Raw genomic sequence first — 144179 nt, forward strand, 5'->3', positions numbered from 1 at the left:
TGCTTTTAATAACAAAAGTCCAGCTGATTTAATGTGGTTATCTTTTTTTTAAGGTAAGTACAATAAAAATAGCAACTTATTCCCTATTTACCAGGAAACTCCTACATTTGTGGACATATTTGAAATGGTGCTTTGCAATTTATTTACTGTAAACACAAGTATTTTAGCCAAATATAATTTATGCAATGGCAAACCAGAATGAAACAACAGCAGTATCAGCTCCCGCTAAAGCAAAAGACGACTACATGCGTAGGCTACTGCGCAGGTGTAGAACACGCGGCCGTCTGCAGGAGGTTTGCTGGAACGCGATCCTGAGGTGAAATTTCTTTAAGAGGTTTTAAAAACGTTCTACACTGTGGAGTACGGCTGCGAGTGATGTCAGCAGGATCCGCATGCTGGATAAGGTGACTGGTTTTGTTAATACATGACTCACGCATTTCAAACAATGTTTTTTCAAGAAAGTTGCCAGCTAACGGTAGCAGGTTAGCTAGCACATAAGTTAGCCTAAAGTTATTAAAGCAACACTATGTAGTTTTTTTACCTTTAAATAATGTCTCTAAAATTATTTCAGTGATAGAACAACTTTTAACTGAACAAATTGTACTGTTGCTGCAACCTGAGCAGCCTCCTAGCTGCTACAAGCACACTCTGAAAGTGGCGGTGGAGGGTAGGAAACACAGCCCTGCCCCTCCCCCTGCCTGCAGAAGTGTATCTGATACCAGGCACTGTTGCGCTTTTCAACCACATGGGGGAGCTGTAAGTCATTTTTACATGGAAACTACATAGTGTTGCTTTAACGTAACTGGCTCAGAAAACTCTGTTTCTGTCAAGGCACAGTGAAGAAACATTGAAGGCTTTCATTTATGTTTTTTATATGTAATGCAGAACAGCATTTGTGAGACGACATCAACATCCGAGTGGACAAGAACACCAACAGAGGAAGCCAAGCCGCAAAAACAATGAAAAATTGTCATGACTTTTTATTTTAAATAAAAGTTATGTGATAATAAATATTAAGTGTTGGCGTAATTATAGTGTTTTAAAGATGTTTTGAAATAAGTTGTTTTAAAATAAAAATAACAATATTCTGTATGTTTATGGTACCCTATAACATTTATTAACAAGAGGTGAACAAAGCACCACTTTAGTTTACAGCCCGCAAATATGAGAGTTACCTGGTACATACACAGAACAATCGGGGAATAAGCCCCACTTTAATTTACAGCCCGCAAATATAAGAGTTACCTCGTAACTCATGTATACATATACAGATCAAAGAGGTACAAGTTGCTATTATTTTTATTGTGTGTTATATTTTATTTGCCGACGTGGATTGTAGACATCAACTGTAGGCTATACAAAACACTTCATCAGGTAAGTAGCAAATATGAAAAAAAAAAACATATTACACACAAACCATATTACCCATAGACGTAAGTCATACATACCACGTAATATTACAATAGGTACCCTGTAGTTATGAAATACTTAGAGAATAATTGTCCATATATTCTTGCCCCCTTATTACTCCAAACTTAAAATATTGTTCCCTTATACCTACAAGTACGTACTGTAGAGGTACTCTGTTGTTACAAATAGGTACGCTGTAAATTCGGTTTAATTACGCGGTACTTTGCGGGTCGTAAAATAAAGTGTTAGGCTACCAACAAATTGAAAAAACTGAGGCACTGGCACAAGTGAATTAATAACTAAGTAGAAATCTGTAAACACCTGCTGAACTCATCGATATGAAGACTTAGTCTGAAAAATTAGAACAAAAACTTTTACTTCTCAATTCTTTCTCAGTATAAATCACAACGTAAGCCCAGATCTGACTCCAGTATGCAAAGATCTATTGATTTTAACTCTCCTCCAATATAGAATTGAGTCTAGAATTGAGTGCAAATTAATTGTAAAATGAACATGATTTTGATTCAAACACCCACACGATCTCATTCTTAAATTATAATAATTTATATGTTTTTTTAAGTCACTGAAAATTCATTCTGGAACATTCAAACCTGTGTTGGTGCTGTCACTGAACCAGAGAGAGCAGTTATCATATACGCCTATTTTGTGTCATTTCAAATTTCCACAAATAATCACATTAGAAGTACTGAGATAAAAGTTAAAGGTTCCGAACCTATACCTTAGGTTCGCACGTAAACACTAATTCGATTACATTGTTTTGACAACAGGTGGCGACAAGTGACTGTTCAAAATGATATTTTTCATTGAATCATTCATTCACCGATTCATAGCGGAATGAAACAAGTATTTATGAATAAGTCAATTAATAATTCAAACCGATTTACTAAAGACGTGCAGTGGATAATTAGCGCTGAAAAGGTGTGGCATGGGTAAAATCATTTAGTGCTTGAAATGGTTGCCATTGTTGCTGATAAGAGAGGCGTCAGAGTGTGTGTGTGGTACAAGGCAGAGGGTTTTCTAAGACTTAACAGTTTATTTGGAATGCCAGAGGAATATTATTCAAAAATATTGTTTGCCAAAGCCATGTTATTTTTTATTTGCTGGAGGAAATAAAAGAGGAGTCACTAGGAAAAGTCACATACTACCAGGTGTTTTAAAACTTTTTGCAATTAACCTTCATCTTTTTGTCATCGTTATTTTTACCATGGCTTCGTTAGCTGGGATGTCTGTGGTGCTGAATTCAAGGACGTTAGTAGATCACTCATCAGCTCATACTTATTTGTGACCCTGAACTAATTTGCTGATCTTAGTAGATTGCGTTGGTCATTATGGAAATCAGCTGTTGTGCCTGTGCATGGAGGTGTAGCCCTGTCAAAGGGTTGTTGGATTTATTCACGCACTTTAAAAATATTTATTGAAAGTTACTTTCATATATTATTTGCATAGTATTGTCATAATGAAAATATAGGCTGTGTATTTATATAGGCCTACTGCGAGAAAACTGTTATTTGTAAAATCAGATAACACTGATAATAAGTAAATATTGGACAGAACATGTGCTGGGTTAAAAAATGACCCATGCTGGGTTATTTTAACCCAACTGCTGGGTTATTATACCCCATGGTTGCATAACAACAACCCAACATTGGGTTATTTTTTAACCCAGCACGTGTTCTCTCCAATATTTACCCATTATGGGTCAAAATAACCCAGCCATTTTTAGAGTGAAGTTGCACCACCCTTATAGCTGTAATCAGGCTTCTCCTATGGAAGCATCGAATCTTCGACTATTCAGTATCACCCCAGGTAGCCAAAACAGTTTGGCCCAATAATGGCCCAAATCCGGCAGGCCAGAAAAAAAATCACGGCCCAGTTCCGGCTGCCAGAAAAGGGCCAACTCTGGGATGAATGACGCCCCAGAATCGGCCCAAGTACACTGGCCCATGTCCGGGTGCCTAAAGTGAGCCGGCACTGCCAGCACAGTGCCAGAATCACGCCAGCTAAAACTGTACACTCAGCCAAAACTGGCCAATGTCCGGGTGCTTAAAGTCAGCCGACACTGCCAGCAAAGTGCCAGAATCATGCCAGGTTAAACTGTACACTCAGACGAAACTAGCCCAAAATTTTTTTTAAAGTGTTTTTTCCACAAAACAATACTTTATAACCTTAGCCCTTAAGATGGCATGTACTTATCCCTTCTTAAAAAAACTTTTATTATATTTAGTTAAAAAAAGTTAAACTGCACATTAGAAGTTCTATCCTCAATGTTTGTGATGCTTTTAATGTGTTAAGTGTCACACTTTACTGTAGGTGCTTAAAAAAGAAAGAAAAATATACAGTATGTTTACATGTTTATTTGAAACATAACATTACATTAATAAAACATTAATAAACATCTGGACACTCCTCAAGTGTACCCTAAAAGAAGGAAAGATTGAGAGAAAAGAGATAAGAGGGAGAACAGAAAATGACTCATGGTTACTTCATCAGATAGACTGGCATTAATGTTAACTTGGGTAAATGTTAAAGGAATAGTTCACCCTAAAATAAAAATTCTGTCATCATTTACTCATCCTCATGTTGTTTTAAAGGTAGGGTAACAGATTTGATCCTGAAAGATTTTTAGTTATGCTGGTTAAGAGGCTGTTTACACTTGGTATTAAGATGCGTGTTCACGTGCGCTCACCTCCTGTCTGTAAACAGCGAGAAAAGCAAACTTTTCTGCTGAATTGACAACCTGTACAGGAGCCACAAAACGAAAGGCATCTTTTATAACAACAACAGCAAAAACTGCCTGGATCAGCAAGAGCAAAAACCCAAATTAACATCTGTAACTTTACTGCTTTAGCACGAGATGCAAACAGCTGCAGGAGGCAAAGGGTCTGAAAGGGTCGTTGTTTATTTTGGTAAGGTAGGTACGCGATATGTTTGTATTGAGATGGATTCAGATATTCTACTTTGATGAAACATTGTGTTGCTTATGAAATTTGTGTTCGTTTACGGATTAGCATAACGATATAGTTACTACGTCTACACAACCGAACGTGTGCTTAAACAAATTCTGATATAAACCAGTTGTTTATGTTGGTTATTTTGGAAGTGTTATTCACTTTGTACTGCAAAGTTTTCTCACTGGTGAATGAGACATGAAATGTGACCGTCTGATCTGTGCATGTTCATGAAAGAGGCGTGACTTTGGATGGCGATTTGACTTAAGGGTGGGATCGTGATTTCATTACTAGGCGGCTACCGTTAGCATTTTTCAAAATGTGTTACCCTACCTTTAAACCTGTATGAATTTTTTCTGATGAACACAAAAGAAGATATTTACTGTAGAGTAATGATGGTAAACACACAGCAGATTGTAACCATTGACTTCCATAGAAGGAATAAAAAAATATGATGGAATTTAATGGGTACCGTCACCTGTGTGCTAACCATCATTTATCAAAATATTTTCTTCATCATATATCACAATACTTTCAAAATACTTTTTCCTACTATGGAAGTCAATGGTTACAATGTGCTGTGTTTTTACCATCATTACGCAAAACATCTTAATTTGTGTTCATCAGAAAAAATCATGCAGATTTAGAACAACATGAGGATGAGTAAATGATGAAAGAATATCTATTGAACTATCCCTTTAACAACAATTGAAATACCTTGAATTTGCTTGTTTTCAGGCCCGCTCTCTTATTCTTTTTGCATCTCTGTCAGATGCAAGCTGCAGAAGTTTTTACGAACTTTTCTACTTCAACATCTGGTGCACGAACAGTAGTTGAATTTCTTCTGACAGATTCTTGAAAAGAAACAAAATTATTTAATTAGGTAAATGCAAGCATGTTAGTTTAACCCTGGAGAACCCAAGAACCCTTCTCTTAGAATCAATTAACACTGGCCACATTTGACCCGTGGGTTCTCCAGGGTTAAATGTTACCTACAAGCTATTCTGCTTCAAAAACAATGACAGGTACTTTAGGGTGGAAGACTTATAGCTTCATAGATTAACATTGTAATGGCTTTATATACAGTGGCAAGAAAAAGTATGTGAATTTCACAGTTTTCTGAACAAATTTGTCATAAAATGCGATCTAAACTTTATCTAAGTCAAGGGCATTGATAAACATAATGGGGCGGTTTCCCGGACCAGGATTAGCTTAATCCAGAACTAGGCCTTAGTTTAATTAGGAAATATAATTAGTTTTAACAAACATGCCTTACTAAAAACATTACCTGTGTGCATTTTGAGGTAAAACAAAGGGCACTGATGTATTTTAAGATATGTAAGTGCAAGTTGTTTTCAGTTTGGAGAGCTCTTAAAACTGTTTAAGTCTAGGACTAGTCTAATCCCTGTCCGGGAAACCGCCCCAATGTGTCTAAAAATAATTACACAAAAACATTCTGATCTTTCATGTCTTTATTGAGAACTACCAAAAAACATCTTAGTGCTTGTGAAAAAAAAATGCGAACCCTTAATTGAATGACCTCAAAAAAGCCAATTGGAGTCAGGTTTTAGCACAGCTATGGCCCTATTGTTTTTTCCCCAGATTCAGTTAAATTTTTTCTCAAATTCCGTGTTTTTCGTTTTATTCTGGATTCTGGTTAAAATTAAATTTCAGTAATCAAAAAGCACATCTTATCAACTGAAAACATAACAGAAAATTAGCAGATCCACCACTGCAGTGAATATACTGTACTGTATGAGTGTGCGACTGTGCGTTTCCACAAGGTGACGTGCCTGTTTACCAGCATGTATAGCTCGTATATGGTTCTCAGACACGAGGGCTCACTAAGTTTTCTTTCTTGTTTAAGTGAACATAAACAGCTGTATGTTTATTAGTATATTGAAGCAGTGCCATCTTAAAGCTGTCTTGGGTGTTCAAAGCTGTCTTGAGTGTTCAATGTTCATTATACAAAGAAAATGAAAACCCCTCACTACTATTAACTGAATAAATTTCGCAGCTGCACATTTAATCCATACAGTGAGGACTGTGCAGTGTTTTATTTGTATTTATTGCTAAGGTTCATGTTAAAATCATGTTGACAGACAATTTCATAACTAATATATTTACATTTAATACAGGTGCCTGAAAAGTAAAACAAGATGAGTAAAGTATTATGATTAAGAGGAAATATTAAAAATTTGGTTGCTTTTCAGTAGCATTGTTGTAGTGACAGCCAAAATACATTGGCCTATAGGTAATACACATGAGTAGTACAAAGTCCATTTCCTACTTTGCAAACTCGACACAACAGCAAAAAAACTAAACAAAAATGAGTGGAAGTGGCAACGAATATCCAAAGATGATAAATTGTGGACAAAAAGGTAGCACGAATTCCTTTATATGAAAGTGGTTTGGCTAGCTAAAAAACTGACGAGGCGCAGATTAAAATATAATGAACCCTCTTATTTTTATGGCTTCAGTCATTGTTGGCATACTGTTTTAAAGCTGGAAGCATTAACAACTTACATCGAAATATATATAATTATCGTTCAATATGGATTTTTGCCATATTGCCAAGCCCTAGGCCGATGTATTTTGGCTGTCACTACAACAATGCTACTGACAAACAACCAAATCTTTTGTTTTTTTTTTATCATAACACTATACTCATCTTGTTTTACTTTTCAGGCATCTGTATTAAATGTAAAAATATTAGTTATTAGAATCTATGATTTAACATTAGCAATAAATACACACAAAACACTGCACAGTCCTCACTGTATGAATTAAACGTGCAGCTGCAAAAGTTGTTCAGTTAAGAAAAGTGAGTGATTTTCATTTTTGGGTGGAAAGAACATTTCTGACACAAAAAGCAGTAGGCTACTGTCACTTTAAGACCCAGAACAGCTTTAAGACTGCACTGCTTTAATATACTGATACTGACACATCTAGCTGTTTATGTTCACTTAAACAAGAAAGAAAACTTAGTTTAGTGATCACGCATGTGTTGACTGCGTGCTGTGTGCGTGCTTCGCGAGCCCTCATGTCTGAGGAACAAATGTCAAGCGTGCGCGTTGTGGGAACGCTGAGTTGCACAGTATATTCAATGCAGTGGTGGAGCTGCTACTTTTCTTCATTTTTTCTAAATTTGTGAATGTCCTGTAAATAATATATACTTTTTAAAGCGGTACGGATGTGTGCGTGGGCAAGGCGGACATGGAAAGAAAGTATACTGTACCTTTTCTGTCTGTTCTGTTCCAGCCTTTATTGGAACCTGCTAGTGCTCTGAAAAACACATGAAAGATCTGAATTTCTTGTGTAATAATTTTTAGACACATTATGTTATTTATGTATATTTATTCAGAAAACCATTACATTTACTTGCTAATGTATATATACATAAACATACAATACATATATAATATTGATGGCTCTTGCTTCGTTCTGAAACCCTAGATGGCAGTTTTCTTATCCTCGAACAAACTGTCATCACAAGGGCCATGTTTACATGCACAAAATTTTGTCAATCCGACTGAATTTAATCCGATGAAAGGTTACAACAATACAGTTTACATGCACCCTAAACATGTTTAAATGTTTGCACCTCAAAATGTTTGTTTTCATGTACATTTTATATAAACCGAACATCTGTGCAAGCGCACAGCCAGGGTTGGCAGCTTCACATATCAAAACCATCCCCATGGACATTCAAAATTAGCCCAAAAGCATCCCAATGACTTATCACAGCCCAAATACCAATAACTAATGAACAAAATCCTTTCATATCTGACCCGCAGAAAAAACAACTCGCAAAGACAGTTTAAACAGTAGCCCAAATCTGAACGAAAAAAAGAGAGGACTTGGCAATGCCACCCCAAAGCCGAAACCAAAGCAAATAAGAGGTAAATATACGACGTGAACTTGAGCACAAATTTTCTGTGCACATGCACAATGTATTTTTGCATCCGACAAAATACTTCGATTCACGCATTTACATGCATACTTTTCTCCTGCTGATCGGATCACAGATTGGACTACACCACCCCTTTCAATACGATTCAAATTTGCATCCAATCTACCTCAATCGTATTGATTAAGGTTTTTACATGACGACTTTTTAATACGATTGAGCCATCAATACGATTACAAACTGATTAATTGGTTGCATGTAAACATAGCATAGCTACTAGAAACATAAGTACTAGAATAAGGGCACACCACTAAGGTAAAAAAAACCGGTTACATGCCCAATTGTGCCAGTGTTGTATTATCGAGAAAGTTCATTATTATTTTTATACCTTTTTAAGCCTTGCCTATTTAAAATTGTAATATTTGCAAGATGCAGCAAAAGAGAACTCAATTTGGTTTTTAAGGGTTGTTTTGAGATGTTCAATTATATAAAAAAGTAAGTTTTCCTTACTCTTAATCACACACATCCACAGATAATTGTGTTTTCTCTACCATTATATTTATATTTCAAAATGACTGCAAATGCCAAATCCATAAACTGGAATTGTGATCTAATAAAATATCTTGTTATTATAGTTTACATAACAACGTTTACATATCAAAGTTTAGTTTAGACTACTTAATGTAAAGACTTTTTAAAGACTTGTTATTTGTAATATATATTTGTAGCCCTAAACAAATCCCTATCATACTTCAGGCCCCAATTGACCCCTCAGACAGTCCTGACATTAACAATGCAACAAAACTGATTCCCAAGAAATATCCATGCCCCGTCCAATATTGTACTTTTACTTACATTAATTCTTCAAATGAATTCTGTCCAAACTGATGATCTTGAGAAATCTAAATGTGACAAAAACAATCACAATAAGTTGTTAAGTTGTATAACAGACAGACAGATCATAGATACAAAATGTTGAGTAATAATTACATAATTAAGGTTCACTCATTTTCTACAAAGTATCTTTCAATAGATGAAATCGGTTATAATGCTGTGCAACAGTGAGGTGGAAATATTTTTACTGCAGGTGCAATTTAAGTAAAGAAGTTTAACTACCAGCTGTGTCCTGTAGCTGCAATGCTCTCTATTCTGTGAAATTTAAACGTTTTCTGTATCAGACAAAGTTATCCCTTGGTAAAAAAAATTACCTCAGTCAGCTGTATAATAGCGGAACTGGCTGAGGTGGCTACGAGTGTTTAGCAGAATAGCTTCACGATCCCTCAGTTACTCCCGCCTGCTGCATAGACTGCTGAGGCAAATCCTCAGACCAGTTTTATGAGTTGCGAAATATTATTTGTTTGTTTTGCTAAACGAAATATTACTGTTTAAGTAAGTTCATTAAACTGAGCAGAGTTCATTTCTTATGTCCGAATTCTCCTTGTCAGATAAATTATAAAAATCGATTTTCTACTCAAATTTATCTAGAAAGACTTCAGTATTTTAATAATAAATTCAAATGCTAATTTACATATTTGTTGAAGCGGGATTGTGGTCATTTAAAAAATTACGTATATACTATATCAGTCACACCAGTTTGTCCTTCTTTTAAATGAAGTTTACATATATCTAATATGTGCAGAATATAAATATTTTATGCATTAAAATTATGTTAAATAACTTCCAAAAAGTCTTACCTCAGAGAAATTGCAGCAGACTTCATGCAGCAACAACCGTTAAAGCCCGGTAAATGTCGTCACTAGATGTCGCAGCTAGTGCGCATGTCTTGAAACAGCAGCAGTTCTTTTTCCAAAATAAAAGTTCCTTTAACCAGCTTTAATTGTCTAAAAATTGTAATCGATAAATTATAAATAGATCAATCTTTATGATCAAATTAGTTCAAATTCTGGAAAAGGGCTGAAAATTGTAGTTGTAATAAAGTAAACAAATTGACAAGCTTTACAGCTTATTAATTTTTTTTTATATTTTTATAAAATTTCAATTTAGTATTTGACCATTAATTAATACAATATATGTTTGTTGAAATATTACATACATAGAAAATATTTCAGTATAAACTTAATAGCCCAGATACTAACATTCAATAGGCTAATGGCACTTTATGCCTCTACAAACCTATTCTTAACATTAAAATATGCTTCTCCCCTTCCCTTATTTTATTAGGGAAAAATTTCTAAGCTTAACTTTTCCTCACACTACTTTTCACTTATTGACATAGGCTACCATTAATCAGAAAAACTAAAAAACAATTATCAAAACATTAAATAGAAACAATTATATGCATATCAATTGTTAAATTAATATATTTTTATTAAAACAAACGTGAAATGTGAAAGCCAATATGTGGAAAATATGCCATTTGTCAGCCAAAATCGGACCAAATCCGCATATCCACAGCCTAGCCGAATCTGGCAACTTTTGCTGGGCCAGTGCTGGCTTAATGCTGGTAAGCCGCAGCCAGAACACAGCCGTGTGCGCCGACACTCAGCCGGATCTGGCCCGAATGCACTGGCTACCTGGGACCCCTAGTTTTTTTTTTTTGTTATTGTTGTTGTTATAGTAAGATTGTTCAGAGCTCTGTATGTTGCTCACTATAGCTGCATTTTACTTTTGTATCACCAAGATTTTTGTTTATAACGCGTTAAAACTTAAGGAATGTACCAAAGCTATGTGTATTTTCTAGCTGGGGGAATTATATGCATTTAAGGCCTAGTCCACACGGACATGGGTATTTTTATAACCAGAGTTTTTCCTCCAAAAAAATCCCGGTCACACATGCTCGGTTTTAAAGAAATCGCCATCCTTATGAAAAAGCAAAAACACACTATCAGGCGCTGTCAAGAGCATGCCACACCAGCAGGCGGCGATATAACCCAAATCGTAAAGCCACCTTGGCCAATCAGAAGCCTAACAAAAGTGATGTCGCAGGCCAAAAACCTTTACTGTCTACAGGACAACATTGCAACCGGCATTTCTTAAAATCCTCACCCTGGCAGGGGTTTTCAAAAATGTTTGGTTTCAGTGCCCTGATACTGCGTTTGATCGCCCCTCTTGGTATTTCAGACGGCCCTCATCAGCGCTTGGCTGCCGCTGGGATTGCTGAAGCGTCACTAAGCAAGTACAAAATGAACATGCGCTTAGCGATGGACATGTTTAAATAGACAAGGCATTTATTACTGTAAATAAATTAATTTACAAAATGTACTGCATTACGGGTTTGTCAGCATTACTAAAATAAAAATATTTGAGAGACCCTACTAAGTATAATTTTGACTTCTTATAGGAGGTCCCTAATACCTTATGGGGCTCCCAGATCCCCCCTCAATTAGATAACTGGTCTTCTTGATTAACATTACTAACGGTATGTCAAGCACACACCACTGTGCTTCCACAGAAAACATACATAAATGAATTGTCTTTCTGTTCATAACTTACTGAACTAGCTAGCACACCTATCCACAACTAACCCATTTTAACGACCCATAGAAAAGCATGTGTGTACTTCATGGTATACAGCTTATGTTGTGAATTGTCACAGTATTTCTAGTAAAATTTTAGCCCATCACAGTAAAACACATACATTGTAAATTTGTAAATTTATAAATTTATAAAAAGACAGATCATTCTAGTTTGTTTTTTAATTTTCTCCTACATATTCTGCAGCAAAAATATCTGATAAGCACATATGTGGTCAGCATTATGAGCGTCACAGCAGACAGCAGGAACAACATGACATCAACAGAGTGATACGAGTACCAGGGCATTTTGTACGACTCTGTGCATAAATAAGTGGCACCTTTGTGTCTCATGACAAACTCAATCCAGAAGATGGCGCTGTCCAGTGGCTTCACTGGAACATCTCTGTGAAGTCTTGAGAGTCTATGAAAGCGTCAGCGTAAGTTCTACCAGGAAGACTCTAATACCACGTCCTTCATTCATAAAATTGGCTTACCAATCACAGCTCAATGCCAACTATTTAAACGCTGAACTAACACTCTCTCCTGCTGCCCGTAGGTGTCGTTGCTGAAGTTCGCCTCCATCCTCCCCACCACCACCAGGTTGTTCCCTGTTCTTTTGTCCGGGGGTAGGCTCCACCCCTGCCTTCAACATCAGGCAGGATCTGCCGGACTACAGCTAGACCCGGACGAAAGGCGGGGCATACGCCAAAAGAATCTATACGAGACTCAAGCATCTATTTAATTGAGACTGATTTGAATTTCTGTCTTTTAATTCAACATGGAATAAATGTCATTCAAATGTTCACTTGCCTTCTGAGTCTTTATGGTAGAACTGCATGTTCTCCCGATAACTGGGATTGTAAAAAACCTCCTTGACAGTTTCTAGGAAGGAGTCCTTATCCACTGTGGCAAAGTCTACGGTCCTGGCTACACCCTTCACTCTCATCTTTGAAAGATTATCAGGCTGGTCAAAGATGAGTCCAAATCCAATGATTGGTACCCCATGGTAGATGGCTTCTTGGACTCCATTGGTTCCACCATGAGCAACAAAAGCTCTTGTCTTAGGATGACCCAGAAGATCATTCTGAGGTATCCAGTCCATTATTAAAGTGTTGTTTCCCAGTGCAGATGGTCTCCTTCCTTTGTACCCCCAGATGATCTTCTGTGGAAGTTCAGCAAAAGCTTCAGCAATGGCCTCTGCCACATCATCAGGAAGTTGAGCAATGAGAGTGCCCAGAGACATGACGATGACACCATGATCACCAGAGCTTTGCACAAAGTCCTCGAGATCTTGTGGAAGAGGCTTTGACGGCTTGCACTGAAAACCACCCATGTAGACGATGTTTGGCATGGTGGGCCGTGGGAATTCAAAAACAAAATCAACCCTGTGGTGCCACAGATCAGCACCTTGAATTTAATTCTCAAATGATATCCCTGGGGCAGTAAAGCGTTCACATAGTGCATTATATGATGGAGCGATCATGAGAGCAACCTGTGTTTTAGTGAGGATGTACATCAGAAAATTCTTCACCCTTTCAAAAAAACTCATGCGATCTGATAGCTCCATCATTGGGAAAGGCACATAAGAAAGTGGTGAAGGGGCTATTGCAAAATGAGCCTCACTGTATATGGTCCACCGGACATTGTAGACCATTGGCAGTTTAAGATAATGACCCAATATTACACCTCCAAACATTAATGGATCTGTGAGAAATGAGAATCAAATCATATTTGGCCTCCTGTAAGGCTTGAATTAACTGCTGGTCTTCAAACATGTTCACAATCATCTCCCTTTCTAATTTAAATGCATGTAAACCATTTTCCCACATCTCTATTTCCAATTTTAGGCGAGCCCAAGTGGATCCGCCTCTTAAAATGTTCAGCATTCTTGATGCAATTTCTTTGAAGATTTCTTCATCAAACACTCCAGGAGCATTCACAGTGATGGATGTGTAGTGAGGTGAAGATTCTTTGATGTACCAGCTATCCATCAGTCGGATGACTGTGAGATTGTGACCCTTGGCGTGGAGAGCCTTCACCAAGATGTTCATGTTGACCCATTGACTGCCGTCCACAGGAAAGACAAGAACCTTTCCACTCTGAACGACTGGAAAAGTCATCACCAGAAGGGTTAATATGATATGGCCACATGGATGGACAATTTGTACGTTCATGGTCCCTGTTATAAAACAAAAGAAGTGTGAGTGCGGATCAATTTTATAAAATATTTTTAAATGGTATGTACATTTTTACACTACAACTGTCATGATTTCTCCAAAGGAGAGAAAAACAGAACCCAGGTGTTTCTCAATGTCAAGGAAGGATCCTCGCCTCGGAAGCCAGAATTTCGAGGTTGCTACGTCATCGACATCCGACATCCAACATCCAGATTTCGACGCACGCTTCATGAGGGATCGAAACATTTACAAATCTTTTGTTTTGAATCATTGATTCGGAGCTTGTTTCAAACTGGCCCAAGTCACGTGATGTTAGCAAACGAGGCATGTTTCGAAAATCTGACGATTCACCACTAGGGGGAGTTGATCACAATTGACCAGTGTAGGTAAACCCGGGTCAGTTTTATTATAAAAGTTCATAAAACATATCCTTCTGACTAATAACACTACATTTTTGTTTATAGACAGATTTAATGACAAAAATGTGCATAATTAAAAAGGAGTTCGTTTTAGAATACACTTTTAATTATGTCTTAATTAAATTAAATTAATTTATTTTTCTTAAAAACCTATTTTTAGAACAATCTTGCTATTATTTTGTAAAAAGTGTAAAATGTTTGGACAGATCTTGCTGCTTTTACATTATTTTGACCAGCAGGTGACGCCAGCGTGTATGGTGTTTCAAACGCTTCGAAAAACTGAATCAACTTGCTAAGGAATTGGTTCAACTGACTCAAAGCTTCGAAAAGCTTTGTTTCTCCCATCACTACCACTAACTCTGCATTAACAAATCATGTACCAGGATGATGATATACTGTGGCACATCGGGTGTGTCTGATCATTTACAAAGATAATATCAGGAGTGCTAGATCATCATGAAATGTTTAACTGTCAACTGCAAATTGCCCAATATGCAAAAGCACTTTATAAAATGTTCAAAAAGTAAAATGTAATATGTTGTTGTTGGAGAAAGAGAGAAAATTATTTTTCCTGCCTAAAGAATTGAATTTTATTTCAAGTATTTTAAAACTTGCCTTTTAATTATCCTTCTTAATAAAAAATATTGACAAAAACAATAACATTGTTTCATGTATGGTCATATATGTTTTTTTTTTCAACTCATGCACACCTTAAGTATTTCGTACTAATATTTAGTAATTTCTTTATCATTTTTGTACTTGACAAATATGGTATTTGAGTTTTTCACAATAAATTATCCCTTTTTTTTTCTTTGGAAATGAAAATCATTATTTGAATAATCACAGTGCACTAAAATTAGTTTTTTAATGATTTGCTTTTTAATTTCAGTTAATCAACATAAGCCAAAGCTTACAGAAATAGGACATTGCTCTCAAAAAATGGTGCTATAAAGTACCTATGGAACCATAAATGGTGCTAGAGCACAACTATTGCACCATTATGGCTCTACATAGGTATTATATACTGTAGCACTAAAAGTGATTCACCATATGATCTCAAGCCATTTGAATTACTATACAGTATTTAGCAGCATTTTTGTGTGTTCCTTGTTTATTGTTTATTTGTCAGAAATCTAAAGGTACCATTACTGTATAATAAAGAAGAGCTTAAAAAAGTTACCTAATAAGGAATAAGAGGTCAACTCAAAACATGTTTTCATTGGTGTTTTAAGATCAGATACACACCTATGTCAATGAGCTACTGGGTATAAATTCTGTTGATTTCAGCATTGTTTTAAATATTACGTTACTGTGGAAGACGCTGTCGCTGGGCTCAGTTTGTATGGAATTTTTGCACTATATTAATTTATAGCCTAATATTTTTTAAATCATGCATTGATTACAATACTATATTTTTTCAATAGGACACTACCATCATGTGGAATTCTGCATTTCTCCTCGGTTTGGTCCTGGTTTTAAATGTCAGTGCGAAAAATTTAAAAGGTAAATATTTTCAAGAATTGTATCCAAATTTTTACCTTAATTACATTGTTTTTGGATCTGTTCAAATGCATGAGGCTAAAGGTTTGAATTTTATGCTAGGGCCGCACAATATATTGAAGTTATAGAGATGCACATTGCAACTGTTTGAAATAACTAAAACATTTAAAACGTGAAGGGTCAGACTTACCCATTAGGCAAAGGTCGGCAACTGCCTTGGGCCCGAGCTACCAAGGGGCCCCAAAACGTAGGCGTGTACTTAGTGAGCTGCCACTTTTGGCCTTGATAACCATCAAGATTTCCAGAAGCCTATCTAAATTTTGTTCAATTAGATAGGCCTATTCTATTGAATCATCTGTTGTGTTTTTCCGTATATTCCCATAAAAGTGTTATTATTACATCTGCATGAATGCGCCCCATTATAGTTTAGAGTGGATCATTCCATGCATTACCACATCTGCGCGCGTATCTCAACACTGAAAGTTTTAGTTTGCAAACAGAGATGACGTTTTTTTGTGGGCGGAGCCAAACTGGTTGCAGAAAGTCTACTCCAAAATGGTCTATAATAAGCAGAGCTCCAGAGAGTGAGTGTGGTACATTAACAACAGAGCGAAGTGAAACGTATCTACATCCGTGAAGCAGAAAAGATGATTCACACAAAAGTCTCAGATTTTCTCCACACAAACACCATAACTATCTGTTTCTCCTCCTGTAGCAACCTCTCTTCCGGCAACAACAGCTAACACCCGGCCACAAACAAAGATCCGTCCTGGTAAGTATGCTCCTCAAATAATTTAAACCCCATTTACACAGACCTTTGGTCCCAGAAAGTACACATAAAATTGCCAGACAAGCTGCTGTGTGAACGCAAACACGTCCCGTAAATCTTCTGGGATTGTTGCCGGAAAGAGGACCTGGTAAGATACATGGAAAACCCTCTGTGTGAACAAGAAGCCGAAACAATGCCGTAATGGGCGTGTCGTAGTGATGACACAACAAAACACATCACAACAAAAGTTATGGTTCAGCTCTTTAAAAAGAGAGATTTACAAATTGCATAGTTTGTATAATATCAGGGCCTCAGTTACAATAGCTCTTAAAGAAGTAGTCTACTCATTTTCAATATTAAACTATGTTATTACCTTAACTAAGAAGAGTTGATACATCCCTCTATCATCTGTGTGCGTGCACGTAAGCGCTGGGGCGTGCTGCGACACTTCGATAGCATTTAGCTAAGCCCCATTCATTAAATGGTACCACTCAGAGATAAAGTTAGAAGTGACCAAACACATCAACGTTTTTCCTATTTTAGACGAGTAGTTATACGAGCAAGTTTGGTGGCACAAAATAAAACGTAGCGCTTTTCTGAGCGGATTTAAAAGGGTATTGTATGGCGGAATAGCACTTTTGGGAGTACTTCGACTCGCCTGAAAAATCCGCTCCCCTTCTCCCTCTCATAATGGGAGAGGGAGGGTGTTACTGCGCCGAGTTGAAGTACTCCCAAAAGTGCTCGTATAATAACTACTCGTCTTAAAAAGGAAAAACGTTGATGTGTTTGGTCACTTCTAACTTTATCTCTGTTTGGTACCATTGAATGAATGGGGCTAAGCTAAATGCTATTGAAGTGTCGCAGCGCGCTCCAGCGCTTACGTGCACGCACACAGATGATAGAGGGATGTATCAGCTCTTCTTAGTTAAGGTAATAACATAGTTTAATATTGAAAATGAGTAGACTATTTCTTTAAGGTAAGGTAATTCCTCCGCAATTTCTGCCCTACTAAAGAATGTAATTTATTCCCCAATCTGTACACGAATTCGTGATCGCTTTAGTCTCATTTAAATCTCATATGAAAACGGCGGCATGCTTCGGCTCTACGCTGTATTTTACTATATTATTAAGTTCATTAATTTACTATTAAACTTTGCAGGTCCACATAGTAGGGGATGCCCCTCTTCCTGGGAAAAAATTGGAACAAACTTTTATAAATTTTTCAAAGAAAAGAAAACATGGGCAGAAGCAGAGGTATGGCTGGCATTTATAACTTTTAATATACAGTTACGCACTATGCAACTGATTTTGTACTGAAGATACACAGTTTCAATTTATAAAGTAGGGTGCAATTTAAGAAATTTTGTCTTTAAAGAAAAAGTGCATTGAGTTTGGCGGACACCTTGCATCTATCCACAATTCACTTTCTCACAAAAATCTGAAAAGATTTGTGAAAAACGAAGGTGGTGCTCTGACTCAGACCTGGATTGGTGGTCATGATGCAACTCAGGTACTTTATTTTTCATTTCAAGTATCAGCAGGAGCTTGAGGTAATGTAGCATCGTGGTACTGGCGTGTATGATAAACGACTCGCTTTTCCACATTTGTAATTCACATTAATGAATGTTGTCTGTTCAACTATGACGTTTAAAATCCTTTACACATCCTTCAAAACGAAAGTGTTTTTGACCAATGAGAACCATTGTTGATTTAAAATCATGATGTAATTCCAAAAAAAGTGAGTGGAAAAAATTTAAATGCTTTTTAGAAATAATAATACTTTACTTCATAGGAGTTTATTTGGTTTTGGAGTGATGGATCGAGGTTTGAGTACAATGCCTGGCACAATGGTGAGCCGAATAATGGAGAAGGAGCCGAAAGATGTGTGGAGATGGGTTATGGAGGTAAATTTGACCCCAAAGATTTTGTATTTAGTTCAAAATGTAAATTAAAATGTTTTAAACATTACATTAACATTATTACACTTGTCTATTTTCTCTGTGTTAAATAACATTACGTTAAACTTCCACAGATGAACGGCTTTGGAACGATGCTCGCTGCAGCAACAAACAATCGTTTCTTTGTCAGAGATCAGCCAGGATTGGCTTTGAATAATTTGATAAAAATCATATACTGTCTTTTTCAGATCTCCAACCAGTGTTGCCAGGTCTTGCTATCCAAAAATCTAAAAAAACGAGCCAAAAGTTATTCAGAATAGGTTAAAATCCTTTGCTTTGAAAAAAAAATCTGTCTCATAAAAAACTTTCCCAAAATTGTTTAAAATATCTGGACCTGGCAACATTGTTTACAAACTCTTTAAACTGGTACTTTTCATAGATATTGCTGAAAGTAACAGACATGCTATTGAAATGTAATATCCATCTTTGCCAAAATTAAAGTGCAAGTTAAAAATGTACAATTTTCTTTGCCTGTAGCCCTCAATTCATGCAGTGTGTTGGCAGTAGGGAAGTCAGTTTATTTTTACAACACGATGTAAGACATGGTGTAGTGTCTGATACCAGGCACTGTTGAGCTGTTCATTTGAGGAATCCCTTTAGAACAATAAACAATTCCATTATGAGAAATTCCAACAGCAATCTCCAGAATAAATAAAAATCTTTTAATAATGATTATGTCTGTTGGTACTGAGAAAACTTTGCATTTATTTTGGGTTTTAGTAGCTCAATGGGAAAAGCCCTGCATTAACAGAGTAAAAGTTGTGGGTTTAAATACCACAAAACTCACATACTAATAAAAAATTTATACAGAGAATGAAGTGCCTGCCAAATGTATAAATGTAATGACCATGAATATTGTGTATCACAGCACCACCTGGTGGAGCTGATGCCACTGGTCCTAGAAACACCAATGTCTTTAAGCTGCTTTAGATCAAATTGATAAAAAACTACAGCTTTATGGTTTAACTAAAATCTAAAAAAGGGGAAGTAGGATTTTCACTCAGTAAAAGCTATTCAATTTAAGAGAATTGTCAAGTAACGACTAAACTCAATTATCTGCAGCTTTAACTAGAATTTTCTAAGTAGCTTTTGTTTACATGGGATTTTTAAGTAATGCATCTGGGATGCAACATCAAGATTCAACAATGGTGACAAAGAAAATTATTTATCCACGCCGCAGTGCATGCTAGTCCTACACAAGAAGTAATTGTTAATACCCAGCATGCATTGCATATGAATACCATTTTGATTTATCACCATATATATATTTGTTCATAGCTCCTAGAAATCCTTAATAAAAACTGCTGTGAGAATGCTGGGTCTCATTCTGACAAAAATAAACTTTTGATGAGTGAGCAACTCAATTCATTATGATGATTTTTATTATTGTTATGTACCGACCACCACAGATTTGCACTATAACACAACAAACCTTATACACACATAGTGCAACCTTGAGAAAGTCCATTTAAATTAACATGACCACAAATAATAAAAAGAAACTGCAAGTAAATCATTGAAATAAACTTGAAATTTTGACAAAGTCCTATTTGTTTGTAAAACATAGATAATGCTTACTTTATTTACAAATTCAAAAAATACTTTTTTGCAGTGCACATTAGCAAAGCAGCTAAATGTTACAGTAAAGCCAAAAATCATGTATCAGGATGATGACATACTGTAGCACATCGGGCGTGTCTGATCATTTACAAAGATAATATCAGGAATGATAGATCATCATGAAATGTTTAACTGTCAACTGCAAATTTCCCAATATGCAAAAGCACTTTATAAAATAAAATAAGTTAAATGTTATAGCCTATGTTGTTGTTGGAGAAAGAGAGAAAATAATTTTTCCTGCTTAAAGAATTACATTTTATTTAACTTGCCTTTAAATTATCCTTCTTAATAAAAATATTGACAAAAAATTGTAGGAAGCATGAAATATAGGCCTATAAAAGCCATTAAGCATTGGAATCACATTGTTTCATGTATGGTCAATGTTTTTAAAAAATAATATTTTTAACTCATGCACACCTTAAGCATGAAATAAGTATTTTGTACTAATATTTAGTAATTTCTTTATCATTTTTGTACTTGACAAATGGTATTTAAGTTTTTCACTTTAAATAAATCCCATTTTTCTTTCTCTTTGGAAATGAAAATCAGAATTAGAGTATATCAAAGTGCACTAAAATGAGTTTTTTTTTTATGATTTGATTTTTAATTTCAGTTAATCAACTAAAATGTTTAGAAAGCCAAAGCTTAGTTGGACATTGCACTCTAAAAATTGTGCTATAAAGTATGGAACCATATAGCACAACTATAGCACCATTATTATCCTACATAGGCGCTACTGTAGCACTAAAAGTGGTTCCCCATATGATCTCAAGCCTTGTAGTGCTACAGTATTAAGCAGCATTTTTTGTGTGTTCCTGTTTATCTGTCAGAAATCTAATGGTTCCATTATAATAAGGAAGAGCTTAAAAAATGTTGCCTAATAAGGAATAAAAGGGTCAAAACATTTTTTCATTGGTGTTTTAAAGATCAGATACACACCTATGTCAATGAGCTACTGGGTATAAATTCAGTTGATCTCAAGCATTGGTTTAAATATTACGTTACTGTGGAAGACGCTGTCGCAGGGCTCAATTTTGATGCACTTGGTATGGAATTTTTGCACTGTATTTAATTTATAGCCTAATATTTTTAAATCATGCATTGATTATAATACTATATTTTTTCAATAGGACACTACCATCATGTGGAATTCTGCATTTCTCCTCTGTTTGGTCCTGGTTTTAAATGGCAGTGGGGTGAAGTCAGACGGTAAATATTTATAAGGATTGTATCCAATTAAAATCTTCACATTAATGACATTGTTTTTGGATCTGTTCAAATGCATGAGGCTAAAGGTTTGAATTTATATGCAAGGGTTGCACAATATATTGAAGTAAACGAAAAATATCGGAGATACACATTGCAATTTTAATATGTGGAAGGTGATCAAAGATTAGAAATGATGTAATGTAATTTTCAGTTTTAAACCTGTGTTCAAATTGATTTTATGAATTTAAAGTATCATATTGCATATCGTTTGTTGCATAATTTTTATTTTATTTGTCCTTTTATTATTAATCTCTAATATTGTGGATTATATTGAATTTCAACTAATCACATTTACTATTAAACTTTGCAGATGTTCAATTTAGTAGGAGATGCCCCTCTACCTGGCAAAAATTTGGAACACAGTGTTATAAGTTTTTCAAAGAACAGAAAACATGGGCAGAAGGAGAGGTATGGCTGGCATTTGTAACTTTTAATATACAGTTACAATGCACTATGCAATTGATTTTGTACTGATGATACACAGTTTCAATTTATTACACACAAAGTAGGGTGCAATTTAAAACATTTTGTCTTTGCAGGAAACGTGCATTACGTTTGGCGGACACCTTGCATCTATCCACAGTTCACTTACTCACAAAAATCTGAAAAATTTTGTGAAAAACGAAGGTGGTGCTCAGACCACCTGGATTGGTGGTCATGATGCAACTCAGGTACTTTATTTTTCATTTCAAGTATCAGCAGAAGCATTAAGGTAATATAGCATCGTGGTACTGTCGTGTATGATAAACTACTCGCTTTTCCACATTTGTAATTCACATTAATGAATGTTGTCTGTTCGAATGAAAGTGTTTTGACCAATAAGTATCCATTGTTATGGAACATAAAAAATTGGAAGGATTTAAAAACATGATGTAATTCCATATAGAAATAGTGAGTGAAAAAAATGTAAATGCTTTTTAGTAATAATAATACTTTACTTCATAGGAGTTTATTTGGTTTTGGAGTGATGGATCAAGGTTTGAGTACAATGACTGGCACAATGGTGAGCCGAACAATGGAGAAGGAGCCGAAAGATGTGTGGAGATGGGTTATGGAGGTAAAATATACAGAGATTTTTGATAAACTATCTGTGACCCCAAAGACTTTATTTTGTATTTAGTTAAAAATGTAAATTAAAATGTTTTAACCATTAAATTAACATTATTACACTCGTTTATTTTTTACAACTGCATTTTCTTTGTGTTAAATAACGTAACGTTAAACTTCCACAGATGAACAGCTTTGGAACGATGCTCGCTGCAGCAACAAACAATCATTTCTTTGTCAGAGATCAGCCAGGATTGGCTTTGACGCTTAAATTTGATGAAAATCATATTCTGTCTATTTCAGATCTCCAACCAGTGTTGCCAGGTCTTGCTATCCAAAAATCTATCAAAACTCTATAAAATGTTACTTTTCATAGATATTGCTGAAAGTAACAGACATGCTTTTGAAATGTAATATTCATCACTGCAAAAAATAAAGTGCAAGTTAAAAATATACAATTTTCTTTGCTTGTTGCCCTCAATTCATGCAGTGTATTGGCAGTAGGGAAGTCAGTTTTTTCTTGCGACACATGAATATGTGATGAAAGATATGGTGTAGTAATTTCAACTTTATTATTAAGATGATTTAGAAATGAACACAGGTTTGTAAGAACATGACGGTGAGTAAATGATGACAGAATTTTCCTTTTTGGGTGAGCTATACCTTTAAGAAAGGGGTAAGTTTGGATGAGTTTAAGAGTGAACCTAACACATTTTCCCAGCATAATGGTTTCAATCTAGACATGATCCACCAATTGTCTGAAAAAATCTGCAGCTCCAATTTGATTGGCTGGGTTAATGCAGCTTTCAGGAGTCAGGTTGGACAGGTTTTTAAGGGACTTGCTTTGAAACATCATATTTACCACTTTTGTATCTATTGTAAGAACTACTACTGTAAAGGATTCATAGTGTATTGAGAGTCACTCTCTGTCCTACTGCCAAAAAAAGAAATAAAGATGTTTGTTATATTCTGATCAATTTCTGTGGAGAAGAATTGTGCATGCATTTAAAAGTAAAAGCATGTTAATATCTTAAATATATTTTAATTATGTACTAAGATTTAATACTGTGCATGATTTGTTGTTTCGTGAAGGTTTTGTTTACTTTCATTCATTTGGTTGAGCGTGTTTGGGCAAGTGTGTGCATTGTGCATTGTCCAACATCTGCAACGACAAAGAGATGCGTCGAGCGACAGTACCAGTCTGTTCTGCTCATATTTTCCAACTTGAACAGCATTCAAAAGTGTCTCAATGGCCCCATTGGTTTAAATGACATAACTCAACACACAGTAGGCTACTTTTGTGTTTAGTCCTAAATTTAGTCAAAGTTATGAAGTACCTATGTTATTAAGTTATATGTGTAAGAACGTGTGCAAAGTACATAAAATATCCTGTACTACTTTTAACAAAAAATTGAGAAAAATTATTAGGTGACTGACAGAAAGTTTAAGTTTTTTTATTAATTAAATTATTAAATTTAATTAAATGATCAAATAAAAATAAAATGGCAAAATATGTCCTAAATTTTAAAATTTTCACTTTCAAGGATATCAATGTCTAAATAAAGTTAAAAGTATAATATGTGTATTTTTAGCAATAAACATTACATTGACAGAAAAATAGACTAATGTATTTTTTTATTCATAAAAATTAGTAACATAGCTGCAAGGATTGCAAATTAAGCCTAAATTAATGCGTCACGTAAGATGAATAATGACAGGAGCTGCAAATAAATAAAATAAAACAACTCAAACAAAAATCAAGGTAGTGCGAGAGTGCAAATACTAGGGTTTGCCTTCCTGCGATCGGTAAATGACATCAAAGTACCGCGAGAGTGATTCGAAAGCTGAGTGATTGAAAGCTCTCGCGGTATTTCGGTGTCATACTTCGAATATTCTGCGCTGCGCTTGTCTCCTGCGTACGTCAATACGTTAAGCTTGCTGTATTATGATTGGCTGTCGAGCTGCAGCCTGGAGACTGGCTCCTCCCATACGACACGCTGCTGTGATTCACTCATGTCGCCGTAGTGCGGAGAGAGAGCACTAACGACAAGCGACCGTGCAAAACAGGCCTCCACCCCTCCTCTCAGGGAAACGGGTGTCAGTCTGAGGAGTAAGGCGAGGAGATCATGTAAGCCTGCTGCACGTGAAGCTACACAGCTATGGAGGAAAGGTAAGACTGAATTTCAGACGTGTAAAACAGAAACGCAAGGCAGTGATGAAGAAGGATGCGGGTTATTTTGAACGCAGCATCTCTGATACCCCAACGCATCGTGTTTCCATGGGAAGCGAGAACGGGGGTGGGGGAGAAGTAAAGCTGGAGGAGAGATGGATGCTGTGGGTGGATGCGTTTCTTTAGATGCATTACAGGTTTGCGTGAATCCTAACCTTAACATTTACTACTGTACTACTATGTGACAGACAGCATCTGATACACGCAGTAGAATTGCATCAGTTTTCATTGAGAGAAATGAAAGTGAATGTTTGCATCTGTCTCATAGGCCTCACATAGGAGATTTGTGTCTTTTGAAGCATCTGATCTAATATTCTGTCGATTTTATCTGTCATGGTGCTTTTAAAAATAGGCCTACCAGATATTTAATATGATGTCAATATGAAGTTGCAATAAAACCCAGCATTCTGGCCAAACATTGGTTTCTTTGCTTTGAACAAGACTAAAACAATGTTTTGCAAACAACAGATTAGTGTTAGACTATAGGAAGCATATCGTGTGCATATCATATTATCTTACATATGTATTTTAGTCCATGACACAGCTCCGGATGAATTGGGGTCATGTTTTGTCAATTGATGGTTGGATTCTGTCTCATATTGCGACTTTGATCCCATCGCAGAGGTCTTGGCCATCTTACGTGTACCCAAAAGTCAATAGTTTGTTGAACTGAGATTTGGTTCACTGTAACAAAATTTATTTTGTGTTATTTATCAAGTTTTTAATTTTTAGTTTGATGCAATTTCTGTAATTTTTGTTAATAATACTTTAAATAAGGGTCGCATTTAGACATATAGTCACATATTTTTTGTATCATGGTTGCAAAAAGCACCCTTGATTACCTTTTTGGAATCCGTTCAGCCAATCTCCGGATCTGGCGGTATCACTTCTAGCATAGCTTAGCACAATGATATTACGCAGCCCCTGAAAGTAGTCCCCTTGGTAACTTTTTAATAGCAGGGGACTATAATATCATTGCGCCTCCTACAGCCATGTAACGGCAGCAAAGTCCTTGATTATTACGCCAGAATGAGAGTATAGTTCCTAGCCATATCGGCCTAGAAAATCGAAACTTTTAATTTTTCCATCGGTCTTAGTACACAATGTAACCACAAAAGAGTCAAGTTTTAAATTGGAAAAATATAAAAACTTTGGTTATTTTTTTAGCGTGATGCTAATGGTCTAATCAGATTCAATGGATTATGCTAAGCTATGCTAAAAGTGGTGCCGCCAGATACCATTCCAAAATGGTAAAAATCAAATGTTTCACTCTAGGGGAGCTGGAAAATTAGCATATTTTTTAAAAAGTGTAGTGTCCCTTTAATGTGTATATACCCAAATGTGAGCTGTAGATGTTGACCACATGGTCGTGACAGGTTTCTGCTTATGCCATCGTGAGAATGACATTTCTGCGCTGAAAGCAAACTGGCCTATTAGGTGAACTTGGATGCTCTATCCAGAACGCATGAATGCTCTGCCCTTAGGGAATTCTGCTTCAATAGCTCTGAATAGTCCTACACAAATTCTCTAGCTTGTCTTTGCCAGGATCCTTATGGTTAATGTTCCTTGTCCTCAGTCATTGTTGTGTCTGAGACGGAAAGAGAGGCTCTGGATCTAACACTGAGAGCCTTTTGTGATACAAATCATAAAGTCTGAAATGACATGAGTAATGACATGCCAGCTCTGTATTTCATTTCCTTATATTATACCATGTTGTCCACAATCGCATTCATTTAATAAATAATTCTCATGTGACCTTTATTCCCGTTTCAAATAGTAACTTTTCTTTAAGTCAGAATTTATGAATGCAATGTGAATGCATGAAGTTTGCTCTTTTGAAAGGTTTGTAATGTACTCTCTGAACTCTTGTGGTTACTAAATCAATGCTCAAAGCAAAACTGGTTTGCTATATAAATAGCAATATTTGTTTGATATGAATAGCATCACGACAATACACACTATTGCACAATATTTGACGGAAACTCACAGCTTATGTTCAAATGAATTACGGTACCGTCAATACGCATTTGGGTTATTTAATCATATTCTGCATGCAATAATCGCCTAAGCAGGTCTCTCTGTAATCCATTAGCATTACATCATGCATTTATTTCATTTAGCTTCCACTCTCAGTTATTAAAGTGGGCATGGGTGGGTAAGGGGGGTTAAGGTCAGAGCTGCGGGTCATCCTGGGTAAATCTAGCTATTATTATCGTCGTACCATCTGTTGGTAGACGACTTTGAGCTCAGAATCTCATTGAACCTTAAAAAAAAAACGACTGTTTTTCATAAACATGTGTTTGCTCTACCTCTGTCCCCGTGTAGTCGAAATCTGGATCAGTATATTTTACTCATCTGTAAATTATTGATAGAGTTCATGCGATGAAGAGTACATTTAGTACATTTCAATATGTATGTACGGATGGTATTGAATGTTGAAAGTTTTTATGTATTAATATGGTAGCAAACCTTAGCTTGGGTATTATTTTTTTATATATAGCAAAATTTTTAAGGCAGGTACTGGGCCTAGGTCAAAGTGACAGTCAAAAGTAAACATGACCACCATGGCATGACTACTAGCATGACGTGTGTTTATGTTGATATGTATACAATATCAAGACAAGACCACAAAATATGTGACCCTGTCTGTGAAATCTAGACTAAAGTCTCATAAGCAAATTATGAGATCAGTAGCATTACATTTTGGTTTTATCATTGATTTCAGTCTTTGACATGACCTTACTCGGTCAATATTGGAGATATCAAGGTTATATTATTTTTGCAGAATGTTCTTTCCTTTTCGGCATGGGCCCCACCCACCATGTAGGGCGCATCCCTTTGCGCCCCCAAAGGAAATTAATGACATAAAACAATCTCACTCTTACAAAGTTGAATTAAACAAACATTTAATTAAAGTTTACAATGATGTTGGTTAGTAGCCTTATTTTTATGTTGCACTGAATGTATAATAAATTAATGTATTATAAAACTGAGGCCCCCTGGCACCATCTCATGCCCCCCAGTTTGAGAACCACTGCGTTAAATTATTTAATATAGAAAAACAGTAATTCACAAAAAATGACTTCATCTGGGTTTTCACAGACTGGGTCACATACTCAATTAATAATGCATTAGACAGTCTGGTACAAACAGCAGATAACATCAGTGTCCCTTAGTAACCTAATGTCATATTTAGTGCCATCAATGCTGGCCCACTATCTGCTTTTTGCCAATGCACCCTGAGTTCTGAAATACTTGAGTGATGATCAGTGGGCTGAGCTCATTGCATTGCTTTCAACACATGAATGAGAAAATATTCATGTGTCACTAGCTCTTGTGAATTGCTGTTTTAGTAACCATAGTAACCTGTGGGCCTATGGATTTCTTCAGTTTTTTAAGAATTCACTTGATACCACATTTTTGGTCTATGTACCATGTTAATATGATGTATTTGGACACGTACCATGGTATTCCCTGAAGTATCTTGTAAATCCCACAGCAAATGAATATCATGTAATCAAAACCATTTTACCATCTGATATTATGACTGCAATATGATACTACTGTATGTTCTTTGTGCGTGTCTCAGGTTTATTCCTCGTCTTACTGTATGTAGACTTACATTCATGTTTGTATCTCTGAATGTTTTCCTTTCTGTTTTCTGCAGGGCCCCGTGTCAAGTGAGGGGAAACTGTATTTGGCCCCTACAACACACGGCGTGTTCCTCTCTTCAGCGAATCAAATAAACCTAAGTACCGTAGTATTTTCACAACATATTCAAATCCAGAAAGACGCACACAGACATACTTGCATGTACAACGACTAAGCTACATCTTAGTAAGGTGAGCAGCTGTAAAGACCTTACTTTGACATTTTTATAATTTACTTTTTATAGATGAAGAAGGAATCTGTATTTGTAATCACGTGCTTATTTCTGTACCTAGTTTTTACTAATATTGTGGTCTTAGCTGTGTGGTATTCTGTGTTACTTTATGTTTTTCTGTCTACAACATTAGCAGAAGTTTCCTTTGCTTCTTAGTATTTTTTGAGAGCATTTCCACTTAGCGCTTACATGTAAAAGTATATAAACCTTTGAAAATGAAGCAAATCTTTTTTTTACTAGGAACTAGGGATGTAACGATTCAATCGCGTGTCCCATTAAAAATGCCTGTCTGAAATCAATTCTGAATCGCAAGGCTGCGATTTTTTTGTATCATGCACAGCTTGTGCGTATACTACGGCATTTGGCAAGTAGGAAGTCCGTGTCAATCTAAAATCATTATGAGTTGGAGTCGTTTATAACGTGCATTTAAAAAAGCAACACCCATTAAATGAAAATCATTCAAAATAATCTTTATTGTCATGAAAATACCTGAAACAATCTGAAGAACAGCGTATAAATATTACAGTAGACATTTCCTGGAATAGTGTTTGCAATGCTATTTCTTCTGTGGCACAAATGGAGTTTCTTCACGAGAGCGCCCCCTGGCGTTCGGATGTCCCGGGAATTCACCGTAATTTATTCAAATTCATTCATTGAGAAAATGCGCATTTGCAAGGTTAATCGTTACACCCCTACTAGGAACCATTAGCATTGACTATGTTTATATACACACAATAAGCGGATATCTATAATCAGCTTATTACAAAAAGTTAAAAGCAAAACGGTAAACCGGCTATGTGAAAGATTGTGTTGACATGGGATTTTGAGATTTTTTGCAGGCAATGGCGTCACCGCCTATAGTCTGCTTAGTCATTCAAAAAGCTGAGAAATCTGTCAAAAGCTATACTGTTGTATTTCTTCTCATTTCTACTGAACCTGTAAATTTAACACAACTTATGCATTAGTTTGATTACTTCCATTTGTGAAGTTTATCATTTATACATGAAAAATGCTCACATTAACAAAATTGGGATAAAGCTGGTTAACAGTGCATTGTATAACTTTTAAAAGGATCTCTTGACAGAAATGCAATGTATGTAATATAGATAACTATATTATCAGTGGTGTATAAAGACTTTACATAATGAACTGTATTGTTTATTTAACAATAAACCTGTTCATACCTGTTCAAAGACTTAAGTATGGTAGACTCATGAACAGAAATTGAACAGACATGTCTTCAGTCCTTTAGCTGTTACTCATGGGTTCGTCTTTACTTCATTCAGTATTCTGCGTTGTGCTTTAGGAGTCATCTTGGCTGTGCACCTACTTCTAGGAAGGGTAGCTACAGTATTAAATTTGTCTAACTGTCGAATGATGGATGTCTAAACATTTTGAGATTGTTTTGTATCCCTTTTTAGCCTTATGGAGTGCAACAACTCTTGATCGGATATCAGAGAGCTCCTTCTTGCAAGGTATGGTTCATAAAAGCTGAAGTTTCTTGACTCATTCCCCGCCAGCCTTTTTTTGGAAAAGTTGCTCACTGACATTTTTTGTGATTTTCACACAAGTTTCTCAAAATTCCTTCCAGGAAAATTTTCCTCAAAAATATATAAATATACAAATATATCAAATGAAAGAACAGACCCTCTGCTTTCAAACAAAGAAACAAAACGGGAAGAAACTGTTTAAACATCCTGTCTATATTTTTCAACAAAAAGCTGAAATAATTGCATTTTTGTGAAGGAATTTTGATAGAGATCAGATTCAGAATGATTATCAAAACATACACAGTTAAAAATAAGTAAATAACTTTTTGCTTCAGTTTTTTTGTAAATTGGGTAAGTGTACCATCTGTATTCCAGATTAACAAAAAATTCATTAGGAACAGGTTTTTTATGCAAATGTTTTCTCTTAATTGACAAGATAACTTGTCAATGGCGGGGAAAGAGTTAAGGACAGCAATCTTAAAACGTTTAGGTGTCTTTCAATAAAGTAATTAGTTTATGGGTTTACTTACATTTTCCTCCAGCACTGTGAATGTTTAATGGGTGTTTTCAAAAAGGACACAAAAAAGTAGAATTGTTTTTGTGTTGTCAGCTTAAGCACATTGTGTTTGTCTATTGTTTTGACCTAAATGATGATTAGATCAGATTTTATGGCAAATCACTTTAAAAAACAGTTAATTTCAAGGAGTTCACATACGTTTTCTTGCCACTGTCAGGATAATGGGGGCGAAATTCTATTTTGTTTTTGCCATTTACGTGACCTTACATGTTATCAGTTCATTAAGCATAATTGAAATACGACATGCAAATGCACTTATTGATATTTCAAGTATGCATCTTCTTTAACTCTTTCCCCGCCATTGACGAGATATCTCGTCAATTAAGAGAAAACGCTTCCCCGCCAATGACGAGATTTTCCGTCTTTCCGCAATACCGCTATTATCCACCAGGTGGCGCACTTCCGCAAATTTTTAAAACCGGAAGTATTGCTCTATGGCAAGCTGCTGCATGTCCGTGTCTGTTTTAAAGATCGCTCTGAATGGGATCTCTATGAAAAGTCCGTCATAAAAATTGAATTATCTCTGCTTTTTGCTCAAAATATGGTGTTTTTGCAAAAACCTACCCATATTCAAAAGCTGATTGCAAAGGAACCACTAAAGTTAGGATGAAACGTTTTTTTTTTTTTGTTTGAAAGCAGAGGGTCTGTTCTTTCATTTGGTATATTGTATGTTTATATATTTAAAGAAGAACATTTTCTGGAAGGCATTAAACTTTGGTGAAAATCATGAAAAACGCTGGCGCTGGCTGGCAACTTTTTTTAAAAACGCTGGCGGTGAAAGAGTTAATCATTAAATGTGTCCCCTTGTATAGCAAAGGTATAATTGAGATTTATCTCTTAAGATGGTTTAGCTGTAGTTCAGATTTACAGTTTTGCTTCGATTTGTTTTTTCATTTTTAATGCAATAGTTTTACAGCTATATCATGAGCGGTATGGAAATCAAAAAACAGACATCAAAGATTTGGGAATGTCACAAAGTCTGTGTCTTTGTACACAATGCAACTTTACCCACATCAATCGTGTTAAAAAAAATAAAATCAGCTGTGTAAACTTAAAAGCTTAAAGTGCACAATGTATGTGTAAATATGTACCTTGTACCTTGCTTTTTAGGTTCGTATCAAGTGTGCATTGGTACTGTTTAACCGCATGGAGGCACCGCAAGCTTCTCCTGACAGCAGCAGTGAGGAATGTACTGTATTAGAGGCTCTGCCTGGAAAAGGAACTGGACTAACTTGCTCTCAACACAAAGGAAAAGTGAGATCCATCCCAGTGCACACATTCACATACTGTAAACACACACAGACATCAATGCACTTACACAGATGGGTGACACATCCTACAGGCAGTCTATCTCCCTTGAGCATAAGCTGCATGTCCCAGAAAAACAAGTTGAATGACAAAATATAGCCAGACCTCAGCTGATTCCTCTATAAATATCGTAAGATTCAACTAAGCACCTAAAATGTCAGGGAATGTTCTTCCAGGAGATGAAAGTTATACACGTTTTCATAACTATTTGCTTTTATAAATGATATTACAATTTAAATCACAGTTTCAGTGAAAAATATACACTTTTAAAATCAAAGGTGATTTTTGGTATACATATAATTTATATATTATATATAATTTACACTGTAAAAAAAATAATTGCTTTTTTATTTATTGTAGTTTTTTGTCCTATTGCTTGTAATTAATTTATTATCCTTATTTCATCAGTGAAATAAGAAAGACTTTATTTATCTTTATTTATCTAAAAAAAAATGTATATATATATTGATATTGGTGACAATTATTATGAAAATTCAATGATATCTAAGATTTTAATTACATAAAAGCCTTTTTAAAGGAAAAAACTAAGTATACTGTGACACCCTCATAACTAATGTGGTGGCCTTATTTTCTGTTTCCAGGTTTCTGAGTTGTACTGTGTGCCATGTGAGAATGCAGTGTGTGAAGACTGTATGAACGCAGAACATGCTGAACATCCCACTGATTTACTGGAAAATATTGTGAACGAGCAACTTGCAACACTGCAGGACAGAGTGGATGCAGCTAAAAACAGGTTGAGAGGAGTTTTGACTTTGACAGTTATGCATATGGCAAATGGGTTCATCATAAGAAGAACTTTTGAATTACTTTTTCATCAGTATTTGTGTTCCCTGGGAATCAACCCTGTGTCTTTTGCGCTGCTAATGCAATGCTCTTCCAATTATTCTACAGAAACCATGAGGGCCATAATTACTTTTTTTCTAGTAAAATTATAGATTTCATGGATGTGCATTGGATGAATTTTAATATCTGTAATTTGCAAAAATCCACCCAGATAGTTCTTTTGGGGTAATATGACAATTCTTTATACAAATAGGTACTCACTGCAACATTTAACACATTTTACTCTATTAAAATACAGTCCAGAGATTCTCCTTGCAGTCATGCCATTTTTATGTAAAAAGTAAAGGACTAAAGTCTGTTCACACCAAAAACTATTACAACAACTATATTAGCATCCAGGCTACACAATATCAAAGAAAATATTCAATACAAAGTTTGTAAAGTCTAATTTAATTATAAAATAAATAATATTTAAAAACATGTATAACCAACATCCCAGCTAACAGAGACAAGTTCTAAATAAATTTTTTGAAAGTTCCCAACGTTCCCAAAAACTTTCTACCAACATAAAATATGTCCAGTTTTTTAACGTGTTAAGAATGTTTCTTGGTTGTCAATTAATTAGATGATGATATTTACCATTATGTACTAACCACCACAGAATTGCACCATGTACTTTGTTACCATAAAAAATGTGTTTTGTACACACAAAGTTTATGCAACCAAGGAAAAACTAGCAAGCAAGAGTCCAACAACACTAAAACAAACACTGATCACCACAATGTTAAAACAAGTGAATTGTGTTTTCCACAGCAATATTTTTACAGAACATTCAGAAATAATGTTTTATAAGAGTTTTAAAATAATAACTTTCAATGTTTCTCTATTATTTACATAAAAAGCAATAAAGTAAATATAAAAAACAGTTGTTTTAAACATTGTGTGAACATTAAAACATGACATTGGAATAACGTTTGAAAATGGTAGAATGTAACATTCCTCGAACGTTTAGACAACACAGAAACATAGAATGTTAAAAATATATATTTTCGGGAAGTTGGGAACATTCAAGGAATGTTCTTAGAACTTTTTTCTGTTAGCTGGGATACATGTTGTACATTTGTCAATTTAAACACATCTTGCAGCCCTAGTGTCCACACCTATGTACAAAAACATTGTTTATTTTAAAGGGACACTCCACTTTTGTTGAAAATATGTTAATTTTCAGCTCCACTAGATTGAAACATTAGATTTTTACCATTTTTGAAATCCATTCAGCTGAACTCCGGGTCTGGTGGTACCACTTAGCTTAGCATAATCCATTGAATCTGAATAGACCATTAGCATCACGCAAAAAAATAACCAAAGAGTTTCAACATTTTTCCTATTTAAAACTTGACTCTTCTGTAGTTACATCATGTACTAAGACTGACGGAAAATGTAAAAGTTGCGATTTTCCAGACCGATATGGCAATGAACCATACTCTCATTCTGGCGTAATAATTAAGGACTTTGCTGCCGTAACATGGCAGCAGGAGGCGCAATGATATTATGTAGTGCCCGAAAATATTCCCCTTGGTAACTTTTAATAGCAGGGGACTATTTTTGGGCACTATCTAATATCATTGTGTCTGCTGCAGCCATGTTACGGGAGCAAAGTCCTCGATTATTACGCCAGAACGAGAGTGTACCTTTAAGCTGCCAATTTACATGTAAATCTATGAGCCCTATTCAATTAGGGGTGAATTTTGATTGGCTGTCGATGTTTTATTGAAATTGGTCTGAGAGTCAATAACCCAACAGTATCGTTCTATTGTTATTGTTATAATTGTGGTATGGACACTATTCTTTTAAGTTTAGAATAAACTAAATAAGATAAAATAAAATAAAAATTTAAACTTATCTTGTAGTTATAGACCCTTGGGGTGAATGGGCCTTTAGGATTATTATCGAATGTGCTTCCATTTCTTAATTGCTTGATTCATTATCAGATTGCTTATTGATTTTGTATTGATTTCAGTAATAACTGATGGATGACAGACAGGTGATTTGTTGGGTAATGGATTTCTTTTCCTGATTCGCAGGCTGCCTCAGATAAAAGAATCGGTTCAGGGCTTGAGAGATATTTTGCAGCAGTTGAACACTCAGCGTGGCTCTATTGAAGAGGACATCCATTCCTCATTCAGCGACCTTCACAAAACCCTCGACACACGCAAGAGCGTCCTGCTCATGGAGCTGGAAGTCACGTATGGACTAAAGCAGAAGGTGTGTTTGTTTGGTTAACGTACCATTGTTACTGACCATAACTCAGAATCAATTCACTTAAATTAGATTTTTGGTTTGTAAGGAAATTCATAACACATTTTAAATTCTAATAAGATCGAAATGCATTGTGGGATTGCCTCCTTTGTGAAGCATTCATGCATCCCTACTGTAAAATGTGGACATAATGAGGCATCTTAAAGTCCTAATGAAAAAGAGCCTTAGAAGCTGTCTTTGTGTTTAAACAATTATGTCATCCATAAAATGCTGCCTACATAGATTTTGGAAAAGAGCCACTTTGTTTTGTACCCAATCAACTTGAAATGTCCTTTCTGTGTGAACTGTCACTTTAAAAAATGTGCATCTCCTAAAGGTTCTGCAGGGTCAGCTGGACACGCTTCTCCAGGAAGAAGCGGCCATCAACTACAACTGCACCATGACTGAAGAGGCCTTGGATGGAGGCAACAAAGCCGTCGTTCTCCAGACAAATAAAGACGCAGGAGAGAGACTGAGCGAACTGGCCAGCCAGGGCCTTCCCCTTCAACCAGAGGAAAACGACCAGCTGGATCTCGTGATGGAGATCGAAGGACTGCGCAAGTCCATCCACAACCTAGGAACCATTGTCACCAGCAGCGCGGTGGCCAGCCAGACCGAAGCTTCGGGAGAGGGTCTGGAGCAGTGTGTCGTGGGTCAGCCCATGTCCGTGATCATAACCACTAGAGACAAATCTGGTGGACTGTGCAAGACCGGAAACGCCATCATCTCGGCAGAGGTCTTCACGCCGGACGGCAGCGTTGCGGATGGCGAAATCGTGGACTTTAAAAATGGAACTTATGAGTTTCAATATACGGTGAAGAAGGAGGGCAATTTCAGTCTTGCGTTGAGACTGTATGATCAGCATATCAAAGGAAGCCCCTTTAAACTAAAAGTCGCCAGTTCTCCGGATGACTCCCCGTGCACCACCACCGCAGCCAACGCAGCGTCTACGGGTTCAAGTGAAGGTGGGGCGCGGAAACGGAGCGCAAAGTCTCCTGGGAGCAGGAGCCGACAGAAGGGTGTGAGGCGGAGCGGAAGCTTGTTCAGCACCCCAAAGAAAAAAGTTAACCCGATAGAGGATGACCTCATTTTTAGAATAGGTACGGACATTAATTCTGGTTTAAAATGTATGATATGTGACCCTGTAGGCACTGCAAGAACATCAAACCAATGTGCGAATGTCCGAGCACCGATAGCATATTCTTTAGAAATCATAAAAAAGCAATCTTTACAAACATTCACTTGAAGTCGAAATGTTCTGTAACCTTCAGCTGAAGTCTTCTTTGTTTCATAGGAACAAAAGGAAGGAATAAAGGAGAATTCACTAACACTCAAGGAGTAGCAGCTTCACTAGACGGAAAAATCCTGATCGCAGACAGTAACAATCAATGTGTGCAGGTGAGCGGACTATGATTGTCTTAATTCTGTCTCATGCTATCCTGAATCTGACTTCTCAAAGGGACCATAGCATTAAAGATGTGAGTGGTCATGTGATACATTCATCTGAGTGATGTCACAAATTTTTGTCACAGATATTTTCAAATACGGGAGAATTTCAGAGCCGTTTTGGAGTACGTGGCCGGTCACCAGGGCAACTGCAGAGGCCAACCGGAGTCGCTGTACATCCAAATGGTGACATTATCATCGCTGACTATGACAATAAGTGGGTCAGCATCTTCTCTAGTGACGGCAAATATAAGGTGATTTTCATCACATTTCATCCGATTTTAAAGAACAACTCACCCAAAGTTATATAAAAGTAATGTTACTATGTGTTTCCAAAGGCTAAACTGGGCTCAGGAAGGCTGATGGGCCCAAAAGGCGTATCTGTTGACCAAAACGGTCACGTCATCGTTGTGGACAACAAGGCATGCATGGTTTTCATCTTTCAGCCCAGCGGTAAACTCGTCACTAAGTTTGGCAGCAGGGGATGTGGAGATAGACAGTTTGCTGGTGAGTGCATATACACAGCATTGAAGAAAAAATGCATGATATAAATGGTAGGTGCGCTGCAAAAAATTACTTTCTTTTGTCTAGATTTTAGACAAAAAACATAACATTTAAAGACGGCATGAAACGAAAGTAGCGATTGTCTTTTTTTCCCTGTGGTGTCGTAAGTCCCAGTGAAACCAGTTTCTGAAATTAAACAATTTGTCCATCGAGAACTGATTGGATTGTTTGGAGTTGGGTTGTGTTACATTTTTGATTGAAGATTATGAGGGCACATACATTTTTTAAAAATAATGAAGCTCACAGATGAATCATTTGTAAAAAAAAAAAAAAACAATACCACAATATTCCAAAACAAACGACAATTTCATTGCGACTTTAAGTTAATTTGTGCTGAAAACAAGCAAAAAATCTGCCAATGGGGCAGATTTAACTTAATTCAAACACTTAATTCAAGAAAATTATTTTTCTATAAAAAATAAAAATTTCTTACCACATTAGAAGAATTTATATAGATATATAGATATAGCTTGAGCATGCAATTGAATTGTACCCCTAATTACAATAAATATGAATAAAAAAGATATGATTTAAAGTTGAGAACTTCTTATCATATACATTTGTGCTATTTGTCTTTTTACATAGGGCCACACTTTGCAGCAGTCAACAACAACAATGAAATAATCATCACAGATTTTCACAATCACTCTGTTAAGGTAAGTTAAAGCTATTTTCTTTTTTTTGTTTTGAAGAATATTTACGATAGAGAAAATATTTTTTGAGTATGTTATTTGTTTTCAGATGTTTAGTAGGTTTTAACATGAAGATTTTAAGTCAAGTCAAATTTTTGGTTTCCGTCCAAATGTGAAGCGAATCTTTTCAAAATTTGCAAACAAAAAGACAAAAATAAATAAATGCGAATTAGGTGCGTTTCCTTCAAGTTGGGCAAGTTATAAATTTACTGGCAGTGCAGCTTGTAATTGCCAAACAGAAGAAGAAATGCAGCATTTTTGATGAAGACACTAGAAGCAAGGATATTGCGACAACGTCAATATATGAGTCCCGTGGGTTTAATGTTTGCTACGTCAGAATTAATTCGGCACATTCTCTCATTATTCGCATTTACTCTTTTTCGCATAAATAAAAAAACACCTCAAGCGAGTGTAAATACTTTTTTGCGAATTAGAAGATTTTTAATCGAAATTTGGTGTTTCCATCACTCATTTTTGATGTGATACTTCCAAATGCGCATAAAATTATGATGATGGAAACCTGGCTGATGTTGCATTGTTTCAAAGAAACAACAAAAAATTGAAACCAAAACAATGGGAAAATTATTATAGTATGTAGAATAGACAAAGTATTATTGCAAATTTTATTGTCCTCATAAAAGGATTATAATCTAATAAAATTCTATATGTGACCCTGGACCACAAAATCGCAGGTATATTGGTGAAAATAGTAAAAATAAACTATTAAGTCATTTCATATAGTTTTTCTTGGACTGTCCAACATTTAGTCAATATATAAGATAAGTAACAGACGTCATATTTAACTAGACATGTCTCTATCTAACATGGAAATGTAAAATGCAAAGAGCAAGGGTTTTACATTATTAGATAAAGCAATAAATCAAACCGATCAGAAGCCACATTGACTTCCATAGTATTCTTTTTTCTACTATGAATGTCAATGGAGCTTCAGATCGGTTTGATTACAAACATTGTTCTAATGAACACAAAGGAAAATATTTTGAGCAAAGTTATGTATACAGGTTTGTAAACACCATGAAGGGTGAGTAAATGATGACAGATTTTTCATTTTTGGGGGAACTATATTCCTTTTAAAGACTTAATGAGAACTAAACATTATACTTGGCTAAACAAAATATTATACACACATACACAAGACTACATAAGTGTATATCTTCCCACTCACATTTCTCCTGTTTCTGTCCCAGGTTTTCAATGCAGATGGGGAATTCTTGCTTAAGTTTGGGTCAAATGGCGAAGGCAATGGCCAGTTTAATGCTCCTACAGGGGTCGCTGTGGATGTCAATGGGAACATTATTGTGGCAGACTGGGGAAACAGCCGGATACAGGTAATAAATCTACAGTAGATGAGCCACCATGTCTCAGAGTAAGATGAGACTAGGGGGCGTACACACCAAACGCTAAGCATGTATTCGCATTGCATTCTTTGCTCAATATTATGGAGCGTACACACCAATTGCAGTTACATACAAAGTCAACGCAAACAAACTAATAAACGTGAAGTTGCGTAGGGTGATGCGAATGATGCAAATTGGGCAGCGCAATTGCCACTAACACGCGTTATTCACCTCAAATCTGAGTCTTCATGCAAGTTGAAAATATTCAACTTAAACGAAAAATTTGCATAACACAAAGTTAAATCGAGGGAGTATTCTAGAGCGAGGAACATGATGATTCGTGCTTGGTGTGTACGCAGCATAACTCGCTGGATTTAACGTTAGGTCAGGCGAATTTTTCACTTGAGTTGAATTTTTTTTTAATTTGCGCGAAAGACGCATCTGAGCCGAATAGCGCGTGTTTGCTGCAATTGGAAACCAATTCACATCTATTCGCGTATTTGCATTGACTTTGTTAGTAATCTACTCACACAAAACGTTAAATTCACGTTTGGTGTGTACGCCCCATTAAATGTGCAAATCATATTCAGGTGTTTCTGTAGTTCAAGTATCGTATTAGCCTAGCAAAGGTCATGGGTTTGAACCCAGAGAACACACATACTGATATAAGAAATGTACCTTGTAATGCACTGTAAGTCGCTTTGGAAAACAATCACCTGCCAAATGCATAAATGCAAATGTAAGAAGTATGTAAATCACACACCTTCACCTCATCCTGTTTTAAGGTGTTTGACGGAAGTGGATCGTTTCTCTCCTACATCAACACGGCTGCCGACCCTCTGTACGGACCCCAGGGCCTCGCTCTCACATCGGACGGCCATGTCGTTGTGGCCGATTCTGGAAACCACTGCTTCAAAGTCTATCGATATCTGCAATGACTTAAAATAATTAGTGACTGGTTGATGGACACCAAAGTCGTAACGTACGTGTCCGGTTTTTGCACTTAATTTGATGTATTGGTATTCCCCTCTACATTTACAATGAACTTCTCCTTACTTCATGGTTTCCACGTATTTTGTATTTGTTACTACTGTTGTATGACGCTGTAATACTAAAGCTTGTTGACGTGCATTGTTCATACAATGCCTCGGAATGCCTTTGCCAAAAACGACACACTGCATTGTTGAATTACTGAGACAACTGAATGCAACAGTCAGTACACTACCCAATGTTGATGTTGGCTGAAAATATACATGCTGCATGTGTGGATCATGCATGCATCACTCATTTGGAAAGGCCTGATTGTAAAATGCTCAGCAGTTTCAGTTTATGGTGAAGCAGTAATCTGCAAGATAAAGTTTGTGTTGGTATATAACGTTGGCAAAGCTATCACTTGTCTCGATGATTTTCCGATGAAGTTGCATTGAAATATATACAAAAAAAATGTGTCTATGGCTCCAAGTTTCGAAATTTGTCTTTTCATCTTTAAACTGTTGCTGCATGTGGCCATACATCTCACAGTTAACTCATAGGAGGTCGGATTAACATTCCCACTAATTCATATTCCATCTGTGTCCGTTTAATAAGTCCATAATTGAAAGTTAGTACTCCGATCGGTGCAGCCTGTCCATATGCAAAATGCATAGTGTGATATTTTGCCATTTAAAGTTTACCACTCGCGCTGTTTAATGACATACAGTACAGTACTGTTTGTGTTTGAGGCTAACAGTAGATTACACAATGCACTGTTGCCGACGTGCATACTTATCGAATGATGCTAGCATACTGTTTATTTAGAAAATATTAGGACTCTATATTTTCCTTACAAATACTATTAAAAACTAAAAAATATCTATATATTTGTGAAATTAATGTTTCAAAGAAAAGAATGGGTGGTGTTTTGTTTGAGTTTCAAGATGCGTTTCAGATCACTTGTGGCTTATAGTTAAGGAATTGATTTCCATCGTATCATTACGGGCATGCGTCACATAAATAGTACTAATAACATACAAGCTCCAAAATACTTAATAGCAATAGTAATACCTTTAATTCAGTTATTTTATTATTGTCAAACAATGTAAAGTTTTATGTTCTTGTTCCAGAATGTGGAAATGATTTTGTTTCAGTACAGTACATTTATACTGTAAATTATGTATATGATTTAATGGGTGCCAATTTTAGTTTTCTGTATATGATGATTGTCATTAAAGAATGTTTTATGTTGATCAAATAAGAGATATTACTTGAATGTTAATGATTTGCTGTATAAAATCAGCCTTACTTCAGCCTCATTTATGGAAATGTTTCTCATTCGTATTTTATTGATGATTTCAGTAGGTTTATATTTGCATACTTTGTTGATGTGCGCTTGTTTACAGTTTGCTTGTTTGCCGGGTTGATTTTTCTAACATTGCTGTCAATTCATCAAAGACACTATCAATGTACAGAGCATTAAAATGTGACTTTGGGAAAACTAGTCTTTGTTTTGGTTTTTGCATGAATTATCAGTGCAAACTGAGATGAGATGTGATCCTGGACCAGAAAACAAAATCATTATTTTGTCATAAGTCATACAGGTATATTTGTAGCAAAAGCCAATAATACAATGTATGGGTCAAAATTATAAATATTTTTATGACAAAAACCATTAGGATATTAAGTAAAGATCATGTTCTATGAAGATATTTTGCAAATTTCCTACCGTAATTATATCAAAAATGCATTATCATATGTGTTGCTATTTGTATGGAAGTAAATCTGTGCCGTTGGATTTTGAATTCTAATTCTTAGCACTGAATTTTTTTACATCAAATTTTTGACACTGAATTTTATTTTGCATCTAAATCAGACTTTGAATTTTAAAAGCCATCGAATTTCTAGCACAGTTTTTGTGCCTATGACATTTTTTTCAATGTTTTAAAAAAATTCAGTGTAAAAAAAATTCAATGTCTAAAAAAATTCAGTGAAAAAAAATTCAATGTGTTTTAAAAGATTCAGTGTAAAAACATTCAATGTTTCAAAAGATTTTGTGTAAAAAATTCAATGTCTCAAAAAATTCAGTGCAAAATAATTCAACGTCTCAAAAAATTCAGTGTAAAAATATTCAGAGTCAACATCCGGGGAAGCAAGGAGAAGCAATCGATCCCTGTATCAAATCATTCAACATCCAGCCAATCATTTACGCTCCATTGGTCACGTGACACCGAAACGGGAAGTGGGTGAAGTTCAGGCTGGTTCAGGCAAAGGGTTTATTTGCATTAACATACGAACACATTTTTCACATCTGGCAGATCGTATCATCAGTATATCAGGACACAGTCCGTTTACATTTATCAACATCAAAGTGACTACTGTATCTGGATGTGTGATCGATCCCGTGCGGGGAGACGCACTGGATGAATAGCTGTCAATCACAATGGCTACAACTGGCTTTAACCATATGATTTAGGGTTGTCGCGGTAACTGCACTCCCGTATTGTACAGTTCTACTGAGAAGCAAACAGCAGAGAATAACTAGCAACCCTAATAACCGTGATTCACCTTTTTAGCTTTATATTTTAAGCTTTAAAGGTTTTATCTTTGCTTATTAATATTTGCAGCGTCCGCACCGCGTACTTTACCTGAACTCGACTTTCACCCACATGCTTTTTACCAACAAAATTAATGTGAAACATGAGGATGACAATCCCGACTTCACTGTTTTAGTCTGCCTTAATAACGTGCTTTAGGCTCTGTCTGAACTTATACGTTTTTGTTCTGTAGCCTACTTTGTTCACTCACATATTTCTATATCAACAATAAACTGTTGTTACCTTTGTTTCCTGATAAGTTTAATATGATTTAAATAAAAGAGCTAACAATTTCCTAAATGTCCTGTTCATGTCTCTCTCTAGTCTAGTGTGTAAGAAGTGAAGTAATGTAATTTACAAACACATTTAGGTATAAGAAACTTACTTTGCATAAAACCAACACTGAGCAAATGTATTTGGTCAATGTTATTATGGTTCGTACGTGTTTAACCTAAAACGTGTTAAATTAGATAGAAACTGCTGACTGACCAGCGCAACATTCACATAATGACCCTTGATATGTCGCCATGGAAACTCAAACATTAAAACGATCCATTAAATTCTGCTACTAAATATTAAATTATTAATTATTTATTATTAATAATAATGTAGAGATTGGAACATATTAAACATATTAAACATATGCCTGAATAACTTTAAAATACAAGCAGCGTTAAAATGCTTTTGTATATCGATTTATTTCAAGCTTATATTGCTCCACAAATATGAATAGAATAGACATGATTTAAATTGAATTTCTTTATCTAACTTTTGCGAGTTTGTCCATGGTTTATATTGTTGTAGTTTTATATTGATTAAACAAATGATTGGTTTGCTTATTTTAAATAAATCTAAGGATCTTTAGATGTATTTATGTATTAAGGCAGGTAAAATATTTTCCATTTATTCCTTTTTGGTAAACCTTCTCCTTTATATAAGTGAGTCATTTTAGTAATTTATTGTTGTTCTGTTATAATAAAATAATAATAAACAAACACTAAGCAGTCGTAGTAATGGAAAATTATGTCTTTCATTTATTTGTGTTAGAACGCATACCATCCATCGAATTTGTTTTATTAATAAACAAGCTGTTTTAGCGAGTTTGTCTTGTACTATTTTATTGGTTTTAAGTTTTTCGTTCATAATAATAATAAAGAAACATTTTAAAAAACTATATTAATTCAAGAAATGGAAATATTTAATAATCTGACTTTAAAAGCAAAAGTGATCTACAGATGAACGTCTTTGCCAAATGGCTATTTCCTATAAAATATGCGGTTTGTTTAGTTCAGAAGGTGAAAAAATCCTTACCTGTATTTCCCTAATAATAGAAATACAACACATCTATGTAAGAACGTAAGTCTCCGTGTTATTTTTACATTATGACTTAAAAGAACAATTTGGAAAATTAGATTAGAAGCGCGTGAATCCGCAATTACACTTGCTTTGAAGGCAGCTTATTTTTCCAGAGAAAGATATGGTAACATTTCTTCAGAAGAATTGCTGAAACCTATTAATTTACTGATGTTTTTATTAGTACTCCAGCTGTTTTTTCGGCCTTCGAGATGGGACGCGGCAGTCAAGTTCATGCTGAAAGCGGGGTGAATTCCAAATGGCGTTTTAGCGCCCTTGAAGGGCACTTCAGGAAGGGGATGTCACACAGTCGATCCAAATAAAGAGAAACTGATGTGCGTTTTTCATTGCTCTATTCGCCAAGTCTATTTGAGTTGACCACACCATGAGACAATTGTGCAACTTTCTCTAGAGTTTATACATCAAGTGTTCTGAAGGTAATATGGCATAGGGATAATATGCTATTGGAATACGCCCTTTATCTTTTCGTGAGCGGCAGTCGCGTAGGCTTTAACCAATCATTGAACAGATTTTTAACAACAAATCATAAAACATTTTACTGACCCTAAAGTGTTAAAAAGATTGCGGGAAAATGTTTTGGAATTTCTTTTAATTCAAACATTAAAAATCTCATACATATAATTAAGAAACTAAGAACACATGGCTTTAAATGTGATGGCGCTTTAGGCAAATCATTAAACAAAATACACAGAAGAATTTTCGTTGTGTTTTATTTATCCATCTTGATGTGTGGCGCAAGAACGGATAACATTCCGATCACAAACGCAGCCGGGGACGGATCTCTTAATCCAGCCATGGAATCTGCATTTACAGGTCAACGTCACACAAAACACCGCTAACTATCATTAATCTTCTCCCTGACAGCTGTCAAAAATAAAGGAGGTTAGGTAATGGAGCGCATTTTAAAACTCCTGCTCGTATTTTTAAGTTATTCAGGCATATGTTTAATACGTTCCAACTATTCATGTAGAGATTTAATATTTAGTAGCAGAATTTATTGGATCGTTTTAATGTTTGAGTTTCAATGGCGATATCAAGGGTCATTACGTGAATGTTGCGCTGGTCAGTCAGCTGTTTCTATCTCATTTAACACGTTTACAAACCATAATAACATTGACCAAATACATTTGCTCAGTGTTGGTTTTATGCAAAGTAAGTTTCTTATACCTAAATGTGTTTGTAAATTACATTACTTCACTTCTTACACACTAGACTAGAGGGAGACATGAACAGGAAATTTAGGAAATTGTTAGCTCTTTTATTTAAATCATATTAAACTTATCAGGAAACAAAGGTAACAACAGTTTATTGTTGATATAGAAATATGTGAGTGAACAAAGTAGGCTACAGAACAAAAACGTATAAGTTCAGACAGAGCCTAAAGCACGTTATTAAGGCAGACTAAAACAGTGAAGTCGGGATTGTCATCCTCATGTTTCACATAAATTTTGTTGGTAAAAAGCATGTGGGTGAAAGTCGAGTTCAGGTAAAGTATGCGGTGCGTACGCTGCAAATATTAATAAACAAAGACAAAACCTTTAAAGCTTAAAATATAAAGCTAAAAAGGTGAATCACGGTTATTAGGGTTGCTAGTTATTCTCTGCTGTTTGCTTCTCAGTAGAACTGTACAATACGGGAGTGCAGTTACCGCGACAACCCTAAATCATATGGTTAAAGCCAGTTGTAGCCATTTGTGATTGACAGATGATACGATCTGCCAGATGTGAAAAATGTGTTCGTATGTTAATGCAAATAAACCCTTTGCCTGAACGTCACCCACTTCCCGTTTCGGTGTCAAGTGACCAATGGAGCGTAAATGATTGGCTGGATGTTGAATGATTTGATACAGGGATCGATTGCTTCTCCTTGCTTCCCCGGATGTTGACTCTGAATATTTTTACACTGAATTTTTTGAGACGTTGAATTATTTTGCACTGAATTTTTTGAGACATTGAATTTTTTACACAAAATCTTTTGAAACATTGAATGTTTTTACACTGAATCTTTTAAAACACATTGAATTTTTTTTCACTGAATTTTTTTAGACATTGAATTTTTTTTACACTGAATTTTTTTAAAACATTGAAAAAATGTCATAGGCACAAAACTGTGCTAGAAATTCGATGGCTTTTAAAATTCAAAGTCTGATTTAGATGCAAAATAAAATTCAGTGTTAAAAATTTGATGTAAAAAAATTCAGTGCTAAGAATTAGAATTCAAAACCCAACGGCACAGATTTACTTCCATATATTTGGACAAAATTTTAGATTTTTTTTGTACCCTCGGATTCCACATTTTCAATTAATGTAAAATTGCAGGGGAAAATATTTTTATTGTGCCCGTTATTTTACAGTTTTTTTCCATCACCCCAGCTGCCGAAATGTTAGTTTTATTTTTACGGATTTTTTTACAGTGTATCTTGGACAAATATTGTTCTATCCTAACAAGCCATACATTAATGGCAAGCTTATTTAGCTTTCAGATGATGTATAGACGGTTTCATCGGACGCACGTGATACACGTCTGGATCCGAACTTTACTTCCGGTTTCGTTTTTTTTAATGGTCTGACTAGTTGCTAAACTGATCTCTTGAACAAATTCCTTGTCGAAAATAACAAATGTTTTGGTCTCCTAGGTAATCTTCGTGCTGTTGTTTTTTTGCTTGTTATATAAATAAACTACGTTTAAAGTACTTCGTTGTTATTTATTATTAGCGGAGTTTAGCGGAAGTTACGTGCGGACCGCGACAGTGGCTTGTTTATGTTGTTACTGCTGAAACCATAGATATGTATATAAAGGCTAGATGGCTCAAGGCGGAGTCAGCTGTGTCGTCACTTGGCGGCCATCTTAGGTCAGTGCTGCCATAGTGCTGCTCCCTGCTGCTGTGGACGGAAGGTGAGTGACATACGCCAACTAAAATGCTCGTAACTTGCTGAATTCTTGACGGATTTACAAACGGTTTGGTTTTTTACAAACGTTATTAACGTGGCTATAATTATGGATGCTTTAACATGTTTCATGAATTTTTTATTTATTTTTAGTATACGTATTCAGTGTCATAGGTACATCTTTGACGTTTATAACAAACCAATCCGTTTGAAAATCGGTAAAAAATTAAGCAAGTTATGGTCATTTAAAAGTACCTGCATCATTAAAACTCAATGCTACGAGTGAGCGAGCGCCCTGTCCTAAGATGGCCGCCAAAATGCGGACGTTCCACTCAATTGGCCATCAGCGCGGACGAGCCATCTAGCCTTTATATACATATCTATGGCTGAAACCGTCTATAACTCTCAATATAAAAAAAAAAAAACCTTATAACTTTTGTGGTCCAGGCTCACAAGGCTTCAGTTATTTGTTACAAGGAAGATAACGATTTTTTCCAACTTGCATGTATGATATCTACTCTCAAACACATTTCCTTGTTTACTGGTAACAGTTTTATTTTGGCTCTTCAACAGTCTACAAAATATTGAAGAAACTGAAAAGAAACTTAAGGACAGATAAATAAAATCCACACAACATAAACATGTAAAATTCAACAAATGATCTTTAACTTAAAGTGTTTTTCTTACATATAATGCTACACATAATGGCATATACTCTGTATTTATGTATATACAAAGTCAAATACACAAAGTGAATTTGCAAGAGGTTATTTACACCTTATTCACTTGTAAATAGTCACCATTTTAAAACTCAAACCACTTGTGTGTGCCACTTGAGGTTTTTTTCTGCTGCTTCAAATTAAAGTGCACTTTTAGTTTAATGCCTATAGAAATGAATAAATTTTAACAAATTTGCTTTAAATGCTGTTTATTTACATGAGGTGAAAACTTCATATTAGAGGCCTAGAAAAACCTGTTTAATTTGACATAAGACCCCCACATTGGCCAATCACTTGACAAGCCAAATGCCCTCTCATTAGACTTTTTAATTACCACAAATAAAGTAATTTACACCCCAAAAAAGTATTTTGCAATAGCAAAAGTACTTTTCCACAAAGTAATCAGTATAAAGTCTAAGACATGTATTAGTTAGTGAACTAGTACTAACTGCACCTAACAGTATTCAGTCAAAAATAAACAGTCTATAATTTTACATTTTGGCAAACCTATTATTAATTCCAAATGATGATCATCTGCTTTTTTGCCAGTCATTTCAGTTCGATCAACATTTGCACGCCCTCTCTATATTCACAAATAAAAAGTTAAGCATTCAACAGAGTGAAAAAAACAAAAACACAAAGAGCAGCTTTGAAAAGTGAGAGATGTGTCTTTGATTTTTGTATCAGCGTAGGTCACTTTTGAAAGTTTAGTGTTGTGTATCAAATAAGTTACAAAAACAAAGCAGCTGTCTGGTTTATAATATAAATGACACAATTTACAAATAAATACTATAAAGGCAGACACATGCACAGTTTAATGAAACAACATACTGCAGAAATTCATTCAAGTCCAAGTGAAAAATTTATTCCATGCACAATTCCGATGATGATGGGTTGCCAGGCGACCAAGTACCTTAACCAATCTAAAAGCTGGCCGTATAAAACGTGTGTCCTCTCCCAGCTGGTGAACAGATTTAAGGTAAAAATATATTAAACTGTATTATAAATATATTAAATATGTCACCCTTTCTGTGAATTCCAGGCTAAAGTCTCATAATCTAATAATGAGATTAAATTCAATTCAATGACTGAAATAAAGGAATCTTCCATTTCATAAACAAATCCTGATCATTAAAAATGTTGATGTCTTTTTTTGTTTAGTCATCTAGAAGAAATTAAGTTTTTTTAGGAAAACATTCTAGGACTTTCCTCCACATAGTGGACCTCAACAGTTTACAGTTTCAGTGCAGTTTAAAAATCATAGTCAATTTTCCCCCCAAAAAAGTACTTTTAACCACAAGTTCTCGTCTTGCACTAGTCGCGTGACATGCCATGCTTGACCTTACGTATTACGTAATCACTTCGAAAGGTCCCGCATGACGTATGCGAAACTATCACTCAATTGTTAACAAGTGTGGAGAAAGAGGAACATTCTGATGTTTTTGTATGTGGTAGGACACTAATTCATGTCTTTGTATCAGTTTTTTGTTTAAAATGGTCCACAAGTGTGCGTTTTACAAGAAACATGTGACCTTTTTGAAATGATTATGTAATACGTGAGATCGCCCTGGCACATCACACGGCTAGTGCAAGAAGAGAAGTTGTAATTTATATGATGTAAGATGTAATTTATGTTATATGAATAAGGATACGGGTTGTTCATCATCCTTTTGAGGTCCACCTTCTCATTGCAGTATGGGCACGTCTGTTTTTTCCCCACGATGCACCAGCCACGGATACAGAACTCATGAAATCTGTTGACATCAGGTGGTTAAGATAAACAAACTATTTTGCCTGCCATAACAGGGTTTAAATGGGTCATAGCGTGAAAATCTGACTTTTTCCATGTTTAAGTGGTATAATTGGGTCCCCGGTGCTTCTATCAATCTAGAAAACATGAAAAAGATCAATCCAGTAACTTAGTTTGGGCAAACTATTATCTGCAAGCATGTGACAAATAAGGTCGTTCAGATTTCCCCTGTTTTGTGATGTAGGTAGCAAGGCGAATTACAATAATACCGCCCCTTAATCTGCACTATCCAACCACGGCACTCCATTTAATGCAGAGAAAAAGTGAGAGAGAAAAAAAAATAATTGACAGCACATTTGAGTTTATTTGCAACAAACCACCATCATTGCGATCAGTGTTTGCATTTCATCAGCTCATTTGCATTTTAAAGGACACACCCCAAAAAAAAAAATTTTTTGTTCACACCTACAAAATGAGAATTTTAATATGCTATAATAAATTATCTGTGGGGTATATATTCACATAAGCACTCTGAGGACACCAAAGACTTATTTTACATCTTACATTTTAAAGGGGACAGAGAATGAAAAACCATTTTTACCTTTTCTTCGTTGAATAATGGTAGTCTACCCGCTTTCACGAACATACAAAAAGTGGTAGACATGCTAAACATCTCTGTCTCATAGAAATTCCTCTTTTAGAAATGTCAGCCAGAAAACGTCCCAATCTGAAAAACTGATGCTTATGACATCACAGGCATCTAACTGCCCCTCCACTTTAAAATAATTGGCTACATTTTTAAGTGGCAGCAAAGTCAGCCAATCAGTAATGAGATTGCAAGTTAAGCCAGTAGGGGGAGCCAAATAGGTGCAAAACCACTTGTTTAAAATCCCCCACCCTAATAGAGCTATCTGAGAGAGGTTTTTAGGAAGCTTCTAAGGCATTACAGACCCAAACAAAAAAATTTTTGTCTACATGTCACATCACAGAACAAGGATAAATATCCCGTTCAATCATTCTATGTCACCTTTAAGACGTAAAATACATTTTAAATCTCATTATGACCCCTTTAAGGGAAAATAAAGGATACATGTGGTTACAGGAGAGCTGGTAAGTGTCTTCAATAATCCCTTCCTCATCTATGTCCACGAGAATCTTCTGACCACACACGGCACAAATGTCATTGGTAAGGTTTCGGGATGGCATGCCACCCTTGTTGTAGTACTGAAATAAACATGCGAAAAATAAACAAGGACAAAGCCCATTGGGGTTTATTAGGGAAAAATATTAGACTATTTGTGCAAAGTACTATTTAGCGAAGGAGTATTTACCCCTATAGTAGACGCCATGTAATCGGAGCAAATTTCTGCAAAATCACGTCCCATTACACCATAATACAGACCATAGAAAAGCATGATCACACCCACATCCATAGAGTCCTCTGCTTTGATCCTGAACAAAGACAGAAAAGCATTTGTTTATGGTCATTTAATATGCGCAAATACTTTTATGACATCCAAACAAATTTATGTTAATCCAGCTCACGCACCTGAAGAAAACGTTGAATCCAAACATGGTAAACATGATAGCGAGGTATCCGAACACACCAACAGCGTAGCTGAGCTTGTAGATGAGGAGGAACCATTTATACACCATCCTGTAGAAATGAATCAGAAAGAAGTATTTTGTGAATGATTCATTTTGCAATGGCCATTATATCTTTATTATTAAATCAGAAACGTCTCTGCTGTGTCCTGCTGACAGGCGCTGTGGGCGCATACAGCACACAAATTATGGATCCTCCGAATCTGATTGATCAATAAACCTATGCCAAGATTGGTTGGTTAAAATATTATTTTATGTAAAAAAAAAAATTCCTTGCTACATCTTGACACACATGAATGTAAGGGCAACCACTGCTTTTTTATAAAGAATTATAGCAATTTCAAACATTACCGTGGTGTTCTGCAGGACAGCGGCTTGCGTGTGGCTCTGAATATGACATAGCTTGTGATGACTGAGAACATGCCCCATGTGGATAAGAAACGCCACCAGTAAAGTTTAATGGTAAAGTACAATGGAACCACCCACATCTGCAACAGCGTCACCAGCTACAAGAAAACAACAGTTACAATACTGTAGTTACAGTCAGTTTGGTGTAATATTGAGTATTTTTGTATCATTTATTATATGCCACTCACATTGTACGATCTGCCGTGCCTTTGTTTCCACTGAACTAACACGATCTGAGCGACCACTAGCGTGGCGATAAGAATCAGAACCATCTCAGCATGCATGGCCTCATGGCCTCTGTGTTTCACGTGCAACCTTTCGTGCTGCATCCTGGAGTCAAACAGACACGACAGAAGTAATCAAGAGTAGGTTTACACTATAACAGCATCTTAAGCAAAGCTGAAATAGAGGTCAACTCACCTAAATATATTTTCAAAAGCACTATTTCAAAATTAGAACCTAATGATATAGAAATACTCATGAGGTCATGAAAACATTCATACACAAGGCCGGACCTGCTCAGGTCACATCGCTTATAATAAAATGACATGATGCACCTGCTCCAGAAACTATTTTTATCTAGAAAGTGACATAAAAAACTAAAAAAGAGAGAGGTTGAGAGTTCTGGACAGTCAGACATTTATATATATATTCATAGTCTTACGGAATTGTTTCACTAAACATATGCAAATAATTTACATCATTATTTTGAGCAGAATGGTTGATAAAAGCACTTACTTCCAGGTTTCTCTGTGTGTTATTTTCAAAAGATCCCCCTTTGAAGAAACAACTAGAGTCAAAATAAATGTTTAGTAGCAAAACACATTAAATTCAAATGAAATACATACAGTTCTGAACCTTATTTAAACTGTTGACAACATGTTCAGCTGTGTCCTGGATCGTGGCATGCAGTAATATAAAAATTTTTGTACTTTTCACAATAATTATTTTAATAGCTTTTTATTGTGCTGATTGGGAATTATTTTATGATAATGACTGGGTGAATGAACAATATGTCATGCCTACTTACCAACTAAATAAATAGATTTTGATTTAAATATATTTTTTTATTTGAGATCATTTTATTAGGTGGACAAAAAGACCACAGCATTATGAGATATACTGTAGGTTTTGGCTTAGACAATGGGTTTTTTAAACTTTTTGATCGCAAGGACCCCCACATATAATGAACCTTTAGCGAGGAGCCCATTTCCTAAAATATAAATCTTTATTTTTATAAAGAAACATTTAAACTGTGTTAGATAAATGATGATTGTGATATTTTAAAAAGAGCAAATTTTTTTACAAACTTTAATAATTGTCTACACAGAGTTTTCACCTTTTTAACCCTTTTGAAATTTTCTGGGGATGCCGGGGGAAAATTGCTGCCTTAGGCCGATGACACACTGGATGCGTGGCGTATCTGTTGCGTGTCAGTTGCGTGGCGGCTGCGTCGCGTTTTCTGTGTCTGTACATACCAGAAGCATGCCTGACTCGGCGCTGACGCGCTGCTGTTGCTATAGGTGACATATATTTTGGCTGGAAACGCTTCCAAGACGCTTGCGTGTGGCGTGGAAAATAGGCGTCGGTTCTATTTCTAGCAAGCACGCGTTTTCCGCGCGTCTCATGCAGGCAGTCTGCAAGCTCTAACCTGTTAACATGGAAGCCGAATTAAAAACGGACACGCCATGCAGCTGAGACGCTTACGCCACGCATCCAGTGTGTCACCGGCCTTATGGGCAAAAATTCCCAGACAAAAAAAATGCGTTTATAGCAGTTTTTAGGCGCCTTTTTGAATGATTTTTTATAGACAGTGAGCGTTATGAGACGTACACACTAAATGCGAATTCAATGATTTGCGTAACAGATAACATATAGTGTCAATGGAAAAACACGAACTGGCGTGGGGTGATGCAAATGACGTGAAAACATGCGCTTTTCGCCTCAAACGCATATTTGCACAAGTTGAAAATATTCATCTCAAGCAAAAGATTTGGATGACACAAAGTTAAATCCCACAAGTAATCTAGAGAGAGGAACGCGATGCTTTGCGTTTGGTGTGTGTACGCGGCATTAGGTAGCGTAGTGGCAGGGCACACCAAAGCTTTTTTACGCGGCTGAAAACACCTGGAAGATCCCAAACGCCAGCTGCTTTTTCAGCTGAGTGCTAGCTTTCTTCAGCGGAGCGCTTTGGTAGCTGTGATACTTGAGCTGTGAGCCGGTTGGTTGTTGTGATCCTTGCACCGCCCCTCCTTCACTGTGATTGGACGGGCGTGTGAGAACTGACATTGACGAGTGGAGCTTTTCTTCCAAAGTTGAATCTCTTTCAACTCTCGGCGCTCAGAGCTGAGCGCGAAAAAACCACAGAGCGGCAGCTTTCAGGACGAAAAAAAAACGCTAGCTGCTGGCTTTTTTGAAAAACGCAGAGCTTCCATTGAAAACAATTGAAAACATGCGCCGCCCGCAGGCATAAAAGCTTTGGTGTGCACACACCCTAAATGCTAATCGCCGAGAGTTGAAAAATATTTTTAAAGTTTCTGCTAATATGACAGTTATCAGCAAAAGATCGCTCACATTTCAATATTCTTGCGTTTCCAGGCATTTAAAACGCGTTTTGGTGTGATCAGCCCCTTAGACAACGCCATTATGCAACAAATATGTGACCACGATACTCCACAATTGACAGGCTGAATAGCAGTTATATCTTTGTTTGCACTTTAAGTAATACCAAAAATGGAAAACACAAGCAAAAGTATTAAAATATGTTTACTTTCCCAACCATGCAACTGGAGCTCTGACCTGCTAATACTCTAATGCTGGCATCTTAGACTGAATTTGACATTTGAGTATGAAATAAACATGGCCATGCTTGTCCAACATACAAAAATACAAATCAGCTGACTAGTTGAGAGTTTGTGTGGCCACGCCTCTTTACTGACCTTAGCAGTCAGCGAGCTTGTGCGACCACGCCCCTTTGACACCAGGGCTGCGTTCAGCCCCGACAAAACGTTGCACAACGTTTATTAAACAGAAACGGTGATGCATTGAACACCCTGTTGTGATGACGCAAGAGTTGCAACTACGGTAGCTGAGAGGCCATTCTTTGTGTTCTTTTTTAAATGTTTCTAAAGCCTGATGAAATCGTTATAAATGTGTGTTTAATACTGTAAAATACCCTCGATGTTACAGTCACTGACCTTGCTGTCCAAAATGAAAGACAACATTCCAACTTGAACCCATTGAGAGAGCTGTCTCTTTACTATCGCGTGGTTTTATACATCTTGCCGCTGATTGGGCTGACATTTCTGACACACCCACCAAACAAGAGAAAACGCTTCTAAAACCTGTTGCATTCCGTTGCACACCGTTTCCAGGAAACATGTCGTTCAACCCGGAAACCGTAGCAAAACGTTGCGCACCGGTGTGAGATAGAGTTGTGACGTTCGCGAACGATCCGATTCTTTTGAACGGCTCATAAACATGAACGATGGGAGCCGAGTCGCGGCTGGAGGGGAGCCGTTCTTTCTGTCGTTCTTTTTTCCTATGCGTGTTTCACAGATGCACACAAATTAGCTCCTCCGCGAGACAGAACAGTTATATGGGGAGGGGCGCAAAGTTAATTTTACTTATTTGCAAATTGTACTGTAGTTATAGTAGTAATAGTGGACTGTACGTAGACATTTCAATTTTATTTATTCTAATTTTATCCACAGTATATCTCTAATACTTTAAATATTTTTTGTTATCTATCAAAATGTTCTTTTGTGACACTGTTCTTGTATAGAATTTTTTCACCAAAAGCTGTTTTGCACAGACATTCATTGCAGCCCACTTTGTTATTGTTCATTTAAGACCTGAAGGGGTTGATGTCCTATTTGCAAAGTTTACAGTAGTAATAGTAGTAATAGTGGACTGTATGTAGACATTTCCATTTTATTTATTCTAATTTGTGTAAGTGTTTGTAGTAAAAGCTGTTTTGCACACAAAATTCATTGCAGCCGGCTTTGTATTGTATTGTATGAATAACATAAGTCAACGTAGCTTTACCCGTACACACACTTTGTACTAAAGGTAAAATCCAAAATAGTGATGTCACTATCTAAGCAGAGGGATGTTGTGCAACCCTATGGAATATAGTCTGACAAATGAGGTAATAATCAATATTTCAGAATAATTCAAACTCAGATATTGTGAGTTTTAATTATTTGACTACATATCTCACCTCATCATTCCTCCCAGTGATTATTTCCAGGATAAACTGAGATGCCCCCAAGCAGGCTTCTTAAAACTAACTAAATATTTAAAAAGAGCCAAAAGAGCCGTTCTTTTGAACGGCTCTTTGAAAGGAACGGATCGCCAAGATCCGGTTCCCCTCAAAGAGCCATAAATCCCATCACTAGTGTGAGATTGAACATGCCCCAGCTGTCAGACAGCTTGTGTGGCCACGCCCCCCCACTGACAGCGGTTTCAGTTAGGCTTTTATACAAATCAGTATCAACTACGCCGCCTTAAAACGGTAAAATCAAATCACGGCATCAATATTCCAGGAAAATAGACGAGTTTCCTATCATTCATATACCAAACGTGTCCACGTGTGCCAAGCTGTGACTACTAAATTTATCACCAAAAACCCGCCGATTTACGCGATTGTTTTCATTTAATGTGTTTGTTTTTTATGCTGTACATTTCTCATTACAGTACAACGTATATGATCAGGCCAAATGTTTGTAATATAGACTACAAATACAGGCATACTGCATAACAGATGTGCCACGTTTACAAGCGTTATCTTCATACACCGTGTCTTGCAAACGCGAGGGGACAGTCTTATCTAAAACACCCCGGTTATAATAAATGCTTATGCAAATAATAATCGACGCATTGGTTATTTAAAGCGATGTAAACAGCTGCGTTGATTCTAATGCGATCCTTCTGCTCCTAACAGTCGCACATTTGACTCTACGTAAAGCATAGATCAACGCACGTCACGCGTCATAATTATTGGTGAAATAGTTAGTCGAGTACCTGAGGTTGCAGGTCAGCCATTGTTTATCGCGGTTTAGATTCCAGTCATCTATTAATGGATCCGTTTCTGCCGGCAGACATTCTGCTCATGTGTTCATGACGGTCAGCTGGCAGGGATCTGCGCATGCGCTGTTGCGCACTTGTCACAAACCATGACAGCTCATAGCTATCAAGCTAATATCAAGTTAAATAATAAATAATAAACTCCAAGTTATTATAATTTCAATTAAAATCGTACATTTACTTTGATAAACCGTACTTTGAGTTAATTTTATTTGTTCTGTAATTAATTATTCAGAATTCGTTATATAAGAACGTTTACTTTTATGCATTTGGCATGCATTAAAGCAGTATTGAGTTTTGTATTGAGTTTATGTAATCCCTGGGAATCAAACCCATGACACGTTTGTTGCAAATTTGTAACTTATATGAATGAATAGTTTATAATTCAAATAAAATATGGCAATCAGAGCTTCATAATATTAAATGATAGAAGTGTGATGAAGCGATCATTCAATGTTTACTTTAATGACTTTACACTGAAGTACAAAGTGTCTATTTGTCATAGTCAAGTCTGTTAACTTGGCTCATAGTTTTGTGTGCATCGTATCAGATTTGGTCTAAAAGATCATGCAACAAAACCAAACAAACATGTTTAACTTGCTGACTAATCCAGATTTAACAGAACTTGCAATATGCCAGTAAATCTCATCTGAAAGAGCGTGTCTTAATCTATTCCAGTTTGAAGTTAATCATGGGTCAACTTTTGATTTTGCCCACAGTCTTTTACAGTACTAACAACAACTATTTTGTTTTAAACTTAGGAAATCAAGCATTCTTTTTAGTTTTCTGTTTGCATATTAGGCCTCTAAATAGTGTTCATGATGAAAGTCGGAGATCCAAAAAAAAAGTTTTTTCAATTTAAATTTTCTCACTTTAATGTAAAATTTAAATTTGAAAATGTTTAAAAAAAATTCAATATTTTACTTATTGTTACCAATTAAAGTAATTTTTTAAAAGTTTTTTCACCTAAAATTTTAGTTCATAAAACAAAATTTTTATGTGTTAAGTTGAAATAATTTTTTAAGTTGATCCAACTTTTATTTTTTAAACTGTAGGAAATTTTTTACGTTTTTAATGCAACTTAAAGTTGTTTATTAGCATTAGGGTATAGTTTTTGATGTAGGCCTATGGTAGAATTAAAGATACGTTTTGCTGTTCAGTACATGCATCACTTGTTATTCACATTATTGAATTGTTCTGTTTGTGTTATTTCTTCATTTCCCAAAACTGATTTCATCCATGATTACACAAAACTACACAGAATGAAATATTAACCAGCTCTGTCCCTCCTCTTCCAGGACAGAGGGGTCACCAGGTATAAATTGTGAGAGAGTGACACTGAATTATGAACAGCTCGAATCCTCACACTGTCACGGAAACAGAATTGTGAGCTCTACAAACATGAAGCTTCTCTTGTTACTTTTTCTGTGTGTTGCTGGAACTCTCACAAAGTCATCAGATTACGATGATGAAGACCCGGTAAACATTATTTAAAATAAATTTCTGTTTTGCAATTTCTGATTTAGCACAGGCTTAGAATTGTCTTTAACAATTACCAAATAGTTTGGGATTTGAATGTGAAATGTTGACAATGTTGTGATTATTCTCTTGTTTTTCTGCTTTCCTTTTCTAATGCAGGAGCCAACAAACCCGGTATGTCAAAATTAGCAGTATACATAATAAAAGAAATGAAAATCTATAATTTAATAAAGAACAATAAGATTAAAATGATTATCTTGTTTTATAATTTTTCTGTTAATAATATACACCCTTCAAAACAAAAGTGCTAAAAGTATTCTTCATAGTGATGCAATAAAAAAATGCCTTTCAGTCAAAGGTTACTAGAAGAATTATTTCTTTCATAATTTTTTATAATCTAACAAACCATTTATCACTTCAAATAACTTTTTTTAAAGAAAATTCAAATTTTAAAGTTCCTTATGAAACCATTCAGCAAAAGAAAAAAAGGTTCTTCTGGCATTGTGAAGCGCTTTTATTTTTAAAGGGATAGTTCACCCAAAAAACGTGTCATCATTAATCTTCCTCATGTTGTTTCAAACCGTGTAAATTTCTTTGTCAAAGGAAGATATCTGTAATGAAGCAGAAAACAGAATCACCATTGACTTCCAAAGAAAAAAGTCAATGGTGCTCAAAAATGGTTTGGTTACAAACATTGCTCAAAATATCTTCCTTTGTGTTCAGCAGAACAAATAAATTAATACAGGTTTGTAACAACAGGACGGCGAGTAAAATGTGACAGAATTTCCATTTTTGGATGAACTATCCCTTTAAGATTGTATATAGGTATCAGATGAAAAATATATTATGAGGAATCAGATTTTTTAGAATTTCACAATTGTATTCCAGTATCCACAGTAGGCCTATGAAATAAAAATGTTGATGTGTAAGCTTTGTACATTTTGTGTTGAATCCAGCCGACGGAATTAGGTCCAAGAGGTCATCGTCCTGCCAGCAGTGGTGGTAAATACTCCCCAGGCCCAGCTGCACCACCTCCTATCAGCGGGAGTCGTTACGGTGGGAGACCGACTCTAGCACCAGAAGGAAAGGCTTTAGAGCAAAAAGAGGAGATTCCGGAATCCGGTGGATGTACTCACCTCTCTGAGACTTTGGTGAGAGTGTGCTTTGTTTCTACCTGTATGTTTTTAGACTGTGACATCATAATAAGTGATATACATTCAGTCAGGGATTAATTTTTGATAATTTTGGATGACAGAATTGTAAACCGCAATTTGTTTTTTCTCTATAGGGTGTTCTGTGCCCCACAGGTTGTGAGTTGAAGAGAACCCTCCAGAAGCAAGAACGTAATGTAAGGCCGAATGTAGATCAGCTGAAAAGGTCTGTAGATGATTTATATCAATCCTCCAACCATATCTATGGGTATGTCATGGGAATGTCTACAGAAGTCGCCCAGAGACAAAGAGTGAGCCAAGGTAACTCTACTTCATTGTAACATTTCAACTACTATAACTTTCATTTTGAATCATGAGCTTACTAAAATAATGTGTGTATAATACAATGCTGTGATAATTTATGACAACATTAAGGGGAGGTTTCCCAGACAGGGTTTAGATTAATCCAGGACTAGGAATTAGTTATAATAGGACACTTAAAACAAACCTTACAAAAAACAATACTGGTGTGCATTTTGAGACAAAACAGTGTTAGGGGTAACGAATTACAAGTAACTTGCATTACGTAATAATGAAGTAACGAGTAAAGTAACGCTTTACTTTATAAATGCACACATTAATATTTGAGTTACTTTTTAAAAAATTAATGTGAGTTACTTTTCAGTTTAATTAATTTGATAAAAAAAATTACTGAATTAAACTGAACTTATAGCGCGGGTCTGTTGAATGCTTTATTCTGATTGGCTGAGAAATATTCCATGGGTGTTGATTATTTTTCTGTAAACTGCACACCTATCAAATGTCTTAAAAATGGGCACCAGAGCAATGTTTGTGAAATAATGTAAGGGGAATTTTTTTATTTTCTTATAATTCAACGGCCTGTCATCAATTATTATTTACATATTAATGTAGAATTACGCACTTTATGCTGGAAGTTAAAGTCAGAAACGGAGATCATAAAAAAACACCTGCAAAAGTTATAAGAGATCAAGCCTCAGCCAAGTAAGAAAAAGTAGCGCAAAAGTAATGTTAAAGTAACGTAAGTATTACTTTTTTATGAAAAGTAACTAAGTAACCCAATTAGTTACTTTTCAGGGAGTAACTTAATATTGTAATGCATTACTTTCAAAAGTAACTTTCCCCAACACTGCTGATATATGTTAAGATACGTCCGTGCAAGATGTTTTTTAAATAAGCTACTTCAAATATGCATTTTAGTTTAAGCCCTGTCCGGGAAACCGCCCAAAAAAGTTCTTCTTAAATGCACTTTAGATTAAAAAGTGTCTGTCAAATGCAAAAATTGACATTTTTGTCGCCACGTTTGTTTCATAGGCAACGACGCTGTGGTTAATCAGTACACAGAGACCCTAGAGACCCAGCATGCTTTTATAAAAGACGCCGTGGACGTCACATTCCCCCAGAACATCAAAATCCTTCAGGCCGTGCTTGACAAGGTCCGTGAAAAGATTCAACGTGTGGAGAAAGCCATCGCTGCGCAGAAGGCCAGGTGCTCGACACCCTGCAAAGTCTCCTGTCCGATTCCTGTGGTTTCTGGCAAAGAGTGCGAGGAAATCTACCGCAGAGGTGGACAGGATTCTCAGATGTACCTCATACGGCCTGATCCGCTCAACATGCCTTACAAGGTCTTCTGCGATCAGACCACTAAACATGGAGGTACGTCCGGTTTCCTTATGTTTGTGTTAATGTCATTAATCCTGCAAAACTATAACTAGTGCTCAAGGTTATAGAGATTTGCACAAACTCTTAAACCTATACTTTAGTGTTTATACAGTCTATATAATGTATGTCTATACTTTTTATAGTTTAATACAGTCAAATATGAAACTATTAGACTAAATAATTTTCTCCACTCCAAAGGTTGGGTGCTTATCCAGAATCGTATGGATGGCAGTGTTGATTTTGGCAGGCGCTGGGATGACTATCGTCGAGGCTTTGGAAACGTCGCCTTTGATGTGGGTAAAGGACACTGCCAAACTCCTGGTGAGCTACTGCATGACTTGAATGCATCATGTTTCGTTTTTTTAAATGAAATATTGGGAGAGGGCTCCCAAAATACTCTATGTAGTTTATATCACTATTTTTACCACTATGTAGGTTTGCCAAACCAATAAAACTTGGCTTATTAGTCATAAACATATTGTCAGCAGCTACAAACCAACACTTACCAGTATAAAAGCTTTTAGTTTTTGACATTCAATTTGTATCATGCTCTCTGATGACATTGTTATAAACTGTTTTAGGTGAGTACTGGTTGGGTAATGAGCGCATTAGTCAACTCACAAAGATGGGCCAAACGGAGCTTCTGGTTGAAATGGAAGACTGGAAGGGTTTGAAGGTCCATGCCCAATATGAGCAGTTCACCATGCAGGGCGAATCCACAAATTACATCCTATCGGTCGGCCGTTACTCTGGAACCGCCGGTAACACGTTCATGGAGGGTGCAACTGAACTGTTCGGAGAGAACCGTACCATGACAATTCATAATGGCATGATGTTTAGCACATACGACAGAGACAATGACAAATGGTGAGTGTGGTGAAATCCTTAAAAGCAATTTATATTTATATACAAATGACTAATATTTTCTATCCTTCTCCAATTTGATCAATTGCACACAGGATACCTGGTGATCCTTCAAAGCAATGTTCTAGAGAAGATGGAGGCGGATGGTGGTACAACCGATGCCACTCCTGTAATCCGAATGGCAGATACTATTGGGGCGGATCATATAATAAAAACATGGCCAAGCATGGCACAGATGACGGCATTGTGTGGATGAACTGGAAGGGCTCGTGGTATTCACTCAGATCTATCAGTATGAAGATCAGACCCTATGTGAAATCATAAAAGACTATATAAAGAGAATAGAGGTTAATAAAAGGACCAATAAAAGTTTACAAAATATACTAGGCATGTATCGATGCTAAAGACTTATAATGAAATGTTTTGGAAAGTATGCAAAGAAAAATGCATTTTCATTAAATATTTAACTTGAAAAACATGATGGAAAATGAGATGAACACCCAAACCTCTGAATTCTCAATAAAGTTGACCTGCAACATATTACCAGATGTGAATTTTTTATTTGTACAGTTTCAGTGTTTATTAACAATTCAATAGCAAGTAAAAATACATATAAATTTAATAATATGCATAAATGCATATACATGCATGCAGACACATTGTATTTATGTATTACTGGGGGAAAAATAAATAGTTTGTTGACATCAATCAATTTCTAAAAATGGAAAACATATGAAGCACTAAATGAACTTTTGCAATAAAAGGTGTATTTTTGAGTAGTACAATGATGTGGTGTCTGCTTTTTTCTATGCATGGAGCAGGAAGAGAACATGATGCCAGCAACGCTACAGTAAGCTTCGCACAGTCTGATCAAATGTTTGGGTAATCGACACAATTTTGTAAGAAAAATATCCATATTTCAAACTTTATCATCTATAATAACTAGCTTCTGGTAATGGTGCCATCTTGGATTCAAGCGAAAAAATGTATGCATTTTTTTGTGGTTTAAAGTCAGAAGTTGCTCCCTGATCCCTGTTTTCTATCGTTATAAAGCGCAAGGACATTTATGAAAATAACTCCAAATGTGTTAGTTTGAAAGTTGATGGATATGTGTATCTTGGATTGCTTGAGAGTCATGTGGTAATTTTGATATTAGGCTGGAGTATTCCTATAATACTGAAGGGAAGGATTTAGTGACCTCAGTCTGCAATTCAACCACGTTGGTCCCAAATTTTATGTTAAAAACAGAAGCATGAGAAAAACAACGTGCAATGACGGATACTTTTAGTCGAAGCAGTCAACTTGTAACAAGGTTTATATTGACTGATACATAATGTAATAATAATCAATAGTAACAAGGAGTCAGTCACATATTTCAGATAAAAGTGTGAAGTTTTAGATGCATGAATCATTTAAAGGGAACAAAACATGAAAATCTGACTTTTTCCATGTTTAAGTGCTATAATTGGGTCCCCAGTGCTTCTGTCAACCTAAAAAATGTGTAAAAAAAAAACAACCCAGTAACTTAGATTTGGTAAACCATTCTCTGCAAGCATGTAAAAAATAGGTCATTGAAATTTGGCTCCCCTTGTGATGTCAGAAGGGGATAATACCGCCCCTTAATCTGCACTATCCAACCACGGCACTGCCATTTAGTCCAGAGATCAGCTCATTTGCCTTTTAAAGTAAAACACCACCATTTTTTTATATCTTACTATGTTCTTACCTCAACTTAGCCAAATTAATACCTATCTTTTTTCAATGCGTGCTCTTAATCTCTGTACAGCGTGTCGTGAATGTGTTAGCATTTAGCCTATAGCCTCATTCATTCCTTAGGATCCAAACAGGGATGAATTAAGAAGCCACCAAACACTTCCATGTTTTGAGTAGTTATACAAGTAAGTATGGTGACTCAAAATAAAATGTGGCGATTTTTTAAGCGGATAAAAATTGAAAACTTTATTTTATGGTTGAAGAGAACTTAGTTTGCAGCACTTCGACCTCGAGTGCAGTAATATTTACGAAAGTTTGAGCAAGAGGGGGAGAAGTCAGGAGTGATGAAATAATTAAATAGAATTAAATTCTCATTGACACAGTTTTGTTTGTTTGTTTTGAGGTATTTATTGTTTGGCAGTTTGACCTGTAATTCCTGAAAATGTCTAACACAAGTTAGAAGCATAAATAATAAAAAACTGTAAACATGATATTGGCACAAAATACATCACACCGAGTCATATAAATAGGCCTACGTATATGTATTAAATAGACAACAAAATAAGTGATGAGAAATGAGGTGCAGTCATTTCTCAGTATTGCAACAGAGTTTCCAAACATATTTAAACCACACATTTGACTGATACAGACATAAATACCATTATTTTTCCTCTAGAAAATCTTCCAGAACAACCTGGTGTTTATCAATGTCTTCAAACATGGTTAGGAGTTCAGTACGGACGATAGGGATTTTTCTGTAAGATTTCGAGACGCTGGGATGATCAACAGACTTGAGTTTTAATTTGTTTATAGAGACTGATTTTTGTCGTTTAGACATGAGGCTGAATTCGTACATTTTGCTCTCCATCGATTCGAAGGCTTCGTTATCGACAGCATGATCAAAGGTTTGCTTGCATGATCCCTTGCACGTACGGATTTTGATGTCAATGTCCACCTACGCTCCAAAAAAACAAACAAAAACAAGTCTGAATCAGGTTAAAAGTTACATTTCAACTTAAAGCAAATTGTAAAATCCCTGACTCAGATGATTCTGTAGGTCATTTGTCCAAATGTATTGATTAGGTTGACCTGTACTTTATTAACCTTACATTTTAATAAAAAATAAAATGAACAGCAAAGGAACACATAAAGGTGTTTTCCTCATGCATTACCTCAAGTCGACGCATTTCATTTATCTGATCCCAGATCAGGTGATGGTGCTTTTGTAATGCTTTTGTTAGCTCTGCAGATCTCTTCTGAAGAAATGTTAGATTTCTCTGAAGGGCTTCAGCAAACTCAGCATATCTGAGCTCTTGCACTAAACACAGAAAATACCAAAAGACCACTTAATGTTGCTCATGAGGTTGCTCATATTATATTATATTATACCAGCACTTTTAACATACTGTATGTTTGGATGTACTTTTTTCTTCGTGACCCATAGAACTGGACAGTTTCTTGCATTACCAAGGAAGACACGGCCTCATTTTGCTGAATCCTTTTGCAAATATTTTTTACACGTTTATGAATGTTTTCATTTGCCGCATCTACAAGACCCTCCAGTCGACAACCTGATGGACATTTATCCTCCTTTAAAAAACAAACACAAAAATGTCCCATATGCAAGAGATCATATAATGATGATAATGATAATTGTGGGAAAAACATGCTCGACCTGATTTTGCCAAGTGAGAGATGTCCTAAGGGCAACATATTAACACATTTTTGTAAATAAAGCCCAACCCTAACCATAACCAAACCCTAAAATCATAGTGAAATAATATGTGAAAAACAATGGTCTAGAAGCAATCCTGGTTATAAGCTTAAACTTGAAACAAACTGTAAACTTATTTCTGATATCTGATTTGTTGATTGAAATGTTGTCCCAGGGTCAACATAATGTTGCCCTGAAGACATTACACTCAAAAAAAAATTATTAATTGGATTTACTCAATAAAATTGTGGGCAGGATTTCCATTCAATATGAATGTGTACCACTAACTCATAAAAAACTGCTTTACACAATAAAAATATATTGAGTTGGTCCAACTCAATTTAAAGGAAATGGCAATACTCAATTAGTTGTCTCAACTCAATTTAGTGTAGTCTGAATAACTCAATTTAGCGTAGTCTGAAGAACTAAATTCTGTTATTTTATATAAAAGGTTTTTATATCATATTAATTAGCATAAGCACATGTTAGCATGCTAATATTAATAACATATGATATTTTGGATAAGCATGTGAGAAGAGACTTATCTCCAAACAGGCATTAACACAGTCAGTGCTCATTGAGAGAAATACGTCACATCCACAACCTAACCACAAGCGCCACTCTTCTGCACGATGGTAACCAAACAATTTGAGAAAATATAACACAAACGCTTCTAAATCAATAAGATAAACGGACATTAAACACTATTAAGTCTTTCTCTTTACCTAAAAATGCATAAAATAACACTTTATTTAAAAAATTACTTTCCAAAAGCAGTTGCATGAAAAGCATGCTGGGAAATAATTTTTCCTGAACCCAAACCCAAACTAATTGTGTTACCGCAATTAAAAAGAAATAAATAATAGTACATATTTATTTTGTGTTATGCTAATTAAATATATATACTTATTGCTCTTAATGAGGTATTTTAAATTCATTGAACACAATTTTAATGTGTCATTTTTAAGAAGGGCTTGAATCATTTTTTGGCAAAATCAGGAGAGCTGAAAAAGGCTTTATATTTTTTTATTTACTTCTTTAAATATAGTTTATAGCAATTTCTGTTCTTTGTCAGTGGGCATTATTGGTGAATACAATATCTAATTTAATAATCTGTGCACTGTACTTTTCAATATTTAGCCAGGTGATTTGATTACCCAAATAATATGAAAACCAGCTAAAACTCACTTACCATCTCATCATCAGAGCATAATGGGTATGTGAACCGTATTGGGCACTGTCCAAATCTGCCGTTACCATAGCGATTATGCTGTTTAAGATTAGATTGTAAGGCCGTACACACTGCAACAAACCAAACACACATTTAACTTAATCCTTGCTTATGTTACATAGGTAATGACTGCTACTGAAAACTGAATGTACAGAACATTTCATTTATAGGACTTAAAATGTATCAGTGTCATTGTTTTGTCTCAGGATGCACACCAGTAATGTTCTTCTTTGTAAAGTATATTTAACTACTTAAAGGGACACTCCACTTTTTTTGAAAATATGCTCATTTTCCAGCTCCCCTAGAGTTAAACATTTGAATCTTACCGTTTTTGAAAACCATTCAACTGATTTCCGGGTCTGGTGGTTCCACTTTTAGCATAGCTTAGCACAATCCATTGAATCTGATTAGACCATTAGCATCGCGCTAGAAAATAACCAAAGAGTTTTGATATTGTTCCTATTTAAAACTTGACTCTTCTGTAGTTACATCGTGTACTAAGACCGATGATTTTAGGCAACTTTTTATTTTCTGTCGGTCTTAGTACACGATGTAACTATGAGCATATTTTTTTAAAAAGTGGAATGTCCCTAAATAACTAAGGCCTAGTCTAAACCCGGTCTGATCATTTTTGTTATTCAAAGGTTCACTGTAACAGGCAAATAGCCAAAACACCTGTTTGTTTGGAATGTATTGCATAATGTTATTTTAAAAATAAAAAGTACTTATCTTTGAAAAATAAAAAAGTTCAATTTTTATGAATCTACATGATGTATTTTTTTTATTGTGCAAAGTACTTCACATGTGAATGTATCTTTAAAAATATTTACTAACAAAATATATAATTAGAAATAACTTAAAAGTTAAAACCCAAAATGTGTAGAGATTTAGGTAAAAAAAGTTTTTCTATGTTGTTGTGTAATTGTTGTTTACGTTATAGGCTATTATAAATATATATTAGTCAAGATGGTCAAATGAACTTCAGAATATTGTGGGAGACTAAAATATTTGTAATTATTGTCCAATAGAATTGAACAAAACTTGCCTTATCAAAATGTGCTGTGTTTTGTTTATCAGCATGTACGGCTGCCAAAATCCAGGCCAATATTTCAACATTCTCAGAAAAAAAGGTACAAAAAGTTACAAAAGTTTTCACTGGGGCGGTACCTTTCCAAAAAGTACACTTTTGTAACTAAAAGTTACACATTTATACGTTAGAGGTACATACTGGTACCTCAAGGTATCTGTACCAAAATGGTACATATAAGGACCTTTTTAAAAGGTACCGTCCCAGTGACAACGTTTTACCTTTTTTCTGCGATTATTGAAAATAATTTCCTAATTTTCCTACATAAATGTGCTCCTGTATCGTGTATTTCCTTGCCTATTCCAAAAACAAGTACACTAAAATAAAACGCACAGCCCAGAACTTGCAGTGAACACATTTTATTTGAAACATGAGGTATGTTGGTTGTAAAAATTGACATGGAAACATCATGGATTTACATTTTGCCAAGCAGTATAGTGAACATAACAATCAATCAAAACATTGTGCACCACCTTTGGTTACAACTTCTGTATAGTTTTTAGACAGGTCTGACCTTCATTCGCACTACTTTGAGAGAGTAATCTGCTGGTTTGAATGGCAACCACACAACGCCATTTTCAATCTCATACGGGACCTTGCTGCCAGGGTCATATTGGCCTCCCTTATAATAAATCCCATTGAGGTTGGCCGACTGACAGTTATTGTACCACCACCCGCCGCCATACATCTCTGCGCAGTTCTCCTCCCAACGATCATTGTCCCTATCAAAGGTGCTAAACTTCATTCCGGCATGCGAAAGGAAGTTTTTCAAATTAGGCTGCACCAGCGCGTCCCCCGCGTCCCCCGTGTACTCCGAAACAGTCAGCGCGAATCCCTCCGCTTCTGAGCCAACTTTAACGTTGTACTCGGCATAGACCTCGTTACCCTTCCAATCCTGCAATTCCACCCTCAAAACACTTTCTATCTGAGTGAGAAGATGTAGGAACCTGTTCCCAATCCAGACTTCACCCTTACCCTGTGGATCTATTTTACCGAAGCCAGCCTGATACTCCTTCCAAGTGCGATTGAAGTTTACAGACCCGTCCTCCCTCTGCTGAACCAGAGTCCAGCCACCCAACCCAGTGCCCTGGTCACAGTAAACTACTATTTCCTCCGACCCGGCCGGCTTTATTTTGAACAGGCCGCTCTGACTGCCGTTAGCATGCTTCTGCAGGATTTCATTGCAATCTGAAAGAAGACATCACATCTGCCGATTAGAGCAAAGCTGTATTGCACAAAGCTGAATCTTTCCTAAAATCCTGTTACATGTCTTGGCCTTTATAAGCTTTTGAATACAATTAAATGTAAAGTCAAATCAAATCAAATCAGTTTTGTCCATTATAGTACACCATGTCTCCAAAAAGTCTAACATTTTCAGAATCATCAAGAGAATTAAACTGGTTTTAAATGGTTCACTTGCGTATGCTGGTTAAGTTCACTCGCGTGTACCTTCACCGACAAAGCCAGCCTTGCGCTCGTCGCGCGATTTCAGGCTTCGTGCGTGGATATCTGGAAGGTCTTCTTCCACATCGCCGCGCAAGAACGCCCCCAAGTCGTCCCCAAAATCTACGTCGCTAGAAAAGGTGGTCTTTGTGGAAGTTTTGGTTCCATCCGACAGAATCGTTTTTGATGAGGAGCTGGACGACGATGAAGACGAAGAAGATGTCTTTCGGGAGCTGGTGCCAAGATCCTTGAAGAAGTCACCGCCAAAGCCAACTAGTTCATCTGTGCCGGAATTCAAACTTGTGATAGACCTTTCATCTCCACCCGTCACGGTTACCTTCAACCCGTCACGACTCAGATCTTTCCCGTCCCTGGCTGCGGCCAAAAAATCTTGATCGGAAATTCCTAGCTTTCCTAAGTCTTCGCACCCGGGCCCGCCACCTATAACTTCAACCTTCTCCACGGTGCCATCTTTGGTCTGCGTTACCGTCTTGCGAACTGTTTTGGAGCATTGTACTGTGTGCGATGAGGAGGAGCCCGTACCTGTGGGGATTTTGCTGACGGTGGCGGCGGATTCCGCAGTGGAACCTTCTGCTTCCAGAGTAAGCTTCAACTGACCCACGTCTCCGAAGAGGAGCTTCTGCTCGGTTTGGACCGTGCTTGCTCCAGTCTTGTATATGGAGGGCACTACAAGGTCTTTCAAGGGTCTGCTCTTCATGACACCCAGGGAAGTGAAGGTCTCAACGCTCTGCACACGCATAGTATTCAGATGGTCCAATTGTTTGTCTATGGACACATAACCCTCCTTGTCCACCGAGAACTCGCTGTAGCCTGAGCAAGAGCCCTTGCAAGCTCGCAGCTTGATGTCAATGTCAACCTGCACCCGGAGAGAAAGGGAATATTGAAATTATGTGGTGTGATACATGTTAAAGGTATAGTTCACCGGAAATTGAAAGTTCGGTCACCATTTATTCATAAATTACGATTATTACAGGAACACATTTATAAATGAGGAAACATCACAAGCGATTTTTCATAAATAGGGATTTTCATTGTATTTTGTCATTCATTTTGCTCACCTCCAGTCGTTGCATTGTGACAACTTGATCTTTGATCTGTGACTTCAAAGCTTCTAGTAACCTGAGTTGACGGTCAATTTTAATCTTAATCTCTGAAATCCTCTGCCTCAGCTGTTCAGCCAGAGACACATATCGGTTATCACCACCTGAGAGGAAGGTGAATATGTTTAAAAACACATATTTTCTGAAAATACTGTTTTTCATTAACATAAATCAACAAAAAAAGGCAGACCTGCATCGGAGGTTAGGCGTTCTCTAAGGTAATTGTAAGTCGTCTTGGAGTCCTGATCAGCGGAGCGGTAGAGTTTTTTGCCTTGATCCAGGAGGTTACGAATCTTCTCGATCTTCTTGATGAGATCATGATCAGCTTTGTCCATCAGGCCTTGGACTCGACAGCCAGACGGACACCTGTTTCCCTTAAGTCATAAAATGGAAGTTTGTTTTCTATTTATTGTAGGCAATAGTGCACATGGACTGTATTATGCTTTGTTGTAAAACTTTCACACTTCAAAAATCATAAGACAGATAACAATGCTCACCCAGTCCTCGTCTGTACACATCGGCCATTCTTTTGTTTGACAGGTGTCCTGAGCTTTGTATCCATGTTCAATAGGACGGGCACCTCTTGGGTTTAATAACTTACCATCTTCTCCTGTTTCCTCTGACTATATAAGATATATGTAGACAAACAGACAGACAAATAAAAAAGGGGAAATAATTGAAAAATATTTTAGAATAAAGTAAGTAATTCTGACAAATAAAAATGTATTTTTTTTTATATATATATAAACATTGAAATATATTTCGTATATAAAGGAGAGTCATTTATCATTGCTTGAGATTCGACAATTTTACCACTTACAGTTAATATATGCCATACAAATAAGTACTCGGCGATTAACATGTAAACATCATACATCTCCAAAATACCGCTTCTAGGTCCACTTTGGTACCGGAAATATCCATTGTATAAAAAAGTCACTTACCAAGGCAGAGGACAAGACCGCTAACACACAGAAGAGAGAGTATGTGACCTTCATCTTTGGTTCCTCTGTGCTGAATACAGACCTTCACGGCTCACTTGCCCATTTGAACCCTTGTGATTGATCAACAGACTGACTCATTATTGACCATAGTCAGAGTCACCAGCCCCCACATTTTAGAAATACTGGAAAGAGTGCACAATGTTTGACAGGCTGGCCTTTGTCCGGAATAAAAAAAAAAGAAGATAGACAAACGGACACAATTGCATAACTCTCCTCTGCTATCAACTGGATTACGGGTAGCAAGGTGCTTGTCTGAGAACTGACGCTCAAATAAAAATATGATAATTAGGTCATAATTTACTCTCACTCAAGTTGTTACAGATTTGGATACATTTATTTGTTCTGCTGAACACAAAGGAATATATTGTGGGCAATGTTTGTAACCAAACTGTTTTGAAGCACCATACTGTAGACTTCCACAGTATTTTTCTGTCCTACTATGGAAGTCAATGGTGCTCCTGTTTTCTGCTTAAAATATCCGCCTTTGTATTCAGCAGAGCAAAGACATTTATACAGGTTTGTAACAACTTGAAGGTGAGTAAATGATGACAGATTTTTCCTTTTTGGGTGAACTATCCCTTTAAAAGGCACGTATTATGGCTATTTTACAAGATGTAATATAAGTCAGATATGCCCAGAATGAGTCTGTGAAGGTTCAGCTCAAAATACCACACAGATCATTTATTTTAGCATGTCCAAAATTACCCTATTTGGGTGGGAGCAAAAATGTTTTACTGACTGTACCGAGCATTTTGGAACATTTCTGAAAAAGGTTGGGTTCCTTTTTTTCATGTTTAAGGGCTTTAATTGGGTCCCCAGTGCTTCTGTCAACCTAGAAAATGTGAAAAAGATCACCCCAGTAACTTAGTTTTGGTAAATCATTCTCTGCCAGCATGTAAAAAATAGGTAATTGAAATCTGGCTCCCCTTGTGATGTCAGAAGGGGATAATACTGCCCCTTAATCTGCACTAACCACAGCACTGCCATTTAGTGCAGAGATCAGCTCATTTGCATTTAAAATGACACACTGAGTGCTTTTAGTTAAAATAGATCTGATAAATACAGTCTGAGACAATAGTATCTAGTGGACAAAGTACAACTCGCTGAAGGTAAAACTATGATAATGTAGCGCTGTAAGTGGTCGGGGCTTTATCAATGTGACCTCACATTAATAAGAGAATCAAAATGACATGTCTAATGAGACTGCTTTGGTTTAATGGGGATTAAAAAACAAGGAGCGGGTGGATTTTTTTAGCATAGAGTGGTTGTGTTCACACACTTCCAACACACATTATGTCCAATCACCTTGTAAACAACATTGGGAAGAGAACAACTGGGAACATGATCTTTGGTCTTATGAGTCTTACGTAAGTAAATCATGTCTATTGGTGAGGTAAAAACACACTGGCAACCATGTGGTTTCAATAAACCCAAATTATGTCAATGGCCACAAATTTTACATAAATTTACATTCTGTAGAAAGGCTCTATATGACGGAAGATGATTCAAGTAAAGTTTCGTTACCACTGGAATGATATAAAAACATCAGTCAATCTTTGATATGACCTCACTTAGCCAATATTAAAGATATAAAGCTTAGAATGTTCTTTATATAATAAAGTATGATTTTATGTAAAAAAATCACAAAAAACATTCAGTGAACGTTTAACATTTAAAACGTTAATTTGAGGATTACTTGATTACGTGTATAGTCCTGACTGTTTCAACAGAGTTTCATTTGGTTGCTTCTTTTTCTTGACAGGGTGAATCATTGAGTGATTTGTACACTGAAAGGCAAAGGACAGCAACAGGATCATATCAATGTATTTTAAGCAAACAAGCAGTCAAAGAGGAGAAAGGCTAATGTATCATCCAATCAGCATCACCACACTGTTTCATTGTTCAATGAGGCATTCATAAGCTAAATACTGCTTTACATTTTCACACAGTAACATTTAAAGGGGACCTGGTTTACCAAAACTGGGTTTACTCGTTTTTTTTTTCACATTTTCTAGGTTGATGAAAGCACTGGGGAACCAATTGTAGCACTTAAACATGGAAAAAGTCAGATTTTCATGACATGCCCCCTTTAACAGGTATCAGCGAGTCAGTGAGTGCAGGTTTCTGATTGGTTTTCAGCATAGATAAAATTGGAAAGTTTCCAAACAAGGTTTTCTTCTGCGTACAAAAATTACCTGTATGCAAGATGACCTAAGCATATCTTAAATCTGCATCGATGATCACAGCTTTGTTGCCACCTTGTTTTTCTGGATTCAATAACAAAGAGAAAATGGAACAAAAACAGAGAAGAAAAACTTGCATGCATTTCAAGATGCTCAAAAGAGCATCTGCCTTGTTCTCAAAACAATAGATATATTTTTAATAACGTGGGAGACGTACATTTGCTCAGGCAGGGAAAGCCAACCAAAGAGGTACCACAGTTACCTTGTGACCTTGGGTATGTAAACCATCCAGCATGACTGCTAAAATGAGACCATGTGTTTACAGCACCAGAAACAGGAGATTAAACAAATAAATCACATTAAACACTAATGCTGATTAAATATGAATCATAAAGGATATAATAAAAGTAAAGGAGCGTCACAGTCTCAATTCAATAGTACTGCTATGGTACCTTTGCAATGTAGTCCCATATTTACTTTTCTTAGTGTAATAAACAAACACGACTAAATAAAAAATAAATAAAATGATACAAATCATAAATTCAGCAAGATAACCTTAAAACAACACGTTGCAATGTGATAAATATACACCTATAGCGCATCTCTGTCGATCCTTATGTGTGTTCTACTTCTTTCCCCACTGCGTAAACCGATGACATCAAAATACCGTGAGAGAAATTCCACAGCTAAGCTCTCGACTCGCTCTCGCGGTACTTTGATGTCATAAAAGATCCGTCTGCGCAGCACCCGTCAAGCCGAATACACCTCTTGATGTGTAGGAACTATAATACCACGATTTGTCCTACACGGATGTCAATTTGTGTAGTACAGGAATTTCGCACTTTGGATTTTTTGCAAGTTTATAACAGTCTATGCAGATAGAAATCGAAAACAAATACATAAAGAAACGCATTTGTCAAATATGACGAATCTAACGCGGATACCTGGGAGTTTGCATCGGGTTTATTCAAACTCAACATTGTTTTTCTGTCGAAATAATGTTTTGTATTCACATAATTTCATAACGTCTGCAAGTACTGTCAGATGTTTTGTAAAAGAGTCACGACAAAGAAGCGACGACAGGCGTTACGCTTCATCGGCTCGTAAAACAGTACGTATCGGATGTGCGTCGGGGTTTTGGGGTGACACTGCAACCTCAGGTACTTCGACAAAACACTATTGATCAACCGTAACGTATCATAACATTTAATCACCACTAGATGTCACACTAACCAAACCTTGCAAAGTCTTTTTCATCTTTTCTATGCAGTTCCTCAGCTTGTATACGGTGGAAAATTGGACTTCCTTGTGTTTGATTATCTGTCTGAAATCACTATGTCCCTGCTCACTGCTGCCAAAGCTAAAGCACCTGTGAGTTCTTCTCCCATCTTACACTATAAACATTGAATGTGCAAATAAAGCTGTGCATCCTTAAAGGGGACATTTTACAAAACTTTTTTAAGATGTCAAATACATTTTTGGTGTCCCCAGAGTACGTATGTGAAGTTCTGGCTCAAAATACCAACACCATTTTTGGGTGTCCTTTTAAATGCAAATGAGTTTATGCAAACGGTAGTGCCGTGGTTGGATTGTGCAGATTAAGGGCCGGTATATTATCCCCTTCTGACATCACAAGAGGAGCCAAATTTCAATTGCCCTTTTTATCACATGCTTGCTGAGAATGGTTTACCAAAACTAAGTAACTGTTTTTTTTACATTTTCTAGATGATAGAAGCACTGGGGACCCATTTATAGCACTTAAAGGTGTAGCGGAGGATTTTCTCGTATTTTAGAAAAAAACAGCCTTCTCCACTTTAAAAAAAATGCAATTGCGCAACACTTCTGTTCTGATTGACAACTAGGAGGACCAATAGTCTTGATGATCCACCCGGAAAAAGAAAATCCTCCGCAATACTTTAAAACATGGAAAAAGTCAGATTTTCATGATATGTCCCCTTTAATTTATAGTCAGCTTTATCCAGCCATATAGATATGGTTCAACCTGAATAAAATAAATATAATTTTCCCTTAAAAAATGTTTTAAAATGTTTAGACTTGTGTGTATTGACCATTTGATCTGTGTCGACATGTAATGGAAAATCAGATACTGAATTATAATATGATTATTATTATAAGTGTTAACATTATAGACAAAGACTAATCTTTACATGCAATATGACATTTCTGCAGAGGATAAACATATATTTCTCACACATTTTTCTTTCAGAATATGGGATATGCTCCTGATTTTGTTCTCGCACTTTCTCCGTTTATTAAGGATATAAGCAGAAAAGGTAATGTTAAACATGTACTTGTTCAGTTGACAAAGTATCGATTTTAATTCTTAGAATTTTTTGTTTTACCTTTGTCCCATACTTTTAGTATAATGAAAGGTCATTATGAAAGTATGTAAACAGGTATGAGAGGCTGGGCTGAAAAACATTTGAAATATTCAAAAAGTATAACCACTCGTTACAACCGAGGTATGCAGCAAAGCATTTGTAAAGCCACAACACGCACAACATTGAGGCGGATGGGCTACAACAGCAGAAGACCCCACCGGGTACCACTCATATCCACTACAAATAGGAAAAAGAGGCTACAATTTGCACAAGCTCACCAAAATTGGACAGTTGAAGACTGGAAAAATGTTGCCTGGTCTGATGAGTCTCGATTTCTGTTGAGACATTCAGATGGTAGAGTCAGAATTTGGCGTAAACAGAATGAGAACATGGATCCATCATGCCTTGTTACCACTGTACAGGCTGGTGGTGGTGGTGTAATGATGTGGGGGATGTTTTTTTTTGCACACTTTAGGCCCCTTAGTGCCAATTGGGCATCGTTTAAATGCCACGGCCTACCTGAGCATTGTTTCTGACCATGTCCATCCCTTTATGACCACCATGTACCCATCCTCTGATGGCTACTTTCAGCAGGATAATGCACCATGTCACAAAGCATGAATCATTTCAAATTGGTTTCTTGAACATGCAATGAGTTCACTGTCCTAAAATGGCCCCCACAGTCACCAGATTTCAACCTAATAGAGCATCTTTGGAATGTGGTGGAACGAGTAACAAATCTCTATCAACTGCAAGATTCCATCCTATCAATCTGGGGCCATCATTTCTAAAGTAGGCTTTTAGCACCTTGTTGACTCAATGCCACGTAGAATTAAGGCAGTTCTGAAGGTGAAAGGGGGGTCAAACACAGTATTAGTACGGTGTTCCTAATAATCCTTTAAGTGAGGGTATGATGTAAAAAAAAATGTATTCTGCAAACTATTAGTTGCGATTAATCGTTATGCATGATTTAAATCAAGTTCTTTCTTTCTTGTTTTTTTCTTTCAACAATTACAATGAAGACAAGGGTCAATAAATTATTTAAAACAGGATTTTTTATGGATTTACTAATCCTTGCAAACTTTTGGGATAATAAAAGTACACAACTGCATTAAATATATCACACTGTGCAAATGGTTTTTGGATATTTTATTACAAAAATCTTACATATTGAGGCTTTATGTAAATCAGTTCTGTTTTTGGTGGCCTTGGTATACTTAATGAAGCATCAAAATGTTTTTTTTTTTTTTTTGCTAAGTGCTATGTCTATACTGCATATATGGTATGATGATCTCTTGTTCCATGAAGGTATTCGTGTGGTGAGTAATGCTGGGGGTGTAAATCCTCTTGCCTGTGGAGCGGCTCTACAGGAAGTAGTTCAGAAGGAGGGACTTGACTTAAAGGTAGCTGTGGTGACTGGCGATGACCTCATGCCACAGGTAACTGCATCAAGTAATAAGTTTATTCAAGCTTTTGACATGCATGAGCATTTACAGTAAAAAACATTGATGGTAGTTGATGATAGCCCACTTGTAGACCATTGCATTATTAACACAGAGGTTGATATTACTATATATCTAAACTATCAATTATCACTATAAAATGATGGAAAATAATTCAAATATCTCTTTTAATGTCTTTTTTGCTGTCTCTCCTAGAAAGACTCTTTAAGTGATCTCAGGATGGCTGATTCAAAGGAAAAGAAACCACTTCCAAAGACAGTCCACAGCATGAATGCGTATTTGGGGTAAAAACTATGAGTTAATCACAGTGTGTCATTGCAGTTTGTCTGTTATTTAAGCCTGGAGCCTGACTCGTGGTTTGTGCATGAGATTCAGTTATGCATGTATCTCTCAGAGCCCTCCCAATAAAACGCTGCCTGGATCTCGGGGCCGATATCGTAGTGACGGGACGCTGTGTGGACAGCGCGGTGGTACTCGGACCCCTTATGCATTCGGTACGGTTTAGCACACATGCATGCTCTCGAAAATGAAAACGAAAATGCAAATCGAAAAGCATCAGAATTAATAAAAGATGATTAACAACCAGACAAAAATACTTATTAATAGTTTTTTTCTTTTCTCTGACAGTTTTCATGGGAAAGCAATAATTATGATTTGCTGGCTGCTGGAAGGTACAGTATTGTGAACTGTGTGGGCTCTTATATAATCACACTGTCTCTGTGTACTAAATACCAAACACACATCACCAAATAAAGACAGAGATATGTAAGATACAGTATAAGGGAAGAAAGTCAATGGGTGTGAATGATATTTCAACATTTGTGGTAAACCACATTTGCAGTACAGTTTCGGTTCTGTTCCTGTCATGCTAAAATAAACTTTTTTTTTTGCCTGTAGTCTTGTAGGTCACCTGATTGAGTGTGGAGCACAGGCCACAGGAGGAATATTCACAGACTGGCACACAGTTCCTGACTGGTAAAACCAAATTTGAAATTTAGTGTTTTTAAAACACAAACTCAGGGTCCCTAGAAAAGACCAAATTCTTTACTACAAAACACATTCAGATTTAATTTGTAATTTATTTATTATAATGCAAATACTTTAAATCAAAGGTCTTTGACCTTTTTTAGTCCAAGGACCTCTGCATGTATAGAGAGGAGGAGCAATGATCCCCATTACATGTATCAAATTAAGACTGGATTTACATACTTTGTTATGATGGTTACATTACAAATATAATAAAATTAACATAACATTTTGTATACACAGAAACTGTAAACATACTATACATAAAGCCTGGGATACACTGCACGATTATTGGCTGTCCCAGATGAAAGATTGCCATCGTGAAACAATCGCCACGAATTCTGTTATCGTGGCTTTTCATCAGTGATCTTTTGTCGTACAGTAAGAGAGGTTCAAAGACAGCCGTTTTTCCGTCCAAAGATAGCATACGATAGTTTTCTGACAGTGTCTGAAATTCAGCATGATCAACGCACAGTGTGTTTGCTGATACGACCTGCATACTGGTATTTGTTTTCCACGAGTGCATGCGGGTGATGTTGCGCAACGTGTGATGCTGCAGCCGAAGCTTCCGTGTCATCATCGTACAGTCTACATACCTGTCGTACCTGAGTTTAAAAGATCCATGTCGCACAGTGTGATAAAATCCTGCAGTGTATTCCTAGCTTAAAACATTTAAAATGTACTGAATAGATTTAATGGGGGAGCTTCATTTCACTCAAGTATTTTATCATTTCTTTTAGAAGCCTATTAATGCATTTTGGTTTGATGCATAATTTCATTTTTCCCAAAAAATGCCCCCAGACCCCCTGTTAAAGACCCATGCAAATGTTTTTTGTTACAGGAAAGACAATTGATTTGGGTGCATTACGGTAACTAGAAATGTGGAAGTGCCATATTGTCATTATTCCGATTTTACTATTATGACATTATTTTAATTAAATTTTTAAAGCAAAATGTATATGTAGATTTTGCGGTGAATATGACCCAGGCATGTTTGTGAGATTTGTGCGAGATTCATTCTGTGTCAGACACTAATTTTACATTTATGCATTTGGCAGAAGCTTTTATTTAAAGGAACAGTATGTAGGATTGTGGCCAAAACTGGTATTGCAATCACAAAACGTGTGGCTAAAACTGGTACTGCAATCACACAGCTGGTGGCCAATATACCAAACGACAACATAAACATCAGTTGAGGGCTGCAACTCCACTTTTTAAATGACAATATCCTGGCCGGACCGCTGTTGTGAGTGATAGAAGTATTTGAAATGAAAATGATTTCTTAATGTCTAGTGACATTTCAGGGCCATTTAATGATTAATTGATATAAATTTCTTACATACTGTTCCTTTAAAGGGGCCATGGCATGAAAATCTGACTTTTTCCATGTTTAAGTGCTATAATTGGGTTCCCAGTGCTTCTATCAACCTTAAATATGTGAAAAAGATCAACCCAGTAACTTAGTTTTGGTAAACCATTCTCTCTAAGCATGTGAAAAATTAGGTCATTGAAATTTGGCTCTTCTTATGATGTCATAAGGAGATCTTATTATAATAATACCGCTCCTTAATCTGCACTATCCAAACACGGCACAGCCATTTAGTGCAGAAAGAAAGAGCGAGAGAGAGAAATTAATTTGCAGCACAATTGAGTTTCAATTGCAGCAAACCACCATCATTGCAATCAGTGTTTGAATTTCATCAGCTCATTTGCATTTTAAAGGACACACCCAAAACGCCACATTTTTGCACACACCTACAAAGTGGCAATTTTAACATGTTATAATAAATTATCTATATGGTATTTTGAGCTAAAACTTCACTTGTGTACTCCGGGGACACCAAAGATTTATTTGACATCTTAAAAAAGTCTTGTGACATGGCCCCTTTAAAGTGACTTACAGTGCATTACAAGGTATACATTTTATCATGCTGTGTGTTACCTGCGATCGAACGCACAACTTTTTGCACTACCACTGAGCGGTAGGAACATCACAAACATTACTTTTTTATATTGTTTGAATGCAGGGATAACATGGGCTTCCCTGTGGTGGAATGTTCGGCTGACGGTTCCTTTATACTATCTAAACCTCCAAAAACCGGCGGTCTGGTATCATTCGGTACAGTAGCTGAGCAGTTGGTGTATGAGATCGGTGACCCACAGCGTTACCTTTTGCCTGATGTAACCTGTGACTTTTCCAATGTTACCATCACTGAGACACCTGGTGAGCATTGTCTTATTTGTTAATAACAGTGACTGTTTTATGTGTATTTGATTTAGGGTGTGTTTGTGTCAGTTAATATTATAATCGATAATCAAATCTAATAGTTTAATAAATTAAGCAATAAATGCATTAAAAAGGAATAAAAAAGCAACTTCTTCATAAATGCAAATGTAAAGTAATGCTAAATCTTTAAACAATATTTACATTTTATTTAATAATTGATTTACATTTTCTGTTAAATCTTAAATTCGAAGCCGACTGGTGGTTTCGGATTGAATTGATCTATTGTCTAATATCACTGCTCAGATCTGATAATGACAGGATTTATCACTGTAAGGCCGATTTATCCAGTGATGAGGTGGTTTGTGTTTATTATCTGTATGTCTGAGGCGGTCCATTGATTTTTAGACCAGCTGTCTAGTCTTAACTACTCAGATGCCGGCTCCAGCTATCTACTCTAACCTTTGCTACATCTTACATTTACCATTTAAACTTATTTCTTCTGTCACACCAAGAGACAAAAACAAATATTGTCTTTGTATTGTCATGTAATCACAGAGTTAATTGTACATAGCAGATTGATTTAGGAGTTCTGCTGAACACTTGAAACTTCAAAGACAAACCTTCGATATAAGTCTGTCACCAATACAAGAGAAAAGTGCTGATTATTAACACCTCACACTAGTAAATCTTTCCTGACAATTCCTGCGATCATTGCTGTAAAAAAGTTTAAAATTGACTTTAGCGGCTCAGTCCACAGATTACCCCTCCCTTTTGAAACGCTTAGAGAAGCTACGGTAGCCGTCACAGGACAAACATTTAGAGCAATTTGTCCATTTAGGGCTACTGTAGAAACGTGGCGGCGCAAAATGGCGACTTCAATGTAAGGAGACCCGTGGTGTATGGAGATAAAAATGGTCTATACTAAGCGTATAAACTACAACAATTTTAAGGTTTCATATACTACTGATAAAACAGTCAAGACATTGTCAAGAGATCATTCTAAAAGTTACACAATACACTTTTAAGACATCATTGCACACTAATAATACGAGAAGATGACAGTATTTTAATCACATTATTATTTCTTTCCCCGCCATTGACGAGTTATCTCATCAGTTAAAGGAGCAGTATGTAGGATTGTGGCCAAAACTGGTATTGCAATCACAAAACTTGTGGCTAAAACTGGTACTGCAATCACACAACTGGTGGCCAATACACAAAATGACAACATAAACATCAGTTGAGGGCTGCAACTCCACTTTTTAAATGGCAATATCCTGGCCAGACCACTGTTGTCAGTGATATAAGTATTTGAAATAAAAAATATTTCTTAATGTCTAGTGATATATCAGGGCCATTTTAAGATTAATTGATATAAATTTCTTACATACTGTTCCTTTAAGAGTAAATGCTTCCCTGCCAATGACAAGTTTTTACGGCAATTCATATTTCAGCTATTTTCCACTAGGTGGTGCTCTTACCCAATTTATAAAACACTAAAGCATCCACTGTTCCAAAAGCAGTAAAAACTGTGTATGTTTTGATCATTGCTCTGAATCTGATCTCTAACAAAAGTCTTTTACAAAAATGCAGTTGTCTCAACTTTTTGTTTGAAATTTTGTAATTTTTGAAGAAACCTACCCATATTTGAGAGGTGATAAAAGAGAACAAATGAAGTTCCTTCATTTCATATATTGTATGTTTATATATTTCCAGAAGAACATTTTGATATTGATATTTTGATATATAGAGCAATGATATTACGCAGTTCCCGAAAATAGGCCTCTGCTATTGAAAGTTACCATGGGGACTATTTTCAGGCGCTGCGTAATATCATTGCGCCTCCTGCAGCCATGGCACTGCAGAAAAGCCCTGGTTATTACGCCTGAATGAGAGTATAGTTCCTAGCCATATCTGCCTAGAAAATCGCAACTTTTAATTTTTCTTCGGCCTTAGTACACAATGTAACTACAGAAGAGTTTTAAATAGGAAAAATATCGAAACTCTTTGGTTATTTTTTAGCGCGATGCTAATGGTCTAATCAGATTCAATGGATTATGCTACGCTATGCTAAAAGTGGTACAGCCAGACCCGAAGATTGGCTGAATGGATTCCAAAATGGTAAAAATCTTAAGTTTAACTCTAGGTGAGCTGGAAAATGAGAATATTTTAAAAAAAAGTGGAGTGTCCCTTTAAACGTTTGTGAAAATAAAAAAAAACAGTGGTGGGGAAAGAGTTAAATTATATAATTTACAATCAGTTTCTTTGAGCAGTATTCCCGTTCAGGAATCCAGAGTTAATGTTTATGTACTGACTGACACTGCATGCCTTCTGCCCTTCAATTTTTAGGTGTGGATGGTGGAGCAGTGAAAGTAGGCGGGGCCAGAGGTTCACCTTCATCAGGTGACTACAAGGTATGTCAATTTTCCCTGCTGCTTTGTTCATGAGTGTCCTTTTATTAATTTACTTTTTTACAGCAATAATCAAACACTTTTAATGAATTTTGCTTTACTTTTGCTACTATTTTCCTACACCAACATTTTATTAATATTACATATATTTTCCCCCAGGTCTGTGCTACATATTCAGATGGGTTCAGGGCCACAGCAGTTTGCCCTGTCGGTGGACCTAGAGCTGTGGAAAAGGCTAGAAGAACAGCAGAAAGTATTATTAAAAGGTTATAGATTGTATTTATATACAATGTTTTGATCAAAAACATATGAGGAGCTCATATACAAAACACCACCTCTGTCATAAAATGAGATAATGATGTTAACTGAATTTTCTCTAGATGTATTATTTGTTCATCGAATACTTCAAATCTGCTTAATCCTTCAAAATATCGCTTTGTTGGCAGAATCCACTAAACGCCACGTTGATTTTTCAGCAAAGTCCTCTAAGTGCACGGAAGATCAATTTGATGAACGACTGCATGTGAACAGATCGTGGATCACATTTAAACTTGGGTCCCTTGTGGCAGTGACATGGATGACTTTTATTATTTGCAATGTTTCTACTTGCATCTTTAGTGACTTCGTAACTGTTTACCATGTCTTGTCCTTTTTTATTGAAAAAACTTGCATGCACTTTGATGGTTTTGCAGCGGAAGACTATTTGTTAAATACCAATGAAATGACTAAAGGGACAATTGTGAAACTAAGGCATTTCTATTACTGACTAATAACCTTATTACTCAACCTAAACATAAGGGCCTAATAAAAAGGTTCATTTACAAGAAAACATGTCAGACGCTCTTTGGGTTTTTGCATCTGAACTCCTCATACCGTATGCAATTTATTATTTTAAAAGCGCAATCCAAAAAAACAAACATTTTTTCCCATAAAAAAAGAATAAAAAATTGATATAAAAAAAGTATAAAACAGATAAAGAAAATTGATTGCACACGGTGCATTTAAAAAAAAAAAAAAACTCATCTAGTTGATAAACTGTACTGCTGTGTTCTGACAAATTCTTATTTGTAGGACCCAGCGAATTTTCAAACAACTTGGTCTGGAAGACTATACAGATGTCAACATCCAAGTTTTGGGTGCCGAGGATACATACGGACCACATGCAGTCAATACGGTAAACTGATCTGTTCGTGTTGACTGATGAAAATGTTACATTACCTTTCACTGAAATAACTTTCAGCTTTATTGTGAAGGGTACCCGCGAGGCTGTTATTTGGATGGCTGTCCATCACAAGCAGAAGAAAGCCCTGGAGTTCTTTTCTAGAGAGATAGCACCTGCTGGAACAGGCATGGGTGAGTAAAAACATCACACAACTCGTTCTCACACTTTACTAACAGCATTCCTAACAATTAACAGTGGAAATTCCTTTCAAGCTGACCTTTAGACATGTTTGAGGATGTGAACTGCTTCAAAACATTGACAAAATTCGCATTAAAAGACATATAATGCTCATTTTTACAAGATGTAATATAAGTCTCAGGTGTGCCTAGAATGTGTCTGTGAAGTTTTAGCTTAAAATACCCCACAGATCATTTATTAAAGCATGTCAAAATGCCCCTATTTGGCTGGAAGCAAAAAGCACTGTTTTCATGTCTGTACCTTAAATGCAGATGAGCTACAGCTCCACATTCCCTTACCAACAGGCGTTTTCAGTAAAAATAGATCTGATTGTTGTGAATACGGGTTGAGACAAAAGCCAGTCCCTCCAGAAAAACAAGATTATTAATCAGCCAAAGGGGACACATTTTTTCAAATATGGTGCACTTTCGCAGCATAAATTGCAGATTTTCGAGCGCAAAATATGCGGGGCTTGCATGATTTCATAATCTCCACATTTTCGTAGCAAAAATCACATATATCTTAGCAGAAAGTGGAAAAATGTTGCATTTACTTCACACAAGCGCAACCATGTCCCCTGTTGCCATGGGAATGTTATGAAGTGACGTGAACATCATTGATAAGCTGCAAAAGCTGAAAACAGTTTTTGCAAGTTCCCGCACTATCATTGTATAAAATTGCATAAATATCCCATTTATTTATTTTTAAGAAAACATGCCGCAAGATAAAAGATTTTTGCCCGCAACAATCACAAAAAAACTCAGTTTTTTCTGAAAGGACTGAATAGTATCTTTAGCCGCATAAGTGCTACAGGGTGCTAACAAACACATTTAGAAAAGCTTTTGGGTAATTTTAACCAGTCAGTCAGTGGCCATGGGCGGAGCTTTGTTTGTGTGATGTCACATTATCAAGAGAATCAGAACAGCATGTCTAATGAGACTGTTTTGGTTTAATTGGGATTAAAAAGAAGGAGAGGGTGGATTTTTTTCATTGTAGGGTTATATAATATATATAGCTATAGATATAAAGGCTTATGTTTACATGCTTGGAACAAATTTTGTAATTAGTAGCTATACTTAGTCAAATGCATCTGCTAATTAAAAGGGACATTTCACAAGACTTTTTTTAAGATGTAAAATAAATCTTTGGTGTCCCCAGAGTACATTTGTGAAGTTTCGCTCAAAATACCATATAGATAATTTATTATAGCATTTAACAATTGTCATTTTGTAGGTACAGGCAAAAATGTGCCATTTTTGGGTGTGTCTTTTAAATGCAAATGAGCTGATGAAATGCAAACACTGATCGCCATGATGGTGGTTTGTTGAAATTGAAACTCAATTGTTCTGTCAATTATTTTCTGTCTGTCTCGCTCTCTCTCTCTCCACTAAATGCCAGTGCCATGGTTGGATAGTGCAGATTAAGGGGTGGGATTATTATTAATACATCCCCTTTTGACATCACAAGGGGAGCCAAATTTCAGTGACCTATTTTTTACATGCTTGCAGAGAATGGTTTACCAAAACAAAGTTACTGCGTTTTTCTTTTTCACATTTTCTAGGTTGATAGAAACACTGGGGACCCAATTATAGCACTTAAACATGGAAAAAATAATCTCAATATATCCCCTTTAATGTCTTTGCTTTCATTTAAATTTTATGCTGAGTTCAAAACGTATCGTTATTGTCATTGCCTTAAGAGCAAGTGGTGTTTAACTCAAAGTTGTTCATGATTGGGGATTATGTGGATATTGTTGGCAGCGGGAAAAAAACATATACCTTACATTACATTACATTTAATGCTTCCTGCTAAATATTGCAGAACACTGAAAGTGCATCAGGAAGCCTTAATAACATACTTGACGGACATGAAAACTGAAAATCCGTCAGGAAATAAACCATAACATACTGGAAGGACATGAAAGGTTTACAGTGTAATTTATACTGTAATTATGACATGGCGTAAACGCACTCTTAGTCACACACAACAAATTTGTGGACAAGTTTAAACAGGTAGTCAATACTGTTCTGTTCATTTTTTATATGTCTGATGACTTTTGTTTTGAAATATTAGTAATAAAGAATTAGTAGGTGTGCCCAAACCTTTATCTTTCTATTGTGATCTAATCTTTTTGTTACTCTTTCTCTCTATTACAGCTCCAGGACTAACTAGTATTGTTGGAGGACGACCCAAGATGTGAGTGTTTGTACTTTTCAAGCATGTCTGATATTTTAAGACAAATATTAAATGATGGCCACCAAATGTTCCATGTGTGTTTCATTTACTGTCTACTCTTTTTTTTTCCTAGATCACCAGTGCTGAAACCTTTCTTTTTCATGCATCCAAAAGCAGATTTGGAGGTATGGCTACTCTCAGTTAAAAGTATAAAAGTACTATAGTATCACTGTAGTATAACATTTACCATGATAATACCACATTTTAAGGCATAATTTTTCCATATTCAGTAAAACATATTTTTGCATTTGGCTTAATGTGCTATCAATTTTTATAACTACGTATTTTCCTGTCACTCAAACCCAATAACTTATATACCATATAAATTGGATTATTTATATATATGATAAACCAGCACCATGGTGATCATTATATCATTAGCTTTTAAATAACACTAGCTAAATTAAACATGCATTATTTTAATTTAAAAGAGTGACTAAGTGGATTGTGTGGATTATGCAAATTGGCCATTTAAAGTATACATGTGTATGAATGAGTGAATGAATGGATTTTAATTGGTGATTGTAGGTGCACATTCATCTGAATGGGGAGCTTGTGGAGACGCAAAATGAGCCAGCGGTAGATTCAACATTAGTAGAAGGCCACACCCCCTCCCTCCTTCCAGCACAGGAACATAGCCCTACACCCGCAGGTACCCCATAGTTACTCTCGGTACAAAATCGAAATAGCTGTTGAATGAGCCAATGAAAGCTATGTCTATTTGGCATCTATTCTTCTGTAACATTCACTATCTGGTGGTTCGTTCTTTTGGAGATTGAAAGTATTAAAGTGCACCTATTTTATTGCCAAAAACAATGTTATTTTGTGTATTTGGCATAATGCAATTTGTTCGCGTGGCTTATGGTTAAAAAAAAAAATTGTAGCTCCAGATTCCAATTCTCTTTTCCTGAAACGCACAGATGTCCCTGATTGGCCAGCTAATCTGTATGTTGTGATTGACCTGAATACCGCTAACGTCAGCCGGAAATGTGACGCCCTTTACCATGTTTGAAAGATTTGCTCACAATGCAATGCTAACAAGAGTTCACTTACAGGGTGTCCAAGCGGGAGGAATTATGATAATGTCGGTCTTATCTACATCACCAATCCCAGGAAGTAAACTGTTGCCTTCAATCCATGTGTTTGTTGTAGTCCAAAAAAAAAAAGATTTACGTTGGAGACGATAACTCGTGTAATTGTTTACTTTGGGGTTTGTACTTTTGCATATCGTTAACAAGTACTAATACACAATTAACACACTAAAGCAAATTTAAAAACGTGATTCAGACAATAATGTATTTTAAAACATACTTTAAAAACACTTGCAATACTTTGACTCGAAGCAACTTGCAATGTAAATTAGTGTACCAGTATATCTCTGAATTCTGCTGACATCTGTATTTTTTATTTAAAAGGCCAATTTAATGTTTTTTTTTTTATTGTGGCAAGAATAACACTTGTGGCCTTCACAGCCGCTCTCTCTCTGGAAGTTTGTGATGTTTTGCATACTTCCCAGCACATGTGGCTAACCCTTATTCACGACAGACTTTATTGTGCATCATAACAAGTTTGATTCATGGTGTGCCTAGCCCTTATTAATTACAGACTTCATTGTGCATCAAAACGATTTTTTTTTAATACGTGGCGAGGTCTTATAAATGACAGATTTTATTGTGTGTCAAAAAATCTTTTCCTGCATGAAGACGTGCACGCCATGTCCGACTTGACCTACTTAAATACGAAGCTGGATGAAATATTCGGCCCATAAAGGAAGCTAGATTTAATTAAGTCTCTTTTTAGGAGCCAGCGGGATTTTTTCACCAAGAGAAGGTTTTATAAGATCCCCACCACCAAAATCCAGTGTTGCTTGTTTTCCCAGAATCCTTTGCTTAAGCGTCTCTGAAAGCCACAACCTTCTTTTACTGTTTTGGCAACGTTCGTGTAAGTCTATTTGTCTGTGTGCCACTTCTCAGTCGCACTAAACAAGCAGCTAAATCCTTTAAATAATGGGGGACATCTTTTCTTTGCTTCTAGTGTTTGACGCACACACACGCATTCATTCGCAAGCACTTAAGGCCGTGCACACAAATGCAGGAGGTCTTAAACACAATTGCACACAATAAGAACCAACACAGACTCGCTTTTCTCTTTGATGTTTTTTCTCTTCCCTTTCCGACTCAAATCTGGGGACACACACACACACAAGAGCTTGGAGCCGTGGTGATTAGGGCATCACAGTGGACTGATTGTAAGAGAGGCCTCTAATGTTACAGCAGCCTGAGGGCTTTTTATGGCAGTAAAGAGTTAAAAGAATGAGACACACAATGAATGTTTAAAGGACACTGTATTTACATTTACTGTATTTGGCAGACGTAACTCGCAGTGCAGGTTATACATTTTTTATATCATTATGTTCCCTGGGATCGTACCCACAACCATTGCCCTGCAATGCTCTATCAATTAAGCTACACATGCATTTAAATTAAACAAAATCCAGCAAGTGGAAGGATTGGGGCATTGCATTGGCGAAGCAAAGGTAATGGGTTTGATCCCAGGTAAAACACTTGCAATGTATAGATTGAATGCACTGTAATCAGTACTTTTTTGTGATTGTTGCGGGGAAAAATCCTTGATCTTGCGGCAAGTTTTCTTAAAAAATGCGATGGAATATGCGGGATACTTATGCAATTTTATGCAAAGAAAATGCGGGAACTTGCAAAAACTGTTTTCAGCTTTTTGCAGCTTTTCAATGATGTTCACGTCACTTCATAACGTCACTTCATAACGTCACTTCATAACGTCACTTCATAATGTCACTTCATAACGTCACTTCATAACGTTCCCATGGCAACAGGGGACATGGATGCGCTTGTGTGAGGTAAATGCAAAATTTTTCCCACTTTCTGCAAATATATTTGTGATTTTTTTTCTACAAATATGCGGGGATTATGTAATCATGCAAGCCGCATATTTTGCGCACAGAAATCTGCAATTTATGCTGCAAAAGTGCGGCATTTTGAAAAAATGCTGCCCCCGCATAAATATGCAGACTTTGGCTGATTATGTGTTAAATCATGCAATCGCATACTCGCGTTTTTCTGGAGGGACTGTGATATGCGCGAATAGATTACATAATAAGTCATTGCAAAGACGCAAATAAATGTGAACTTGCACGGGACGATGCTAATGGCGTGAATTGGGCGCGAAAACATGCGCTTTTTACCTCAAATGCTTCTAAATATTCAACTCAAGTGAAAACTTTGCATGACACGAAGTTAAATCCTGCAAGTAATCTCTTGAGCGATAAACGCGATGCTTCGCGTTTGATGTGTACGCGACATAAGTCTCTTTGGATAAAAACGTCTGCCAAATGCATAAATGTAAAAATTGTAAATGAATGATAAATTGTTTGGATTGTTGAGGATAGGGATTTTCCTACTGAAAAGACCAGCTGAAACCAGTTTGAGCTTGTCGGCTTGTATCAGCTGGTCTCCCAGCCTGGTTTTAGCTGGTGTAGCAGGCTGGTTTTAGAGGGGTTTTGGCCACATTTTAGCTGGTCTTAACTTGACCAGGCTGGAAGACCAGATTAACCAGCTTTGCCAGGCTGGTAGGGCCAGCTTAAACCAGCTAAGACCTGCCAATTAGCGTAGTCCAGGGTTCCCACGGGTCCTTGAAATCCTTAAAAAGGTTGTGAATCTGGGAAAAAAAATTCAAGGCCCTGGGAAGTTTTTGAAAATAAATATACATAGATACAGGTCATTGAAAGTGTTTGAATCTATTTTGTGCAAGAAGTTTTCTGGAAAAAAATACATATTCCCTGTGTAGTGTAGGATTACAAAATAAAAATGCTAATTTTAACTCTTTCCCCGCCATTGACGAGATATCTCGTCAATCAGGAGAAAACGCTGCCCCGCCAATGACGAGTTTTTCCGTCTTTCCGCAATACCCTTCCGCAACTTTTTAAACCCGGAAGTATTGCCCTATGGCAAGCTGCTGCATGTCCGTGTCTGTTTTAAAGATCGCTCTGAATGGGATCACTATAAAAAGTCCGTCACAAAAATGGAATTATCTCTGCTTTTTGCTCAAAATGTGGTGTTTTTGCAGAAACCTACCCATATTCAAAAGCTGATTACAAAAGGTTGTACACAAACGTTTTTTTTTTTTTTGTTTGAAAGCAGTTTTTGGAAGACATTAAACTTTTGTGAAAATCATGAAAAACGCTGGCGCTGGCTGGCAACTTTTTTTAAAAACGCTGGCGGTGAAAGAGTTAAGTACACATGCTAAACTTTTAGTTTTACATGCTTTTTTGCATAGTTGTGTTTGACAAATGAAAACATCTAGGGTTACGTATGTAACTGTTGTCTCCCTTGCCATACTTCCTCGTCCCTGTAACGCCATCTTTGGCAATATTTCAGATAGCGATATACTTCCTGACTCCCGCGTCACCCTGTCTTTGTCGTTAACCCTCAACATTGGTTGAATTTGATATACACATACGCACGCAGCGACGCAGCGCGAGTTCCCTCTAAGGGGAACTGTAACAATGTATCTTAAAAGGTAACACAATGTAACCTTGCTTTTACTTGAAATGTGTCCCCACATTTAGTCCTTGAATTTGAGGATATTGGACCTGGAAAGCCCGTGAAAGTTCCTTGAATTTGAAGTTAACTAAGGTGTGGGAACCCTGTTAGCCAAGCTTCCAGTCTGGTCAAGCTGGTTTAAGCTGGTGAGTTAGCTAGTCTTTCAGCCTGACCAGTTAAGACCAGCTCAAATATGTCCAGAAGCGCTTGGAGCAAATTATAAATCATTATTAGCTTACCATTGTCAGGAAAACAGATGTTTTTACGCATTTACTCAACAACTGATTTTTGTTTATTTTTTACTAAAAAGATTGCAACTTTAATAACACTAAGAACAAAAATGTCTCTCTTTTAGATCTGCCCTCTGGCACTCATGCTTTCAGACTGGAGGAGTTAGCATACACACGCAGCGGAGACAAAGGTGACTCCTCAAACATTGGTAAGTGTCTCCCCATGCACGTTCACACGCGTTGAGTAATATTTTGCCAGTGAAACAACTTGCTTGCTGCATGTTAATGTCACACCACAGTCATCCTGGCAATGTTTGCTGGGAACTTGTCAGGTCAAACCATTTTCCCTGGCCACAAACCATGAATCGCAGCTAACTGTCTGCAGCCCAAATGGCAAGAGACTCTTGTGATGTGGAAAACGGGCTCTAGTCTAAACTTCATCTCAGGTTTGAGGTTATGTATCATCCACAGCAGACTGCGAGTCAGTTTTCCACTGCATTTTGACTTTATTTTTGGACATCTTGTTAGCTTTTCTCATTTTGAACTCTTAGGTCAACAATTGCTCGTAAATTTTACCAATGGGATGTTTGCCTACCTGCCCGCTTACAGTACAGGCTTTTATTTATGACTTGCAGTAATGTGTTTATTTTAAGATTCAATAGCAAACGTGAAAATATAATATAAGGTTTTTAGGGTGAATACGGGTAATGTGACTTTCTGGAGTTTTTATTTTTCATGCATTTAAGTGCAATTTGAATATATCCCAACTAAAAGTGTCAAGAAAACACGTTACTATCATGATACAATGCATCAAAAACCATGGCATTAGCGGTTAATGGAATAGTGGTAGTACCATGTTTTGTTTTTATTTACTATATAGTTGCATTTAAATATGATCATTTAGTATAGTTTATCTTTTCAGTATTACTACAGTTATATTTTTTGTTGTAGGGGTTATTGCGAGACACCCACTGTATTTTCCTTATCTAAGAAAAATGTTAACCGCCGAAGTGGTGGAAAAGTATTTCCAACACCTTATCAAAAAGGATCAGACTGAGCTTCCTTCAGTCGTAAGGTAAGAGAAATCAGCTTATATAGTTTGAAATGTACTTGCTGACTACTTGCGAAAGATATAATAGCAAAGCTATTTAATCGTTCGATCTGTGAAAAAAAATTTTTAAAAGCAAATTTTCTTTCCCATGTTTTTATTGTTCTCATGTTTTCAAAGTAAAGGGCGATTTATAGTCGTGCGTAGGTCCTACGGCGTAGCCGCGACGGTGTAGGTTCCGCGTCGGTTTTCATTTATACTTTTGCGTCTCCGTCGACGTGCAAACACACGCGAAACCGCTGGTTGGCAGTAATCACGCGTGTAACCACAGTAGCAGCAGAAGTCGTCACAGAAGAAGAAGCTAAGCAAGTTAACCCACAAACGAAGAAGAAACAGCAACTTGTTGTGTATAATTTGAGAAGACCAGCAATGACGGAAGTAAATAAACAGCGACTTATGTTTCAGTTTGAGTTAAATCACTCCTCAACTTGGCTCATCTTTGTTTTCACCGTCTCAAACGGAAATACCTATGACGCAGTTTTTTTCACCTGACGGGAGGGGTTCTGGATGACCAATCACAGCGCTTGCGGTCAGCGTAGAGCCGACGCGCTGCTAGAAATTTTGTGAGGTGCGCGTCAGGCTACGCAGAGCTACGCACAGGCTACGGATAGTCTATGGTGTAGCTACGGCGTAGGACCTACGCACGACTATAAATCGCCCTTTAGTGTTGTCATTTGTACCTTTTGTCTCTCTGCTGCCACCTCTGTTTAAAACATAAAATTGCAAGTTATTGGGTTGAAGTTAAAGAGCACCTATTTCATTGCTAAAAAAAACGTAATTTTGTGTATTTGGTATAATACAATGTGTTTGCTAAAAATCACATTATTTTCCACATGGCGTACAAGATTTCACTCTCTTTCTGAGACACATGAATTTGAACAGCTCTGTGTTTCTGATTGGCCAGCTAATCTGTACGTTGTGATTGGCCTGAATACTTCTGTCATCAGCCGGAAACGTGATGCTCCTTACCATGTTTGGAAGATCCGGTTGCTAACAGGAGTTAACTTACAGGCTGTGAGTCCGAAGCGGGGGAAATTATGATAATGTTGGTCTTGTCTACATCACCAATCCCAGGAAGTAAACTGTTGCCTACAATCCGTGTGTCTGTTGTAGTCCAAGAACAGAGATTAACCTTGGAAACAATAACTCGCGTCATCGTTTACTTTGGGGTATGTACCCTTTGCATATCGTTAACATACTAATACACCAAAGGAAATTTAAAAACGTAAATCGGACAATAGGTGCTCTTTAAATTAATTTCAACAGACATTATCCGAGATATCATGCACGACAATTCAAATAATAAATCACTATTATTAACCACAAAATTAATAATTATGGTTATGTACAAATTAATTGATACTATATTTAAACCATAGCTACCACAAATTAACCATGGTTTTGCTACTTTAAAGGTTTTTTTAAAACCATAGTTTATTCTCAAACTTTTGGCCCCCCAAACAAATTCATGACATAATACTAAGAATCTTAAATTAACAAAACATATTAAATTATAAAATATAGTGCTGTTAGTATAGTTGCATTATTTTTCTGTGGTTTAATTTCACATAACTTGTGATAAATTTATATATTGTGTCAAATGTCATAAAACTGGGGCCCCCTGGCACCATCTTGCACCCCCCCAGGGGGCCACGCCCCCCAGTTTGAGAACCACTGTCATAAAATAAGCTTACAGTTTTGAAAATAGAGGTACAGTTTTGAAAACTAATTTTTTGTGTACTTTTTTATTTACTTTTTTTATTTACTTTTAAGATTGCAACTTTAACAAAAGATTGGCATTGAATTCCTAAAGCTGTACAGAAACTTTAAACGAAAATTGTAACACCTTTATAGTGAGCGGCCTCACATCTGTACAGCTTTGTTAAAGACCTGCATGTGTGTGCAAGAGCAGACATGCAAACCTCTGGGTTTATGGGTTGCGGTAAAGACCACTGGTGTTGCTAATGAGGCCCACCTCATGCTGAGAAATGACATGTCAAGCCGCCCGTCTTTGTGAGACAGTGGTGTGAGCTAATGCACAGATGTGTGAAAACCAGGAGGTATACCCAATTATTAAAATGCTTTTCACGTGTGTGTGGTGACTCGCAGGTACGAACTGCCCGGCATTCACGGCCTGAACTTCGTTCTTCGAAACTCGCTCGGAGGAGGAGGGGTAGCATCATTACGCAGCGACCCTCAGGTAATACACTTACACACAGACTATGTGACATGTATCCATCCATGCAAGCTCATAAAATGAACGTAGACACAGTGACGATGACCAGCTTAGGTCTTTTGAAGTTTAACTATAGGAGAGGATAATTAAAACCTGTTTTAGCAATTAACTGCACTAACCAAAACATTTTCTACATGGTGTGAGATTACTTGTGTAAAAACCATAAGAGATTTTAGCTTATTTACTCAGAATTACTCACAGTAGTGTTAAAGGGGTCATTTGGTGTAATGAGTGTTCACGCAGTTTAAAAAAAACATTATTTTCCACAAACGGTACATTATTGTTGCTCCTCTATGCCCCGCCTTTTTTGAAACGTGATGATTTTTACAAAGCTCATTGTGCTGAAAAGTGCAGTGTGCCCTGATTGGCCAGCTATCCAGTGTGTTGTGATTGGCCGAATACCTCAGAAATGTTATGCCCCTCAGATCCCAAAGCACAGCGTCTCAACGACATGGTGGCGGCAGCAACAATACTACAGCGAGAATAAAAGTTAAGCCTTCTTTTTTTTGCGTATAAATTTGGCCAGTGATATGCAAATCTTCCCACGCAGTGACGTAGATATGTAGGGGCGTGTTTGAAAGAGGTGTTTTAGGGGCGATTCACATCAGAGTCCTGCAAGGGTCCATTTTTGGACACGCAAAGTTCAGCACCAGATCCGACCCATCACCCGTGTTAATATCAAAATTAAATCCACACCTGCCCGGACCCGTTAACATTTGGCCTGTTACCCGACCCGTACCCGCATAAATTACACACGCTAAAATCATTCCAATTAAAGTGCTTTAATTTTTATCTCGTACCTCTCGCAACATCACAACAGCGTCATGAATAGGCTAATGAAACAGGCTAAATTGCACTTTGTTTTGCGCCATTTAAGTAGCCTACCATCGGCACAAATGGAACCTGATAACTATACACAAATAGACATATGAATTAAAAAAGACCAAGAAAAAAAACAACCTACCTACACAATCTCTGCTTTCTAAGAGAAGACGTTCAGCTTCCAGCTATCAACAGCAAAACTTTATGCAACGCTCACTCCACAACTAGGCTATGAGAAGAATCAACAAAGGTCGCGCACTGTCGCAGTGGTGATGTGATGGATCAAATGTTATATGTTGCGCATGTAATGGTAATTAGGGCGTGCACACCAAAGATTTTACGCCCGCAGCCGGCGCATGTTTTCAATTGATTCAATTGTTTTTCAAATAAGCAGCCGTTCGGCGTTTTTTCCGCGCTCGGCGCTGAGCGTCGAGAGTTGAAAGAGATTCAAGTTTGGGTGGAATGCTTCGCTCGTCAATGTCAGTTCTCACACGGCCGTCCAATCACAGTGGAGGAGGGGCGGTATCACAACAACCAACCAGCTCACAGATCAAGTATCACAGCTAAAAAGCGCTCGGCTGAAAAAACAGCCGCGTTTAAAACTTTTGGTGTGCACATCCCTTAGACATACAAATTTTGCACATATTTTCATTTGCGCTACTACCGCTCGCACGGAGTTAATTATCCGCCCGCGGCCCTGCCCGTGAATTTTAGGAATGTCACAATCCACCCGTTTGAGACACTTTTATACCCACGGGTACCCGACCCGTTGCAGGACTCTGCACATTTCGCGTCTTTTGTGGGCTCAAGTTCATAGGTGCGCAGTATGTGCGCTCATAATGGAAGTGATTCGGTCGCGACACGCATGCAGTGCGACACGCATGCAGTGCAACGCGCTCATTTTTTCCAGGGGCCTCCGCATAGAGTTAAAAACATTTTGACTTTTCAAAATGACGCAAGCGCAACACAGGTCATGTGACAAGAACCAATCGACGGTCGTGTTTAGACGCGAAATGTGAACCATCCCTAAAGAAGCCGTGGAGGAGCTTTTACTTTTAGAAATAATCTCTTTTGCATTTGAGACTTTAATCTTTGCGACTTTACAGATCTTCTATATGCACAGCTTTTAACACTCCAAAGACAAAGGAAAACATAAAATTGCATCATATGACCCCTTTAATGTCTAAAATGTAATCTTTTACGTGTTATTTATAGTTTAATATTATTTTCTGTTCTTTTTTTGCAGGGAAAGGCATACGGACAGATGTTGCTTGACTACAAGCTGAGTGGTCTACCTGATCTAAAATCGTTGGTCAATTAAAAACAGACGGATGTAGTGTTTTCACATTTTACTAAAAAATAAAATAATTCACAAAGTATAAAAATTATTGCACATAATTAAAATGTTAATCTTTATTGCATGTATATTTTTATTTAGTCGTTTTATTGTTTTTGTAATTAAAAAATAATAATTTGTATTATTTTGCATTAATACATTAAAACTGACAAGGGAAAACACCAAATAAAGAGCCAACTAAAGTACAGCTTCAAGTTTTGGTGGGTTGTTGTTAAGCATGGCATTACTTTGATATGTATCGAGTACATTAGATAAAGGCGTCCTTCACTTAGTTGTGTTGAGTTGGTCACATCTTAAAGGTGACGGCAAAACAATAAACCCTTGAAGTTTGCTGCCACTACGTCCTCTCGTTACCTCTGACCCCTATCGACACAGGAAGCCGGAGAGCAAAAGGTTTTTTCTTGACTGTTGATTAAGTCTGTATACATGTGTTTATTGTAAACTAGATGAATTTGTTTTCATGCTGCAGGAAAGGCCCAATGCCATCTCCTGAGCTAGCAACGCAAAGGTCATGACCCAGAAAAAATGTACACCTTGCTTGCACTGGATAAAACATTCGCCATTGCATAAACTACCACCAGCACCAAAAATTGGCTAATTAAACAACCAATCTTCGATGTGCAGTTTAATTTGCTGTGATGTCACACAGTTTTTTAATCATTGATTTATGTGAAATCTTGTTATTCTGACCTACATTAGCATGCAGTCACAGTCTGACCTCCGAGAAATAGAAAGCAAGACTTGAGGAATCCATTTGTCCAGATCCAGCAGTTATTCATTGTTCGCAGCGTCTTGGCTCCATCTCAATGCAACGGCATCGTTCACAATAAGCCCGCGCACGCTCGCTCGCGCAAATTGAAATCACTCACGTCAAACCTCGCGCATTTATCACAAACGCATTCAGCTGTCACGTATAGACATGCGCTGTGATGCTGGGGGACAAAACGGGGTAAGAAGAAGACAAATGTCTTGTCATTCATCACCCGATATCTTTCAACGGTCCTTTGCTGTTCAAACAAGCGTCGGTCGCGCGAGAGTACCGAATAATCACCAATCACTCAACATACTGTTGTGCCCTCACTAGGGCCACTTTTGTTACCACTGCGCCACGGGTTTCTCGTTCCTTCCGTCATCGCTGCCAATGAGAAACTAAAGGGATTGTAAAGATTGCTTTGATTCTTTATCTTTTAGCTCATACTGTTTTGGGTAACGCTTTACTTTACAGTGCATTTGTTAGCAATAACAGTAAACTACGCATAATTGCACGCAACTAAGCATAATCAAACGCTACAGAATGTAGTAAATATTACTCATATTGTACCTACTGTAAAGGTCACTTTAAAATAAACTTTAACCCTTAAATCGTTTACTGTTATTGTCCTCTTAAGCCCAATGTTTCTTTTATAAACTTTGCATTAAGGATTGTCTAGGGTGAACTATTTGCAAGACAATCAGTTGTTTTCATTCAGTTGATAAACGTTTTAAGACCATTATGTGCTATTGGCTGGAAGCTCGCGGGGAATCCAACCTCTTTGTTTTTGGCCAGAGGGTAAAATGCATTGGAGATTTGATGGGTCGATGTAATGAAGTGTTGATATGCGCCGTGTCTACACTCCCCGCGGTCTGCTCGTTTGGTAAAAGGAGCTCTTGTTTGGTGCGGTCTGAGTGGATGTATTGAGGACTTTAATTATTGCCACATGGCCAAAACCAGCTCGCAAATTTAAACCACCGACGGCCAAACTCGCTGCTCTCACTTTTTCCACATCCACCCGCTTACCTACACAAGAGAAAGTCCAGACACGGGAACACGCGGAGTCTTTTTAAGTTCATTTTTCGTTTTCGAGAAATAGTCGTATAAATAAATAAACTGGATTTGCAGAAGCCAGCGCGTGCCAGGCAATTCGGAGTTAATGCACAACAGAAGACAGACTTGCAATTCCAAATGTAGGTGAATGGGCCTATAAAAATATAAAACAGGCCTATAATTAAAAAATAATAATATTTCTAGAGTAAATTATATTCTAAAAGTGTAAATTAGCCGTTTTTGAACGTTATATTAAGTGTAAATTAACCAAATAGTTACCGCACATAGTGAAATTGTTTTAAAACAAAGTTTGTTGTGGAGAAGAAATTAACTGTGACTATAAATGCTATGATCTGTTCGTTTTAAAATATGTTTTGCACGGCTGCTTTGCGAGAATAAAAAAATTCTGGAAAAGAAAATGCGCCATGGAAATACATTTGAATTTAACGCGTAAATCAGTGTCAGTCCAAAGTTTCTCAGAAGCGCATTTTCTTTTTAAACTTTTTCGGTATAAATCAAACGCATTTCCATTCCGCCTGCAGCTTCAGTTGTCTCCATGTTTCCAAATCGCCTTTTTGGAAGCGGTTTATTTAAAAGTGACATCCTCACCTCTTTTTCAGCGCCTCAACAGCGTCCAATCGTCTCTTCACTGACGCTGTGATGTCATCACGCGCCTCTGGAATAAAAACATGCGGTGAAGGGTAACCCAAGAAGGTACTGTACAAAATGTTAGATTCCCTTGCTTTACTGTTGGAGAAAACCTTTCTTCTGGCACATTTTAACTTTTTTACCACAGCACTATTTAAAAAAGAAAGATGCGTAATGCGTCGACAGGAGAGCGTGTCTTTCCGACGCGGGGATCTATTGGAGGTTCCCCGTACTTTGTTTACTCATTTCGGCATATACCTCGGAGACAACAAAGTCGCACACCTCATGCCTGACATACTACCGGTTCTGACGAGGAATACATCTCATATTCAGAAAGTAGTGACGAACAAGAGGTTGCTTCTCGGTGTGATATACAAAAATGCATCGATACGCGTCGACACGGTGGAGGATTTCGCATACGGATCGGATATTTTACTCAACACGATGGATGCTACAATGAGAAAACAGCCGCTGGCTGGCGAGGAGGTGGCAAGAAGAGCCGAAAAACTTATCGGTCATATTCCATACAGTCTACTTTGGAATAACTGCGAACATTTCGTCACATATTGCCGCTATGATTCAGCAGTCAGCGTACAAACAGACAAGGTATGAAGTGCTTGCCAACCATCACCACGTTTCCCTTGATTGCATGCTACTATTACGACCACATAGTTTGCATGCACAAGAGACGGATAAATTCGATGCCATTTTTATATATTTCAAAGTATCTTCTATGTTGTTCTTTCTTCACCTGCTGCAATCTACTTGTAGACTTTGTAAACAAAAACCTTGCTTGTTGTTGACTGCTTTTGACTAAATGCATGCTTTCTTATTTTGATTTGCTTTTTAGATATCAAAAAAGGAAAGCAACAGATGTTACATGTGGATGTTAAATGTTCTTTATTGGACCTAGAGCAACAAAGACTATTTTTCTTTTTTAACCTTTATTTTTAAAACGTTTAAGACTATTAGCTTAGCAAACAAGTTTGACTACATTTCATTTGTATGTTGTCATGATAAATACAATTACTTAAAACAATAAAAAAACAAAAGGATGAAAAAAGAAAAAACCTTTTGTGAAACTTGAAAACCAAATGTACATTAATGATGCTAACATTGATCATGTTCTGTATAAATTTGGTATGAATTTTGCTAAAATGGATTGTCAACTGTAGATATATTTCCAGTAATCACTAAAACAAATTTGAGGGCTTGAAGTTTTTGATTAATGGGGTTTACCTTCCCCCACCCCCCATAAACTACGCCCCTAAGTTTCAGTGTTTTCGAAGGCTTGCAAAAACTGCATACATTTGACCAAATGCGACGTAGGCTATTTTCCAAGTCATTTTTTCGAATCTTTATTAATTAAACGAACAACTTCAAGTGGATTTGGGAAGAAAAACATAGCAGTCTGGCAATGACATTGTTTTTCATATTTGTTTAAATATTCCCAAACTTACCTATCCCATCTCTTTCCCTCCACAGTTCTGCGAATGTTTAAAATCAGTGATCCGGGATCAGAGGAGCGTTCTCCTGACCACTGTCATCGGAATGCTTTCCATGTTTTTATATGGAATAGCGCCGTGCACCGCACTTCCAACCTTTATCGTTCCTTTCACTTTGTGGATGGCTGGATAAGAGACAATATAAGTCCAAAAACATATAAATTACAAGCATTTATTTATCTGATCAAAAGTCTGTATATTTCCCTTTAATCCCCTGCATACAATTGTTGTGCGTTGCGGATGTCCCGCTGCTAGTAGTTAAACTTTAACCTAGGCTAATATTAACATTTTTATTTTTTTACAGAACATTAAAGCTTTTTGTACAGTTTTAATAAATCTTATATAGTTAAATATTTTTATGCCTTTTGTATATTGTAGCACATAGCCTCTGTGAATATATAAACTAAATTATTTTCCTTCTAGTCTCAGTGTTTGTTTTTAAACAAATAGACCTGTTAGTAATAATATCTGTTAATGAAGAATAATAATTTAATATTTGCCTTTATGCTTGTGGACGCATTTTTGGCTAAATTAATAAACACGATAACACAATTTTCTAGATAAAAGTGTCGGGAAGCATAGAATAAAAACGTTAATTGCAAAATTAAAATATTTTAAAATTGTATATTCGTCTACAAATATGTAGGCCTTCGTATACTTTAACGAAAATATAGTGTTAACGAATTTTGAAATTGATGTTGTGCTTCAGACTTATCCATTAATAAAACATAAACAAATACATACAGTGAACTAGCATATTTTATCTGAAATACCAGTCAGTAAATTACAATAGACAGTATAGCCTAATATTATCTATTTTGAAAAAGAGCTTCAAATGCAGCCACAAAACCTAACACTGTAAACTGAAAGGGTATTTTAGTTTTAGAATGGCAAATAACTGTATAAAAAAATCGTTTTCTTCGGGGGGCGCGTCTTCAAATGATACATTAAGTTATTTGTTATGTAGGCCTAGGCATTTGTCTGATCAGGTAAAATATCTAGTTGGTGATGTATAATCTTGAAAATACCTAACCAGATTTTATTTAATCGTGCTGTACAGTCGGTTAAGTAACATACATTTGCAAAACATTAGAAGAACTTAATTTCTCACTGCTTTCTTTGTTACAGAAATAGAAATTTTATCCCTAAAAGGTGAAAAGGCCAAAATAGTCATTTAGAAACTATGCATTGTTTGTTCCATTCAGCATGTGATGTACTTAATTTTAAGGTTTTTGCTGAAAATATCCGTGGATTTGTAATCCTCAAGCCCCTCCCCACATTGCCTCAAGTAGGATAAAACTTGCAGGTGCCATGCAGGCCATTCATAACCTCACCACTTCGTCTCAAGCTAAGGATGTTCCCTCTGAATTTTCTCAGCTTGTTTTCCATTGCTGTGACCACAGACCATGATGAGAAGAAGACGAAGAAGCAGCAGCAGCAGCAGGTGGTCAAATATGACATCTCGTGCTTCAAAAGAGGGGATTTGCTAGAGGTTCCTAGAACCCTCTTTACTCATTTTGGAATATATCTGGGGAACAATCGCGTCGCTCACCTCATACCTGATATCCTGCCTGCCTTTACCAGGGACAACAAAGCCCTGGAGAAAATGGTCACAAATAACCGGTTGATTTTGGGCGTAATAGCCAAAAGGGCGAGCGTCCGGGTGGACTCGGTGGAGGACTTTGCGTATGGAGCAGAGATTTTAGTTAACCACATGGACAGGGTGTGCAGCCGACCACCGCTTGAAGGCGAAGAAGTGGCTAGGAGGGCTGAGAAGTTGTGGGGATCGATAGACTACAGTCTGCTGTGGTACAATTGCGAGCATTATGTTATGTACTGCAGATACGGCACCAACATTAGTTTCCAGACCTGCCAGGTGAGATGTTACCTTCCTTTATCTCTTACCGATACTCACTACTGTACGTTTATTTGTTTATGGTGTGCTTCAGACTTATCCCTTAACAAAACATGCACAAATTCATAGTTAACTACATTATTTTCATTATCTGAAATACAAAAAAAAAAACAGTGAAACAAATAGTAATCTAGGAATATAAAAAAAATATTATATATGAATAATATAAGAAAGTAATCTATTTAAAACTTAAAAATCCAGAAACATTTATGTAAAATAAAAAGTATTTCAGTTTTTAAATATAAAGGCACAAAAAACGTATTTTTAAAAAGACTATAGTGCAGCCACAATGAAATGAGAGATTTGAGTATAAAGCAGAGCTCATCCTTCTCTGCCCTAAACTTTGTGTAAAGAAACCATTCCGTGACGCGTCTTCAAATGCTATATTTAGTTACTCGTAATACTTGTTTCGACTTTCGGCTTTATTTTGTTTTCATTTCTTCTTCGCTGCTCTGAAGTTGTTAATTGTGGCAACTTCCTGATTTTCAGGGTTAGCAACCAGCTGCATAATTACATCTAATTATGTCTTGGTTAAAGGGACACTCCACTTTTGTTGAAAATATGCTAATTTTCCAGCTCCCCTAGAGATTTAACATTTGATTTTTACCGTTTTGGAATCCGATCTTCGGGTCTCGGGCGCTACCACTTTTAGCATAGCTTAGCACAATCCATTGAATTTGATTAGACCGTTAGCATCGCGCAAAAAAAAAAAACTAAAGAGTTTTGATATTTTTCCTATTTAAAACTTGACTCTTCTATAGTTACATCGTGTACTAAGACCGACAGATAATTTAAAGTTGCGATTTTTCTAGGCAGTTATGGCTAGGAACTAGTGATGCACCGAAAGGAAAATTCTTGGCCGAAACCGAAAACCGAAAAAAGGAAACCAAGGCCGAAAAACCGAAACCGAAACACCGAAATAAATTATTATGCCAATTATTAGTACAGTTGCATTTATGGCCATCACTGTGTACTAACTTTACTAGGGGTTTGTGACGGATAAAAAAAACTCACAGTTCGGATCACATTACAGTTTTTGAGGCACAGATCAGATTATTTTTCGGATCAGCAAAAAGCAGGTGGGAAAAATCTAATAAACAATAAAGAACTAGCAAGCATTTTTAAAAAATAACAAAGTTGTACATTAATAAGGTCTGAAATTAGCATTAGGTACAGAAATCAAATTAAATGAATCATAACACAATCCATTAAATATATAATTTTTTTTAGAGCTATTTGTCTCTTTGTCATGGGTTGTTTGATTAACATTAATGACACAGACTTAAGTAGGTTAATCTGACTGTAATCTATGCATACACTTAAGACATAAACAAATGTTTTTATTAGAAAAAGAATACTGTGGAGAGAATTTTGTTTATATGTGCCCTGTCAATAACAGCGAGATTTTATGTTTGCTTGTTTTTAAACGCGTTTCTCTCGTATGTGCACTACCGAGGGCACTTAAACGCATGCACATACAGAGACCGAGGGTGAATCCCAAACAGCGCAACAGTCGCTCCACATAAAAAAGTTACGTTGTGTTTCATTGCTTTATTCGCCAAATGTATGTTAATGGATTACAGTATGAGACACATTAGCGCGACTCTCTCTAAAGTTTACACATCAAGACATGCTTAATCTTTGCAGACGCGTGCAAACAGCTCGACCGTGAGTGAAACCTGCTTGAGCACGAAGGGGAGGGGTGGGAGACGACTGCTCACTGTGAGTGAAACCCAAGCGCTAGCGCACAGATGGGAGGGGCGCGGTTGACATTCATTTTCGGTTTACATTTTCGGCTGGATTTTTTATTTCGGCCCGAAACCGATAATGCCATTTTCGGCCGAAATTTTCGGCGACCGAAATTTCGGTGCACCCCTACTACGAACTATACTCTCATTCTGGCGTAATAATCAAGGACTTTGCTGCTGTAACATGGCTGCAGGAGGCGCAATGATATTACCCAGTGCCCCGAAAATAGTCCCCTGCTATTGAAAGTTACTAAGGGGATTATTCTGCGTAATTTCATTGCACCTCCTGCAACCATGTTACAGCAGCAAAGTCCTTGATTATGAGCCCACGCCAGAACGAGAGTATAGTTCCTAGCCATATCTGCTTAGACAATCGTAACTTTTACTTTTTGTAGTTCTTAGTACACAATGTTACTACAGAAGAGTCAAGTTTTAAATAGGAAAATTATCGAAACTCTTTGGTTATTTTTTAGCGTGATGCTAATGGTCAAATTGAGATTCAATGATTTGTGCTAAGCTATGCTAAAAATGGTACCAACAGACCCGGTGATCAGCTGAATGGATTCCAAAAAGGTAAAAATCCCATGTTTAACTCTAGGGGAGCTGGAAAATTAGCATATTTTCAAAAAAGGTGGAGTGTCCCTTTAAGAAAATGGTATCCGCATGTACTGGATGTACCCTTGTACCAATCCAATACCATTTTCTTAAACAAGATGTAGTTATGCCTTGAAAAGTGACCAAAACACCAGCTTGCTACACCAGCAAGACCAGCTAAAACCAAGATGGGAGACCAGCTAAAACCATCTTAACATTTTATGCTGGTCATAGCTGGATTATTCAGTAGGGCTAGTATCTGAACAAAACACGCGCACACACACACACACACACACACACACACACACACACACACACACACACACACACACACACACACACACACACACACACACACACACACACACACACACACACACACACACACACACACACACACACACACACACACACACAAAAATTAAAATCAGGAATTTATTAAGCAATCAGATCTGGATTAGTGATGGGTCGTTCATGAACGATTCGTTCATTTTGGAAGTTTTCATAATGTTTTATATAAAGGAACGAATGACTGGGACACGAAGACTCGAGAGATGAACTAACCAGTCCTGGCCAAATTCAGATTAGCAAAATGCAGTTTATGATTTCTGTGAACCAGGCCAGAGTATCTGACAATTTAGATTGTTATTTTCTATTTGAGTTTATGTAATGTTGTTATATTGTTACTTTTAGCTGATCTTGAGAAAGAATGTTAATCTACAGATTGGGATCAGGCCATAATCTCTTTAAAACTTTCAATACACAGATTATCTTTCAGCAAAACACTGGTAGAATTGTTTTTGTCACAATAATGTAAATTAGGCATATAAGACTTAAATCTGATGTTTTGTGTATACCACAAAATACATAATTAAATGAAAATTAGCCATTAAACTCAAGCTATAAAAATCTTTGGTGGAACTCAATCATTTCTATGTAAATTCCAGCTATGCAGCCCTAAAGAAGCACATTACTGCCACCTAGTGTTAAAAAACTAATCTGTACCTTCATATCTGTCCTTTACTGACCTTATTTCAAGTTTATAAGTGAACTAAAGCAAACCATTTCATTTTTTTTCTTAACAGTTCTGCAAAGCAGTGCGCAAGATTGTATGCAGCAAGACGGCATCTCTCATAAGCCTATTGATGTGCTGCTTCATTATGTTATATCTGGAGGCCTTGTCCATATTTGGTATTTTACCCACAATCTTCATTCCCTTTACCATTTGGATGGCATCCTGAATCTCTGCGACAAACAATATTAACCACAATTTGCTGATGTGATTGCAGACTATAGGCTGTCGTCGTTTACGGTGTATTATTTAGTTTACTATGACACTTTATGTCCCCACATCTTCTCCAATGAGCCACTGTAACATACACAGATGTTCATCACTCCATAAAGTGTTGCTGCCTTAAATTTGAAGTACTGTATAATCAAACTGACTGCACAAGTAATTTCAAATTACTATTTTGTATCTGAGGTATTTTACTTTCTTTTATAGTGACGAGTTGCTAGGTTTAAGGAAAAAAAATGTTTTCATGACTTATTGATGACATCATTTTTTACAATATTGTACAAGCTAAATTAGCACTAAACCCATGTAATAATGTGATCTTTAATGTGAGGTCATAGCATTTGTCAGGTAATGTATTTTCTGACTGTGTTATGTAATTTATAATAGCATGCATTGTCATAATATTAATTAAAGTACAGTTTTATATTAGTTGGTTTGTCTACATTTGACTCTTCAGATATAGATCAATATTTAAATAGACAGGGTAAATTTGTTTCAGACCATGGGTGCCCCTGAGATGCTCTTATCGTATTGTGAATTGGTTTTACTTTTTATCAGTAGTTTGTTACAGTATAAAAATGAAGGGCAAAATTAATTTCTCTTCAAATATAGGGCAACAGGGTTTTCATTTTGAATATTGTAGACTTGTAAAAATACTTTACCGTAGGTTATTTGCAGGTTATTGCTTCTCTAATTTTTTTTATAGAGATGCAATTGCATGATGTGACCACAAGAGAGCACCGTTGTCCACTTAACTAAAGCTGTTTAGAGCACATCAATTCTGATGGTTTTGGTCCCAATAAGTACACGTTTGTACTTTTTTACTAGGAAAAGATTTAGCAAAATGGTAAAGATAACATCACACATGTTTAGTTTTTTATCTTTGAAATTCACCTCAAGGTAAAATGCATCATCTTGAGGATTTTACTCTCACGGTTTCCCTTGTGTTTATTAAGAAAGCTGGCACGTGTCAAAATTATGCTGCCGACTTGTTTTTCTATACCAGCTAGAGTGGGTGATTTTGGCCTACTATCCCTGCATCTGTCCATAATAATAGCATGGAAATGCATCATGACAACTGAGAATATTACTCTCAGATATCTCAATCAATAATAAATAAACACGTGTCACATTTATACTTTTGACTTTTCCCTCACAACATGTAAGTCCTGTATTTTTATACTCTGGTACCCCCAAAACTATTTATCAGGGAGAGGTTAAAGGCAGTGTAATTCCTGAGATCAAGGTTGTGGCTAGAGTGGATACAACTACGGCCAAATCTCGCGAGATGTTGGGTTTAGGGTTAGGTTTGGGGTTAAGATTAGGATGGAAAAAAAGCCGTTCTGGCTATATAGGTTACAAAAACTACGCCCTAAATTCTGTGAAATTATGGGTATAGGGTTAGGTTTAGGGGTAGGATTAAAAGGAAAACATCGCTCATCCGGCGAGATTTCACGAGATTTTGGCTGTAGCTGTATCCCTTTTAGCCACAACCAAAAGTCGGTTTACACACTGCAGCTAGTTGTCTTTTTACATGCATTAATCATAGTATTTACCTCAATAGATCATCCCTTAGAAAACTGGTTTTATTATAGTAAAAGTATAGTAACTATGTTTTAAAGAATAATTTCTATGTGTATTAGCATTGTTTAACTGGTAAATTTGTGATAAAAGTACGATTTTATTAGTGATACCAGTTTAACCATACCGAATGGTAAATGTTTAAAAAAATATATTTAAATATAAATCGATTGTGTGATTGTGACTTAAAGGAACGTACGGTTTGGCAGCTGATTGGCTGACATTTGACGTCAGATTTTATAGGCAGTATTTGTATTTGACACAGTAAGATTGAGTGATCTGTTATCGAGCTCCTCACACAAAGTTATTATCATATTTCACATCTCGTTTATTGAGAGGCCGGAAGGAAGGATAATTAATCACATTAATACCAGCGTAAATCCAAGGTAAAGTTTCACGGAGAGATGACAGACACGTGATACACGCGCACGTCGTAGCAGATAAGTAATAAAGTTAACGCTACAAACGGAAATTTTAAGTCCAAGTGGTGTTGTCTTAATCAGGTTATTGTATAAAATGTATTATATTAAAATCAAATGACTTTTTTGAACCATTGCCACCCATGTTTCTGGTTGTAGCGTTCAACGAACTTTTTACCTCAGAACGATGACCAGTGAAAATCGAATTAATATTAACAAGTAGACGTTAAATAATTGTAATGAACGTAAGTTAACTTACCTCTACCTCAACGAATTGATATTAAATGTTATGTTAAGATCGTAAGTTAGATTTATTAATAATATATTTTGATAGTTATGATGCTAATTATTTTTGCTAGCTGAGCGCGATCAAATTGCCCAACAAATGCATAAATTACAACGCTTTTAACATTTACACACTTTTTACTGTCTTTTTATTGGTTATTACATTACTTGTTATACTTTTTTATGTAATAAACTCTCATTTCCTAGATACTATAGTGTTTTTAAACTTTACTATTGTAAATTATAAAGTGTACTACAGCGTTTATTAAAGTTTTTTATTCACTATAGGTAATACTGGAGAATACTGTAATATACATGGACACTGTTGTAATATACTACAGTTTATTTTGGTTTACTCCAGTAAATGCTAAAGTATACTACAGTATTTACATGCTACAGAAACACGGCTATATAATGACACGCAGTTAAGCATGAAACGTTACAAAAGTAAACCCAAGTTTCATTGACCAATGTTTTCTGAAGTGATCATGGATGAAGGTAATACCAGTCAATCCTGTGAGACCAGCTCTAAAGAAGCAGCTCTTTTGGCCCTAATGGACAGAAAAGGCTACAGTATGGTGCAAGAAAATGGACAAAGAAAATTTGGTGGTCCACCTCCAGGTAATCTTTTAACATTGTAGACCAGGGCTGAGTCCGAAATCTCTAAAATGCTATCTTCGGAGGCAGCATTCCAAGGCAGGAAGGGATCAAGGCACGTCCGAGTCCCATGTTTGCTTTACTATCTGACTCCTGAGATACCTTCGTTGTCTTGTCCCACAATTCTATGCGTGTGTGTGTACGGTTGAATAATTTAAATGGCAGCCAAGAAAGCGGCTGGATCACAAATTTAGTATAAATAAACTTTACCATTTTCACATTTTACACCTTTGATTCCATTTAGTGAGAAATTTGTATTGCAGTTTTTTCGAATATGGGATTAGTTATCACAAAGGCACTCTCTGTTAATATTTCAAACAGAATTCCATTACGCTGCCTATAAAGGCTGTCCAAATGCGTTTTCCCAGAGCTGCCTTTATGCCACCAAAATCATTTCCTTATAAGGCAGCAAGGCAACAAGTCAGCTGCTTTGGGTTTCAGACGCAGGCCCGAGGTTTTCAACCCTGCTACTGGGCACCCACTGTCCTGCAAAATTTAGTTTCAAGCCTAATCCAAAACACCTGCCTGTAGTTTTCAAGTGATCCTGAAGACCTTGAAAGCTGGACCAGGTGTGTTGGATTGGTGGTTCCCTAGGTTCTGGCTAGAAGGAATACAGCTACGGCCAAATCTTGCGATATGTTGTGTTTAGGGTTAGGTTTGAGGGAAAGAATTAGGGTGAGAAACAGCCATTCTGGTTTGATAGAAGACCGCTATGGCATAAATCTTGCAAGATGTTGTATTTAGGGGTAGGTTTTGGGGAAGGATTAAGAGGAAAACAGCGCTCATCCAGCAAGATTTCATGTGATTTTGGCCGTAGCTCTATCCCCTCTAGCCAGTCTGTTGTACATGTATTGTTGGACTCTATTGTACTGTAGACTGTATTCATATTAGTATGTTAAAGTAAACGTGTAACTATATCCATACTTCTTGCCTACAAATTTAGATATAAATAAATCTAACGTTAATATAAACTTGATATAGAGTTGTTACACATTTTTAGGTTGGGAGGGCCCTCCTCCTCCACGTGGCTGTGAGGTGTTTGTTGGTAAGATCCCGAGAGACATGTATGAAGATGAACTGGTTCCTGTCTTCGAGAGGGCTGGTAACATTTATGAGTTCCGTCTGATGATGGAGTTCAGCGGGGAGAACCGCGGTTACGCCTTCGTCATGTACACCACCCGCGAGGCTGCCCAACAAGCCATCCAGCTCCTTGACAACTACGAAATCCGCCCGGGAAAGTTCATAGGAGTGTGTGTGAGTCTGGACAACTGCCGCCTGTTTATTGGATCCATCCCGAAGGACAAGAGAAAGGAGGAGATCCAAGAGGAGATGATGAAGGCCAGTATGCTTTTGTATGCATTATGATAAAACTGTGGTTCAGTGGTGGAGTTTTCAGTGGTAATTAAATGTAATTACAGGTGCAATGTGAGACTTGACACTTAATTCACTAATTAATAAAAAGATAACAAAATAAAACAGCTAGTATAAACAAATTTTTTCTTCTGTTTACTACAATGCAAAATCTAGGTGACTGAAGGCGTGGTGGATGTCATTGTGTACCCCAGTGCAGCGGACAGGACGAAGAACCGTGGCTTTGCCTTTGTTGAGTATGAATCCCACAAGGCAGCTGCCATGGCACGCAGAAAGCTTATACCAGGTACAAAAACACAATGCAAATACATGAACAGATTATTTATTGGTATTTTCTAAGGCACACACCATTACTATTGTGCAATGTTTTTTACATAGTATCATCCTGCAGTAAATGTGGGGCTTTTGGGGTCAAAACCTGCCTGGGCGCAGTTTGGTTGGGATAGTGTGAGTGCGCCCTTAAGCCTGTATTTCAAATATAGGGTCACATATGTATCTACATCAATTGAAAGTAAATACACCTTGTAATGTTAAAAACATGAAGATTTTGATTTACCAGTTTTTACATTGATGTTTCAGGAACTTTTCAGTTGTGGGGCCACACCATTCAGGTTGACTGGGCAGAACCAGAAAAGGAACTGGACGAGGAAACCATGCAGCGAGTGCGAGTCCTGTATGTCCGTAATCTCATGCTGAACACCACAGAGGAGACTCTCCGCTCCGAATTCTCGCATGTGAAGCCCGGCGCTGTTGAACGCGTTAAGAAGCTGACGGACTATGCATTCGTCCACTTTTATAACCGCGAGGATGCTTTGAGCGCGCTGGAAACTATGAATGGAAAACTTATCGATGGCTCACCCATCGAAGTCACCCTAGCCAAGCCTGTCAGCAAGGATGCAAACAGAAGATCTGGACAACGAGGCAACAGCAACGGATCATCAGCCGGTGGAAGCTATTGCGATTTCAACTTCTTGTACCAGAGTAAAGATGAAGTGAAAACAGGAATGATCAGCGATGGGTTAACTTCACGCACGCTTGGCTTGTCACCGCACTTGGGAAGCCCATACGCCGCGGACTTGGATCGCTGCATGTATCCGTTTATGCCGGGATCCACTCTGGTCCCTGTCAACCTGAGTGTCCTGAAGCCTAGTCAGCTAAGCTCAGCTGTATCACTGCTGGATTACTACTGCCACAAGAATGAGTGGTCTCCACCGGAGTATCACCTGTACTCCCTAGCAGGACAGGAGGGGAAAACACTGCTCATCTACAAAGTGGTCATCGGCAGGAGCAGCTATATGCCTGATAAAGTCTGTTCCATACTGGAGGATGCAAAAGAGCTTGCTGCTCAAAATGCGCTATGGAACCTGGGTTAGTTTTTTCTTATTCATTTTGTAGTATTGTGTAGTTTTCTGTCTAGGTTAACACTTTGAATGAACACGCCCACATTTTAGGAATTTAGCTTATTCACCATATCCCCCAGAGTTAGATAAGACCTTTCTCATATACCTTTCTCATCTCTGTGCGTGCTGTAACTCTGTCCTGCGCAGCCCCCGCTAGCTTAGGTTAGCACAAAGACTGGAAGTGAATGGCTCCAGCTAGCATACTGCTCCCAATAAGTGACAAAAGAACGTGAACATTTTTCTATTTATGTGTTGTGCTTTGTATAGTCACACCGTGTACAAATAACAAGGTCATATGAGACACAGCCATATTTTAACAGTATACATACTGAAAACTATATTCTCAGAAGGCGAACCACTGCTACTTGGGCGGAGTATGTATGTATACCAGTACAGACCTTGTTATTTGGACACGGTGTGACTATACAAATCACAACACATAAATTGGAAAATGTTCGCGTTATGTCGTCACTTATTGGGAGCAGTATGCTAGCTGGAGCCATTCACTTCCAGTCTTTGTGCTAACTGCTAAGCTAAGCTAGCGGGGGCTGCGTTAGACAGAATTACAGCACGCACGGAGATGAGAAAGGTATGTATGGACTTATCTAACTCTGGGGGATACTGTAAATAAGCTAAATTCCCAAAATGTGGGCGTGTTCCTTTATACATTAAAGTTAAGGTAGGCAATATTTTTCACACACACTTTTGTGTTAATGCACTCAACCCAATTTCAATCAGTATGTGAGGTGAGCTAAATATATCTTTTTATCACTTGTGATTTTCTCAAGATCCTTTATCCCTTCATGCATTTGGTTTTTATTTATTTTATATAAACAAACCAAAACATGTGTCACAAGTTTGTGCATGATGTGTTTATTTTTTCAGATTGCTCAATCACTTGCCCTGGCTCTCCTGTGAATCTGTCTCCTCCTGCACCTACTGGCTCCAGTTTCCTGTCTTTTGGCTGTAGATCTGTGCCGTACCCAGCCTACCCCATGGCGCCCATCTCACCTCCCTTACCCATCTCCTGCTCGCCCGGCCAAAGACTCTTTATACCGAACCAGTCATCGTTTCTGTAGTAAACCAAATCAGTTCGTACAAAGATACTGTGAGTTTTATTTAAACGTTCATGTGTTAAGTTATTATTATGGTTTGGCAGTTACTTTATACTACTAGCTATTTCATTAAATCAGAACTAGTTTACTTTTATTGCGTTTTTAAGTACATGTTTACATTCTAGTTGATTGGTTCAATTTCGCTTTGAATGTTTATTTTCCAAGTCGCCTTAACTTTTTGTCTTAAGAAGTTATTACCTTAGGTAAAACAAAAAAAGACTGTTTATGTTGTTGTTATATCACCAGGTGAATCTAGTGATACAGACTCTATTAATAAATAAACAGATTCATCTTTCCAATAATGAGATATAGGCTAGGTAATGTTGGTTTTTAAATTTGTGTTAAATTTCCCTGGCAGATTAAATCTGCGGATTTAATTGGTAATTATAACTCATTGTTTATGTATTATGTCTTTGAGTATGAAGTTTCAGTTAATTTTCCAATGCATAGCATTGTTCGGATGCCCAAACAATATAACCACTTCACAGTCAAACATGCTATTATGTTTGGAAAGATATACTTAAAGTGGTTTGCACATATTTATGTGATACATAAGCACCCCCAAATTTAGATATTAAAAATAAAATGTATGGCTCCGGTACAAGGTGCTGTCTGACACTTTTTTAATTACAGAAATACTGATTTTGATAAAGATTTTGTTTGCTTAAATATTGTAAATCCACCTATTCTTTTGTTCATGGGCTTAAATGTCTGTTTATTAAATATGTTTTGTAACCAATCATTCCCATCACTTATTTTAATGTTTTGAGCTTGACATCTCAACCATACTTACTATCCAGTGTCCACTCAATAGTCTGGTGCATTTCTTCATGATGTTAAACCATCTTCAATGGGAATTTAAAAGAAAAGCCCCATTGTGTATATTGTGCATTGGGTCAGGTCTGTATTTTTAATATTTACGTGTAAATGTTACATTGTGTAATTTAACAAGGATCTGTATATATTCACTATAATCTTTATACCCAGTTTTTCAATGGAGAAACAGCTCAGAGACCTTCTTTGACTTACGATCAGGCATGTGCATTTTTTCATTTATTTCAAACCTCTGAATGTTTTCTTGATTTGTTAATGCATTTGTTTTATGTCTACTAGAAAAGAGGAAAAGGGTTTGCTGGACAACAGTACTTATCTCCGCTCATTGTGACCTATATTGGATGCCAGTCATCTTTCTTATCAGGTAACGTATAAATATGTTGTGGTTCCATAGTGGCTTGGCCCTTTTTTTTTTTAAAACTGCAGTTATCAAGCTATCTAAAGCATCTTTGAGTGCTGTCACCAAAAGTGATTTGACATTTAGGTTTTGTGATAATAGTCTTTCACTTTTGTCCTTGGGTATGGAAATAAATTTGTTCTTGCGGTTGCTGATGAAAGTGCTTTGAAATCTGGGGATATTTTTAGATTTCTTTAGTCTGTATGAATTTATATCTTTGGCATGTGCTAGTTTCTGTCAGGTAGATAATTTATTCAAGAAGTACTTCAGCTTTGAAAAACTAGAAGGGAGCAAGGGGTGGATTTTAACATGTCAGTTTATAGGGGTCATATTGTGAGATTTTTTTAAAGATGTAAAATAAGTCTTTGGTGTCCCCGGAGCTCATATGTGAAGTTTTAGCTCAAAATACCCCACAGATCATTTATTATAGCATGTTTAAATTGCCACTTTGTAGGTGCGTGGAAAAACGTGTCCTTTTCAATGCAAATGAGCCGATGAAATGGAAACAGTGGTGGTTTGTTGAAATTGAAACTTAGATGTGATGTCAATAATTGTTTTCTCTTTTTTTCTCTCTGGACTAAATGGTTGTGTTGTGGTTGGATAGTGTAGATTAAAGGGATAGTTCGGCCAAAAATGATATTAAACCCATGATTTACTCACCCCCAAGCTGTCCGAGTTGCATATGTCCATCGTTTTTCAGACAAACACATTTTCGGATATTTTAGAAAATGTTTTAGATCTTTCAGTTGATTAAATGTATTGTTACGGGGTCCACGACCTTCAAGTCCAAAAAAAGTGCGTCCATCCTTCACAAAATAAATCCAAATGGCTCCAGGATGATAAACAAAGGTCTTCTGAGGGTAATCTGCACGGTGTTGTTGTAGAAATATCCATATTTAAAACTTTATTAACGAAAATAAATACCTTCCAGTAGCGCCGCCATCTTAGTCGCGTCCGCATTCATGATGAGAGCTTACGCAGCCTACGGAGGCTACTCTGCTGCTGCTCTGTGCCCCCGCCCTCCGAATTTGTCATACGTCACTAAGAAAAGTGCGTACACTACGCTAATACTCTCTCCTGAATACAGAGGAGTCTAAGATGGCGGCGCTACCGGAAGGTATTTATTTTCGTTAATTAAGTTTTAAATATGGATATTTCTACAACAACACGGCGCGGATTACCCTCAGAAGACCTTTGTTTATCATCCTGGAGCCGTTTGGATTTATTTTGTGAAGGATGGACGCACTTTTTTTGGACTTGAAGGTCGTGGACCCCGTAACATTACATTTAATCAACTGAAAGATCTAAAACATTTTCTAAAATATCCGAAAATATGTTTGTCTGAAAAACGATGGACATATGCAACTCGGACAGCTTGGGGGTGAGTAAATCATGGGTTTAATATCATTTTTGGCCGAACTATCCCTTTAAGGGGTGGTATTATGTAGGGATGTAGCGGCATTATAAAGTTTGTGGTATTGTGGAAACAATATCTCTTTTCCGGTATCGCCTTGGTCACATGACTCTATTAAACATTACGTCTTCCGGGCAACGAATGTAGGTTTTTTTTTTCGGCCAAGTGTAGCGGGAGGAGGGAAGCGGGAACTACAATTCCCATCACCCCATGCGTGCCCATCCCTCTGCTGCCTCTACAGTTTAAGTAGAGCAAAAATGGCAGATGCAATAGTGGCGAAGAAAAACAAACGCAAATTTTAAAAACAAAAAAACGATAAAGGACAAAAGGTGACGGACATACAAAAAACAAGTGTGAGTGAATCCGATAATGAGGACAGTGTAGCCGTTTCTCAATCGGAAGGCTACAGCCTCCTTAGATAATTGTGCCGCATTACCATCTTGGGTGTGCATTATTTTTCAATAATTCAACAGCTTGTCGTCAATTATTCCTTATATAAACAACATCTTTAGAAAGAACATATTTCTATTTCTCATAAATGTAGTTTGGTGCACTGGTAGAAAAAGATACTGTATGTGTCGAAGACCATATTAGTTAAAGGTCCAGCTGGTTTTTGAAAAAGATACCAAAAATGTAAGATATGCTTAAAATCATCAAAAACAAGCACCCTTAATCAATTAAATCAAACTTCATGGGTTTAATTATAAAGATTCCCTGCAAGCTTTGCCAATAGGGGGCAGTGTGATGCTTTGTGGCTGCAAAAATCTTTGAATCCAAAACATAGCTATATTTTAAGATCTAGTACCAGTTTTTAAAGCATTTTTCGATAAGCTTTAGGCAAATTACGACGGTCCCCTGTTTATGACACTCCTTGTGGTGTTTGTATTAAGTAAGTGGTAGATGTTTGGTGAGCGGACAGTATATTATACATTACATAATACATAAGACTGTAGCCTCCTACTAAATAAGCTGAGAGGATAATATAACAGCCCTACCATGTACAGACAACAGAGTACAAGAATATATATTTCAAATGACATTTCAGCAGCATCTAAGTCGTCACATTTCGATTTTTGATTAAACTGCTTCTGGAATACGAATGCCAAATGCATAATTTTAAGAGCCAATTGTCAAGCGTTTTAAATTGGGAGTAAATCTTATTGATAAGGTCAAGGGGACTCTCACCAATTCCTTGGTTATGCGCTATGGATATAATCCAATAAAACAAGCGTGCGCACAGATCCACAGACCCAAGCAATTCTTCATATATGGCCCATATGTGAAAAATAGATACATTAGTGGGACGAGGTCAGAAACAATCTGTGGGATGTTGTGAGAATAGGTTCAGGTGGAATAATAAAAAAATCAAATAAGAAAGCTTATAGATGCCATAAACACATGACACATTTTTACTTATGATGGTATTATAGCAGGCCCCAAAGGATATAAAATGATCCCAGCGTCCCATTCTTTGTAGGGATTGTAGGGTATGCACATACAGAATATCTGCTTTAGGTCGTAAAATGTCTCTGTGTCTTACAGTCCGCATATTGATGAAATGGTCACTAATGACTGCTATTAAAAACATCCCACATTTTCTTTATTAGGGTTATAGTATTCAATTTAGTTTTATCATGTGTAGACCATTACAACACTAATACCATGCGCTCCATTAAGACTTGTCAGGGTATTATTACTAATAATGAATACCCTTGGGTCTGCAAAATGGGAGTTGTCATAATGTTGAGGTACACTGAAAAGTTATTTTAAGGTGATTTTTAAACGTTTAATTTATATTTTGCATAAGAGAGACTAGAATGCATATATTAGGTGCTGTAACCTGGTCATAATTCATATATTGTCCCATCATTATGTGCAAAATAATGATAAAGACCTTTAGCTTTTAATAGAGGTGCACTGCAGGACTCTTGTGTCAGACTCCAGGATATTTCAAGCTATTAAGCTATTTTGAGACATTGCTGTCAGCAGCTACCATTTTCCTTTGCTCTACATATATACTATACAGCTTGATCCTATTACATGGTCATTAAAGCTGAAAATCTCTCTGTAATGTCGAGATGTCAAACTGAGAAATGAAAAATGAACTTGGAAGTTACGTCTGAGCCGAGCATGAATCTCAAGTTTAATTAGTAGTTGGAAGTAAAACTCTCCCCTTTTAAACTTTTTAGTTTAAATAAGGTTTTTAATTTGAGTTGTTGGAGTCCTGATTTAATTTGTTTTAAATCACCATGAGATATTTGTGAGCCACTACACCTCAATAATAATCTAATGACACAATTGTAGACTTAAAGGAACAGTATGTAAGAAATTTATATCAATTAATCATTAAATGGCCCTGAAATGTCACTAGACATTAAGAAATCATTTTCATTTCAAATACTTATATCACTGACAACAGCAGTCCGGCCAGGATATTGTCATGTAAACAGTGGAGTTGCAGCCCTCAACTGATGTTTATGTTGTCGTTTGGTATATTGGCCACCAGCTGTGTGATTGCAGTACCAGTTTTAGCCACACATTTTGTGATTGCAATACCAGTTTTGGCCACAATCCTACATACTGTTCCTTTAAGACAGAAGTATAGTCCATTTTTAAAGTGAACGTGAGGGTCCGCATATAGTGCGTGTTGCGCAATTTTCAGCATCAGAAGAGTAGGCGTGTACTGTATGCACACTGCCGTATTTTTAAAACCTCATGTACAGGAGTAAAGGGCGATTTATAGTCGTGTGTAGGTCCTACGCCGTACCCAAACTTGAGGTACTGTGCAATGGAAAAGCGCCATATGTGGTCTCAGATGACAACATGTTTGTCCTGTGGCAGCTGTGGTTGCTTCTCTTTGCGTTTTGAAAGGGAGGGGTGAGCTGTGGACTGAGCCGTTGGTTGCAATTCACAATCTCACCACTAGATGCCGCTAAAATCTACACACAGCACTTTCATGACCCAACACTAGGTTGAAAAAAACAAGCATTTTTAGAGTGTAATGACATAAATGGCATTTTCTTTATTTATGGAATGACATTTTCTTTATTTACATGTAACTGTACAATTATAAAGATCACAAAGGAATCCACAGTAACCATTTGCCTTTGTAAGAATTTTTCAGGCATGCCAAAAACCCATGTACGTACACGACTCTGACCGGCACTTATGTTCACCAAAGGTCAATATGTATCCAGCTGTCAAATAGGCCACCTCCTGTGATGGTTGATGAAAAACCTACCTAATCTCCACGCACACACAACCCAATCTGTTGAACAGCAGGACCTGCAGTCACATATATCTGCTAGCCGACCTTAATCATTTTGAAAAGAGCACTGTAATCTACCTGTCTAGCCTCAAAGATATAGCTTGGCCTTTGGCCATAAAGGGTTAAAATATTGACACGGAGTTACCGTTTCTATATTAGATATTTTGTGCTCTATACATTCAGCGAAACATTTTCAATTTATGCGCATTTGTGCCAGGCTTCCATTATAAATGTAATTTAAAGCACAGGTTTTTACGGCTTGACTTATATAGCACATTAACGGGCGAGGAAGATGAAACCCGGTTGCATTATATGAATATCGCGAACGCAGCATATTCTTTCAATCTTGTTTCACATTTTGCTCTCAATTTCTCAGAAACTGTCTTAACAGCTCAATGATCCACTACGTTTTCTGTTACATTCACACGGAGCAGCAAATATAAATCTGTTTAAAAAAGACCAGCTTCAGCTTAAAGGTTATAAATGGCATTTGGAGTATCATGCCGTATGAGTTCTGCTGATCGATAATTACAACTACTGCTGTTTTATTGGTGATATTTGGCACCAATGCAAAAACTTTTATGTTCCCTGCACTGTCAGCTGCCGATCCCTTTTGGTATTTTCTAAAAATTGCATGATTATTGATGCTTGCTAAGACTTGTGCTCAAACAAACCAATAAGCAGTGATGAGAACAAACCCATAAAGGCATACTTTGTCACGTAACCCGTCCACCATCGTATGCGCAGTGGACATGAATGATACCTCAACTAACATGGCCTTTTGAGTAGAGGTGGATTATTACTTTTCTAAGCTATCAGACTTACAATTTTCACCCGCTGCTGGTGATGATTGCTCTTTCAACTTGGGCCTATACGCAACTATGCATCAAACAACCTAGCAACTGATTGCAAATCCCTGGTAACCATTAACAATGCAATACCAAGCATGTTTGAAACGACCAAAGAACAGTATATTAAGGATTAAATATTTGTCCCCCCAAATGTATGAAATGTAATATAAAAGCATGCTCTGTACATCAGTAATGCTTGTTTAATTTTGATTGTAAATAGCAAGTATGTTACGTACTAGTGGTATTATACAGCAACAAAGGTTTTAATATTCCAGACTTTAAAAGCAGCACTCCATTTAATGAAATATGTAATGTACTGAAATATTGGAAATCAACAAAAACCATTTAAATCAGCATGTGGCTGCCCAAAAAACAGCTGGAAGAAATGGGGTCATGAAAACATTTCCATAATGCGCAGATCCTGGTGTGCTGTACTGAAATCAAGATAAAAAAGTAAAAAACCTAGCGGGGAAGCTAGGATGACTTAATCTGCCCTCATTTTATTTTAATCTAAACTTTTATTAGCAGGCAGATGGAGGATGAATAAATCCCATAGTATTTTTTAACAAAACAAGACATGCACAAAATGAATTTTCTCAAGAAATACAAAAGCACCTCTTGAGCAAGCTCTTAATATCCATGCTTGGCTCAGACGTAAATCCTTGACATGTACTGCTGATGCCCAAATCCATGGGATTTGTCATCCTTCACCAGCTAGGAGTGCTGTGGACGTGTCAATGCCCAGCGTGAAGTGAAAATAGCTGAGTAGCTCTTGAGTAGAGAAAACTAATGATGTTCATCCGTCTATGTCACTATCCGCTCTTGTAAAAGATGAAAATGAACCACTATGCGTACGAGTTCCCGGTTAGATGAAGAGACGGACACTCACTTTGATCATGTCTCAACACCCTCAAGGGTTTAAATATCAGTATTCCAATGTTTCCCATGTCCCCTTTTTTAGATGGGCTCAGGCACATTCTGTGGAATACCATGCATAAAATGTTCCTACTTATTCGATGGGTGTCACAGAAAAAGGTGTCCTGGGAAATCACATCTGCAATTTTTGACAGCCTCGGGCTGTGTAGCAGCTAGAAAAGGTCAATGCCCGTAGAAAACATTTCTAATCAGCATTGCTTGTTAACAGTAGGGTCAGGGGTTAAGGTCTGACCCCCTCACCCTTAGCATTGGAAGCTAGCTAGATGTATATAATATTTTGTTATGTTATGGATGTTTTACTAGTGCCTATTTTTGGACTCTTTAAAGGGATCACCTTAAAATGAAAATACTGTCATCATTAACGCATCCTCATGTTGTCCTCCTAAACCTGTATGAATTTCTTTTTTTCTGATGAACACAACAGAAGATATTTTTAGAAATGATGGTAAACACACAGCAGAGAGTGACCATTGACTTCTATAGTAGGAAAAATATTTTGGAAGTATTGTGATGATATGATGAAGAAAATATTTTGATAAAGGATGGGTAGCACACAGTTGACTGTACCCATTAAATTCCATCATATTTTTTATTCCTACTATGAAAGCCAATGGTCACTTACTGCTGTGTGTTTACCATCATTTCTCAAAACATCTTCTTTTTGTGTTCATCAGAAAAAAGAAATTCATACTGATTTAGAACAACATGAGAGTCAGTAAAGTCAGAATTTTCATTTTAGGGTGTACTATCCCTTTAAAGCATTTTTTGTCTGCTCCCTATGATATCATAAACAGGATTGCTGGAAGTGATAGATTTGGGTTGTTGTGGTGTCATTGGCCGATGTAAGTTGTCAGGATGTGGTTTTTCTCTGGCTCTTGGTAATTAGTCACACAACATTGGTTCTTTATTTTCGCCTCGCCCCTGTTATAGACCTCATTGATTAGGCTTTCAGACTTGTCATTGGAAAATGGATTTTTATGGAGAAGGTGTGCGGTTAAAGGAATGGGAGGCCAATTCAGAAGCTAATTTTCATGGATACGCATCAACATTTATGAATTAGACCAAAGTGACTTACTGTGCGTTCTAGAAATACATTTTTATTGCTTTGTGTGTTATGTACACCTGACTGAAATGTTTCTCATGATCAAGTCAAAATGAAACAGAAGTTGCGATTGTCTGATTTTTCCCCGTTGTGACATATATCCGAGTGAAACTGCTTCTGAAATTAGAAAGATAGGTAGTGCGGGACTTGAATTCATTGAAAATTGATTGGATCATTGAAAGTTGGGTCATGTAGCTATGTGCAATCTCTTCCTGGGCCCTGACCTCCGCCATTCCTCGTGACTGAAAGTAAAGAGGGATCATTTCAATGAGAGGAGGAGATTAGCCTTTTTGATTAAAGATTATGAGGGCACATTAATTTTTAAAGGGCCAATATTCTGTTGCTAAAAGCACATTATTTTGTGTATTTGGTGAAATCCAATGTGTACACATGGTTTATGGTTAAAAAAACATTATTTTTTAAATACCAAACATTATTGTAGCTCTTCTTTTTGCAGCATTTCTGTGTTGATTTGTACAAAGCTCATCATTCTGAGAAAGTGCGGTGTGATCCAATTGGCCAGATATCCAGTGTGTTCTGATTGCCCGAATACCTCAAGTAGCTATATTAATGGAAATGTGACGCTTCTTACCATGTTTGAAAGGTGAGGTCCCAAAGCATATAGTGAAAGCCAGGAGATAATATCGTCTTTACATTATCAATACGAGGCAAGCCCGAATCTCACCCAGAAAACACAGATGACCAAGCTGATCGATTGAACTTCAGCAAAACGTAAGGGTGTGTGCACACCAAAGCTTTTAAGCACGGTCGAAAACGGCAGGAGGATGCCGACTGCTATCTCTTTTTCAGCTGAGCACTTTGGTTGCTATGATATTACTGCTTTGTTTATTAGTAGTGTAACGATGCTCCGGTTGGTTGTTGTGATGTTGATTCCGCACCTCCTCCTCCTGTGATTGGACGGCCGAGTGCGAACCGACATTGACGAGCTAAGCTTTATCCCCAAAGTTGAATATTTTTCAGCTCTCTGAGCTCAGCGTTAAGCACAGGAAAAAGCCAGCCACCACACTTCCATTGGAAACAATTGAAAACATACTCTGGCATAAAAGCTTTGGTGTGCACGCTACCTTAAAGGGACATTCCACTTAAAAAAAATGCTAATTTTCCAGCTCCCCTAGAGCTAAATATTTGATTCTTACCGTTTTGGAATCCATTCAGCTGATCTCCGGGTCTGGCGCTAGCACTTTTAGCATAGCTTAGCACAATCCATTGAATCTGATTAGACCATTAGCATCACGCTAAAAAATAACCAAAGGGTTTCGATGTTTTTCCTATTTAAAACTTGACACTTCTGTAGTTACATCGTGTACTAAGACCGACGGAAAATTTAAAGCTGCGATTTTCTAGGCAGATATGGCTAGGAACTATACTCTCATTCTGGCGTAATAATCAAGGACTTTGCTGCTGTAACATGGCTGCAGCAGGCGTAGTGATACTGCCTGTAAATAGTCCTCTTGGTTACTTCCAATGGCAGGAAACTATTTTTGTGACTACAGAAAAGTCAAGTTTTAAATAGATAAAATATCGAAACTCTTTGGTTATTTTTTAGCTCGATGCTAATGGTCTAATCAGATTCAATGGATTGTGCTAAGCTATGCTAAAAGTGCTAGCGCCAGACCCAGAGATCAGCTGAATGGATTCCAAAAGGGTAAGAATCAAATGTTTAACTCTAGGGGAGCTGGAAAATGAGCATATTTTCAAAAAAAGTGGAATGTCCCTTTAAAGATTGGTCAGGTAAGGATACTATAACATAAAACAATGTCTGCATTTATTGACAGCGTTGTGTCAAAAAGAGATTGCAAATTAACTAATGCTTGGTTGTTTCAACCCAAAATGCTGAGTTGTTTTACAGTTTCTGGGTTAAGCCTCTAGGTTTGTCCCTTTTGACCCCATGCTGGGTTAATAAAAATAATCCCAGCATTTTTTAGATTGCAGGGCAGGCGCACATTAGATTCCAGCAAAAGCAATTCTAAAATCCATTCTTGCATAAATTGTATGCAAAAGGCAAGAATATATTTAAATTATTTCTTTAAAGAAGCCATATTAAATTTGTACAACAATACTTGTATACTAAAAAACAAATACTAATATCCTAAAAACCTAAAACCTCTAATGTCAAACGAAGCAGGTACTATATAAGTATACACATTTCCACTATAGCAATAGACAACTTATGTCCAACTTATAAACATATGTCTAACTTAAATATATAAAAAATATTAGAATTACGTCAAACTCTGTGGTCTAGATTGCAAAAAATAACTCACAACCACAGTGCTGTAGTAAAATAACCAACTGCTGAGTTATATTTCACAGTTTCGAAATGATCTGGATCTGAATTTTTCATTATTGATTTGTTCTTCACCAGGAATGCTGTTGAGGCCATACAAAGTGCTACACTAAATAACAAACTGTCAGATTTATTCTCTTAGCAGACATGAAAAGCTTGTTAAGTTCAGCTTTAACCATGTTTTAATGTTGCTGTAGTTTAGTTGGTTGAGCACTGAGTTAGGTCATGGTTCTAGTTCCCAGAGAACACAAATAAAGATGAAAACTACACTATTAGTGCATTGTAAGGCTATGTTTACACTACTGCGTTTTCTTTGCAAAGCGTAAATGATCCTCGAGTTGCCTATACTGGTATATAACCGTAAACACATGTCACATGATCATTTATGCATTCTGGCCATGCACATACAAGTGTAAAAAAGCCATTTGCTTGACTCTTGCCCATATAGGCAGCTGTATATTTATACGAATTTAATAAGAGTTTAATAGGACAACAGATTTAGCCAAACCTGCAGTTCATCTTCCAAATTAGTCACCGGTGTCACATGTAAGTGTAAACAACATTTGTTTTTTCTTTTTAAAAGGAGAAAAATGCCTCTGGATTGCTGATATTTTTTAACACCCATTTTAGTTGCCTCAGCTGCAGGTGTCACATAATGACAGTCTTTGAAATCCTATACTCTCCACATACGCTGGTTAGAGGAGGTGTTAAACTCAGCTTGCTATGTGGTCTCATCCTCTCAAGCCTGTGAGGCTAATGGAACAAAATTCCCAACATCAAAGCGTGACCATTTCTGGGTTGTGTCACCCCATCATTTCCTACAGAAAACAAGCTTTGCTAACATGCCGAGCATTTTAAGTGTGCTTCAATGCGTACTCAAATTGTCTGCGGTACCTTGAGAAATAATGCACAGGTAATCAAATGTGCTGTTGGGTAATCGTGAATGAGGTCAGATTGTCCACGTGATGCCCCTTTCAAATGTTTATCTGGGACATGAACAAAAGGTATACTCTTGCAGACCATGTGATTTGCAGGAATTGTAGATTATTTCCGAGATGCAGTGGGCTGCTTTTTGTTTGTGATGGTTTAGAAAGTGATTGTGTGTGAGTATTGTTTGTGATAAGTATGAAACACATTGAGTGCACTCGTTACAAAGATTGTGTCCTATAAACAAAATCATTTCATTTTGCATCTGGGAGCTTTTTACAGTATGCTTGCGTTTGGTTATTTTTAAAATCTGTTTTTTAAATCAGGTCCTTACAGCCTCTCCCAATTCATTTTCCTTGTTCTTCAACAGTTTTTTATGCTGTGCATGAATGGCACTTCAAAAGGCAAATGAAGATGTTAAGGAATCATTAAAATGACACAGATGTGTATACGCATCAGTGTCCCTCATCTGCAGCAAATGAGGGATAGAAAATAAAATCGCTGATGTGTTCTAATGCCATGTTCCAATTAGCATTGTCATGGTGTCATTTCCTGCTCCAGATTTCCTAGAAACCCTACACCATCCGGGTAAGTGGAACATTGAGATGAATGGAAATAAGTGGCTTTGTCAAGTATTGTCGACCTCTTTGGGTGCACCTGTAATTGGTGTGCTTTCCTTTAACCCTGAATGATGTTTTGTGCAGACAATTTTCCAGTTTCTCTCCTAGGGTTTTTTTCTTCCAGTTTCCTTGCTATTCCAGGCTTCTTTATTTCCCGTGTCTCCTTTTTGTGGAAGCACTCCAGCATGCCCTCCTCTCATTTGTCTCTTGGTTCTGCACATTCTTCGCAGCTTTTCATTTCTCATGGGTGGTCACCGTAACCTTCAGAGTTACGCGTAATGTTCAAACTCTTTTTCTCACTCTTCAGTCTTTTACATTATATCATCCTCCATGATGACCTGCATTCTGAGGTAAAGGATTATGGTTGTTCTCGTCTGACCCTGAGTCTCTTGCTATCTCTCAGTAAACTGATTCATGGTCTCGTTGCTTTTAAAGAGCTTATCCTCTTTATGTCCATTAATCCATCAACATTCATCTACGGTCCTTGTCATTAATACCAGTCTCTTTTTGAGGTATAGCGCTTGCTGCTAGGCCACTTGAAAAGTATGCAGAGAGCTAACAGATGGTGTCATGTTTATTTTGGTCTTATTTGTTGAGACTATCCAACTAATGATCCTCAGAATGGCTCTAATGGCTTTAAATTACATCTGATAAAAGTGACGACAGTGTGGTTGGACTGTAAATTTATTCCTGATAGTCTCTGATGGTTAAGGGCTGGAAGATGAAATAACTACAGCTGTTGCTGGCACATTATAAAAGCAGAGAACATCAACAAGCTCTTTTTTCCTTGTCTATCACTTTCTATTCTACTAAAATAATGCCGCCGTTACTTTAAAATACACATTTTCTTCTACTACAAATGCAGCAGAAGATTTAAAGTTTTATGGTTATGTAAATTGAAAAGATGTTTATGAAACTTTATGGCTAAAATTACAAAAGAAGTTATCACTTCTCTTCTGGATGAACACATTTGGCAGACCCATTATCCAAAATGACTCGCAATGCATTCAATCCATTTATTTTTTTTACCAGGATATTTGTTCCCTGGCATTAAAAAACATCAAGAAAAAGGTACAAAAGTTGTCATTGAGGAGGATCCCTTTAATAAAGATCCTACTATGTACCATTTTGGTACAGATACGGACCAGTTTGTATCTCTTATAAGGTGCCGGTTTGTATCTTTGAGGTACCAATATGCAACTTTTAGGTACAAAAGTGTACTTTTTGTAAAGGTACTCCCCCGATGATAACTTCTGTACACTACTGTACCTTTATTTTCTGAGAGTGCATGACATTTATGCTGCAAAACCAATGCTCTACCATTTGAGGTACTGGGAAACCCTGTTGGGAACAAATCATGTGTTCATGCTACTCAACCATTTTGAAAATTGGTTATTTTTACTAGGCCTGTCACAATAGCTACTTTTATGTAAGGGATAATGTAGAGGCAGCCGGTAGTTATCAGGAAATAAGCCCCGACAGTGTGATCAGGACCCGACGCGAAGCGGAGGGTCTTGTATCACACTGAAGGGGCTTATTTCCCGATAACTACCGGCTGCCTCTACATTATCCCGCTTATTACACGGCTACTTGCCACATAAGAAAAAAAACTGGACATGAATATGAATTTGAAACATTTTATTGGCATATTTGTTTTAAATTAACATTTTTATCCTTCCGCGAAACTTTACACAGATGCATAAAATGATCGTAATACCATTTTTTTCTCTTTTAGCCAGTCTTTGAGAAGTTTTAATGCCCATTCTGTATTTTTTTGTGTGTTGGCTTTGTAGCTGTCATGCTCTATTTTGTCAAGTTCAGTCTCAGTAAGCTCTCTGTGTCTTGTCGTTGTTTGTTCTTCTATCCACTGTTTAAATGTTTTTTTTTGTACATGTTAAAATTAATGTCAAAATGTTCCATTCTTATAATTGTGGTTGTCCAGTGTTTGTCACAAGATGGCGCCAAACAGTAATCTTTATTGGCGCGGAGCGATTTTAATCGTACAAGTAGTACCGGCTATGCATTATTACTTTGGAGCGGTTATTATTTGAAAAGAACGAACCTGCAAATGTCTCAACTGACCAATCAGAATCAAGCATTCCAGAGGGCCGTGTAATAAAAGTCGGTTAATTGTCCCGGAAATAATGATGATAATCAATATTATTGACATTTTAAGACCATTTTATGTCACTAATTATATAATGACAATAAAATAGCTTGACTCTTTCCCCGTCAAGCAAAAACACTTCACTGCCATTGACAGTCCTTTACAAAAACGCAATTATCTCAGTTTTTTGTTAAAATTTTTGTCTTTTTGAAGAAACCTACTCATATTTGGGAGATGATAAAAAGAGAACAAATAAAAGTTGGATGAAACAATTTTTTTAAAGCAGAGGGTCTGTTCTTTTATTTTATTTATTGTACAGTTGGTCTTGAAAGTTTGGGCACCCTTGGTAAATATGAGCAGAGAAAGCTATAAAAAACTATGTTTCTTCTTTTAAACTTTAATAAAAAAAATCACAACATTGTATTTTTGTGATTTTTTTATTAAAGCTTAAAAGAAGAAACATTATAGATAATTTTTTATAGCTTTCTTTGCTCATATTTACCAAGGGTGCCCAACATTTCGAGCCCCACTGTATGTTTATATATTTAAAGAAGAAAATTTTCTGGAAGACATTAAACTTATGTGAAAATCATTAAAAATGCTGGCGCTGGCTGGCGCTTTCACAGCGCCATTGGCAAAAGTATCAGTAAAAGCTCTGGCTGCCCTGCCAATGACGCTATAGAAAAGGTTAAGTGGACGCTCTGACGCTCGAATGCATTCTTTGAACTCCTCTCAAACTGAGGTTTTCGCCTTCCGAATGGTTGCCGCTGAACGTTTCCGCCTTCCAATTGGTAGCCGCCGAACCGCGTCATAGCTCATTACATAAAGTTGAACTGATTTCAACTCTCCTCAACACTCACACCATACATAACGTGCCACGTCACTGCTTGCTGGGCTCGCCGCCGGCTCTCATTGAAAATGACTGACTTCCGGCCACTTTGACGCACATGAACACTTTGGACAGAACACATGCTGGGTAAAAAATTAACCCATGCTATTGTAACCCAGTGGTGTGTTCTGTCCAATATTTACCCATTATGGGTCAAAAATAACCCTGCCATTTTTCGAGTGTAGTTTACATGAATTTCCTCTCCTCAAGTCTCATTTGAGTTGTAGGGTGTAGAAAAACACGAAATTACAGCTTGAGTAACAATTTCTCTTAGGCTGCGTTTACATTTTGCATTAACATGCGATCTCGGTGATCCGTTCATGCAGATCCGATCATCCGTATATCAGGACACGGCGCGTTTACATTTGTCACATAAATGTGGCTTCTGTATCTGGATGTGTGATCGGATCCCGTTCAGGGAGACGCGCGCTGGGTGGATAGCTGTCAATCACAGATGGCTACAGCTGTCTTTCGCCACATGATTTAGGGTTGTCGCGGTAACCGCAATCCCGTATTGTACACTGTTACTGAGAAGCAAAAAGCAGAGAATAACTAGCAAACCCAAAAACCGTGATGTTCACATTTTAAGCTTTTTTTTAGCTTTAAAGGCTTTATCTTTGTTTATCTGCAACGTCCGCGCCAGGATGCACCAACGTTACCTGAACTTGAGTTTCACCCGCATGCTTTTCATCAACAACAAAATCCGTGTGAAACATTAGGATGACCTTCCCGACTTTTTAGTCTGCCTGAATTCATACGTTTTTGATTTATGATTTACGAATATGATTGAACTAAAACAGCTAACAATTTCCTAAATTTCCTGTTCATGTCTCCCTCTATAGTGCGTATAGTAATGTAATTTACAAACACATTTATAAGTAACTTACTTTGTATAAAACCAACATTGAATAAATGTATTTGGTTAATGTTATTATGGTTTGTAAGTGTTTTCAAGTAACTTAAAATGTGTTAAATGAGATGCTGACTGACCAGAAAGAAGCGCAACATTCACGTTGATATGTCGCCATGGAAACTCAAACATTATAACGATTTATTCAATTCTGCCATTAAATATTAAATCCCTCCATAAATAGTGGAAACATGTTAAACATATGACTGAATAAGTTAAATACATATGGGGGTAATTTTAGGCCAATATTATTGAAAATGGACAGAGTAAAAGTCATAAATAGATATTACAACTTGTAAACACAAAACGCAATCTACAAATAGATTAAAAATCCACAAACACAGTCCTTGTGATCCGCAAATGTAAAACAAGATCTACGAATCGTCTTTGTGATCCACAAATATAAAGCATGATTTACAAAAAGAAATCAGTGACTTGTACTTGAAAACCAGAATTTGAATGAATGTAAAGTGACTTCTTTGCAGATGAATATCATTTTCTATTTGTAGATTGTGTCACATTTGTTTTCAGAATTCTGACACTATTGTTTCGCTTTGGTGACAAAATAATGCCATAATCGTTGAAAATGAAGAGACTACAATTTGTAAACACGAAACAAATCTGCAAATAGGTTCCAAATCTGCAAACAAACTCCTCATGATCCGCAAATGTAAAACGAGATCTACAAATATATAAAAATCCACGAACAGACTCTTCATGACATACAAATATAAAATGCGATTTACAAATAGATTTAAAATCCGCAAACCAACTCTTTATGATTCACAAATAGAAATCATCGACTTGTACTTGACAAACAGAATTTAAATGAATGCAAAGTGATTTGTCTGCGCATGAGGGTCATTATTTGTTTGTAGATTGTGTTGCATTTGTTTTCAGAATTTTGGCACAACTGTTTCGCTGTTTTCCATTAAAAAAATCTACAAATGCCCTCCTCACAATTTGCAAACAAACACAGTCTAACTTGTATTTTCCAACCATTGTAAAAAGACATTCTTACACATTCTGTGCAAAGTTCAGCGTGCAAGTGTTGAATCTGTGTTTGCAGATCACAGGGCATTCACGAATCCTTCTGCACAAGTCTACAGATCTTTTTGGCACTATCTTTCCGCAGAGTTTGTCACTACGATCCACGCGTGTAGTCAGCCAATCAGGGGTATTGCTTCAAAGTAATGCCACGCCCCCTCAATAAGCTCTTTTCAAAATAAAAGCTGGGCTCACTGCCATTTACCGTTGCCGGTGTTACAGCGCTGAAAGGCGGCCAGACCGCGTTATCGATATTATATTAAGGATATTAAAGCATTTATGTATAGCATGGCAAATATGTAGCATTAACGTGAACTAGAACAACCCCTCGTTTAAGTTATTATCAGTGCCTGACAATTCAGCCGAGGTCATTAAATCGTTAAAAACACTGCATGAAGCGGTTTTATCATTAAAACATCAGTGTCTCTTCAACGAACATTTGCCGAATGTCAGCGAGCCAGCTGGATGGAGTGGAGCTGCTTAGGTGACGCAGCTAAAATAAAGCAAGCGGGTGCAACGATAATATTGGATGTAACTTGCCGTAATTAACAAAAACATGAGCCTTATTTGACAGCAGCACTAATTGAACTATTTGACCATATGCATTTGATATACATACCGTGACCGGAATGCACTTACAAATCGCGCTGTTATTAGAAACATTTAACTGTTTCCAGACTGAGCATGGAGACAAACAAGCCGTTTATAGAAGCAGCTGCCTGTCAGCGTGTACGGAATGAAGTCAAAACGGTCTCGGTTTTTAGACCGGCAGTCTGGCTGTGCCATTCCACCCTAATCCGGACTGCAAATTACATGTTAATATTATATCCACCATTTACAATCCTTCCTTTAAGGTCTGTTCTGCTTTTAACAGCTCAAAGCTATTACTCTCTGTAGCTTTCGAGTCCGTTGTAGGCTACAGGTAAATTTTGCAGTTGTTTTAGTTAACTTTGCAGAGCATTTTATTGTCGGAAATGGTCCTGGGCTGGGTTTTCCTATAACGATTGAACTTAGCACTCAAGAGTGCTTTCTACAAGGTAAAACGATCGCTCGCAGCTGGGTTTTAAGTGCTACTAACGAGTCGCTATCCCTTTGTCAAGTGCTGAAATGTCACTTACTGAATGACTCGTAATTGTAGCAGAAGCTTGTTTAGGCTAATGATCTTCAGCCGATGTGCACTAATATTTTTTAAAATATGATTAATTATTGTTCAATGACTTATTAAATGTTTTAATAATTTGTGCATCATGAAATATTCTTTTTTCATATTTAGTTAGGACTCGTCCCACTGCGCAATGCCTTCTGCATTTTATAATATAGTTTAGATTTTTCTTTTTATTTGTTGTTTATTATCTATGTTTATTTATTATTAAGGATTATTGCATTGTACCGTAAATATTTATTTGGTTTCTTTAATCAGATGCCATACCCTTCAAAAAAATATTTTTTTACTGTAGCCTAGATGAATTATAGCAGCAATTGGTAGGAACCATTTATCAATTTGCTAGTACCAACTTTTACCAAAATTGTACCAAATACGTTTTCCTTCTTAATTAATTTATGTTTAGTAATTTAAATTTCATTTCTCGTTTGAATTTTAAATATATTATATTAAAGTAATTTAAACAAATAAACAAAGAAAAAAAACCCAATAAATAAATATAGCCTACATTTAAAACATTACATTATCGTTATTGCAGGAGTGCAATTTGCTGGTTGTCCTGCAGGTGACCTTGTAACACTGCTGTCTTACGATGCACTTATAAATTAACGATTACTCCAGAGCACTCGTAGATCTACGATGATTTTCGAGTGCTACTTAAGCTACAAAGCTTTTGGGAAACGGCCCATAATTCTAAGATGAATTTTAAGATTGTTTTTACGATCTACTTAGCGATGCTTTTGGGAAACCCAGCCCTGCTCGTTTGGAATTTGTCTGGCGCACAGCTCTAGTCAGAAAGATTAAAAGGCGGGCTTTGTTTTTAAAAAATGTAATGCATTTCTTGATACTACAATAATGAACAAGTCACCCATTTATCAAGTATCGATTCATTATTTTCACTTAATCCTTTTTGCTTTTTTCAAAAAGTAGAATAGGCACGCATATTCTGCATTTAGCCAAAATTATGACTGTGGCATGAAGAAACTTTCCTATTTTAGTGAAAAATAAATAAGTTCTTTTGCTATTATTACGTAGCATATATTGATGATTTTTAATAACAAATATGACCGTTTTAAACAAACTAAGTACACTGATAAAAATAATATGAAAAAAATTATACGCTGGATTTACTAAAAAAAAAAATACAGTGCATCATTTTTACATACACTTTTTAAAAGTAAGTTTTACATTGAATTTAAGCCTTTGCAATTTAAGCAATTGCAATGTTTAAGTAAGTTTTACATGGAGAAGCAATTAGGCCTACTAAAAATTCCATGTAAAATTTACTTTAAAAAGTGGATGCAAAAATGATGCACTATATTTTTAAGTTAATACAGCCTATTATTTTTTTTATAATTATTTAATTTCCTTCTCACAAATTTTACATGATAAAATTTAGGAATTAACTAAATAATGTGTTAATCTAGAATTACTCACATTTTTGCATTATTTTCTACTCAAAAATAGTTTTTCTTTTAACCTATTTTTTATATAATTGACTAATTTTATTTAGTTAAATTTACTAAGCCACAAAACATTTTTTACAGTGTAAAATAAGAAAAACGAAGTAGATAAAACCGCATACCCAGCTAGACACTCAAATCGAGCTAGGCACTCAAATCGAGTCAAAACAGTCTTGGCTTTTAGACCCGCAGTCTGCAATCCACCCTCACCCGGACTGCAGGTGACATGTTAAAATTATTCCACCCGTTACATCAAATTATTCCCCCCCTCCCCTTCATTGTCCCCCAACCCTACCACCAGTGAATAAATAAATACATTAAATAAAAACAAGCACTTTAAACAAAAAGCACACAGAATTCTTTTTTTGGTTTTTAACTGAATTCTAAACACTAAAGTTAATTCCTTAAAGTTAATTAATGGTTAATCCCTAGTCCTCCCCTCGCGAGTTGTTTTTTGTTCAGGGCCTAAATGTGCATTGAAATATAGTTGATGTATTTCATAAAATTAATAAAAGATATACAATTATAAATTATTGTTGAATTATCCCTTTTTCCAAGTATGTCATTATGCACAATGTATCAAACTTTGAAAATGAAACAAAAACAATAACTTAAAAGTCCTTTTAAAAGCAGTAGTTATTAATGACATAACTGTATATACACATTGTATATTTTGCACGTTTCTCATCCTCTTTTTAATCCTGCTTGACTGAAGGCTTCCGTTAGAACGTTTCTCGTTTGTCGTAAGGTTTTTGTACATTAAAGCTGTTGAGTTTCTCCCGCGGAGTTTTCCCCCTCGCGCTCGGGCACGCTGTCTGCACGCTGTATATGAACTTGAACGCACCGCCTAAAGTCGAGGGCAGGGCGAACACTTCTAGTTCTAAACAGGTTAACTGAAAGCACAATGACATTAAATGAGCTGACGCCTATTTCGTTTTTTTTTTTTCGCAGACGCGCACAGCTCCAGTCAGGACATATTAGCCAGTTTTGTATATCAGTAGGTTCCAAACTATTGCAACCCCATACGTATTTACAAGACCTACATTTTTTTATAGAAATATAGGGAAAAACACATTTGTTCCCTTTTAGTAGTTTTTTAACAAGTTTACTTAAATAATATTAAAATATAGGGTTGCACAATTATGGCAAAATCATAATTGTTTAGGCTACTGTATTTGCACTGAATTGGAAATGATATATTAGAAAAATACAATGAATTTTCAAGGCTGCAGAGAACATTATAGCAGATATGGCTACTGAGGATTTAATTATATTATTTTAATAGTCAGCGAGTCCCACTCCGGCCCTCATTTTGAGTGTCTAGCTGGGTGCACATTTTTACCGACTTTCTTTTTCTTATTTTGGTAAAAAATTAACAAGTTCTATTATTATGTAGCATACATTGATTTTTTTTATAACAAATATGACTGACTTATTCATTGGCAAATGCAGAACAATGAGGAGAAAGCAAAGGTAGGCTACACGCCTTTCTCCCTTATATGATTAAAGGCTTAACTGTCATTTTTAAAACGAAAGCACATGCTTGTCAAATTTATGCTGGGCTGGATTAATGCAGAATCAACAATATCTTAATTTTTTTTCGATTTATTTGTTCGTATTCATTGACACTTTTTTTTCTTGTGCCAATAGCACGGTTGTCTTTTTCCTGTCACTCAGCACGAATTTCTATAGCCTATATTGTTTTCCATGAACACAAATACATATATCAAATACTGCCTGACGAAATTTTTTGACCGAGCCAGCATAAATTTGACAAGCATAAACAGTCCGCTTTCGGTTTAAATTTGTTTTTAAATTAAATACATTTTAAAATTACATTTAGCTTATGTTCCCCATGATTAATCTTCTCATCGCAAGGTAGAGGCGTGTCGCCTATGTTCTACATGTTCCTTGTTGTTCTGCATTTGCCAATAAATAAATAAATAAATAGGCTACTTAGTTTGTTTAAAACTGTCATATTTGCTAGATAATAATAGCAAAATAACTTATTTATTTATCACTAAAGGAAGGTTCCTTCAACGCCACAGTCATAATTTTGATTAAATTCAGAATATGCCTGCCTATTCTACTTTTTGTAAAATGCAAAAGGGATTAAGTGAAAATAATTAATCAATACTTGATAAATGGATAGCCTAATCAGTCCTGACTAGAGCTGTGTGCCAGTCACATTCCAAACGAACAGGGCTGGGTTTCCCGATAACGATTAAACTTAGCACTTAAGAGCGCTTTCTACGAGCTACTTAACGAACATTCGTTGTTCATTTACGTGCGTTTCCCAAAGATACACGTATAACGATCGCTCGCAACTGGGTAATGCAATAATCCTTAATAATAAATAAACATAGATAATAAACAACAAATAAAAAGAAAAATCTAAACTATATTATAAAATGCAGAAGGCATTGCGCAGTGGGACGAGTCCTAACTAAATATGAAAAAAGAATATTTCATGATGCACAAATTATTAAAACATTTAATAAGTCATTGAACAATAATTAATCATATTTTAAAAAATATTAGTGCACATCGGCTGAAGATCATTAGCCTAAACAAGCTTCTGCTACAATTACGAGTCATTCAGTAAGTGACATTTCAGCACTTGACAAAGGGATAGCGACTCGTTAGTAGCACTTAAAACCCAGCTGCGAGCGATCGTTTTACCTTGTAGAAAGCACTCTTGAGTGCTAAGTTCAATCGTTATAGGAAAACCCAGCCCAGGACCATTTCCGACAATAAAATGCTCTGCAAAGTTAACTAAAACAACTGCAAAATTTAGCTGTAGCCTACAACGGACTCGAAAGCTACAGAGAGTAATAGCTTTGAGCTGTTAAAAGCAGAACAGACCTTAAAGGAAGGATTGTAAATGGTGGATATAATATTAACATGTAATTTGCAGTCCGGATTAGGGTGGAATGGCACAGGCAGACTGCCGGTCTAAAAACCGAGACCGTTTTGACTTCATTCCGTACACGCTGACAGGCAGCTGCTTCTATAAACGGCTTGTTTGTCTCCATGCTCAGTCTGGAAACAGTTAAATGTTTCTCATAACAGCGCGATTTGTAAGTGCATTCCGGTCACGGTATGTATATCAAATGCATATGGTCAAATAGTTCAATTAGTGCTGCTGTCAAATAAGGCTCATGTTTTTGTTAATTACGGCAAGTTACATCCAATATTATCGTTGCACCCGCTTGCTATATTTTAGCTGCGTCACCTTAGCAGCTCCACTCCATCCAGCTGGCTCGCTGACATTCGGCAAATGTTCGTTGAAGAGACACTGATGTTTTAATGATAAAACCGCTTCATGCAGTGTTTTTAACGATTTAATGACCTCGGCTGAATTGTCAGGCACTGATAATAACCTAAACGAGGGGTTGTTCTAGTTCACGTTAATGCTACATATTTGCCATGCTATACATAAATGCTTTAATATCATTAATATAATATCGATAACGCGGTCTGGCCGCCTTTCAGCGCTGTAACACCGGCAACGGTAAATGGCAGTGAGCCCAGCTTTTATTTTGAAAAGAGCTTATTGAGGGGGCGTGGCATTACTTTGAAGCAATACCCCTGATTGGCTGACTACACGCGTGGATCGTAGTGACAAACTCTGCGGAAAGATAGTGCCAAAAAGATCTGTAGACTTGTGCAGAAGGATTCGTGAATGCCCTGTGATCTGCAAACACAGATTCAACACTTGCATGCTGAACTTTGCACAGAATGTGTAAGAATGTCTTTTTACAATGGTTGGAAAATACAAGTTAGACTGTGTTTGTTTGCAAATTGTGAGGAGGGCATTTGTAGATTTTTTTAATGGAAAACAGCGAAACAGTTGTGCCAAAATTCTGAAAACAAATGCAACACAATCTACAAACAAATAATGACCCTCATGCGCAGACAAATCACTTTGCATTCATTTAAATTCTGTTTGTCAAGTACAAGTCGATGATTTCTATTTGTGAATCATAAAGAGTTGGTTTGCGGATTTTAAATCTATTTGTAAATCGCATTTTATATTTGTATGTCATGAAGAGTCTGTTCGTGGATTTTTATATATTTGTAGATCTCGTTTTACATTTGCGGATCATGAGGAGTTTGTTTGCAGATTTGGAACCTATTTGCAGATTTGTTTCGTGTTTACAAATTGTAGTCTCTTCATTTTCAACGATTATGGCATTATTTTGTCACCAAAGCGAAACAATAGTGTCAGAATTCTGAAAACAAATGTGACACAATCTACAAATAGAAAATGATATTCATCTGCAAAGAAGTCACTTTACATTCATTCAAATTCTGGTTTTCAAGTACAAGTCACTGATTTCTTTTTGTAAATCATGCTTTATATTTGTGGATCACAAAGACGATTCGTAGATCTTGTTTTACATTTGCAGATCACAAGGACTGTGTTTGTGGATTTTTAATCTATTTGTAGATTGCGTTTTGTGTTTACAAGTTGTAATATCTATTTGTGACTTTTACTCTGTCCATTTTCAATAATATTGGCATCATATTACCCCCATAAATACAGTCAACAGTGTTAAAATGCTTTTGTATATCGATTTATTTCAAGATACGTTTAAGCTAGCTAGCATTTCTCCACAAATATAAATTTGTGCGTCTCTCACCTGCGCTCCATGACATAACGTCCTTTATTTTTGACAGCTGTCAGTGAGATGAGATGATAGTGGGCGGGGTTTTGTGTGACGTTGGCCTGCAAATGCAGATACGATGGCTGGATTGCGTTTACATTACACTGAGATCCGATCACAAAGCGTCCTCGACTACCTCTGCATCATGACACACAGATCGGATAACATTCCGAACACAAACGCGTTTACACTTGTCTTTTCAATGTGTATGTGGACAACATCCGGATACAGGTCGCATGTTAATGCCAAGTGTAAACGCAGCCTAGTCTGCTTGTGTGTGTGCGCATGTGCGCGCTAATGTGTAGACATACGCGTGCGACTCTTCTGAGACAGACAGCAGACAAAAATGACAAAGGGCAATTGCAATTTCCTAAAACGTTAATGGCATTCATTTTATGCAAAGAAACACATGGCAATATATCGCCTCTCCAAAAGACACCGAGGTCATGTTCATTAATCGTGTGATAAGTCTATAAAGTAATTATCATGTCAGGCCTAATTTTCACATAAAAAAAAAAAATGAATGTCACATCCAAACCACACTCACAATTAGTTTTCGCCAATCATCAACACACATGAACTATAGCCACTACGTCACCAATTTTACCCAGCAAGCAATAGCCATCACTTCACTATCTAGGTTAACTATAGACTATATAGTCCATCTATGAGCATTGAAGCCTTTTTGAAGCACAATTCTTGTTTTATTACATTATATTCATGACAACGAAGCCCCCGATCCTTCGATTCTTATTACTGTAATTGGAATCTTATTTTAATCACTGGTATAAAACATCAAGGGAAATATCCAGCAAAACATTTAATTGCTTGAAGTTTTTGGATTTGCATAACAAAACATTTGTATTTGGCAGATGATAAGTTCTGTCTTCCACATTTTTTTTCCCCATCTTTAAAGCCATTAAATTGGAAAGTGTGTCCAGATTGTAGATTTGAGATATGTTAAGATATTCATGGATTTAATGTCCAGACTCAAGTCCAGACCTGTTGTTGTCTGCTCCATGTTTATTGAAGCATGATCTGTAGTGTTGTACATGGTATACATTTATCAGTAAGTCTCCCTTATGTTGCATTGACTTTATTTTCTTCCTTATATTTCTTGTTTTTGTACTTTTTTAATGTGTTAAAGTATAACCCAGGCATGTTCAATTTGAGTTTTGCATTAGTGTTCAATAAAATGAGACCAGTAGGGGGCTGCGGATGAAAATTAGCCTTTGGCTAAATCCAGTAATGCATGAAATGGAAACATTTATGTTAAAAATTTTACATGGTCTCTTGAAAAAAGTTTAATTAAACAGTTAACCTTTATGTTCTGTTTGGAGTTCAGAGAGAAGAAAATATTAAAGAGCAACAAAGTAATGAACAGAGATAAGAAGTTAACTTCAAAATTAGTTTTATTTTTTTACCCCAAACATAATTTTCAGCCACCTGCTACAGAGCATGCATTTTTTTATAAAAAATAATATAAGTCATTGAAATAATCATAGTTTATTGAAGTATTAATAGAACCACATCCAGACAGACAGAGAGAATAACCATCCATAGGAAAATAGATACAGTATTTAGCTTCAGTTGAAAAGCTTCCACATCGCTATTGATTGTTTGTCCGCAATACTCAGCGACTAAAGCTTTGGTCAATCAGCAGAATCCCTATGGACTTTCACTATATACACCATTTAACCGTTAGTATTCACACAGGCCAGTGAGTTACTAATCTTTGAGGCCTCCGATATCTACCCACTGGGACTGTTGTATAATTACACATTGTTAATATTCCTAACACGCACCAAAGCAAATGTATCTCTAAAGGCGGTATTTCTTAAGGTTATCTTGGGTGCATTAACAAGCCGCCACTTTTATTTATACAAAACCTAGACATTATCTGGATTTAAATTGGGGCCAAAAGATGGCATACAAAAGCAAAATAGCTGCCATTCAAAGCAAAAAGTATGTTTGATTGTATTTAGATGAGCTAATGTTGAGCGTGGGGCGTTGGGAATTTGAGATTCCAGTTATCAGTGTTTGTGGATATGCAGGCATCAGGCAAATTGAATAAATAGTACTGGGATGAAAGATAGAACTGTCCCTATCGGCCAACATCATATCTCTTCGCTAAAGGTGTGCAATGCATTTTCTCTCCGTAGAGGTATTTATTGTTCGACTTTGTATATGACCTCTAAAAGTAAAAGTGTTTTTAAATTATAAAGGCCTGTGTATGAAAGTACTGTGTACTAAAGTTCAAGTCTCGTGAACTCTGACCTGAGAATTTGTATCACATGGAGATATGTGACCTGTAGAAACCAGTACACCACACCTTTATTTTTACTGAAAAGCACAAATGGCGAAGGCAAAGATCTTATATTGACGAACTGCTGCCCGCCCATATTCGCATTAACGTCCGACAAATATTTGCATGCTCAAGTCTAGTGTTGTCGCTGGTTTATGCAGGATGTTAAAGGTACAATGTGTAACTTCTAGGAGGATCTCTTGACAGAAATGCAATATAATATACATAACTATATTATCAGTGGCATATAAAGACTTTACATAATGAACTGTATTTCTTTTTATTACCTTAGAATGAGCCATTTTTATCTATTCCGGGGTCTCCTTACATGGATGTCGCCATCATGTTTCTACAGTAGCCATAAATGGACAAACTGTTCTACATAGCACGTTTCGTCCCTATGTTGTCTCAGACGATGACATGTTGTCCTGTGGCAGCTACCGTAGCTTCTTTGTTACATTTCGAAATTGAGGTTGGTTGCAATTCGCTATCTCACCGCTAGCTGCTGCTAAAAACCCCATACTGTACCTTTAAGGGAAACGCTATGTATGCCTAAAGGCCGTTTCACACAGTACGCGGCAAGTGGCAAAATTATCTTGTATTGGAAGCATTTTGTGCAGCATTAAGTGCAAGTATGTTTATCTTCAATGGCGCCTGCCATGAAGTGCTGTGTCTGGAGAAGGGACAGGATTTTGGGTGCACGAGGAAGGCGTGTGGACCAACTTCGCTTCACCTCTATAACCGCCCCCGTATTGCCACTTTCCTCACGTCTCCTATTGAAAAAGAACTAAACACTCGCGGTTGCCGCGTAGCATGTGAAACGCCCTTAATGCTGCGTTTATGTCACCAGCCAGGGGCTGGCTGCTAATTGTATAGTCACGCCCCTTCTCGACTTCCACCTCGAGGAGGTCCCCAAAACCAACCCAATGACCAGACAACAACGAGGACAGGTAAGTATAAAAATATTCTTTATTTATTTAAATATTTAAAATGTACTGGGATTTGGGGAAAGGGAAATTAAAACTAATCTCGGGCTCTGCCCTCCAGGGGGCCACGGCCGAGTGAGTGACAGAGGGTGGGGGGTAACGTCGAGGAACAGGCTCCCGCCTCTGGTTCCTTCTGCCCGTGGCGCACTCCTCTTCCTTCCTGGAGGCAGAATAAAATACGATGAATGTTGGTATTGGCTTTTCCTGTCTGCGTACCTGTATTTCGCTCGCGGCACTTCACCGCTTGACTCGCACAGCTCTTTGTCGTTGACTCACTCTCCTTTCCGTCTCTCTCTCTCCACAGGCAATGACTGGGACACAGAGGACACAATTAAATCAGGCGGGATGGCTCTCACCTCTTTGCTGGCTACAACCCTTCGTAAATGCAGTTTCTCTCACGGCTCGTTCTCTCAATCCTCACTCCTGTTCCCTCTCTCCACAGACAGCAGCTGGGACACAAGGACACAGTGAATCGATCTCAAATGGTTCTCTCACCTCTTCGCTGGCTACAGCTTCTTGGTAAGTATGGTTTTCCTTCACAGCTCGTTTCCTTAGCGCTCACGCTTGTTTTCTCTCTTTCTCCACAGACGACAGCTGGGACACAAGGACACAGTGAATCGATCTCAAATGGTTCCCTCACCTCTTCGCTGGCTACAGCTTCTTGGTAAGTATGGCTTTCCTTCACAGCTCGTTTCCTTAGCGCTCACGCTTGTTCTCTCTCTTTCCCCACAGACGACAGCTGGGACACAAGGACACAGTGAATCGATCTCAAATGGTTCCCTCACCTCTTCGCTGGCTACAGCTTCTTGGTAAGTATGGTTTTCCTTCGCAGCTCGTTTCCTTAGCGCTCACGCTTGTTCTCTCTCTTTCTCCACAGACGACAGCTGGGACACAAGGACACAGTGAATCAATCTCAATTGGTTCTCTCACCTCTTCGCTGGCTACAGCTCTTGGTAAGTGTGGTTTTCTTCACAGCTCGGTTTCTTAGCGCTCACGTTGGCTCTCTCTCTCTCCACAGACAGCAACTGGGACACAAGAATACAATGAATCGATCTCAATTTGTTCTTTCACCTCTTCGCCGGCTATAGCTCTTGATAAGTGTGGCTTCCTTCACAGCTCGATATACACGACACACTCCTCGTCTCTGTTGATCGGCAGACTTAGCAGGTTAGTATGCACTTTACAGGGCGGCGGACTTACGACAGCTGGCATCCGCAGTGTGTCAGCTGGACAGTGGTCTCTATACGACGCCGGGGACCAAACCCTCTCGGCGAGCTCGTTGGTCTGCAGAGGGGCGAGAACGTCACGCCGTCACACCGGGTCGAGCGCTGCCCTTTCCTCGGTACCCGTTGGGCGATCGAACACTGGACAGGGGCGCCCTTTTGTAGAGACCTTGGGGCGGCGGATCTCCTTCGCCTCTAGCTCTGCGACGATGAAATTACACAGGTAAGGTAGCAATGTTATTTGTAATACTCACACACCGCCAACTGCACAGTTCTTCACCGCCACTCCCAAACACACGTCCGCCAAGCGTTCGGCTGCGAAAACACTCCAGGATGCCACTCCGTTATTCAAGACTGAAACACACTCACAGCATAATCATGTACAAGTTTGCTCTAGGACCGCTTTCCTCTTCGTCTTCCCGTGACGAGTGAGTAGAGGCGGGGATACGTCTGACAAGACACAGCAATCTCACTGCAATACACGGCATTACACAGCACCACTTCAAAGTGAAAATTTCTACATCCAAAGACTCACCCACCACGCTCAGTGCACACAAAAGACGCCCGTCTTCCTCCACTTCGCTCTGGGCGAGATACGGCGATGATAACATGGCCTAGTGCTTGTTTTCGTCACTGTAGCTGCTTCATACAAGGATCCTTCGGCTCACCCACCTCACTGACTCAGGGGTAGGGCCACCCGCTCTCTCTTGGAGGCACTCAAAAAGATCTACAGGTCAAGTACATGCAATTCATTTCCATAAAATGGGTTTTGTTACTCACGGCTGCTGCACTTCCTTCGTCTCACGTTCTCTACGTTAATCCACACTACAAACACTCCAGATGCACAGGCAGGGCGGTTTCCAGTCGCCAACACACACTTTTCTACAGGTGTATACTCACAACAGTACGTTTCTTCTTCCTTTGTTTCTCTCCTCTGGATGTCAATATTCGTTTGTTCTTCAACCTATAAGGTCTTCGGTATCTCCATCAACATAAATCCATGACACAAGACGAGAGAGAGAGCAAGCATAAAGATCGATCAGCGTATTAGGCGAGCACAACTCAGCACTTCAATACACACCAACAACACCAACAACGAACACAAACTGTGGTTTAAACTGCTCTTAAATACTTTTCTGGGTGCTGCAATCTTCCAATCACCCGGCGCTCCTCTTAACAACTCACAGCTGTGCCTTGTTTGGCTGATTACAGCCCTCGCGATGCTACCAGATGTCCGGTGTTTCCTCTTCCCGGTCTGGGCGGAAACATCCGGGCGGAACCAAACTTTCCCAACTTTTGGTTCCGCCCAAAAGATCGTCACCCTGTGACATTTACACCAGCCGCGGTAGACGCGGCAAGCGCGGGTGATATACATGTTAAGTCAATGCAAAGACGCGATTATTATCCTGCGGCGCGGTACGCGCGGATGGCACGGAAGGCATGGCGCGGGACGCGCTAGGGCGAGTTGAAAAATCTGAACTTCGGCGGATTTCCGTGCCACATTAACCAATCAGGACCTTGCTGTAGTAGTGATGTGATTACAGGAAGCGAGTGGAGTGGCGAAGTCTCCGCGGAGTCGCAGAAGTCCACGTGAATTTCTCGGATGACTAGAATTTCACGCGCGGATGAAGCGAGTGAACTCAAATGTTCAAGCGTCCATCCACACGCGAATAGCGCATTTTTGCCGCCCTACCGCGGCTGGTGTAAACGCAACATAAT

The 144179-nt window shown here is 37.0% G+C and overlaps 10 protein-coding genes, 1 long non-coding RNA gene and 1 pseudogene across 16 annotated transcripts; 7 read left to right on the forward strand and 5 right to left on the reverse strand.

The window, feature by feature from the left end:
* Nucleotides 1-3770: 3770 nt before the first annotated feature.
* LOC135735767 (uncharacterized) lies at nucleotides 3771-10521 on the reverse strand. The gene is made up of 5 exons (XR_010527699.2): nucleotides 9984-10521; nucleotides 9145-9191; nucleotides 7618-7664; nucleotides 5097-5233; nucleotides 3771-3849 (listed from the first exon to the last, which is right to left on the reverse strand). It is a non-coding gene; the product is annotated as an uncharacterized lncRNA (long non-coding RNA).
* Nucleotides 10522-12283: 1762 nt separating this feature from the next.
* On the reverse strand, nucleotides 12284-13939 carry LOC135735774 (UDP-glucuronosyltransferase 2A3 pseudogene; annotated as a pseudogene).
* Nucleotides 13940-15678: 1739 nt separating this feature from the next.
* On the forward strand, nucleotides 15679-22982 carry eslec (eosinophil lineage-specific marker). Its single transcript, XM_065254313.1, has 7 exons — nucleotides 15679-15701; nucleotides 15786-15864; nucleotides 16577-16633; nucleotides 17790-17884; nucleotides 18006-18140; nucleotides 18423-18534; nucleotides 22710-22982. Exons 2-7 carry the CDS (start codon nucleotides 15798-15800, stop codon nucleotides 22793-22795), a joined length of 552 nt encoding a protein of 183 aa, XP_065110385.1. The 5' UTR covers nucleotides 15679-15701; nucleotides 15786-15797; the 3' UTR covers nucleotides 22796-22982.
* A 1553-nt stretch (nucleotides 22983-24535) lies between these two features.
* Nucleotides 24536-41465, forward strand: trim2b (tripartite motif containing 2b). The gene is made up of 13 exons (XM_065254296.2): nucleotides 24536-24694; nucleotides 28422-28596; nucleotides 30059-30112; nucleotides 31815-31958; nucleotides 32615-32766; nucleotides 34901-35081; nucleotides 35452-36214; nucleotides 36409-36512; nucleotides 36647-36814; nucleotides 36899-37067; nucleotides 37710-37780; nucleotides 39025-39165; nucleotides 39960-41465. The coding sequence occupies exons 4-13, from the start codon at nucleotides 31851-31853 to the stop codon at nucleotides 40110-40112; spliced, it is 2010 nt and encodes a 669-aa protein (XP_065110368.1). The 5' UTR covers nucleotides 24536-24694; nucleotides 28422-28596; nucleotides 30059-30112; nucleotides 31815-31850; the 3' UTR covers nucleotides 40113-41465.
* Nucleotides 41466-48464: 6999 nt separating this feature from the next.
* rnf175 (ring finger protein 175) lies at nucleotides 48465-56637 on the reverse strand. Of its 4 annotated transcripts, none has more exons than XM_065254308.2 (10): nucleotides 56513-56636; nucleotides 52226-52277; nucleotides 51908-51946; nucleotides 51676-51817; nucleotides 51431-51585; nucleotides 51024-51131; nucleotides 50806-50926; nucleotides 50565-50698; nucleotides 49377-49478; nucleotides 48465-48685 (listed from the first exon to the last, which is right to left on the reverse strand). In XM_065254308.2, the coding sequence occupies exons 4-10, from the start codon at nucleotides 51814-51816 to the stop codon at nucleotides 48565-48567; spliced, it is 882 nt and encodes a 293-aa protein (XP_065110380.1). In that variant the 5' UTR covers nucleotide 51817; nucleotides 51908-51946; nucleotides 52226-52277; nucleotides 56513-56636; the 3' UTR covers nucleotides 48465-48564. The 4 variants fall into 4 exon arrangements, with proteins under 4 accessions (XP_065110380.1, XP_065110379.1, XP_065110381.1 ...); XM_065254307.1 differs by having other exon boundaries at nucleotides 52226-52263; nucleotides 56513-56619; XM_065254309.2 differs by lacking the exon at nucleotides 51908-51946 and having other exon boundaries at nucleotides 56513-56637.
* A 1266-nt stretch (nucleotides 56638-57903) lies between these two features.
* Nucleotides 57904-62310, forward strand: fgb (fibrinogen beta chain). 2 transcript variants are annotated; one of them, XM_065254304.2, is made up of 8 exons: nucleotides 57905-58054; nucleotides 58214-58228; nucleotides 59011-59205; nucleotides 59343-59526; nucleotides 60559-60900; nucleotides 61105-61227; nucleotides 61488-61773; nucleotides 61866-62310. In XM_065254304.2, the coding sequence occupies exons 1-8, from the start codon at nucleotides 57977-57979 to the stop codon at nucleotides 62092-62094; spliced, it is 1452 nt and encodes a 483-aa protein (XP_065110376.2). In that variant the 5' UTR covers nucleotides 57905-57976; the 3' UTR covers nucleotides 62095-62310. The 2 variants fall into 2 exon arrangements, with proteins under 2 accessions (XP_065110377.2, XP_065110376.2); XM_065254305.2 differs by lacking the exon at nucleotides 58214-58228 and having other exon boundaries at nucleotides 57904-58054.
* Nucleotides 62311-63880: 1570 nt separating this feature from the next.
* LOC135735779 (fibrinogen alpha chain) lies at nucleotides 63881-67722 on the reverse strand. Its single transcript, XM_065254315.2, has 4 exons — nucleotides 66390-67722; nucleotides 64890-65073; nucleotides 64656-64801; nucleotides 63881-64438 (listed from the first exon to the last, which is right to left on the reverse strand). Exons 1-4 carry the CDS (start codon nucleotides 66519-66521, stop codon nucleotides 64145-64147), a joined length of 756 nt encoding a protein of 251 aa, XP_065110387.1. The 5' UTR covers nucleotides 66522-67722; the 3' UTR covers nucleotides 63881-64144.
* Nucleotides 67723-67858: 136 nt separating this feature from the next.
* Nucleotides 67859-71182, reverse strand: fga (fibrinogen alpha chain). The gene is made up of 6 exons (XM_065254314.2): nucleotides 71024-71182; nucleotides 70577-70702; nucleotides 70270-70453; nucleotides 70038-70183; nucleotides 68965-69835; nucleotides 67859-68703 (listed from the first exon to the last, which is right to left on the reverse strand). The coding sequence occupies exons 1-6, from the start codon at nucleotides 71075-71077 to the stop codon at nucleotides 68015-68017; spliced, it is 2070 nt and encodes a 689-aa protein (XP_065110386.1). The 5' UTR covers nucleotides 71078-71182; the 3' UTR covers nucleotides 67859-68014.
* A 2897-nt stretch (nucleotides 71183-74079) lies between these two features.
* On the forward strand, nucleotides 74080-96766 carry lratb.1 (lecithin retinol acyltransferase b, tandem duplicate 1). Its single transcript, XM_065254316.2, has 20 exons — nucleotides 74080-74426; nucleotides 74537-74637; nucleotides 75494-75560; nucleotides 76917-77047; nucleotides 77267-77355; nucleotides 77466-77565; nucleotides 77699-77742; nucleotides 77969-78046; nucleotides 80125-80321; nucleotides 82674-82738; nucleotides 82895-83001; nucleotides 83807-83909; nucleotides 83989-84088; nucleotides 86291-86330; nucleotides 86443-86494; nucleotides 86898-87021; nucleotides 91305-91388; nucleotides 92131-92254; nucleotides 94397-94487; nucleotides 96592-96766. The coding sequence occupies exons 1-20, from the start codon at nucleotides 74189-74191 to the stop codon at nucleotides 96664-96666; spliced, it is 2010 nt and encodes a 669-aa protein (XP_065110388.1). The 5' UTR covers nucleotides 74080-74188; the 3' UTR covers nucleotides 96667-96766.
* Nucleotides 96767-97039: 273 nt separating this feature from the next.
* On the forward strand, nucleotides 97040-101468 carry LOC135735781 (lecithin retinol acyltransferase). 2 transcript variants are annotated; one of them, XM_065254321.2, is made up of 3 exons: nucleotides 97040-99220; nucleotides 99303-99760; nucleotides 100640-101468. In XM_065254321.2, the coding sequence occupies exons 2-3, from the start codon at nucleotides 99329-99331 to the stop codon at nucleotides 100790-100792; spliced, it is 585 nt and encodes a 194-aa protein (XP_065110393.1). In that variant the 5' UTR covers nucleotides 97040-99220; nucleotides 99303-99328; the 3' UTR covers nucleotides 100793-101468. The 2 variants fall into 2 exon arrangements, with proteins under 2 accessions (XP_065110393.1, XP_065110392.1); XM_065254320.2 differs by having other exon boundaries at nucleotides 97040-99760.
* A 175-nt stretch (nucleotides 101469-101643) lies between these two features.
* Nucleotides 101644-106642, forward strand: lratb.2 (lecithin retinol acyltransferase b, tandem duplicate 2). The gene is made up of 2 exons (XM_065254322.1): nucleotides 101644-102535; nucleotides 106002-106642. Exons 1-2 carry the CDS (start codon nucleotides 102014-102016, stop codon nucleotides 106155-106157), a joined length of 678 nt encoding a protein of 225 aa, XP_065110394.1. The 5' UTR covers nucleotides 101644-102013; the 3' UTR covers nucleotides 106158-106642.
* Nucleotides 106643-109028: 2386 nt separating this feature from the next.
* On the forward strand, nucleotides 109029-113110 carry rbm46 (RNA binding motif protein 46). The gene is made up of 5 exons (XM_065254924.2): nucleotides 109029-109119; nucleotides 110156-110493; nucleotides 110683-110812; nucleotides 111106-111894; nucleotides 112812-113110. The coding sequence occupies exons 1-5, from the start codon at nucleotides 109053-109055 to the stop codon at nucleotides 113003-113005; spliced, it is 1518 nt and encodes a 505-aa protein (XP_065110996.2). The 5' UTR covers nucleotides 109029-109052; the 3' UTR covers nucleotides 113006-113110.
* The last annotated feature ends 31069 nt before the right edge of the window (nucleotides 113111-144179 follow it).

This window comes from Paramisgurnus dabryanus, chromosome 4, assembly GCF_030506205.2.
Source record: "Paramisgurnus dabryanus chromosome 4, PD_genome_1.1, whole genome shotgun sequence".
NCBI lineage: Eukaryota > Metazoa > Chordata > Actinopteri > Cypriniformes > Cobitidae > Paramisgurnus > Paramisgurnus dabryanus.

Bases quoted from the DNA above. Each gene is read 5' to 3' on its own strand.
- eslec (XM_065254313.1), top strand. From the start codon at position 15,798: ATGTGGAATTCTGCATTTCTCCTCGGTTTGGTCCTGGTTTTAAATGTC. The intron at 16,634-17,789 runs GTAAGTATGCTC...TAAACTTTGCAG, and splicing joins ACAAACAAAGATCCGTCCTG to GTCCACATAGTAGGGGATGC. The intron at 18,141-18,422 runs GTACTTTATTTT...TTTACTTCATAG, and splicing joins GTGGTCATGATGCAACTCAG to GAGTTTATTTGGTTTTGGAG.
- trim2b (XM_065254296.2), top strand. From the start codon at position 31,851: ATGGAGGCACCGCAAGCTTCTCCTGACAGCAGCAGTGAGGAATGTACT. The intron at 35,082-35,451 runs GTGTGTTTGTTT...CATCTCCTAAAG, and splicing joins CGTATGGACTAAAGCAGAAG to GTTCTGCAGGGTCAGCTGGA. The intron at 39,166-39,959 runs GTAATAAATCTA...TCCTGTTTTAAG, and splicing joins GGGGAAACAGCCGGATACAG to GTGTTTGACGGAAGTGGATC.
- rnf175 (XM_065254306.2), bottom strand. From the start codon at position 56,533: ATGGCTGACCTGCAACCTCAG. The intron at 51,586-51,675 runs GTGAGTGGCATA...GTTTTCTTGTAG, and splicing joins GGCACGGCAGATCGTACAAT to CTGGTGACGCTGTTGCAGAT. The intron at 48,686-49,376 runs GTATCCTTATTC...TCTGTTCACCAG, and splicing joins AAAAGGATGATGAACAACCC to CTGGGAGAGGACACACGTTT.
- fgb (XM_065254304.2), top strand. From the start codon at position 57,977: ATGAAGCTTCTCTTGTTACTTTTTCTGTGTGTTGCTGGAACTCTCACA. The intron at 60,901-61,104 runs GTACGTCCGGTT...TCCACTCCAAAG, and splicing joins TCAGACCACTAAACATGGAG to GTTGGGTGCTTATCCAGAAT. The intron at 61,228-61,487 runs GTGAGCTACTGC...AAACTGTTTTAG, and splicing joins AGGACACTGCCAAACTCCTG to GTGAGTACTGGTTGGGTAAT.
- LOC135735779 (XM_065254315.2), bottom strand. From the start codon at position 66,521: ATGTGTGTTTGGTTTGTTGCAGTGTGTACGGCCTTACAATCTAATCTT. The intron at 65,074-66,389 runs GTAAGTGAGTTT...TGTTTTTTAAAG, and splicing joins TATGCTCTGATGATGAGATG to GAGGATAAATGTCCATCAGG. The intron at 64,439-64,655 runs GTAATGCATGAG...TTTGGAGCGTAG, and splicing joins ATGAAATGCGTCGACTTGAG to GTGGACATTGACATCAAAAT.
- fga (XM_065254314.2), bottom strand. From the start codon at position 71,077: ATGAAGGTCACATACTCTCTCTTCTGTGTGTTAGCGGTCTTGTCCTCT. The intron at 70,184-70,269 runs GTCTGCCTTTTT...CCTTCCTCTCAG, and splicing joins ACGCCTAACCTCCGATGCAG to GTGGTGATAACCGATATGTG. The intron at 68,704-68,964 runs GTACACGCGAGT...GTCTTCTTTCAG, and splicing joins GGCTGGCTTTGTCGGTGAAG to ATTGCAATGAAATCCTGCAG.
- lratb.1 (XM_065254316.2), top strand. From the start codon at position 74,189: ATGACGAATCTAACGCGGATACCTGGGAGTTTGCATCGGGTTTATTCA. The intron at 75,561-76,916 runs GTAATGTTAAAC...TGTTCCATGAAG, and splicing joins TAAGGATATAAGCAGAAAAG to GTATTCGTGTGGTGAGTAAT. The intron at 91,389-92,130 runs GTAAGTGTCTCC...TTTTTGTTGTAG, and splicing joins AGGTGACTCCTCAAACATTG to GGGTTATTGCGAGACACCCA.
- LOC135735781 (XM_065254320.2), top strand. From the start codon at position 99,233: ATGTTAGATTCCCTTGCTTTACTGTTGGAGAAAACCTTTCTTCTGGCA. The intron at 99,761-100,639 runs GTATGAAGTGCT...TTCCCTCCACAG, and splicing joins TCAGCGTACAAACAGACAAG to TTCTGCGAATGTTTAAAATC.
- lratb.2 (XM_065254322.1), top strand. From the start codon at position 102,014: ATGTTCCCTCTGAATTTTCTCAGCTTGTTTTCCATTGCTGTGACCACA. The intron at 102,536-106,001 runs GTGAGATGTTAC...TTTTCTTAACAG, and splicing joins TTAGTTTCCAGACCTGCCAG to TTCTGCAAAGCAGTGCGCAA.
- rbm46 (XM_065254924.2), top strand. From the start codon at position 109,053: ATGGACAGAAAAGGCTACAGTATGGTGCAAGAAAATGGACAAAGAAAA. The intron at 110,813-111,105 runs GTACAAAAACAC...TTGATGTTTCAG, and splicing joins ACGCAGAAAGCTTATACCAG to GAACTTTTCAGTTGTGGGGC. The intron at 111,895-112,811 runs GTTAGTTTTTTC...TTATTTTTTCAG, and splicing joins AAATGCGCTATGGAACCTGG to ATTGCTCAATCACTTGCCCT.